This window comes from Accipiter gentilis, chromosome 8 (assembly GCF_929443795.1).
Source record: "Accipiter gentilis chromosome 8, bAccGen1.1, whole genome shotgun sequence".
In the NCBI taxonomy this organism is placed as follows: Eukaryota; Metazoa; Chordata; class Aves; order Accipitriformes; family Accipitridae; genus Astur; species Astur gentilis.
Window position 1 is genome coordinate 16,259,212 of NC_064887.1, and position 144,179 is coordinate 16,403,390.

Here is a 144,179-nt window from a genome sequence, read left to right on the forward strand (position 1 = left end):
TCCTGCTAGTAATTGAAGAGGACTATATGTTAAGCTCCTTGTAGTCTTCACAGGCTAACATTTTTACAGCTGTTCTTTTTCTGATGGTTTAATCCCTCTTCAGTATTCATAAACATTCAAACCCATTACTCTCACTTCTGCTCACCACAGAGATCTACAAAACACCTTCAAAAGATCTTCATAGAAATTGAAACTCATAAACCCTATTGAACTGGAGAAAATAATCGCTGATCCAGCTGAGACACTGGTTATGGCCCACCATAGACTCCCTCTTACACACCTCCTCCTGCTGACAGCCTCTCACTCCCCTGTTCCTCAGCTGCCTATTTCCCTTCTCTCTCAAGCTGTCGAGCTGACCCACATAGCAAGGTGTTGATGCCACTGGCTAACCCATCCAGTCGCAGAGCCAGACGAAATGCCTGAGCTGGTCCGATGCCTGGCTGCTGCTGAAGGTGCCCTGCTCTGCTGCTGCCCTGCTGCTGCCTCGCCACCCCTCCTGTTGTCCTTCCCCTTCCTCTCACTGCCTGCAGCGTTCACCCAACCATGCAGGAAGCCAGATCAGCTCAACAAGTCAGAAGAAAACGAATCCAGTAAACTATCCGTATAGTTTTCTGTCATTACAGTAAGCTGCCTCAGCTCACTACGGGATTCAGAGGAGCTGGGACAAGGAAAGAGGTAAGGCCACAAGCCAGCGGGGGAGAGCGGGACCTGTCAGTGCCAGAGCTGTTACACTGACTCTGCCAGCACTTGTGTCTAATGATACTTCACTGGGGAGTTCATTTCTTCTATTTCATTCTTGATAAAGGGTCCAAATAAAACCTATTAACTTTCCTTAGAACTTTTATTTCTCTGGAGTACTCCGAAACCCTTCTCCTTTTCTAATAGCAAGCAGTTGTTGGATATCCTGGAGACTTTCGCTGTTAGAGCAAGTTCAGCATCTGAAAGCAGGATGAGGAAGCATAAGCCCATGCCAAAAGCCTCTTGGAGTCATTTTTGGGTTTATACATTTTTAAGGCAAGCTGTGATGGTATGGGATGTTATTTTGCCATCTAGTGAACTCTACACCGAGGAAGACAGTGTCCTCATAGCAACCATTTAAAAAACAATTCACATATTTTGCGCCAAACTAAATTCATGTGATCAATAAAAAGAAAGAATACAGCTATTAGCAGGAAAACATTTTCACAAAATGGCCCCTCCCCAATGACCTCTCAGCCTTCACCCCCACGCAAGATTTACAGAATACCTTCCAGAGCTAATCCAGGAACTCAATAACTAATGGATACTAAAAATCATGGACTCAATAAAGACATTAGTTTTATGGCCCATTACAGTCTTCTTACTGTACATCCTACTGATCTCTTTCCACTCACTGGTGCTAAATCACAGTTTCTGTCTCCACTCCACAGGAATTCTCTCCAGCTAACACTCATCCATACAAAACCCCCTTTCTCTCAAGTTGTCAAATCAATTAACATAATTAAGTTACACTAAAAACAATTGTTTCTGTCACTAACTGGATGTTTACTGCTTCTACAACCATACCTCCACAGCTACTTTAACTTAGCCAAAATGAATGCTGCACTGAAAGGACCTTTTTCATTTTTCTCCTCCTCTTCCTCAACTTCTTCTCTTTCCACTTATACCACAAAATTTAATTGCTCTGGATAAGAGCTACATGAGGAGATAAGACAGTTCGCAATAGCCCCATCTAGCCTGCGAAAGACATGCGGAAACCAGGCAGCTGGTCAGGCCAGCTAGAGAGCACCCTAAGCCAGGGGAAGGAAACAAAGTTCAAAGCAAGAGAACCCATGACCACCGAGGCACTGCAGCATTCCCACTGCCTAGCAGCCTCTTCATATGCACACTCCACAATTCACACTGCCCTCCTCTGCTGCTTTCCCCACTGCGCCGACTCAGAAATAAATGACACAGTACCCACTGAGAAGGACTGTTTGACGGACTTGGATACTTTAAGCAATGCCTTCTCTCTAAAAGAGACACTTTCAGAAATTTTTATTAAAGTTTATTTTGCATATCCACTCAATCTGAATTTCAAGCTGCTCTATATCCAATTCTCTCTCTACAGTGCATCTCAGTCAAAAAATGCCCCAATTTTGACTAACTCTGTAGTATGTTTGCCATCAAGCTAAGCTGGCTGTGGTCTTTCAACTTAAAACCCAGAATCCTTTCATAGCTGTATCATGGCAGGATCATGTACAGTCTTTAAGTATGCTCATTACACCTAAGATAACACATGCTGACCTGGTTGAAATGTACACCCAAAATGCAAAAAAAGGGGGCAGGAGGGGAGAGGGGAAGGGAGTGTAATTTTAGGATAGGAATTCCACTTGTGCAGGGAAAGAAGAAAATTTAAATTACATTTTTAATTCAAAGGTGATTTGCTGAAGGTACCACTTCTGAAGGCATAGCCCTGAAGGCGATGAAACCACGGCCAAAGCATATCAGATTATAATATATTAGCAACACCTGTATTTAATCACATAGGCAGGACCGACCACTACCTGATCCCTGTCATTCAAATAAAGCTTGTAAAGGTCAGGATGTATTTTGCAAAAGTTGCTGAAAAACATCTGATATACACTCAAAGACCAAAAGTGGCATAGATATAATTTTCATTGCTTCTCTTACCAGGTCTAAAAAAAAAAAATCTCTCCATGAAAAGAAAATACCTGACTGATATACACACTGACTTCACTGTGGTTGTAGAACAATTCAGGAAATTGTTGGTGCCACCTACCCCTGCTTCTGTGAATAATTACACAAACATTTAATTTTTAGCATTTCATTCATGATAGAGGTACCACTGACTTGAGAGTTCAGCACATAAACAGAGCTAAGAACAATCTTTTCAGGAATGGGGTCTAAAATATTGCTTATTTCAATACATCTAAAAACATAGAGTACTAAATTAGCAAATATGCAGAAAAGCAAGCTATTGGAAATCCATCATTTTGATTATAAAATATTGTTAATGTTCCTCTCTCTCCCTCTCAACTTTCTTCTCCTCTAGGGAGGAAGCATAGGACACAGAATAAAACATACTTTGCATGTTCAAGCTACTTAGGGACAGAGCATTTTATCCTCTGTTCTGTACTTTCTCAGACATCACACAGGAGTATACCTACAGCACTTTCAAATGGAAATTCAGAACTGTTCCTTGAACTTGGAATTTGGGGAAGTGCATTGCTTAGCACCACTTAGAAATGATTCGCAATATATTCAACATCTTATTACTATGGGAATTAGTGCAAAGAGAGCTTGAAGGCTAGAGTTGGTAACCCTCCAATTAAAAAATATTTCTTCACTGCTCTAAAAGTCTCAAGAAGCATCCAAGCCTATCTATCAACACCCACACCCACATGCTACCAGCATATTGTGGGGAGCACTGACTTCTTGACAGTAGCACTGAGACAAGCAACATCAGAATGACCTTTTGTAAGATAATATATTACACCCTTCATCGTCATCCTCACTGCTGGGATTTCTCTCAGATGATGCATCAAGGTAATGAGCCTATGTCTCCACATAGCCATGTTTTCAAGCAAGTTAGTTAAATTATTTAAAATAAAAAACTAATTTAAAATGTAGGAGAAAGAAACAGACTAAGAACGACGAATGCTGCTCAAAAAAGTGAAACTGCATATTTGTATGATGTGTAATGCATCATTATTAAAATACTTTCTTTGCTGGCCAAGCACTCTAAAGTGGTGGTACTATAATCAGGGTAATTTGAGCTGCGATTAAGGAAAGAAGCTTTACATGATATACAAAATCCAAGCTGGGAGCCTAAGGAGGGGGTGGGGTAGGAAACAAAGACAGAGAGAAACAGAAAAAATTAAAGAGGAAAGAACACTACCCAAAAAGTCTTTTTTTTTTTTTTCCTTCAAAATAAAACTGATTTTGATCATCTAGCTATAGTTTTTTTCTCTCTTGAACTGCCCTGGTAGCAAAAGTCTAGACTAAAGGATAAAAGAACAAATTAGCAGAGAAAGAATATCTCAGTCCTGTACTGCCTATTCCTTCCTCAGTCCTTTCACTCCTCTCTCTCTACCAGCTTTCATGCAGTCACCTGAATTCGCCTTCCTGACTCATGTGATCATGCTTCAGCCTTAGCTTCCACTAAATTAACTTCTTTTTGCTACTTCCACGGTCCATTACTTTCTGCCTGGTTCCTATGAAGTAATGACGAGGTAGTGGGGAAAGAGAAAATAAGCAATCAAAATTAGAACTGCAGGCACATGATGAGCATCAACAGACCTTTCTTCTTCCTCTTGGTCTCCTGAGAAGTCTCTGTTACTTTCTCATGTTCTAATTTCACTGGATGATCAAAAAGACACACATCCAGCTAGCAGTCAGGCCACTGTAGTCCTGGAAAACCCTGGCTCCATTCATGTCAGTCCTTCATGGAATTCATATTCATTTCACCCATCTCCCTGCAGAGTTTCCCAACCATTCCACTGTGACGAAGGGAAGAAATGGGGAGAGGAAAGGGAAAGAACAATTTCCACATCTTCTACGGTTGTTCCACATGCAAAATGAAGAATCAAAGATCACTTATGCCAGAGCAAGGCCACAAGAAAGAGCATGGCCTTCTTGTGTTTAGAATGTTCATTTAATACTCTCAGCTTTAGGAAGTGAGACACTACCTAGCACTCTATGCTCCAAAATTTAAATATATTTAATAACTCTCACATAGAACTGTCACTGCCACGGAGAAGTGACTGAAACCATGAGCTTCCCCCCTTCCTGGCAACATCCAAATCTCTAGGTTACAGAGCTATGATGTTCTAGGCTCCCATTCAGTCAGTCTTTTAACCCTTTTTTTTTTTTTTTTTTTCAACCTAGTGTAACAGTGTTACTACATATCTGTCTCTACAACAGTGTACAGTCTAAAGGCCATCAAGTTCCAGGCATGTAAAAAGATTTGGATGTGAACTCAGATTCACATCCTGCATAAGTGCACTAACCAATGACATATTATTTAAAAGGCAATAAGTGACCCTCCACTTTTAAAAAGGAAAATGCATCTTAAAAGAAATACATAGGTATATATCTTAAAGTCAGTATTCCAAGCTGTGAAAACTACGTGAAAAGGTATTTGATATATAGCCACCATCAATCGATTCCCCTACTGGTTACTTTACATGGCTTCTTGTTCCCCCTGCATCCTATTAGGACCTGTCTGACTCCACATTTGTGCAGAATTTGTGTACCTACTTAGAAGACTCTAACTAAGGGGATCTAAATGGCTTTTTTGCATTTCAGCTGAAGTGCTTTGCTTTTGCCTCTTTGTTGGTATGCTTATCCTTAATTCTTTTGCGATTTTTACTGATATTTAACAATCTATAATTCTGGATGGCATTATGTCAGAAGAAAGATGCTGAAATCCTTGCCTCAATGAAATCAATGCAAATTTCACCTAGGAAGCTTCAAAACCAATAGCTTAGAAAAGATATCAAAAAGACAAACAAATACTGTAAGGATAACAAAGTGGAGTTTGAGCTGCAGATTTCAGTTCCACAACTTACACTGCAGTACAATTCCAATGACTTGAGTGCAGTTCTTGATTTATATCAGTACAGGAAAGATCAGGACCTTATAAAATTCTTTTGGGGTGATACTTTTAGCATCTGAAAGTTTTTCAGGATTTTGCCTCATTAACATCCATTCTAAACAGTAGATCTTGGCAGTGCCTCAGAGATATGAAATTACCTATACTCACTTGTGTGTCTGTCTTCAAAACAGCCTGACAGCTGCAGAGAGAATGTTTATCCGTTTGACATGCTGCATGTAAAGTTGGTCAGCTAAATATGTGAACCATGAAACACTGATGCCTGTTAAAAGAAGCATGTGCTTCAAATTAATCAGCTGAAATCCCAAATATTGTACTTTATTGTATTAACACTTTATAAATAACAGCCACTATTTCTAGTCAATTCTTCCATGCATCTAGAAAATGTCATTAGCCATGTTCTGGCAGGGTTCTTTGTCTAATTTCTACAGCTAAGGTGGCAAAAAGGTTATTACAAGTAATAGCAAATTTAAAGTTTTATTAGCAGTAAACTGCAGAAGCTAATGGTGATGCCAACGCTAGATAAAATCATTGTCACAGTTAATTTTGAACTCTTTATTTCAAGCTTAATAATAGGAAACTCAATGGAGAGGATATTACACGGCCCATATCACTCATGAGTGCCGCAGGCCTGAGTAACTTGTTATTTTGCTCATGAGTGAAATAAAATGCAGATTATACTGCCTGCTATCAGGGGCACTGCTTTAATTGAGGGTGCATGCATGGTGATGAAGGAGTACCAAGTAGGTTTCATTTTCTCAACTGTTACAGGAATGATCTTAGTGGTTCTAACTGTGGTTTGTCAAATCGCCTCTCTATTGCTGAATTTTTAAAGTTCTTTCTGTTCCTTCTCAGATCTCAAAAAATGATTGGGTGTGTTTGTCCCTTTAGTCAGGGATTATATGAAACTGCTTCTGTAACATCCTAGTGCCTGTACCCTCTGCCATTCATTTGCTTCAGGAGAAGAAAACAATGGCATATCTGTATCTGAGTCAGTCCTAATCATGTATGCCAGCCAACACAAACTACTCCTCCACCCTGAGACATATTCCCAGTCAAAAATAATACAAGATATACTCCTCCTTACCTTACATTTACTTAGAAAATAGGTGTTTCCAAAAAGTGGTAGCACATGGGAATTTCTGTTCATTTTCTAAAGTAGATTTCTTTTCTATTAATCCAGTTTCTGTACTAACGTACGGGATGCCACAAATGACCTAGAAATGTCTCCCTGTCAGTTGGATGTATTTATGGACAACTTTTTTCACAATGTTCCCTATCTTGATTTGGGAAAGCTATCTTCATGATTACCCAAAACCTTACTTTTTTACTTTTTTCATACTGTACTATTAGCTAGAAATGTCTGGTTTCTAATCAGATTGCATTTTTCTAATGCTTGCTAAATCTTGCAACTTCTTTTCTTCAGCCAGAACTACCTGTGAAATACAATCCAGTAAGTCACTTACCACTGAAATCAACAGAAGAACTTTTACTAATGTTAGCAGGCTTTCCGTGAAGCCTTTAAAAATAAAGGGCTGTATATTTCCTTTCTTATTTATGAATATGTAACAGAAGAAAATGCCCTACACCTTTTAATCAACCATAGTCAGGGCTATCAATATTGCACTTCTAGGCAATTGCTGATGGCATTCTTGCAGGGATACTAAAGAATTATTTATCAGCATTCATTATCAAGCTCCATATCCAGCACAGAATTGCCGAGATGTAAAAGCAGCATTACATGGCTGGAAGTGTTCGACAAATTGAAATCCTGACAATAGGCAACTGTAAGCACAAAGCCCTGCCATGTAAAGATGCTCAAACTAGTTTTTTTATAAGTAGTACAGCTAGATTAGTGCAGTGTTCCACTAAAGCTAATGTAGTCAACTGAAAAAGAATCAACAGCTGCTATTGTAACATTGCATTGCTCAGTGTAGACGTATTTTGAGGGACAACTTCTGATCTGCTGAGAGTGAGAAATGAGGTGTTGAGCTAATAATTATTTTCTTTTTGTTTCAGAGTTTTTACTCAAACTATTTCTGTAGTGCAACTGAAAGCAGATTTTAGTAATCAAATCCCACACTTTTAGAAAGGTACACAATAGCAATACTGTAATAGCTACTTCCTATATATCTGGGAGCCTATGTTAAGTCACTAAGTAATTAAGTGCAATCAATCCTTGATAGCTAAATTAGTCCTAAAATTACAATTCAGATTTGCCCTGAATTAACTACTATAAAACCATTTTTACTGAGGAGACTATTTAAAGTCCTGTATTTAAAAGACCATTATGGATTTTCTACAACCCAGCACATGTGCATTGACCCAGGGAGACCATCATCCCTCTAAATAAAATCTTAACGTTTCTAATGTCATGAAGGACCATCTTCTGTAGCCATGCCACCATGATTCTCTGGAAAATGACTCATATGGTATGGGTATATGCTCATAAGGGCATCTTTCCTAAAGAACACTCTTTCTCTCCCCATAATGTGTAGGAAACAAGACAAAGAAGATGGCTCCTTTTTGAAGTGCCTTTCTTCTAAAAGGAGACAAGATATTGACACACTTGAAATAAAAATTTCTCCTTCTTCAAAAAGGGACAGAACAGAGTTTAAGAGGTTACCATAGTTTCATCTTTTTAAATTAAGAAGAGAGAATTTAGTCAAGAAAAAAAAATTAATCCATTGTTAAGAGTTCGTTTTACTTTTCTTGGGTGACATGTGCTGATACAGGAGCTTCATGCTTTCTGTGCTTCATTTCTCTTGGGACATACTGTAGACTTCAAAAGATAAAAGAAATCTATAGTTCAGTAAGCCACTGAACAATGCAAAATTGTACCGTAGTATAACTTTCTTTGACAGGTTGACCTCATGAAAAGATTTTAGTTATTTCTTTTTATTTTCTTTACTGTGGCTTTGGTGAATTAGGCTAGGATATTGATTTTGTGGCAACACTGAAATCATAATGGCTTTTAATTTCAAAGATGACTGTCTTATATTACATGGCTGTTTCTGAGCAGTTACATGAGAATTTAAGCATTACTACCCTTAAACTTTACATCTGCTTCCTACTTTGAGGTCTAATAAAGCCTTTAAATCTGTTTTTCCTTTCTTTTTTTTTTTTTTAATCTCACCTAAACATGTGCTCAAGCAGAGGACTGCAGATCGTTTCCTCTTAGTCCTGACTTGATTCAATGCACTTGCCATATGCATCTATTCAGCACAGAACACACTGTCCTCTAATTTGTGTTTATTAGAGACTCATGCTCAGAATTCCTGCATTAATGTTTTTTTATTCTGGATATCCTAAACCAGACTGCCTTAGATATTTCAGATTAAAAAAAGAGGAGAACTGGCTATTACACAATGAGAAGTTGTAATCAAAGAGAAGACATTGTTTTATAACCTAAGTTCAAAGAACATTGAACCACTCCCCAGCACTCTACTGAAAGGTTCAGAGTCTTGGTCATCAAAATGCAGATGAAATACTTAACTGAATTTTTCAACCATCTTTGATCTATACACAACTCAAAAGGTGGATGAGGGGAGAGAACACAAAACAAAGAAAATACCCAAGGCAGGATTTAGAAATACCACAAGGAAAAATTCTGTGGCCAATATTAAGGCACTCTGATTCCTATCTCAGCATTAAAAGTAAAAGCAGAGATAATTCTTTTTCAGAATTCCTCAAAGTCATTCATATCGCAATTTATAAACTTGAAAATCATAAATTGAATACAGAGAATAATTCAAATTAAACATGAAAATACTATATGGTTTTCACCAAACATTTTCTCTTCTTCCTTAGAAATATTTTCCTCTTCTGCATGATTTTATAATCACTATGCAGTCCAAATTTTTAAAATGCTAGAGACCGTGTGTCTTATAGGGACCACAGGTTAAGTGGAAAAATGTTCAAAAAGACAGGACATCTAAGAGAAGGAAATCAGCAGGAACAAACAACAACAAAAAAACAGTTAACTGGTAAAAGCACTGGAATTCTTTTTCTGAAATAAGTGCTTATTTTCACAAAGTTACTGAATATTTTTTTTTTCTGCACATGTAAGTGAACAGTGCAAAATAATAAGCAAAAAAAAAAGATTCAGGAACTGACTTAACATGTACCCATAAATGAGTGGAATGTTTAGTAACAACAATAATGGTCATAAAGGTCTGAATGTTGGGAGTAAAAGCAGAAAGAAATGAAAAGGATGCTAATTTTACTAAAGTCAACAATTGCCTTCAAATGCAAATAAAATCCAGATAATTACTTCTAATATCTTGCTGTATAATATCTGTAAGCAAGGAATTAAGACAGGTATAATGCTCAAAGTTGGATAGTTGATTTTGGAATGGAAGCACTGAAATATTTCTCTTGCATTTTTCTGTTGAGAATTAACACAAAAAAGCAAGACAATTAAAACATAACAATTGCTTATATTAAAAGTTCATTTATTGAATGTGTCTGTGTTATTTTTCAATAGTAAATATAAGTTATTCCTGGTGGACATGTATTAAAAATTTTAACCTCGTAGAATAGATAAAAAGACAGAGCTCTCTTCCTGTAGTTATATAGAAATACTACAAAGTAATTTTCATAGCCCACTACTTCTTCAATCATTGCCTAATTTACTGACTACATCGAATATTTTATACCATTAAAAACAGGGGAATATGTTTAAAGGTTTAGATCTATATTACAGTTAAGTTCAATGTGTATTATTATAATTTTTTTTGCCTGAGGTACTTCCACTGCATAGGAAAAGAAAGTTTATTTTTATTTTTCACTATAGTTCTTCTGTATCTTTTTGCATTAATATTGAACATATCTGTCCCAGTTTTCTCGCTACTATTCTGTACTTGCCAGTTTCAGACTAATAACCCAGGATTGGAGGACCGCTAGAGGGTTATATAAGCATTCTACTGAATTTTAAGTCAAGTTAGTCATATGAATCTTAATTATCATGTGTAGGAAACTGATACCTCCCTATGAAATCCCTTGTGATAGAAACAAAAAGGAGAACTCAAAAGAAAATTTTAGCATTTTCAGTTCACAGTTCATGCAAGCTTTTCAGTTTTTGACAGCAAGTACTTTACTATTTAGTGCCTTATGTTACTTAGATCTGTTTTGAGTAAGATAAATATACACAAAACCACCCAAAAGGTGAGGAAAAGAAAGAAACATTATCATGTCCATTTTTCAGTTGAGAAACTGGGGCAGAAAGTTTGGGGGATCTCAGTAACAATGCAAATGAACAGAAACAGAGCTGAACCCTAAATCCCTGTGTATTGATTTATCACAAATTTATTCTCACATTTAAATTTCACCCAGGTTTGTATGCATGGCCAAAACATCCTTCAATCACTGTGAACAAGATCTAACTTTGCAATGAAACACAGGAGTTTGGTTTCATCTCTAATTTCAATGAACAATTAAGTGGCAACTGGTTAAAATAAGATGTGCATGGATTCTGGGAACATTTGGCATACATACACTTTACAGCATTCTGTGTTACTGGGTTAAGCAGCAGCTCAGAAAAATGCCAAGGTTTCCTGTGTTCTCCTCACAAACAGTCTTTTGCAGTGCATTAATTTGTTGCAGTATTAAACATCAAGTTGTTTATAGTCAATTATAATACCATCTGCATTACAGAAGATCATGATTTTGCTCTCTGCTGACCAGTTTGCTGGGTTTTCAAGATGCTGTGCCTTCACAGCACTAGGCACTGCCTCTCTTAGTCATAGGAGTGTTCTTTTTATTCAATCATCAGCCCCCAGGTAACATTTGTGGATTGGAATCCTAACAAGTCAGAAGCTGATGGTTGTTATCCAGACTGGTCATTATCACATCCTTTGTCAAGAGCTAAGAAATCACTGATTCATACTCTGATTTTCAGGCAGGATTGGTTCTACTCAGACATCAACGATGCCCAATTCTGTGGCAGTTTCAATCACAGGCATCCATCCAATATCCAGCAAAAAACACCCAGTTCTGCTACTAACACAGTCCTTAAGTGCTGCTCTCTGCAAGGTGTCCAGACCTGGATTCATCTTCAAGTGACTCTCATCTGTGCTCAAATACAGCAGCTGACCTCTTGGCAGTGAAATATCAGGGAGTCAGCATAAACGATACTCAGACACTCACTTAGTGAAAACTCAAATCATTTATCATGATGGCAAAGTCCCTGTGCATTGCTCCAAGTTCCAAACGATCCAGGGTCAAGAGCCATCTCCTCTCTGCCCATTTCAAAGGCTGCTTTCAATTACCTTTGATGCATAACTGTTCCTCCTTGGATCTGAGCTAGATGTCATTTAAATGTATCACGTCTCTTTTTCAAAACCAGTTTGCTGTCTTTAAACTTCTAAGGATAATGGTCCACTGTCATTTAAATTCCTGGGGTTTTTTTTACAGTTCTGTTTTCAGTTGTTCACTTCAAGTATGTAAAATTTTTGAATAGCAACATTTAATAGCTATGTATTAATTATGACTCTCCCTTACCCTAGCCTGTCAAAGCTAGTAATTTCCACCATCAGTTCTGAATCCTCAGCCTCCTTCTAACTACCATGTTGAGCTCCATAGCGAGTTTGGAAATACACTGTCTTAGGGTTCTGGCAAACTATGTATTTTCAAGTCAGCAGCTCCTGCTAAATTCCTCTTTGTCCTCAGTTCCTACATATCTAAGCTAGAAGGGTCTCTGCCAAAGCATTTTGGTGAAACAAAAGAAGGTTGATCAAAAATCAATTAGAGTTTCTGTGCCAAAATTAACACCTGTTAATATATTCCAATACAACATAAGAAACCAATACAGACCATTAAGTAGAGATGTAATGCATCAGTGCCAAGTAGCACCAATAACCACACAACTTCTACATTGATGTAGGGACAGAAATTACTGGAAGAAAAGAGATGGGAAGCAGACACTCCTTAGCCCAGTCCTCCCACACTGCTCCATGCATGTGACTGCACTGGACAGTCACACGACCGCATGCACTCAGTTGGAGAAAACTAATCTCTCCAACTGAATATTAATTGAAATTCTCAATCAGTATTCAGACATCATGTGTTGTTGATGTCCGACATGATGTGATGTTGATGTCAGATGATAAAAATGCAGATGGTATTGTAACATTTTTCCAGGTTTATTAGGAAAGTGAAAAATGTTACAAGCATTTTACTAAGAGGAGAGGCTGGAAAAGGTAATAGCTACCCATGCTATTACTTGTATAACCAGAAGCTTGGTTACATATCTTCCTCCGTAGAATAGAGACAACAGGTTAGAAATTTTCAAAATCCTCCACTGGAGAATCTTCAAGGTAAACAAGCAATCACTTCTAATGATCTCTTATAACCTCTCAAAAAGGGAGGATTAAAAACTGCTCAAGTGTACTTCTACCCATTTCTTTCTAGTGTCAACTGCTCATGAATAATATCTCATCGCCAATAATAGCCAAAGCATCTGTAAAACAGTCTAATACATCATTGGAAGGATTTCTATAACTTATTTATAAAAGAATAATGCAAAAAATAATTTTCCATTTCAAAGGTCTTTCCAAATCTGATGAAAAGTGATAACACCCAGAAAATACTGGTTTACCTATACAAATATATAACTATATAAAATCATTAATCATTAATTGAATATAGTAACACTTTGTTTATTCATATATAATTGAATGTATCCTCAAAGATCACAAAGCTTTCATAAATTATTTATACACCAGCTGTTCAATAGATAAGAAAAATTTATAAAGAACTTAAGAAAATGCGAATAACTGGAGGCAAGCATAGATAGCAAAGGCGTAAAGATAGTCAAGAGAACAATCAGTGACAACGTCTTCAGCAGACATGAGTTAAAGTCACCTTTCTCAAAAAAGGTGGTGTGGGCAGCATTAACTGCCCAATACGTACAGTGGAGATGAGCAAGAGAAGCTCAAGAAAAAGACCATTCAAAGAAAGTAATGAAATCAAATTATAAATGGTTTATTTTTCATCTGTTTAGTTTAGCAATAGTAGGTAATGTGCAAATTTCTTTTCAAAAATTCAGCATTTGGCAGTTTTTTTAAAGACCTCCCATTTCTTTTTAATTTTACTAAGGTAAACTTCAAGGTGAACCTTAGTCACTCCTCCCATCTTCTCCCCCTCCCCAAAAAACGATCAGTTAGAGTAAGGGAAAGCAACTCCTATGCCCACAGAATTTTTATGTGATAGGACAGACTCAGAAGGACTAATAGCAGTGAAATTTCATTAGGAAATGTCACCCTCAACAAGATACAAATGGTGACAAATGGTGATTTAAGCTTCAATGCCATGGCAATACCTAGAGAAGAGCTTGTATTAGGATATCATCTTGATGATGCCAGGCTAGTCATGTATCCTAAAAAAACCCTGAAGAATACGCTGCAACAACAACAAGTGTTTGGTCCGTGTGGGAAGAGCAGGGTTTGCTGCCTTAAGCTGGGAGCTACAGGAGGAATTGACTCTGGACTCCTCACCTTACTGGTCAGACTGCATTAAAAAAAAAATGGGAACACCAACCTAGCAATAGCAACCTGTGCAAAAGGTATACAAACCCAGCCTCCAACGAATAGAAAGTGCATGTGCAAATATTGGTGCAACGTTGAAGAACAAGTTCTTGGTCTTCAGAAAAAGCAAGTCAGATCCATTTGAGCAATTAAGCTGCATGTTTAGATACTGGGAGTTTAAAAAAAATGTTATTACTGCATGGAAAGATGTGCCTACACAATGTCCCAGAGACAGAGACTCCTGGATAATGTCAAAGACCTTTCTCTGCTTAAATGAAAGCATTAATATATTGTTTTAAGCAATGTCATTGGGGTTACTTCTTGGTTCTTTCGACTGATGTCAAGATAGGTCAGGAGCAAAAGGCAGTTTCAAGATTATGGATTGAACCACAGAATACCCAATAAACCTTTGAGATCCTCACAGGACAGAAATATTATGGGTATGCTAAGAACAGAGCCTGAGTAAGACTGAGCCAGCCCCTCTGATTCCAAGAGCTGAAGCCCAGAGTGCATTGACAAGTACATATTTCTTCCTCTCTCCCCAGGTACCACTTCCTAATGACCATGGTATATCACAAAGACCCATGCCATCATTCTGCTTTATAGGAGACCAGAGACCCACACAACTAGAGTCTGCTTTTCAGTTGTACTGCTCTCTCAACACACCAGAAACCAGGGGTGCTCCTGAACCACCTTACTAAGCAACAGCAGAACACAAAATTTGGTTTCACCCAAATGTAAATTTTGGCACAAAGGAAAATCCTCTGAGTGCTTCACCCCTTTTTTAAATAATAAGTATAATAAAGACAATTGAGCTCTGCAGGCATACTATATAGCCCGCTGTAAGTATTTTCACGACAAAATTAAGTCAACGCAACCATGAAATATTAAAAAAAAACTAAAAAAAAGATATTCTATCCTCTCTTCATACAGCAGAAAAAACTATATGCTTGTACAATAATAGAGATAGATAAAATTTAACTGGTAAATACGCATTTTGAAGTAGTCATTCCCAACCTTTCTACGTTGACTTACTCCCAATGAGGATTTCTTCCTCAACACTACATTCGATGTTATAAAAACTACTGTCTCTTGCATTATTTTTTCAGAGAGCACTGTCGTATAGTTATCCAATAGGTTTTTCAGAAATTTCAGAAATTTAAAAAAACACCTCAGTACCTCCTTTCCCACTGTTCTGTAAACACTTAAAAAACCTGTTGATAAGCCATTTTACTTAATGCTAACTGTTCTTGTAGTTTTGTCTTCCTGAACACATTTTATATACCACAGGCACAATTGTTAGAAGAATTAAAAGTCATCTGGTAAGCAGACTTTGAGACTCATGATTTTGATTCCAAAACATAGGCCCTAACATAAGCTTTCATTTTGCAAGCAGACATAATAGCAAATCCTTCATCCTCTGCACCTAAAATCTCTCCTAATTGACAGCAGTACCTTTTCAGTCAATTTAATATCACTTTGTTACCTTTCCTTAGGTTTTCTTCCCCCGTCCCCCATCCAGAACATAGTCATAAGGTTCATCATTCTGGTTCATGTCATTAGTCTTTTTTTGAAGCGATATTTAACACACTGTCCTGAATGGACCTCAGAAAACACCACAGTTGTTCTCAAAAGAAAATGTATTCTAAATTATGCAAGCAACTGCATTCCAAATGTGATCTCATGATTATCTAAGAGTAGAAGGTGACTGAAAGATATCTCCTACATAAATCAGTTCTTCTATTGATCCTAGGCTTATTTAATAGTCGTTATTGAATAGGGATGTTGAAGTATATTCTAAAGAATCTTATGGCCAATATGTTTTGTGATGATCGTGGTAGTTGCATCAAAATAGAAAAAGCTTGTGAAATTTGGAAGGGTTTTTTGTGACTGGACAAACTCTGGATGGAATACCAAAAATCTATAGCCTCAAGAAGCAGCTCATAAAGCTTCTCACTGAATAGCTGGGACTCATAGCATTGCAGGATTGAACTGGAGGTCTCAGATGATTGTTTCTCTTAAAGGATTCTTAGTACATCTTGATTGTAGGCTTGAAATGGAAATGCATTCTATTTGTTCATTTTCTTTGAAAGATTTTAATAAAAATGAGATAAAATCACTATTTTACATATAGTGAAGGAGAGCAAATTATACTCTTGACAGAGTTTGCCTGTGCTTCAAATGCAGATATTATCAAGCTAATAATAAAATTTTATAGTAAATATCTGAACATTTCCAAGCCACAAAAACCTATTTGGATCTGCATCACAGTAGCACCTTCTGTGGGTTTATTTCAAGTCTTTTTGCCCAGAATAAACAATATTTGCATTGGCAGACTTCATTAATCAAGTCACAATGGTCATGCATTTGTGGAATTGCATATTTCAAGATCCAAATGTTAACACAAACTATTGCATTGGACAGAAAAAGATACAAGTTTTTGTACAGAAACAGATGTTTCCCAAAGATAAAACTTTACCTAAATACAATTGTGTCATTTCCACTACATTTGAAGGTTAAGTGGAAACGGTTTTCAACATCCTTAGCAAGAATTGCTCCTCCACAATTTTCCTCTCTGTGTGTCTGAATGTAATTCATATCATAACATAACATCAATTGTAAATCATGGAACTTCTGACAGAACTATGATGACTAAACATTCAAATAAAAGAAAGAAGTGGTGGAGCAATATAGTCCCTGGAATTTAACACACTGTGGTCAGAAGGTCACATATGTTAAGTTTCTTATTCATATCCCTATTAAAGCTCTGATCTGTGGGAAACAGGATAGAAGCAATGTGACTCATTTTACAAATAAAGAATGTATTGTTGTTGTACTGTACATGTTTTTTTTCTGGGTACTTAATGATAACAGTGTATGAACTGCAGGTGACTATAATAAGGGGAAAAAAGAACTTCATCAGGAGACATATATATTTGTTCCTACTACTTCTCTGGTAAGTGCTTCATTAAAAACATAACAAAATATGTATTTTATGAATGAGTCATACAAATTAATATTCTTCATAATTTTTTCTGTCTTCTGTGTATCTCTTGACATCAAATTATATACAGGCTGACCAGATATTTTGACTGCAGTTATGCTTAACAACAACCATATAAAGAAGGAATAATAAGGAATTTATGTACATTGCATACTTCAATTCAAAGTAGTGAATTATTCTGATCTAAAGACTAACCCAGGTCATCTGAAACCAGTCCAGCAAGCCTTTAGTCACCAGAGGAGCCTCTCCATGACACTCAGCACAAACTACACTGTGGCTTAGTATTGTGCCCACTATTTTGAACTGTGATACTAATATTTTACATCTGTACCTCACATAGGCACATCAAAAAGTGGCATACTGACAGTTTTGTATCAGCAAGGTATTAGTGTTCCCTTCAAGAAATTTTCTTTAAGAAATAATCAAGTGGACACATGTTCTTGATGATCCAGATGTTAGGCAATAAAAACAAATAACAGTAGAGGACAAAATAAGATGGACAGAAGATAAACCATTGAGCGTTTAAAAAAACAAAATGAACAGCAACAAAACAAAAAACTGAGCTCTTTTTAATGAGTGGAAAGACTTGTTTGGGAATTTGGGGGTTTGGTGTTTTGGGGTGGGTTTTTTTGTTGTAAGCATTCTACCTCTGGCCTAGTATAGTACAAAAGCCACTATTACATGTACCCAGATACCTAAATACCTACACAGACTTGTCATAGCCAAAACTCTTTCCACTGTTGGGGTTTTTTTCCAACTTAATCTATATTGGCAATGGATGCTGAGGAAGTGTTTTTTCTTCTCATGATTTCATACCACAGTTGAGAATGTGCTTGACATGAGTTTGATAGGACAGCATTACCTTGGTTATGGCTTCTTCTTTCTGGCATAAATATAATCATTGAGCATAGTCTTTTTTAGTTGCAATAAAAAGTGTGAGTCTTATTGTTTATTTGTTTGTTTTCTTTAGGAGAAGCAGCTGCAAAGTTATAATTATGTTCACTTCCCACACTGGCAACAAGCAAGCTTCACATTTTATAATTTTCCCAGTATCTAAAACATACTGCTATTAAAAAGGGCTTTCGTTTCATTTTTAATTATATTGAGAATAGCTAATATATCACTTTGGAATATATTAAATAATTAAAAGTGCAGTATCAGTAGAAAGATACAGCACTATAGTAATGTTATGAGTTCAATTACATTCATAAATTCAAACCTGAAACACAGCAAGCACAGTTGATAGTTGTTTTCTGGACATCAGGAGCCAGGTAGTGACACCTCAGCCAACAAATGGTCTTTGAGGAAAAAAAGGGTGGAAGGAAGAGAGGTTGTGAGGAAAAAGAATGGCAGCAGAGACACTGGAGAGCCAGAAATGCTGCAAAAGCTTCAATGCTCACTCTGCTTGTACACCATATACCTCCTTATACCTTCTGTTTGTCTTGGCCACATAAAACCATGTTTTGGAACAGGGCCCATACCTTGATAGTTAGAGTGCCTAACAAAAGTTAGTGTTCTGCTTATTCCTTTATCAATATCCAATAAGAAAACATCATTAAAACAAAGTGGTGTCACCTTTTTGACGTAAGCATCTATCCAAAATTCAGGCTCTAAGTCCTTGTTTCTCTCAAGAGGAGGAACTGATGATGGAGTCCGGAATTTCTTCAGTGCAATCTACAGTAAATTGTTTGTTAAAGCCCAATTTTCTCAAACACAAGAACCAAGCAGCAGGAGATAGCTTCCTTGCTCACAGCTCCACAACTCTTTGCAGCAAGTACTTTACGTAAAACTCTCTGAGCTCACAGTATAACTGCTTCTTTGGTTGCACCTGGAGTTTCCTTGTTCCTTTCCTGTGTGCTTCTATAGCATGTCTGCCCTTTTTCTCACATGTACTGACACCCAGCTGCAGCCAAAGCCCTTCCCCGACCTCTGCCTTTAACTTCCAGCCCACCAAGAAACTTCTCCAACAGAATAATGAACAGCATTATACATGAATTGAATTTTTAGGGGTTGTTTCAATATTTTCAACTATCTCTAAACACAGATGCATTTAACTGTTACCTCAATCGGCATGAAGAGAAGGTGGCTGTTACACTTAGCAGCTGCACCAGTTTCTTCCCATCCCTAACACAACCATAACAATACCACCCCACCATTTCATTCTTTGCTGAACATTACTATTTTGCCTTTTTTATTTTCTGTTCTACAAAGAACAGTACAATTAGAATACTCCTTTTATATTAATTTTCATAAGTGGAACAATCTTTCAAAAATGGTAAGTTTTTTTCTTCTCATTTTTTTTGTTCTGTGTGAGATTAGCACACACAGCGAAGCTGGAGGCATTTTCTGAGGAACTAGAAATGGCTTGGCAGGAAATAGATCATCTCTTACATTGGTTATTTCCACAATCTGTCCACCAAATTAATTTTTAAAATTTGACTGGAAGTAGACTGTCACCCTCTATACTACCAGATTCACACAGCTACTCGGAGAGTCTCTCCAGATCACCATCACCATTGGCTTTCATGCTTACATATTGAGCACCACAGCCCAACTCTGAGAGTTGCTTTCACTTGACAGGTAGGCCTCACCCCCGCTTGGTTACAGACCTTCTAAATTTAGAAACTTAGACAACGGCAAAGAAACAGTGTTTGGTGAGAATCTATAATCTTGCCAACAGAAACTAATCTTGTTTAAAATCTTTCAGCCTACATGTGGAAGCTGGCCAAAAATACTATTAATGAACATTCTTCAGTTTCATGGGGACTTTCAGAAAGGTCAAAATGGAGGTACATTATTTATGTTTTGTGGGAAGATGTATTTAATGTTTATAAATCCATTTGGATAATAACACTGACTTTAATGGACTGATAGATGTATCTCTTAATGTACATTACAAGAACAATCACCTACAGCCTATGAAAAATGTAACATTTCCCTGTTGATTAGTCTTATTTGTCTGTTACTTAACAAAAGTTTTCAAACCCTCAATAAAATGTAACTGTTTTTTCTTAAATGTGTCAACAACCCAGTGATGTTAGAAGCGTACTTTATCTTTGAGCTTTGGGAATGACATAGGTGAAATGGCATCTTCAGTTTTCTGGCTTCTTGAATTGCTGGTAAGTCTCAAGAGAACATATCTAGTCACTCTTAGCACTCCACAGCTTTTGGCAGCAGCAGTTTTAAGACGTCTGTTATAAAAGGGAGTGTCCATGCTAATGACATGGTGCTAATATGAAAATGACTGTTTTAACAACTATGTTAAGTCTCTGAGCTCTGTATGGTCTCTATTTTCCATGGCCACAAAAGTCTTATGAGCTGACAAATCAGGAAGTTAGTAAACATTACATCTTTAGAGACACATCAAGGATCTAGATAGAGCCTTACAGAGTGCTAAAAGCAGCAGACTCTAAAGCTTGACTGAAAAGCTGCAGCTCTGCAGGCTGGGGCTGTAAATAATAATGCAAAGCCTCTGTGGACAGCGCACCAAGCAGAACACACAGTGACTCTGGCCCAGTAGACTACACTGCCTCCTGGGTGCTCATTAACTATAATAAAAGAGGAAACTAAAATCTAAATCTCATATAATGGCAAGGAAATACAAGACACCTTTATTTTGACCTCAGTGGTGTTGATGGGTTTAAAAGGTCAGCAAGCATGCCTATGGGACTGATATCTATATCATAGTAAAATAAGGATTACAGATAAGGATCTTTAAATGCTGTATTTAAAAGATGAAAGAATTTTAGTGGATTTAAATTCCTTTCTACTTTGATATAGTGTATATGTGGCACTATCATGGAATGCACGGTACTACCAAATACAACATGAAATTACAGACAAAACCCACGATGGTAGGCATTAAGAAATACCAAACTTAATATCATTGCTTGATTATTTTTTTCAAAGATGAAAAGAGCATAAAGCTCACAGAATTCTCAGTGAAAATATATACAGTAAGACAGAAAGAGATGTTTCTATCAGAACTGAAAACCAGACAAAGAGCTTGGTCAGAAGATGTATAATCTCTGCTGTCATAACACAAAACTAATGGTGACAAGCAATCTATACCAGAAAAGAAACACACTGAAATGCATGCTGTAAATATGTGTCAAGGATATAAACTAATCACAATTTCAAAAAAGAGGACCAAATCTCTGCAAAACAGTCCAAATTGTTTCTGTGCTAGAAGTGACCCTTTCTACATCTGCTAGCAGATCTGACAGCTCAAGTTGCCAGGATAATATATCTAGCATAAGGAAGGATTTTCAGAATCATAGTAATAATCTCTTCGCAACTATCAACACCCACAGAATTCACTTTTTGACATCCACACAGACATACCTAGAGGAAATAGGATTTACTTAAAAGTAAAATGGTAATATCTCTATCTATGACTGATTCCATGCTAAAACATGCTAAGACAAATTAAGGGAGCATTGTTAAATACTCAAAACTAAAGAAATGTGAAGTTTCTTCTGTTATTTGACAAGTCTTGGCCACAAGTCCACAGTTTAGTTTCTAGGAAAGTAAACACAAACGTTAACATTGTCCACATGCCCATTCCTAAGACCTGAACCCAAAAGTTTTGAGATGTCTGAATCAGAACATAGTTTAGTTTTGTGTACAAATACTAATTCTTGGTTTCTACACAGCTTTCATTACAGTAATCAATGGTACGAGGACTTGGCTTTCTTTCACAAATATATAGCACATCTTCTTACATACATTGCTATGCATGCATTGCCATAACAATGCTATTACCATGGTCTTAAAGCATATTTTGAGATTTCAGACAAAATCCTTATACATGTGGTATATTTACAGTACATCTGTCACTCCCAGCAAGTCTCAGAACTTGGCTCCAACAGCTCATTACTTACACACAAACAAAACGTTACTTACCTCTCTCAGGCAAGCAGTCAGTAGAACCATTCATCACAATAAAGGATTTGCCTCCATTTTCTGAATTGGTATCAGCATGGAAATGTACTTATTTTCAAACAGGATAGCCACAAAATGAATTACATTTTACTATAGTTTTATTTTTAAAGCAGATTTAATTTCTTCAAAATGGTGCTAGCCCATTTCTTGGACAAATCAAAATTCACTGTCAATATTCTGAATCTGTTTTTAACATATCAGCCACTAATTTTAAAAAAAAAACACAAAACAAAACAACAAAAAAACACACACCAAAAAAAGGACAAAAAACCCAAAAAAACCCAAAATGCAGCTAATTATCTAAAGTCTGGAATTCTTTCAGTCTTCACAACAACTTGTACTGTAAAATCAGATGTACCTCCAGATACATGTAAAGCCAGCTTATTTTCAGTAAGACTCCTCTTTAAGAGCATGCCTTATGTCTTATGATTCCTAGTGTTCCCGAACAAGAATATAAAATAGGAAGAAGCAGGAACTTTTCCTCAGTTCCTCCGCAATGCAAAGGATCAAGTGTCTGAGGACTCCAAAACCAAGAACAAAACCAAGAAGTCATGGGTACTACAGAGAACACAGTATCTGAAAGAATCAGAAATAATCTTAGCTAAATACACTCTCCTTAGGTAGTAATCCATTAGGTGGATAATGTTGGTGTATTGGCTTTGTGTGGCAAGGTTTTGGTAGCGGGGGGGGGTTTACAGGGGTGGCTTCTGTAAGAAGCTGCTGGAAGCTTCCCCTGTGTCCGACAGAGCCCATACCAGCCGGGTCTAAGACGGACCCGCCGCCGGCCAAGGCCAAGCCAATCAGCGATAGTGGTAACACCTCTGTGATAACATTTTTAAGAAGGAAATAAAGTTGGGACAGACGAAAACAGCAGCCGGAGAGAGGAGTGAGAACATGTAAGAGAAACAACTCTTGCAGTGAAGAAGGAGGGGGAGGAGATGCTCCAGGCGCCGGAGCAGAGATTCCCCTGCAGCCCGTGGGGAAGATCCTGGTGAGGCAGGCTGTCCTCCAGCAGCCCAGGGAGGTCCACAGCGGAGCAGATCTCCACCTGCAGCCGGGGGAGGACCCCACACCAGAGCAGGTGGGTTCCTGAAGGAGGCTGTGACCCCATGGGAAGCCTGCACTGGAGCAGGCACCTGGCAGGACCTGCGGATCTGTGGAGAGAGGAACCCACACTGGAGCAGGCTTGCTGGCAGGACTTGTGACCCCGTGGGGGACCCACGCTGGAGCAGTCTGTGCTCCTGAAGGACTGCACGCCGTGGAAAGGACCCATGCTGGAGCAGTTCATGAAGAACTGCAGCCTGTGGGAAGGACCCACGTTGGAGAAGTTCGTGGACAACTGTCTCCCATGGGAGGGACCCTATGCTGGAGCAGGGGAAGAGTGTGAGGAGTCCTGCCCCTGAGGAGGATGAAGCAGCAGAAAATAACGTGTGATGAACTGACTATAAACCCCATTTCCCGTCCCCCTGTGCCACTGGGGGTCTTGGTAGAGAATCCGGGAGTGAGGTTGTGCCTGGGAAGAAGGGAGGGGTGGAGGGAAGGTGTTCTGAGATTTGGTTTTATTTCTCATTACCCTACTCTGGTTGATCTGTAATAAATTGAGTTAATTTTCCCCAAGCTGAGTCTGTTTTGCCCATGACGGTAATTGGTGAGTGATCTCTCCTGTCCTTATCTTGACCCACAAGCTCTTTGTTATAAGTTGTCTCCCCTGTCCACCTGAGGAGGGGGAGTGATAGAATGGCTTTGGTGGGCGTCCAGCCGGGGTCAACCCGCCAGAGTTGGTTATGTTCTGGCAGGCTAAGCTGGAACAGTCTACCAGCAAGCTGATAACACAGTGGAGACATGGCGTTACCCATTTTGGAAATCCTAGCAGGAAGACAGATTTATTTGCATAATTCTGCTTAGACTAGACTTGACATGAGGAAGGAGGAGGAAGGGAATCGATTACTAAGGCAGTCTTGTATACTTCTAGCATGTGCAATTCCTCTCTCTGTGCCAGAGGAAGTTTCTGAACAAAGACAAGTCATCTTATTACAATGGAATATAACCAATGCCAGGGGTCTTGACAATAGATAGTATGAAACTATTAAAAAGACATTTTCAGGCACATTAAGAGTTTGAAGGGTTACTCTGTGACCTTAAGAGAACTAAGAAGATCCCATACAAGCTCAATATTTTGCTAATGATTAAATATGAAATAGCCTTCCAAGCTTCAATATCATAAAGCAAGAAACAAATGAATACAAGCCTCTAAAAGAAATTGATACATTTAAGCTATTATGATGTGGACCTTAAAACTGCTTAACATGAGGTTAGCCTATTTCAAATTCAATTAATATACAAGCCTCTTCAAAATTAAGACTTTCAAAAATCCTAGGTCATGCATGATCTACCCATACGATGAATTCTTTCCACGTTCGGCAGATATTTTGCTGATCTATCACAATTTCTGAACCCGTAAAGAATAATTACAATTCATGGATCTTAAATGCTATTTTCAGGGACAAAACCTACATAGTTTGGATGGTCACCAAGCTGGTTTTGTACAAGTCAATCTGTATAGGTGAAGATCTTAGTGCTTGGTATTTACCACCATTCCATTAGACCATAATTTATTGGAAAGGATGACACAGAAAAGACAGGAGAAGAAACAGCAGCTTAGAGTCATAAAATAACTCAAGTTTATATATAATGACCAGGAAAGGCTTGACTGTAGCACAGTTCTTCAGGCCAGTATAAACTGACAACAGAGTTACCAGTGGAGAAACTGATGAAGATTGTGTATTTTTTATTTTTTTTTCTTTTAGGGAAGTCCTAAGTTCTCCCAGGGGAACTCCAGGTTCTTTGATGCCTTGTGTAATGCTCTACCCATGAGGCCATGCACCTTCTTGTAACATATGTGTACATGCAAAGCATGCTGCTACTGAAAGAGGCATAACTGTGAGCAAAAAGCAAAGCTGTAAGTATTCTTTTTCAGCTGAATGTACAAAGTAAAATTTAGTAAATATGTGAACTCTTTCATAAATTCCATGGAAACAAGCATGTGGTATTCACCTCAAAGAACCTGGAACAAACCTTTGTGGTATAGTATACAACACAAATCCTTTACCATTTGGTATGCATATGTCTGCCTGTGTTTGCATAGCATGCTCTTGTGTTAGTCCTAAAAAGTAAAGCTCAGGCCAGAACTATACAGAGACTGAGATTCTTAAAGAAATTAAAATCTTATCTATTCAGAGGTTCTTTAAATGAAACAGAATTCTCCATCTTTCCTCTGTTGTTTTTTTTTGGGGGGGGGTCACCTCGCTAAAGATTTAGAGCCCGAAAACAGAATGAAAATTATTAAGCTGGAAAAAAATTGCACTATTCTGCCTTTCACAACAATTATAAATGAGGTGATGTAAGAGTAACTAGCATTAGGTCTTCTATAAATTACAATATTCTGAGGGAATGAGTCACATGAAGGATTCTTTGTGTAGGAAAAACTTTTTATACAAAAACACAGAATATGAAATGCATAGATAGAACCCAGAAAGATTAACATGTGAGACCAAATTCAAACCTAACAAAAGAAACATCAATGGGATCAAACCACATGAAAATTAATTTTGTCACAGTAATCTACAATGGAAAAAGGCAGTGGTGACTTGCACAATGTATTTCTCTGAAACAACAGAGCTCCCTGCAGCCACAAGGACAGATGCAGGTACCTTTTTCTTCCCTAATGGATCTTTCAGTAAAGAAGCTGATTTATATTATGTGTGCTTTCCAGAAAAAGATAAAATGCAACAGGGATGGGCAAGAGGAAGGTAACATACACATATAGCAAGGTAACTTTGAGCTCATCGTGCTTTTAGATCCCCAATGACTGCATTACCTGAACATCTATGGTAGCAGGATATGAAGGGAATAGAAGGTCATTATAAAACTAAAGTGAGATACTCACCTGATAAAACAGAGATGGACAGGGGCCACTGGCTGATATCAGACAAAAAAGCATTCACACCAGCAGTTCAGTTGAACTTACAAGAACTACCTGAATTTTGGGAACTTTGTCTGCAATAACCTATTAAACTGTTGGAATATACAATTGTTCTTTCAACAGTATTCAAGAAGAAAACAAACAAAGCCCAAAGAGGAAAATATATCCTGAAGACATCTATTAAGAATAAACCATATTAGAAAGCTAAAACAGTGACCACTGAGCAGAATCTGGACAACTTCATGTATCCAAGGGAGTACTGAGGTGCACCAAGAACTAGGAAATTGCTGTTAGGAGTAAAACGTAGATACAATCACATCTGATAAGCCTTGAAGTATAGTACAGACATCAGACTAAAGAATTTAAAAGTAATTCAAATTTTAAAGACTGTACTGAGATACAATTGTTCAAATAATTTAAAGTGCTTCCATTTAGAAACTAAGATAAAAGAGTACAAACTTGCACAGGGGGTACTTGAGAGTGATTAACAGATCACACACATTCACAGTGAGCTACTCTCATGAATGTGTTTGCAGAGCACAAAGTAGGAGAGAGACTATAGAAACTAAGATTTTAGATCTGTTTAAAAATATGTTTGTTGTGATTCAAAACTAATGTTATTCATTACTCAGCCAATGTATTAGTGCAGAGAATATTTTCTCACTTCCCCTGGGTCGTCTTTAATCTTATCTGGATTTATTTTCTGTTTATTTCTGAGTAATCGAAAGATATAGGCTTGATATCTCTTGAGTTAAAAACATCCCTAGTTTTCCTGCTGTTTCTTTTGTATATATTCATTTTTGTTAGTAAGTCTCTAAAACAAGGATTTAAAAAAAATCAAATAAGGTTATTTCAATCAGAAAGAATCAGTGATTTGATTTCTTCCAATGTATTAAGTAAACATTCCTGTTAAGACAGCAATTGATCCAAGTTGGTGTTAATAAGCGTAGCTAAAAATTTAATGTTAGGCATTCCTTCAGCGGATGTGCACATTCAGGACTATGGTAATGAAGCAAAAGTCAAAAGTGCTTAACTCATCTTTCCTTTCAATAAGTAAAATTATTCAACAAAACCTTCATTTGAATCATATACCCAAAGAAACCCAAATATACTCACAAGACGTTCATAAATAGAACTGTTGAGGAATTTTCTGACTAAACTGAAAATGACAATTTGTCTAAGTTGAAATGTTTTGCAGGAATGTCACTGATTCAACAAACTTTCATCAGTGCACTGGCAGGGTACCAACCAGGGCCTGGCTGGTTCCTGGCTGGGACCCAGGTTCCTGCAGGTCCAGCCAGCCATACTACATGGGGGTTTCTGAGAGCCAGGGGACTGGAAGTCCTCAAGGCCCTGTGTCACAAGAGTGCTTCCTACAGGAAAGTGCCAGAACCTTGAACTGCAGCTAACCTGAAGCTCTCAGAGACTCCACACTCAATATTGTGAAGCCAGGAGCCTGGACCGTAGGACATGCCAGCCCCAACACCAACACAGCTCCTGTACCTGAAGCAATGACAGTGTGACCCCAAGAGCCTCAGCTGAATTCACTGCTGCCAGAGCTTTCAGATCTCATGTGCTAATGCTGGAGGCCTTGGCTTTCCGGGTGTGCTTGTAACCTAGGCTGCACAGACACAGAAATTCACTGAGAAATTTCTTTATGACAGGCATGCCTTTTTTTGAGTTATGTATAAAAACACAAGTCATGTCTGTGAATACGTCATGACTCTGTAGTATGGTGTAAGTGTATTTGAACTAGGTTTAAACTACCTAGCTCAGGAATTGCTAGCAAAATAGCTATGGTACCACTAGCTGACCATTCAGTTAACTAGTATCTTCCTGGATGCAATTTAGTCTGCTGCATAGCCATAAAGTACTAACACTGATTTGACCAGCTAACTGATAAGAAAACCACAAACTGCTTCGTCTTGACTGGATTTCTATCTCTTGCTAATTAACTCGGGATGGCTAAATCAAGAATACAACACACTTCCCAGTGAAGACAAAACCTTGAGGTATAAAGGCAAGGCTATTTTTTTCTTGCCAGAATAACAATACACATGGAAAAAGCATGGAATTTACAGGCAGGTGTGAGGGGAAATGAATGGTAGCTGCACTATTCAGTGAAGAGAAAATATATATGATGTGTCAACACATGGCAAAGTGTGAAGAATGCATGCCTGCATGCATGCATAGAAGAATATATGTATCGATGGTACTAAGCAATTTGCAGTTTAAGGAGTGACTATCATAGTATCTGTTGAATCCAGAAGGAAATCCCCAGTTGCTCTAAGGTTTGGTTAAATTTAACTTCAAATTAATGCATAAAGATGCCTCTGCTCTACCAACTTATTTATTGCAAAGGAGAGAGTTGACAGCCTTATGATTATGTTCTGTGGGACCAATGCTAATGCCATAAGTACATTCTGGTTTCCTAGTAGACCAGTTTACAGATCTTGCTTAGGACTTGAACTTAGTCTTTATCAGTGAGAAAAAAGACAGGCATAGAGAAATTCCCAAAAGCTTCCGTTAATTCACCTTTGGAAAAAGGATGTTGTTGCACAAATATCAAATGGAATTTCCTAATTGGTCCATGCTACTTCCACACATTTTCCAAAAATCTTGTTTTTGAATCGTTATAGCAATACAAAACTTCACATCTCATTCAGAATGAAAGTTGGGAGCACTATAACACGGTCTGGTGTTTAAGTTTATTTTATTATTTTAGGCAGGCAAGGTTTGGGGGTTGGTTCTATTTCATTGAGTTGTTTTGTTTGTTTTTCCCCTTTATTATTTCCTGGGACCCTAACAGACTGACTGCTTGACAGACACACTTGGTTCTGGGCACTTGCTTTCCCTCATTATCTCTGAAGAGGAAAAAAATACCTCTTTTGTTCCCTTTATCGCTTCAGTAACTTATCCAAATATTCATTTCTCTTTTAAGAAGAAAAAGACAACTGAAATCATGCAGAAACTATGCCTTATATATTAAGAAAAACATTATCATTCAGGCAAAGTGCTAAGCGCTCAGATAATAAAACAGAATAATTCTATTTCTAGGGGTTTCCATTTCATGTTTTTTCATTTTCAGCTTAACTTGAGCAATTTAAGACAGACTTTTGTGATATAAAAGAAACATTTTCTACACCAAACTTTGGGACTATACTACAAATAATTTATCTGCATTCAATCATGACATTTTTATACAACATTATTAGCAAAAAATAAAATAAATGGTGATACCTCAGATGGTGTGAACTGGCAGAGCTCTTCTAACTCCAGTGGAGTTCTGCCAATTTCCACAGTGGATGAGAGTTTGTACCTTAAATTTATATCATAAAATTAGAAAGAAATAAATTGCAAATTCTCTTTTCCTAACTACTTCTGCCTCAAAGAAAACAAAAGTCTTCTAACCAAATAATTTTTAAAGCATGTGATAAAGTATACTTATTTACCAGTAACTGCACCTGAGATACATTACTGACAAGGTATTGATGTCAGGTGAAAAATCTGCATTGTAATAAATCATAGAATCATAGAATGGTTTGGGTTGGAAGGGACCTTTAAAGATCATCTAGTTCCAATCCCCCTGACGTGGGCAGGGACACCTTCCACTAGACCAGGTTGCTCAAAGCCCCATCCAACCTGGCCTTGAACACTTCCAGGGATGGGGCATCTACAACTTCTCTGGGCAACCTGTCCCAGTGCCTCATCACCCTCACAGTGAAGAACTTCTTCCTTACATCTAATCTAAATCTACCCTCTTTCAGTTTAAAACCATTACCCCTTGTCCTATCCCTACATGCCCTTGTAAAAAGTCCCTCTCCAGCTTTCTTGTAGGCCCCCTTTCGGTACTGGAAGGCTCCTGTAAGGTCTCTCTGGAGCGTTCTCTTCTCCAGGCTGAACAACCCCAACTCTCTCAGCCTGTCTTCATAGGAGAGGTGCTCCAGCCCCCTGATCATCCTCGTGGCCCTCGTCTGGACCTGCTCCAACAGGTCCATGTTATTCTTATGCTGGGGGCCCCAGAGCTGAATGCAGTACTCCAGGTGGGGTCTCACAAGAGCAGAGCAGAAGGGGAGAATCACCTCCCTTGACCTGCTGGTTATACTTCTTTTGATGCAGTCCAGGATGCGGTTGGCTTTCTGGGCTGCAAACACACACTGCCAGGTCACGTTGAGCCTCTCATCAACCAACACCCCCAAGTCCTTCTGCTCATGACTGCTCTCAGTCCATTCTCCGCCTAGCCTGTATTTGTGCTTGGGATTGCCCCCACCCACATGCAGGACCTTCCACTTCTCCTTATTGAACTTCATGAAGTTCGTTCGCATGGGCCCACCTCTCAAGCCTGTCAAGGTCCCTCTGGATGGCATCCCTTCCCTCCAGTGTGTTGACCGCACCACACAGCTTGGTGGTGTTGGCAAACTTGCTGAGGGTGCACTCAATCCCACTGTCCATGTTCCCAACAAAGATGTTAAAGAGTGCCAGAACCAACGCCGACTCCTGAGGAACACCACTCATCACTGGTCTCCACTCGGACATCAAGCCATTGACCACAACTCTTTAAGTACAACCATCCAGCCAATTCCTTATCCACCTAGTGGTCCATCCATCAAATCCACGTATCTCCAATTCAGACACAAGGATGTCGTGCAGGACAGCATAAAATGCTTTGCATAAGTTCAGGCAGATGATGTCAGTTGCTCTTCCTTTGTCCACCAATGCTGTAACCCCGTCACAGAAGGCCACCAAATTTGTCAGGCACAATTTGCCCTTAGTGAAGCCATGCAATGAGGCTTTTCAGTTTGAGAAAGATTTTTAAGGAAGTTGATTATTTGATTAATTTTTCCTTTCTCCTTGTCCATAATGAAGTGAAAATTCTACACTCCCATGAAACACACATAATTGTTTTCTTTTCTCATCTCTGTCCATATGGTACAACAAGCTTGGATCCAAAACATTTTCTCAGGAGTGAGGGTAAATGCCTGATCATTACTCTGAGCATATGGTAACATTTTTTATTGTTCTTCTATTTATAAATACTTTATTATCATCTATTAAATCATATAGAACATATATCCAGCCCGGTTCATATATACAGCAAGCAGGCATTCTATGTACCCTGCTTTAGCAAAATGTACAGGTATAACAGTCATTAGAGTCACCCGCAGGAACTGTATTATACAATCTTAATTCCTTATTAAATTTTATAACTGGCAATATAATAATTTTTATTTCTAGTTCTAAAATATTTCAGCGTAAAGCAAACACTGTATCTGTCTTCAACACATGATATGCACAAGAATTCTCCACCAGCTCCGCTCTGTGCCGCTTCCCCCTTTCTGAGCTTGTCACTGCTCACAGGATAGGACCTGGCCCAAGAATAATGAGCCTTGGTGTGGTAAAGATCCAAGCAGCCAAAGGGTACAAAATCAACATGCCAAAGACTACAACACACTTTAAAAATAACAAATGAAAAAAACCCTCTGGTCACCTATTTATAAACCAGCAAGTCCAAGTTGTTTCTCACTTTAAAAAGTGGACCAGGACTTTCCTTCAAGGGTTCTCTAGTCAAATCAACAGAATTCCAAAGAGCTTTGGGGCTTCATTTAAGGACTCTGATATGATTCAGTATAAACCCTCAAATCAAACGAAACTTATTAGATCAAGTGACAGAAGCATCATATCATAAACTGGAATGATGACAGTCAGAGTTACTGCACATCATTAATGATTAGGCACCTGCTTTAGCAAAAAAGAATCCTTGGTTTCTGTACAGTTAATGTAAAGACTCTGGCCTGCCCCTTGGAGACTGTCCATTGCTCTCAGCTGATGGTAAAAGGAACCTAGGGCACAAGTTAGCCAGCTTAATTAGAAGGCTCACATTGGGTTGTGTGAATTTCCCCTCTACATACAAAAATGTATAGAACTTCATTAAAAGAGGAGCTGCCTATTTTTTTAGAGATCAGGAGGAAGGTAAGAAAAATGGTTAATGGCAATGGCCTGGGAAAAGTGATTTTGATGCTGCAAGCAAAATTGTCAGTTCATCTAAATCAACATAGCACTTACTCTCTCACAGAGCTCTGCAGACTTGTGAAAGCTAAGAATCTGGCTGTATACACAGCTAGAAAAAAACTATGATTAACAGTTAATCTGAGAAAATAGTTATCTGGAATAGGAAGTGCCTGTAGAGAAGGCAGATCCACTTAAGGTAAATTCTGAATTGCTCTTCTTTAAGGTAAATGAGTTCAACATTTCCAGCACTGAGGACCAGGCAGTGGTTTGGGGATTGTCCTTCCATATCACTTTTCTAGATACGTTCAATGTGCCTGTTCAGTCACAAGAAGGGTATTTGGCTGTTGGACTTCATAAGCTGCCGTTTTGCATCTATGTCTAAGCAAAGAAATCTGCAAAAGAAAATTTTCTTACAGGCTCAATCCCACCCACAGCAAAGCATCAGAACCAGAAAATGAGCAAACTGAGAATGCATCTATACCTTTATCTTTGCAGACCCTGTGTAAGTACTGTACCTAACAGTGCAAAGATACAAAGTTCCTGTACAGGATGCCCCAAGCAAAGTTCAGAGAAAGAAAAAAATCTCAATAAGTAAAATCTGTTAGTCAGGTATCATTACCTAACACAACGGACTTGGTCACCTCTGCCAGCTCCTCATCTGCTCCCCACAGCAATGCAATAGCATACAGTCAAACTAAGTAACCTGGAAGGTTATTTTTCGCCTCTAATTTCCATCTTGGTTGGTTTTGGGTTTTTTTTAGTTAAATTCTTGCCTTTTGGAAGTATATTTCCATTCCTAATGAAAAACCATTTCTGGAGGTATATTACAGGTAAGCAACAAAAATGTTGGCAACCATGTCTAATCAGAAGGGGAAAAACAAGTTAGGTCTTTCAAATACTGTTTAAAAACAAATAAAACAAAACCAGTTAATTATTCCAAAGGCCCACAGCAATTTCAGGGTAGCTGCTGTCAAGAAGAGTCAGACAGGCTGTCAGAAAGTAAATGTACCTTCTGGCTGTGAAGACTGCTGGTCCCTGAGGAAGCCATCTTTCCAAAATTATTTAAATTTGAGAAAGAAATCCTTTTTTATTATTATTTTCTATCTTTCATTAGAACAGCAATGTATCTTCACAACATAACTGTGTAAGTCCTTAGCAGTAATAACTCATATTACTGAATCTCAGAAGCAAAAAACCTCCCGGTATCAAGGCAAGTTTTATAGGGTGAATTTCTCAAGAGCTTAGTTCACCGGTTTGATATCTGCAAGCCAGAGCTATTTAGGTTTACACTCAGTGTCTGACATGTTGAAGCTTTTATTGCATTCAGAAACTGGCAGAGCACATACTGAGAAAAAAGTGTAATAGGCAAGTGGAGAGTGTGTTGTCAGATTCTTAGTTCATTTAAGGTTACAAGAACAGTACTTAGACTTCTCAGTCAAGTATGCAGAATTCTTAACTTTCAGTTCAGGCTAGTATTGGGAATGGCCAAATGTAAAAGGTTGGGGTTTTTTTCTTTTTCAGTATGGGTTTTTTTCTCATCCTGTTTTGGTTTAAATCTTCATTTCTTGTTATAGTCCACTGCAGTTATTTACATAAACTCTAAATATACACAATATTATTATTATATTTAGGTAATTATGTTAACAGCATTAGAGCTGACATAGGAAAGGAGGGGAAATTGTTGTAAACTATTTTCTTAAATTATAAACAATTGCTATTATTACTAATGTATTATCTAAACCTTTCAATTTTTGCAAAAAGTTGTGCAGCATTCTGACAAGTACAAGTTCCCCCTTAAGTTCTGTGGGAAATTTTTTCTTACAAGCAGGCCAAAATACACCGCAGAAATATTGCCCCTTTTTGGTACAGAATTCCGGCAACACATAGCTCACATCTTGGCCAGATCCTGGAAGTGCAGAGGAGCATGAAAATGAAAAGTAATGAGGGTGGAGAGGAAGGAAACATTCCAAACTTGTCAAGCTTCAAGAAATATTAAGTTTGGGACCAATTCAAGTTTTGGGTGAAGATTTAACTCAGTTTTTATTTTCTTCAAAATGCCTGAGCACCCTCAGGGAGTATTCTCTTCCTAGAGAGCTCTTAGAAAAGCATATTTTTTCACTGACAAAAGGATCAGCAAATGGGCCCTGATGCCAAAAGTTTGAAGTTAAACCAGTTACTGTGGCAAGGCTCACTCACGTTTGTTCCTTCAAAAGGATTTTTTCCTTAAAAAGGATTTTAAGAGATTATGCAGAACTTGTATATTTAGTAATTCTTCATATTTCCAAATGAGACAGACAGTTGTCTATTATACTACATGCGATGAAGCAAAAATTACTTCTTTCTGCTTTAGTTTCAAAGTCTCTTACACACTGAAGTTGTTCCTTTAAAACATATTTTCTAAAGACATTTACAGCTAGAAATGTGCTGCTGATCCAAAACATCAAGAAAAGGAACAGAGGAAGAGGGAGGATCTCTGAATAATTTAAAGCAGCCTCCTCATTCAAAAGTCATTCTCTTTTTAATCTCTCACACTTTGTAGCCAGAGACTTTATGCTGGGGTCTGGCAGAAAGTCAGGAAACAATATATCTGCAGCTTTAGAGCAGGATGAAAAGAAACAACAAAAAGTACAGGAGACCCACTACAAGTTCTACTTTTATACAGTTTGTTTTCCAGGTATTTGTCTGCATCCACAGGTAGAGTCCAATGCTTGAAGACAGAATCTCTCCCCATCACCCTCCCTCTACCTACACAGGGCATGAGCATGCATGCACATGCACATGCATGTGTACACATAATTTGCTCTGCTAGAACAGATGTATTTGATTAACCATTGATATTTATGTTATTTTTTATAGTGAGTTCTCCTGGAACAAAAACTTGAATGAAAATAAATTATCTGCATCATTAACAAAAACAACAATTAATAACCAATTGACCCAGGCCAAAATTCCCCTATCCGGAGTTTATGAAAACAGGCTTTACTGTATCAAACTCCAATAGTTCCTTCTTTTTTGCCATAATCACTTTTCAAAAGACCAGACAGGCCTATTTTAGAGGATCTCTTAATGGATCTCATAATGGATCCCAGAGGCCACCTGTCTTGAAGGAATGCTTTACAAAGATCCCTGTGAAGAATCAGATAACCTGGAGAAGAAAAGCTTCCCAGACATCACCTACTTGGAAGCTGACTACAGAAAACTCATCTAGAATTAGCAGTGCACTAAATTATCGGTTTTTTCCAAACCTTAAGGCCAGCCACAGCTTTTTGGTCAGCCACCTGTCTTTTCTAGACCCTGAAAAGTATTATCAAACCTTTGCATACTATTTACCATTTACAAAGGACTTCTTTGTGCTCCTCTATCTCCCCCTCCATTTTCCTCTTCTTCCATAATATCTTTAAATGAAATGCATATGAAGAGAAGCAATATGAAAAACAGAAATTCTTTTCTTTTGCTTTGAATTAGCACTTAGAACATAGCAACATCCCATCAACATTAGGCTTCTGAGAGACCCCCAACAAACCACAGTGTGAGAGTCACTAACACCTTCAATAATTGTTATGGAGTTCTGATCCAGTACAGAAGTGATCAGATAATTATTTCCTGGGGAACCTGTGACTTTATTCTCAAAACACATGCAAAAGATGTCTAAGAATAGAGGATTAATTGCCATGCCACACTTGTGTGGCCTCAACTCAAGCTTCCATTTTTGCTTACAAATAACTTCAATAAATGGCTAATTGTGAAGTTCTAAGCACATAAGTCACTTCTGTCATTGCTCCTGACTAAGGGCACTTGGGCAGACAGGCATACATCAATAGGCATACATCAATGTGAATATAAAGAGGACTGGATTTCAAATCTGTCCAAGTGTCACTCATGTTGTACAGTTAGATCACAGGAAAGAAACCAAGAAGTTCAAAATATGAAGCAGATAAGTAACTGTAGAAAGAAGAAGGGAAACGTGTTTACATACAAAGAAAGGATAGCAAGTACAATCATATCACAGGTATGCCTATTGTTGCTAAGCACATATCCTGAAGCTAAGGACTGTAGTATAAAGAGGGGCCACAGGAGAAAAGCAAACTTGGCAACATGACAAGCCTTCCTTTAAAAAGAAAGTAATGCTGATTATATGGTAAAATTACTGTTCATTGGCAAAGTCATCCTCTCATAACATCCTACTGTTCTCATAGCCACCTGTTCTCTTAGGCAAACACGTACATTTTTAGCCTGAAGATTCATGAAAAACAAATCTCTACAAATGAATATAGAGAAGTGCATTAGAGTCAGAGAACATACTCTCCTGAAGTCATGGTAGACTCTAATCAAGTGAAGAATAAACTTGACCACTCTTCAACCACACTCTTCCAGAAGAACTTCTTTCATTCACTGTCCAACATGGCAACTCTCTAGATGTCATACAGAAAGGCAGGACATAAACAACTGTATTCCCCAGTGCCAGGCTGACTTGGGGGCTCAGAAGCAAAAGCCCCTTTGCAGTCATTCTTTTCCTCTTAATCCAGAACCAGAGCAGAGCAAGACTCAATGTTCTGTAAGAGTTTTGCTAACCATAAGCAGAAACAACCATATGCACTCACAGGTCCCCATGTGCTGTAGCCAAAACAGGCTACAGAAATCTTAGAGAATGGTAGGCATCTTAACCCACAGCAAATCATCACAACAACAGAGTAACACTGACTTAGAATCACAGAATCATAGAATCATTTAGGTTGGAAAAGACCTTCAAGATCATCCAGTTCAACCATCAACCATGCCCACTAAACCATGTCCTGAAGTGCCTTCTCTATGTACTTTTTGAATACCTCCAGGCATGGTGACTCAACCATTTCCCTGGGCAGCCTGTTCCAATGTCTGACAACCCTTTCAGTAAAGAAATTTTTTGTAATATCCAACCTAAACCTCCCCTGCTGCAACTTGAGGCCATTTCTTCTCGTCCTATCTCCAGCCACCTGACAGAAAAGACCAGCAACCACCTCACTAAAACCCCCCTTCAGGTAGTTGTAGAGAGCGATAAGGTTTCCCTCAGCCTCCTTTTCTCCAGACTAAACAACCCCAGTTCCCTCAGCCGTTCCTCATAGGACTTGTGCTCCAGGCCCCTCACCAACTTGCTTGCCCTTCTCTGGACACGCTCCAGCAACTCAATGTCTTTCCTGTAGTGAGGGGCCTGAACTTGAAATGCAGCCACTCTGTGTGTTCTGCATACAAGCAGGATATACCTAGAACTTTGTAATATCATTAGGATTTAGCTGAGTGTGCAGAAAGGCCCATTTTCATCTTTTCAGGGAAAATCCTTGCAACTGGTTTCCTAAGAAGCTGAAAGAAAGTCCATGATGTGGTATCTGATAATACGATAAAATATTTTAACTGATTTTCAATTACCATTAAACCAGTCTATACACCAAATATTTATCTTTCAAATAGTTTTTTCTTGCCATTGTATATTATAAACATTACATACTTTTTTCTTCTAATCTTTACTGTAACTCCTATAATTAGAAATTCCAAACAAAACTATTTAGGGTAGAAGGTGCATCTTCCTTTCCTTTGTCGTTAGGGTGAAAAATCTTTTCTTTGACTGTGTTCCACTTCCTCTATTCAATTGTTTGAATCTCTTTCCTCTGCTTAATTGTTGGCGCAGTTTACTCATGCCCATGTAATTTTCTCATAAAAGCCTTTAACATTAATGTGAATAGTACTGTATTTTCAAGCCAGCTAGAATTTTTATGAGACTATGCAATCCTAGTTGGCTTTACTTTTTCTTCAATGGTCACGCAGTAGCAAATAGCATGCAGTATGAACAGTTGAACTGTTCTCCTAATTGTTACACCTAGTTTACTGTATCACACACCTCTTGCATGTTCTAACTGAAAGGCAACAAAGATCTCCAATTAGTCATTGATATTTCTAAATTGGTACATAATGATAATACTGAGTTCTGAAGGGAGTCCTTCCTAAATCTCAGCATATGTCTTTATGTTTAAATAATTAAGCTACACCTGGATACAAAAAGCAGATCAGAACATCTCTCAATGGACTGTGCAAGGAAACTCACTCAGTGGACAGAATACTTCATAAAAGAAGATGACCTTGAAGATAATTTTTGGTTAAAAAAACCCTACAGGTATTTGAAAAATAATTCTATGAAATGCATAGCTTTATACTAGCAATGCATTTAAGCATTAACAAGAAGATTTCATTCAAAGGCTCTAGAGGAAAATATGTTTAAACACATTTCATATTTATTAGTTTTGCTAAGTCTAAGCATGCAACCAAGTATCTATGCTCTAATAAGAGCACCAGAAGGTACGGCATAATGCAAGGTTATCTCCTATGTCTCTAAGAAATATTTAATCAATTTTGGAAGCAGCATATAATTCAATATCCATTTTGGAGGTGGGCAAAAGAATACCAACATACATCAACTTTGCTGCCTCTAGTCTTTGTAAATAGTAACAGTGAAATTAATAGCTACTGAAGGAGAAGCTTTCCTTTAAAGTAGGTAAGGAAGGCAAATGTTAACACTATTTTTCAAATTCTGAATGAATCTGAAAGAAAAAAATATATATTTAGATGTTTTCCAATGTCTTCCCTCTATTTTTTTCAATAATGTGACAATTCATTAAATTCCGCTCCTTTTCATGACAACTAAGTATATTTTAATGATACAAATAATGAAAAAGAAAAAAGAATATTTGTTAAAATGATCTTTTCTGTCCATATTTCAACTATTACACCATTTCTGAAACTCAGAGTTATGGAACCATTATCACATCGTCACACATTTTATGATGGAGAGAGTGACTATTTAGGCCAAATCTATGAACAAACAGGAACAAACAGGAACAGTAAACCATTTCTAATTTGCAACTCCCAATTCTATTTTAAAATGAAATTACCCTTTCTTGATTTTTTTAAGTCACTTTTTCTATCTGGAACAGAAAAAATACATAGGAGTAACCTAAGCAAGCCAAAGCCACAAAAGGTGTCCTTTGCAATCACCTGCACTTTTTTTGTGCAAGCTTGTATGAGAATCAATCTTCAGTGATGAATCAATTGTTGGATCAAAATCTTAAATTGCACTGTTCTAGGGTGGCATACTCAACACAAAGCAAAAGAAATACAATAAAAACAAGAATAAAGGAAAAAACCAACAAATTTTAACTCAATATATAACGGAAAACTTTCTATAGAACATAACAAAATGCTTCCACAAAGTTCTCAGTTGCTACATTTAACTCTAATATAAAGCTGAAATTTATCATCAATCACTGTTGTCAGTAATTAGTAGCACAGTTTGGGAAGGGAAACTGATAGCAAGTGCAACAATGCAGTCATCAAATACTCTAAGTATCTTGCTATTGCCAGCTTTGTCTAATTTAACTTGATGATACTGAATAATGACAAAAACTTCTTGGAGGAGTTCTTTAAATAGCAAACTAGCAAACCTTTGACATTGAATTAGTACAACTAAAACAAGCAAGTCAATTGGTATGTGTAGTGTAAGCAGTTACATACATGCTATATCCAAACTTGGAGAATAGTTTTAATCTTGGAAAATGTTTTGGGGTTTTTTTTATGGCAAATTTGATAAAAAGTTTAACATATTAAAGTTTTAACAACAGAGTAACTTCAGGGAAAGCAGAATCTGGGCTGCAAATCATGAATGACTATCAAGCATGATGCAACACCACCAAAAAAAATAGGGGAATATCATACGGTAGGCAGCAACGATCAAAGAGGGATAGATAGAACTATAAATTTCAGTTGAAGTTTTCAGATAACAAGTTGCCTTTTAAGCTGTATGTGGCAGGGAGATAACCTGATCCGAAGGGTAGTTTTGCTAGGGTGAGACTCATCCGTTGCTCCTGGGTGTGCTGATCCCTGTTGTGCAAAACTCAGCTGTGCTGAGAGTAGTTAAAGACTACATTTCTGTTATTCTCTGAAAAACAAATATAAAGAAAAAAACAGAAGTTGAAGGAATTTGAATATGCGGGGGGCGGGGGGCAGTCTGGCTACCAGAAATCTGAAACCCACTGAAAGACTAGAAATGCTTTCAAGAGGTTTCACATCATACGTATACTTCCCAAAGCCATTCCAAACACTAGAATGGTACGTAATCAGGCCCACAGCTAGGAAATGTGACTAAAGCAGTTGTTACAGACTTACACAAAGAGTTAGCACAGCAAGACATACTCTAGTACACAAGTTCTTAAGCTTTACAATCAATAATACAATAAAATGTAACAGCTCCTTCACTCTTAACCATGACAATTGACCAGACAACTCTATGTCCTATTAATCTAAAAGCATATAATTGGCTTTTCAGACCACATCTGTTTTCTCAAAATCTGGCTAAAGATTTTTTTAAATAGAAGAATAACTTGTTATCTATAACGACATCCACTGAATTTCAAAAGATCTGTGTATCAAAAAGTCAGTATTATTATTTATCAATTTTCTATTTCTATTTCTATTTAAATCAGTATGCTCTTACATTTAAAAAATAAAGTCAAGCTTGAATCCTATAACAGTAGAAAAATTGTCTTATTAAGCAAATGAATATCCATCTCATGTTGGTGGATTCTGTTCTTCCCATGGAATTTGGTTAAATAGCAATATTGGCTAGGCACAAATTTAAGAGCTTAAAAGCTACAAATCTTTAGAAAGAAAACCCCAAAACTATTTGAAGAATGCAGGATCAAAGGGAACTTCACTTTTTAAATTTTATTTCATTATGAAAACTCCCAAGTACTAAAGAAGTCAAAGTCTGTATTCAGAAGAAATTAATTTCTGAATTTTATACAATGGTTGCAAAGGTTTCTTTTATTAAGTCTTTAAGTGATTCTTCCAACCACTGGTAGAATCCCTGAATATACTCAAGGGACTTCCACTGGAAATGCTACCAGACTTTTGAATGTTGATTTACTGAAATTACAAAGTGAAGTATTTTCTCCAATATATTTGTTCTCTCCATGTATCATTTTTCAGTGTATAGATATAAAACAAAGAGCAGGAAATTCTGTATTATTAATATTATTATAAACATCTATTCACAAGATGTATTAATACACTCTTTGGGAATCCATGGCCACTAGGAATACAAAATGAACCATAATGAATAGAAGTGAAACACAAATAAAAATTCATCCCATCCAGAGAAACAGATCCATACACAACTGACCAAATAACACAGATGCAAAGGAAATCTTTGGTCTTGTGCCCTCCCCTGGAAACACAATCCATCTACACTGTCAGACACAAAAAGGAGGTAAGAACATCCTGTGAAATCACTGTTCGTAGTCTCTATGGACATAACTCTCTTCCTTCCCAAGACAGGTTACTATTTCTAAACATTCTCACTCTACATTATAGGACAACTGGTGAAGGTTAACTAAATTTAATCTTAATGTATCTTTGAGACTGGGGACAATCAGCAGGATATTTTCTCTGTCACTCTGTTGATGCATCAGCTGGCCACTAGCAGGAAGGCTCTCCAGGCTACTCAGAAAGGAAATAAGAATAGTGAATTCATTCTGTTTCACAGTGATGAAAATAATTGTGTGAGATGCAAGGCAAAGGAGCATGTGATCCAGGATCACACAAGTCACAGGGAAGTCACATACTAAACATCCAGAAGGGGCACCTAGTTATCTATTTTCTATTACACCACTTTGAGTTGTATTATTATATTAGACATTTCAATTTTGTCCGGTAACTTTTATATTGAGCAGAATAATTTATGTTTTGCTGGATAACATTTTCCCAAGAAAGCATCTGATCATGACTTGAACACATGAAGCATGCAGATATACCACTGCACTTAGTAAGTTGTTTCATGGTACAGTAAGCGCCATTAAACATTTGTCCCACTTCAGCTTCCAGTCCATCATCCTAGCTATGCCTTTACAATGTTCTACTTTCTTCTGCACAGTGAGTCACTTCTAAATCCCCTTTTTTAAAAAAATCACACACATTAGGCTTTCTACAGCTCTCACCGTAGGCATTTTCTTCACTACTGGTATAATCTTGGTAGTTCTCTTCTGTATCATCTTCTCCCTTTATAAATCTTTTAAATAAGTGATATCAAAACTGTATACAGTAGTCTACTAATGCCATCTTACAGAGACTAAAAACCCTCTCTATTTCCAGCTTGTATTTCTATGGATGTCATCAGCCTCTTTATCTCAGTACTGATCTGGGGGCTCACAATCAGATGCTCTCCTGCACCAGAAGCCCCAGTTTCCAGACCACCATTCTCCATTCTCTCTCCCTGTTCCTAGCTATAAACAGCATCAGTTGGGATTCATGCACATTTTGTTTTAGAGGATTACACCAGCAAATGATACAGACAACTCCAGATGATTGCCCTCGTCATGCTTATTTCCCAGTTTGTCACTCTTTTGTCATCATGTATTTCATCAGCAGTTATAGCATTGAGATACAGACATGGCTTGTGATTTTGTCAGTTATACTACCACTGTCAGAATACCCAAATAATGTATATGAAAACATGTTATATGCATGCTAACATACTTTTGCTAGTTAAATCCTAGCACAGTCATATGAAATTAGTCATTAAGATTGGAAATAAAGTACTGGCAGCTGTGAGGTCTCATTCTTTATTCTTAATTACCAGGTGAGGAACACAACCACCTATTGGTATTGTGGTTCTTGTGCACAGTCACATTAATAAAAATGTTTAATTTGGGAGTCTGCTAGGCCTTTCCTCCAGTATCTGGTATACATTGCTCATTTTGACAGCGTATTTGTTTCACATTTGCTTCTGAGCACATAATAATCACTTCCTTCTCTAAGTCCTGCTTCTATAAATAAAGCAGAAAAAGCAGTTTTTCTTGACTTAAACAGAAATTTGCATCAGCAAAGTTCTTTGGGCACGTATGAGAAGAACAGCAACATTTCTGTTCACGTCCTGAGTTTCTGTTATATGCAGATTATTTGTATATTTAAATTAAATGTTTGAAAGACAATATGCAAGTACTTAACCTGTAAAAATAACGTAATTGTGAAATTCCTTTCTGAGGTAGTTAGGGTAAAATTAAAAGAAAAATTGGGAGATGTCAAGGCCACTGTTATTCTAAAATTCTTATGTCTCAAATAAAGAGCAAATAATGAGATACAGGAATTTATGCCATTTAGATTTATGCAAAATGTGTGTTTGTTAACACAAAAATTAATATGAAATATATTGTTCAGTGGCTAGAAATAGTGCACACTAATCCTGCAATTTCACAAGATGCTTAAGTCAATCTGTGTATGGGCTCCCAATGGGCCAATCTGCCACTCCTACCTTTTCCTGCCCCTTGCCTTGTATAAGCTCCACTGCATATGGCCCTAACATCAGTGAAATCTGCTGAAAATGATTTTTCCTTTTTTCTGGCACAGTAATTTCTCTGACAGATCAGTGGGTTGTGATCTAGCCCGCTCAGCAGTAACATGACCAGTACAGCAAATGCAGGGGAGCAGCAGGAGCATCTAGCTCAGAAAATGAGTGATCACCCCTTGGCAGTGCAGTCTCAGGTCAATAGGTAAGCTAAAGCTTACTGTGACACTGCATTTGTAAGGAAGTAAAAAATGATCTATTTTTTAAAGGGAACAGCAAAGCTATCTCCTGCATAACAAAAATGTAGGTGAGTTTCAAGAAGGAAGATTAATTTTCTTTAAAACCCCTTGTGGACTCCAAATGAAAGAGGCTATAAAAAATAATACGTTCCACCATGAAGAATTTCCTCCAAGCAATGCACTGTATAAGTAAGATATGAAGAAAGATGTACTCACTTTACAAACTAAACAACATAATCCACCTTCAAACAACACTGTCCCTGTCTCCATGGACACCGTTCTGCACAGTGTCATCCCACATGACAGTGAGCCTTAAGTACCTACAAGAACAAAGCCAATACTGACTTCTAGCCTCAATGCATTATCGAAACCATACACTGTACCTTCATCCAAAACATCACCTTCAGCTGCCTGTGTTTCCTCTAAACCATAAAACAAGCATAAGTGTCAAAACTCCGTTCTACCCATGAGTCTTGCAACAAAAAAAATCTAGATGATTGCACCAAACAATTCCTTGTGTATCTAGGACATCTGAATAGCAGCTTTATCATTGGGACTAAAATGAAGACTCCCTCACTGACCTGCATCACAAACTGATAACTAGTGTTCAATCCCCTCCATCAAAATAGCTTGTGGCTACTTTTACATCAACAGTCTCTAAGAAACAAAACAAAACAAAGGCCATAATACCTAATACAAATCACAGTCTAATTAACTCATCTCTTCAAACAAGAAATGAGAAAAAAAACCACAATACATAAGCAAGTAGTAAGAGAACACATCTTCCCTGAAGAAAATACCAGTCACACCACCTTCACCAATCCAAAGGTGACATGTGCCGTTTCTGCAGTAAAAGCAAAACTATCTCTGACTGACCTAAAACACCTTGTTGTCACAAAACATACCAAAATTTTAGACAGAAAGTCATGAAATATGCAAGAACTGCATAAAGATCACACTTCGAAAACAATCTTCCCTAGACTCTACTAGCCTCTAAACAGTAACTTGCCAAACAGCATTAGAAATGGATGAACAAACAGATTAGGGAACCAAAGCAGAGAATTAGCAAGTGTGTGTTGTGCAAACGTAGGATCTCAGCAGGTCTGTGAGGAAGCCTACAAATACATAAGTAAAATGCGGAAATTCTAACTCGGTGCGTGATATATCTGAACCTTAGCTGCTCTAGCTTCTTTGAGCAAAACTTCATTTATTTTCATTTATGGTGGAAGTGATAATTACCTTAGCAAATGGCGAACAAACTGGTGCAAAGAAAGGCAAGTTTATGCATTTCAGATCTTGCTGCAAAATCCCTAGCTTGGAAATTCAGTGTGAAAATGTCTCTGATGCAACTAAAACATTTCAAGCATAATCTTGTCATGTTGTCAACATGCACAAACCACATCTTGCTCAAGTTTACAGGGTTAATTTTATTAATTCTTTTTGTAAGCAGCCTACACAATACACTTGTTGCAGAATATGAGTCCAAAATGCCATGTATATAGTAAGCAACACAAGGATCACAAGTTGTGTCATTGCTAAGACAAACCAAGCTGCAATGATAAAGAAGTATAAAATACCTACTTATTTTTAACAGGCAACTTATTAACTACAGTGGTTTGGCATTACAAGAAATCAGTATAATTAACCTGTGACATAGCACCATTGATTAACCGCCTCTTAGGTACAATACCTCAATCATGCCAGATCATTTTTTTGATGCAAAGAATTCAGTAAAACCTTATTTCCTTCATTACAATGTTCACCTTTATCCAAAGAATGACCTACTGTCAACAGACTTTTAGCTCTTGGTGTTTTAGCTATGTTTTCATCAAATTCAGTTATGTTCCATCAAATATCTCACTCAGATGTTTTAAAGGACTACAGGAAAGCACTGCTAAAGAAAGGTGCAGAGGATAATGTAGTTAATTTCTGGAAGTCACTGAATGTGAAAGATATCATTTATGAATATCAGATAGCATGCAATAATACCCAGGAGACAATAATGCAATATAAATGACAAACAAGTTCTTGATAAATTCAAGCTAGATATTGACCATACAATTCTTCTTTGGCTATGCAGATAAGACTGCAAAGAACATAATATTAGATATTAGAATGCCTTACCGGCCTTGATGATATGAAAAAGGAAAACATCTAAGAATGAGTGCAATGTGGCAACTTATAACTGAGTTATCAATTTCCAAATTACTCAAATTATCACTGTACTAAAATAAAAACAGAAAGGAGAAAGCAAAGATATCACAAAAATGTTAGGAAAGGTTTGTACAGAGCATAACAGCTAGTGCAAATATGGCACTGTAATACTTCCAGCTAGCAGCTAAGTTCTTTAACAGCAGTAGCTGATATTTGCAAGTTTGTATGGAAAGAATTCTTTGAATAACATCTTCAGATGTATACTGTCCAGAAGAGCCTTATTATTCATTAGTTACACTGCAAGACCATCAGATGATGTACTTTCTATCAGATTTGCATTACAGACACCATATAGTTCAGTTCAAATGCATACTCTTTCATGACTGTGCAGATGTATAAATATTCAGGAATAACCCTCTTGTAATACATATGAATCGAAAAAATCTTATCGATATTCACAACTACTAGTAACTTAATATTGTCAGGGAAAAAGAAGATATTCCTTCAGCTCCTATTTTGTCCCTAAGATGCAACTCTTTCACAATATTAAGAATCTATGGTTGTTTCAGACAGTTAATACAAAGATAGAATACAGATCATGTCACGATTATAGTACACTGTTGTACAAAAACATGTATTTAAAGTTCAGTTATGAATCTGAGATATCCTCCTTCTATATGTAGAACACCTGAATCACTTTCACCATTTCTGAAAATGACAATTCTTGGAAAAAAAACCCCAAACTACAACATTGTGATATCATATAGCAAATACAGTAAGAGATGTTAGATGTTATTTAGCAAAAAGTTGTGTGGATTATTCATACTCATTTTACTAGAAAAAACTATGTAAATCTATAAATCATCAATATATTGTCATATAGCCAATACAAAATGGGCATTAGGAGCCATCTTACACATGCAACTCCCCCAGAAGTCATAGCCCTAAATCCCTATTCAAAGCCAGAATGTGTAGGTTGCAACATACAGTTAGATCAACGTGCCTAAAACACTTTTGCGTTAAAGTTATTCCCAGATGGCTCAACACTGCTTGGGTAGTTTCAAGTGAAAAGTGGCATATAGGTGAAAAGAACTATCATCATTGTAAATAAAATCCAATCGCTAACACAACTTAAATGACCATTCTTGTCCTGAGCTACATATAAACACGTGAACTGAAGGAAAACTCAAGTTACTTGCATCTAATTGCAGCATTTTATTGAAGCTTTTATCATCTGGAATCCATATGGGTCACACTGTCTCAATAAACAATAACACATTTTATTTTGGTTTACTGAAAATTAACAGGGCATTTGGGAAAATACTATTATTGTAAAAGCCTGTTTCACATTTGTTTGGCAATACTAGAGCTATCTAAGTGGAAAACAAGAGAACCATTTTTTTTTCTCTGTTGTTGATATTAGGAGAAAACAATGCAGCTGGTAACATTAATGATACCCTATATCCTCAACAAAGATGAAAGAGGTCAAACAAAGTTGTAATGGGTTTAACCATATGAAACAGCCATACTGGATTGATTAGCTTAGTATCCAGACACAGTAAACCCTTTTTTTTTTCAAACAATATTCCATGCTATAGTCCAATAGGTCTGCAAAGTCTCAAGGCTTTGCATAAGGCAGCTTTCTTAATACAGTCAGCCCTACAGCAAAATGCAATGAAGGGCTATTTCTGTTTTGGCCTGCCAGATTTGGGGGGAACAGGGAGAGGGGAGAGCAGACTGAATCATACAGCATCTACCACAGTGTCACACTGGCTACTCTATTGTGGGATTACTGGCAGCAACCTTATACAGTCCTGTTTTCAGAGATATACAATTAAAACTCCATTATAAAAATGTCTTCTTGGCAAAAATGTAGCAAACAAGCTAGTTCCAAAAGGGATTTATATTTTAATTAGAGAAAAATCAGTTCAGCTGTCTTTTTGGAAAGTCAGAGGGTTTGGCTAAGGAAGACAAACAAAAACAGATTTTTGGTGGTTTCTGTAGTTCTTTTGTTCTTCTTGAGGAATCAGTACCATGTCAATGTAATAACCATAGTGTAATAAGATCCATACCAAGAAATGAGGATTTCATTTGACAACTAATCAACATTGTCTTTAAACATAGTTAACATTATTCCTCTGTGACTCTGTAATCCAGATCCCTGTCTTTCATTTCTTACATTTAACAACAACAAAAACAAATCTATAATCCTGGAACTTAGATTTTTAGTTTTCTTGCCCCTTCTAGAATGGTCATGGCCTCACTGTTCTCACTAGGGCTCTGGTCATCAAGAGCACTGCAGATGCTAAAAGGCATGAAAACTCAGTTACCCTTTCATTTAAAATCACAGGATTTATTAACACTGGGCCATTAGAGTACAGCTGATTCCAAAATTGACCAATTAACTTGAGGATAATGCAATAAAAAGTGATATTCAACATACAGTGATCCAGAAGGACAATGGCAGGATTTTTCTTACACTGTACAATACTGAAAACAACTTGATTCGGCCCTGCTCTTGAGACACCTCCCCTTATCCTGCAAGAGAAACTCACATAGCTAATTGCATTGAAGTCAGCAGGGCTGACACTGAGAGCAACACTATTTTGTACGCTTCAGGTAACTATTTCCTTGAACTCGGGACAAAAATAGGACACAAAAATATGGGGAATGCAGTGTTCATTTTGATGCTGTTTTACCATGAGTTATCCATGTCTAGAGAATAATTTGTAGGGTATATCAGCCTACACTCCCATCCATTTAGAGACCTTCTTTGAGACTATTAAGAAGAACAGCATGAAGGCATCTGAGAAACATATTGGCATTTAACTATCTGTCTGGGTTTCAGCTGGAATAAAGTTCATTTTCTTCTTAGTAGCTGGTATAGTGCTGTGTTTTGTACTTAGGATGAGAATAATGTTGGTAACACATTGATGGTTTAGTTGTTAAGCAGAATTTGTACTAAGTCAAGGATGTCTTACCTTCTCATACTGCCCTGCCAGCAGAGGCTGGGAGTGCACAAGAAACTGGGAGGGGACACAGGAAGGTCAGTTGGCCCAAACTGGCCAAAGGGATATTCCATACCATGTGATGTCATGTCCAGTACATAAACGGGGGAAGTTGGCCAGGGGACACTGCAGCTTGGGGATTGGCTGGGATTTTCAGATTCTCTCTCCCATCCCACTGAGGGGGGGAGTGAGCAAGCAGCTGCGTGGTGTTTAGTTGCTGGCTGGATTTAAACCACCACACTGTCCAAGTTGCAACTTGAAAATAGGCTCAACTATCTCTTCAAATGGCCCAATGGTCAGAAAGGCACTTATTAAGGCATCTACATGGTACCGTAAGAAAACCAAAGGTTTTCAATGGAAATTTTTCAACAGCTATGAATTTCCACCACTCTTGTTTTAAATACTTCTTTGATGCACTTCTTTACTACAGCATTTTAGCAAAAAATTAGCTTTTCTTCCAGGTAATGTAACATGCATGTTAGAAATAAAGGCATTCAGAGTGACAAGAAAGGAAATTTCCTCCATCACAAAAGGAAGATGAGCAAAGAACTTTTAATCAAGAAATAGAAGAAACCACATTATTGGCATTTAAAACAATAACAAAATACAGCTTCTCAGAAGTTAAAGCACCAGTGACCTGGGTTCTGTGTTCATTGGTCAGAATTTGAGAAAAAAGGGAGGAGGAGGGTGATATGCTTTGTAATCCTTTATAGTAACATAGAGGTGAGAGAAAAAGAAGACAATAAAAACCCTTGTAGCTCAGTACTTTGGAAAAGCTTCACCTTACTTTACAAAATAGCTAAATATATTCATACCAAAACCTGACAAATTAGAAGTAAAACTTTCAAAAATGAATGTTCATTAAGAAGTTTTAAGCTGGAGGGGTTTTTTTAATCCTTTTGTCATTTGTGCAATATGTGATCAAAGACATTTCCTTTTCCCATTCCTCAAACGTTAAGTAAATATGTGGGCTTAGAAAAGAAATTCATGTAATTCATAGCAGGACAGAAAGTAGTACTTCTTACATCACATAATTAAGGCTAAAGTATTAGAGGTGGGAATGAGGGGCACAGAGTCTGATTTTCTAAACAAAGACATGATGAATTTTTTTCAAAGACTTGAAAAAATTCCCCGAACCATGCCTCTCTATGCATCCATATGTGCCAACTTCTCATCGCATTCATTAGTTTTATTGGCCAGTATGTTTCCCATCTACTTAAGAATAAGCAGAGCGGAGCAAATTAATCCATTTGTTCTACTTCAGTGCTGTTCTTCCTCCAGCCCACCTGAACAGTGCCACCAGAACTGTCCTGCTTCCAGCAGGCGCTGAGGAGAGCAGGGCCCTCTTCCTGCACCAACAGCCGCTGGGCTTCTCCGTCCAGCTGCCCTTTGCCTTCAGGGCCCTGAGGCACTCGTAGGCCTGAACGGCCCTGACCGGCCACACCGGGCCTCCCTGCCACGAGCCCTGCCGATGGGTCTGGGGCCCCTTTTCAGCCCAGCCCGGGGCCTTCGGCTGCACAACGCCCCTGCCTGCCCACGGAACCCGTTGATCCTCACCCGTGGGCTGGCGTCCCACCTTGACCTTGGACCTGCCCCACGATTGTGGGGCTGTGCCTGACCCTTGTTACCTGGCTGAGGCCCAGCCCTGACCCTGGCCTGCAGAACGGCTGCCCAGCTTGCCTTCGGACCCGCCTCATCACCACGAACTTCCCTGATGGACGCTGGGCTGGCCTGCTCCCTGGCTGGGGCGGTGGGACTGGACTCCCCCCCAGCCCTGGGGAGCCCCTGCCGCTCCGGGCCCTACGTCCCTTCGGCAGCTCAGTAACACCCCAGCGCCGGGCAGGCGCCTGCCTGCTATGAGCAGACCAGCCTGGCCTCTGCCCACAACCAATGCACCAGCCCAGCAGCGGCACCAGCGGGTGGCACGACCGGGAGTCAGTATCGATGAGCACGATTATGAACCTTTCTTTCCACACGAACATGAGAGAAAGTGTGGCTTTTACTTGGGGTTTTAGAGTCCCCGACCAGAAAAGAAAAAGCTAGGAAAAGCTGAGGGAAAACTGTCCTTAGAGCAGCACCAGCAACCTCAGGGAGCTCTGCCTAGCTGCGTACCTACTTGAGAAAGCTCCTCCATGGGATGATGAACAGGATTTACCTCACCTGCTGCGTGGCCAGCTGCCAACTGCACGGGCACCTCCCTCTGAACACGAGAGCAGAGGCGAGACAAAAGCTGCTTGAAATAATGAGGCACCAGAGCTAGTTGCGAGTCAGCCACATCTGGGTATACTCCACTCCTTTTTTGTGGTAATCATTTCACTTTTGCATTGCAGGAGTCTTCATATACTCTAGCTAGGCTCCAGTTCCACTTCTCCCACACCAGTGATGTACCTCCTGTTTTGACTATCACACATAATGCTTCAGAAAACCAGCACCACACACAAGACTGTAGGAGTGTCAGCGGAATGAGACAAAATGCCAGGCTGGCAGGGCATGGCAGGCCATGCACCAGCAACACGCTGTTAAATCTGTAAGTCACTGATGTCCAAATGACAGATCAGATCCATAAGATCTGGAAGAAAAAGAAAGAGAGGTGTATCAGGGTAAGAGCAAAAACCCCAAGATACCACAAGGAAAACTCAATTGCAGAAGCAATTTCAGTGAAGCCAAAGGGCTGGCTGCCAAGCTGGAGGTGACCCAGGATGGATCAAGTTTGGATTACCAGAGAGGAGCTTGTGGCAATAGTTGTGAACATCATGCTCAGTGAGTTTGGATGTGTAGCATGAGAGAGAAACAGCAGGATAATTGGGAAGATAGAAGGGGTTTTACTTAATGAATGCAAGAGAGCAGGCTATGCCTACTTTAATGACAGGAAATAATCCAAAATAAAGCAAGAAGACTGAGCAAGACTGAGGCAAGAGAGATCAGAAGGTAAGCCTGAATGCATCCTATGGCTGGAATAGGACCTACAAATGAATGAATAAATTAAAAACAGAGGAATCTTAAAATTAGCAGTAAGGTGGAAGAAAAACCACTGCAGAAATGTTTTACGTCTGCCATCAACATAAAATATACAGACTAGTTACAGCCAGATTATTTTTTTAAAAAGTGTACGCATTGTGTCAACTATAATTAAACAGCAATGAAGGTAACAATAGGCAAAGGGACAGTAAATCTGAAAAACAGCAAAAAGAGAGAAGATAAAATTTCTTTTTAATTAAAATGGATTCATAGTGTCACCAAGTAACTTGCTCTTTAAACTTTACCAGCCATGTAATAATAAACTGCAAGAATATCAATAGATCTCTATGGTGCTTCAAGCCTTTACTCTTCCTGCTCATCATTACAAGCTGGAAGAGATCTTGAAACAGTTCATTACAGCTGAAATATTTAGTCATGGGGTTTTTTTAACCCTCCCTTTTCTCGCTTTAAAAAAAATAATCCTTCCCCTAAATTGTAATGTAGTCAGAATGTCTATAACGTTCATGTATTCTCCTTGCTGCTGAACAGACCTGAATGTTTTCTCACTTTCAGCTTGTACAGATTTGTACTTCACTCTTATTTTCTCCCTGAAGCAACATTAGCATTGTCTCCATTTCCCAACCAGCCTGCTCCTGAATTCTCAGCACCTCCTTCTCAGGCAACAGCTCACACTGTGCCTTCTGCAACACTGCTGCATTAACCTATTTTTCCTCCTTGGCTAAAGAAACACTGGAGTTCTCTGGAGAACGCTGATTCAGAAATTTGCCTTGTGAATGACTTCCTGAGGTTCCTAATTAGGTGTGTTGGAGAAGTCACTGAAATCATGGACCTGTAAGTCCCAGAGAAAACCAGGCCACTCACCTTTCAGCCCACAGGAAAACTCTTAGGAAGTCCAAAATAAGCAGCCCAGAGGAAAAGGCAGGGGTTTTTAGTTACTACAGAGATACATAGCTTAGCTTGTTTGTTTAATACAGCTGAAGAATCAGATATGAGAATCCAGCTGAGTTGAGACTGGCAATTTTCATAGTCCTCTATGAGTATTTTAGAAGTTATCACAGACAGACATTAGGAATAATAATACATATTCTGCATCAACAGACCAACAGAAGGATAAACATGACTCATTTTGCAAGAAGGAGAAATGTCAACCATTTTTTCTTCAATAAAATGAGTTCCTGCCATTTTGGGGAAGCAAGAAGATATATGAATAGTCAAAGATTCAAGAGCGGCAACAAACTTGTACAGGAGGTTATAACAAAGAAGAAAATTTCAAAGTAAGCAAGCTACAATATAGCCAATCCTATCAGAGAAATACTGCAACAGCAGTTAATCTACTGAAAAAGTCTCCTCTCCTTAAGACTAATGAAAATGGCAAAACTGGGTAGTTCCACCAAGATTTACTATGAAAAGCGGCCATGGCAGGTGAATGCTAAAGTTACTGCTCAAGATCTCATTTTCCCCTTCATCACCACGGAAACCACAGGATACCCTCATGCCTGCTAATATAGCACCTTTTATAGTCTTGCAGCTTGCTCCATTTTCCTCTATAAACAGATTAGGGGTTTATGGGCCCAGACACATTGGTAGGGATCCTGCTTTACCCTACGAGAACCTGGTAGACCAAAGACAAAGCTTCAAAACTGTTCTTGGGTGAACTGCATTTCTCAACTGCTGCCAATGACTTCTGAACCTCTGATTAATCTTTGAGCAAAACTGCAGTCAGCACTTGTACCTCAAGGGCAACAAACTCTGTTAATGCACTCTTTCAAGAGACCTATTATCAGCTTGAAGTCTCAAATAGCAGGCCCTCTCCCTGAGTAGGTCACATTACTTTTGGCCTTTCAGGCTCTATGGGTGTGGTTTAATGGTCAATTTAAATTGATCTGTGGACCACTGCCAGACAGACAATCCTATAACTGCACCTATCAGGCTATGCAATGAGTTAGTATAACTGAGCATATCTTGTTTGCTGGGATAGTTTTTAGTCAGGTCATTTCCCAGTCTAAGCCATGGCATGACAACAAACAGAATGGCGCTAGAGAAGACGCAGAAACATACAGCTGGCAATAAGGTCAGCACATGCAGCCCAGACTTGGATCTGCTTAAACTTCCCATCAAACAGCACCCTACACTGGACATCTGGGTGGATTATTAATATGTGATGGAACAAAACATATTATAAACAGTAAAATCTGTGCATCTTCATCCCCAAAAGATCTTTAACAATTTCATAGCAGCTTTGAGCAAAACGGTAGTATTATGAGCTGACAATGCAGAACTGGCTTTCATTATATGCTTCTTAGGTCAGTATGCAAAATGTTTTAAGAATCTCTCTTCCTTGACAGCCCTGAGAGAATCTGTGGCCACAATACACAAGCAGGCTACAAATCATAACAAATGGTACTCAAAAGTTCAGCTGTTCAGAATCTGTTTTGTAGGTTTCTTTATTCATTTGGAAATGCCCTCTTCTTTTTGCTTCATATCAATTTTTTTCTTATTTTACCATGAAACAAAGTCAGTGCACAAAATCTTCAGCCTATTTGCTACTTGGGATCTAGTCAGACAAAGATAACGTGAAAGTTTTTCGATTAGCTCTTCCCTAAACTATTCTTTAAGTTTATAAGAAATGTTCACATTGTCTATTTTTAAAGGAATTAATAAATGATACAATATGGATATATCTATATCTGCTTTATTCAGTAACTGGATCCCAATTATGTACCCAGTAATTATGTGAAAGTGAAGTCTATTCATATTTTATATTATTTAATTAGGATATTATCAGGATTTTTTTCCCCTAATGCAGCCAAAGATATGATGATTCCAGAAGACTTTGCATACAGAGTTAACACATTGCCTGACGAGTCATCAAACAGAAAAAAAGTAATAAAGCTCCAAGTGTTCAGTTAAATTTCATTTACAACTAAGGAAAACAGTGTTTATTGGAACAAAAAAGGTCATTAGTGTCTTACTAGGAAGCAATTAAAATAACAGATCAAAGCCATTCATCAAATCACAAAACAGATGCTAAGCTTTACTGTAAGAGATTTAGAAGCAATGGTGTATGTAACAGTAGAAGTCCACAAACTATGTTGCACCTTCTGTGACCACAGAGAAGTTGCTGAAAAACAAGATTTATCACATACTAGATTTAAATGTGATTCTCCAGCTCCAAATGTGTTCATCTTACTTATCTAGAGACTCAAAGTGAAGGCAATGAACCAACTGAGATTCAGTTTCTATGTTTTTAACATGAAAATTATTCTAACCCAAAGAAAATATTTATCATGCTCTTAGCAAACTATTCCAACCTCAACACCAAGTTCTGCTTCAACAATATAATGGAAATCTCTACTGCCACTAGAAAAAAACTGGATTGAAAAAAAACATCCAAGGTTTCAGCTGTTTGAACCAGAAACCTGTACTTTACATTCTCTCTTTGGCAATGGACTGAACTGAAACACTCTTAGCCTCCTAAACTTCAGGTACTCCAGATACAGTTTAGTTCTCGCTACAAATTTCAAACAAGTAGTGAAAAATAGTTGCAAATAAAAAGGCAAGGCAAAGTTGATATTAGAATTCTGTTTCTGTTAGAGCCTCTCTGTTTCATACAGGAGTTAAAATCCATTGTTGAAAATCCCCGCTAATTAATAGATATTCTCTTGTCACAGATTTAGGGAATCTGTCTATAAAAATCTTAAAATCTCTGCTTAGAATAACATGGACACTCCATATATACATCTATGTCAGACTGCAAACACTTTTTTTTATATATAGCTCAACCATTGTCTTCTTGCCACCAAATTTGTTCAGAAATTACAGTGTCTACCCAAATTGAACTGAGTCAGCAGTAGTGTGAAGAACCAGAACCAGAACCAGAACTGAGTTGCAGTTAAATAGCCCCAACTCAATGTGACATAAGTATTGCTGCCCAGAAGCCTGCAGTTATCTTTGTTCGGGGGCAATTGCCAGCTCACATGCCCTGATTCAGCTCAGGTTCAGCTAAGGTCCAGTAATAAAGCTTTTTGAAGAAGTTTCTGAATGGCTCTGTAGGCATCAGGCCAAATCAGTGAGAGGCAGGCCAGAAGGAGACCTGGTTCATACAAAGCCTCTTAGGATTTATTTTCCAGAGCTGGTACTCTCTGGATTCTTCCATTATCCAGTGTATCCTAGACTCCTCTACCCTGAATAAGAGAGCCGACTGCCTGAAAGGAGAAAGAGATCCCTAAGAAGCAGTGTTTACACTGAGGGAAAAGACTTTCTCTTAGTTGCTGGACTGATCAGGACACAGTCTAAAGCAAGTTACTTGACTGCCCCTGCATTTATCATGCAGAGTATAAATATTACTACTGGTCATAAAGTTATGTGATAGCAACTGTTATTTCTACCCTTAGGGCAGCTCCTCTGTCTGTACCAACAGCCAGCTCAAGTCCCTCCTAGTGAAGATTCCCTGCTGTTTTTTGCAAATTTTTAAAAATGCATTGGGAATTTGTTGAAGAATGCCCTTAAGCACATCAAGTGGGGATTCTCATTAACAAATATCAAAGGGAAACACCATATGCTCTGCAAGCAGCTTTTAACCAAGCACAGGATTACTTACTGACTAAGAGAAAAGAGTGGAAGCTACCAAATTCCTAATATCACTACTATTTCATCTCAATTTTCTTTTAGCGATCTCATCCATATCTTAATCCTGCAGGAATGAGATTAACCAACAGGGCTACAAGCACAATACACTTCAGTGTAATAGAAGGACTCCTGTGAGTATTAGCTTGGGCATCAAAAGTAGTCTAAACATGACAGTGTAAGTTCCGTATAAGCTAATGTGTTCTATTTCTTAGAGAAATTAATTAGACTATGCTAAACTGAGTGCTGTCACAGACAGACCACTTCTGGTATCCAGCCAGGCTTGTTTAAAATTAACTTGGGTATCTCTATACTAAATTGTGCTGTGTAGCAAGATGAACAGGTAATATAGTTCAACTGTTATCAATGTAATGAGAGATTTAACTTTTACATCACAGGTTCTCAGTAACTTAATTAATAATGGTCACAGTTTTTTAATTTCATTTTGTATGCTAGGAATTAATTTTGGTCTGCATTAGTGTAATCCATAGGCAGCAGATATCCTTACCAGTGTATCTTGTTACCTCTCCAAGGAGAAGATGATACAACAGAAGAAGAAATACTTTGCTTAACATGGGTAATGATCCACTTGAATGAAAGTCAGTGGTGAAGGGAGGTGCTAGGGAAAAATTCAGCCACATAACTGCTTTGTATGGAACCTGCTTTTGACCATGTACCCCAACATCTCACCCCCAGAGAACTTTTTTCCAAATATTTCTCAAGTTTTTTGTTCACCCCATATGCTTTCCATATAGGATTTGGCAGATTTTCATATGCATCTTGTATCCAGCAAACTCATGAATAGTAACAAAAGATGGGTCAAGAAGAAAATAAGTTGTGTTGCTCTTTCAGAAAGGTTACCAGATTTGCTTCTTCTTAAAGATTTTGGTGTTTTCTGCACGCATCCAAAGCTTCTGAATCATTTTGTTGTATCTGTGGGAGCTCAGTCCTTTTGCTTGTTGACTGTCATCTTGCATTTCAGCCCACTGATTGACAGAGCAACTAGAATGTACAAGCAGAAAATCAATAATGCAGGACCTCCAGACAGACCACTGCTGCTCTTAGAAGTAACTGGTTTACTGGTCGCAGTGCCGGTCGCTGATCAGAAAATGTAAAACTAGCCAGCCGTGAACAGAAACAGTGTAAAGACAGATGTACTGTTTCTTTGCATGAAAGGTTTTTTATATTAGTTTCCCGTGTTTAAATTCTCTTATATTTTTTCTCTAAAGGCAGACTGCAGAAAGGATGAATGGAAAAAAAAAAAGAGGGGGAGGGAAAAGAAAGGTATTTTAAAAGCTGTGCAGATTTGTATGCACTTGTTTTTCTATCACCATGCTGACCTTCACCACTCCTTAAGCTTTAGGGATTCTATATGCAAATTTATTCTTTAACATAACATTTTACTTGTTCCTGAATGAGTGACACTGCTGTATAATCCAGACTTACTACTTAAAAGTTAGCACTTTACTGCTAATACATTCTGCCACGCTTTACCTTCTAGTTTTACCGTACTCTAATTACAGTCCACGGGCCATCAGTGGTCTTCTGCCACTGCAGCTGGAGGTCAGCTTCAAACGACCTCTACCTATTAGGATCTCCCGCTGAGTTACTCATTATTAAGGTAATGCAACTTTCGTATAGAAATAACATAGAACTAATATAATTAATAGCTTTCAAGGAGGGGAGACAACTTCTCTCACTCAAATGCATCTTCCTTAGTAACGGTTCTCAGATTTGTATGTTGCTTACTTCCTCCTAATTAAAAAAAACAACTCTGCAGAGCTTCACTGTGAACAAAAATGCTTTTTAATAAATATCAAAGCAAAATGGTAGATGCAGAAACAGATTTTTAGTTTTCTGAAAAAAATATCTTTCTACAGATTGATAGTAAGACATCAGTGCAAAGATTTCTCAATAGTTCTATTTTATCCTTTTATAAGTTAAAATAGGCAGTGACCTTGGTGTTAATAAAATGTTCTACTTATGGATATTTGATATGTAGAGTGAAGAACAAAAGGAACCAGGAGCTAAGGATGCTGTATTACTTAGAAAAAACAGCTCAAGGTTAGTACTACAGTAGCATTTCTGACTTCACTCTATGAAAGCTTACAGAAGGTAAAAGCATAAAAATGACGTACAGGAAATTGAGTTTGGTGAATAAATCGCTGGCAAATAAGCCTTTGGTAAGAACCCTGCTATTCCACAAACTTTACAACTGAGTTGGCTTGGAAATTTCTAATTAAATGTTGGGGGTTTTCCCATCATGGAATATCAATTAATTGAACCTGAGAGCATATATAGTTAGTTCTAAGAAATTTACTACTATAAAAATTCTTTGGACAAGCTGTCCCATTTCAACATTTTCACAATGAAAAGTTGTTGCTTTTTTCCGTTCAGAAAAACTTTGTGCTTAGAAGTAAATGTTTTAAAATTAAAAGTGAATTATGTGTAAAAAGTTTTAATATGGAAAAAAAAACCAGTTTTAAAGGAAAACAAAATATTCCAATGACACTAATCAAGGTTTTGGATTTGCATGTTGTTTGTCATTTCAACATCTTGCCTAAAATATTGCCCCAGAATGAAAATACCTTTCTTTGCTTATCTCACTTCTAAAATCACATGGGATTTTTACATTGTCAAGGGTAACATGGCCATGCTCTTGGGGCTTCTGGGTCAGCCACAATGTATTAAAAAATTGCAATTTTTTACCAGAACTTTCTACTCACAATACTTATCCTTTACATAAAATTCCCATTCTATGCCCTCAACTCTTTTTCAATAATTTGCTCTCTATCGGACAATCAGTTTCACAGAGACACTGCAAAGGATCCCATTCCTGCTTAACATCTAATCTAATACTCTGTAAGATTATCTTGAATATTTGTATACTGATGCAAATTCAGTCCTGGCGCCACAACTGTTGTGAAGAAACAGCTGAATCTGGTCCTGTCTTTGTCACTGTCTTTGGCAAATTGACCTGTCCTTACTGGGGTAGAAGTTAGTTTTAGCCAAGTTCACCTTTAATAAAAGGAGCCATTTATATAAATAGGTGCAATGTCTTTGTGGCAGAATTCTTAATGGCTTTCGATTAAAAGCTATCTTTTTTCTGGAAGCTGCACATACCAACTTTTCCTTCTACTAAATGGTGCATTTACTTTTTGTTCAGTTAGGATGGACATGCTTTATTTAGCATCTTTGACCGCAGGAAGATCACACAAAAGTTCAACAGAAGGCAAACACTTGGGCTGTTTCCACCATAGTTACTGATTAGAATATGTCAATTCTTATAGCTAAAAGATTAGAATCTTCAGCACACTTGTATCAATTCATGGCATGTGTTGCTTCTACCACACTTCAGTAGCAATACTAAATTACTTGTTTTAGTTAATTATACACTCATCGGAACCACCAGTTTGGCTGCAGTATCACAGAGCTCAGCACAAATTCATACATCCCCAAGAAACACACAGGTGTCTCCTCAAGACTGCAGTGTAGTTATGCGCTTACAGTGAATACCATAATCTTTTTTCTTATCTTGTATTACTTTTTATTGTAGTGCCATGTACTGCAGCTGCACAGCTGTACAGTGTGATGTCACTGCTGGATTTATCTAACAACCATCACAGTTAAGATGTAGCTCTGAAGTCTCAAGGGTCTGAGGTGACTTACCAGGGAGTGAGAGCCCAAGTATCTTTTTTCATAAAAAAGGCCCACTGGATCATACTTTTGGAAGAGGAGGAGGATGAAAAGAGGCTTTATAATTTCTATCTGAATTTCATATTTAAAGTAAGAAAATCTAATTTTTTTGGCTTTTACTAAAACATACACTAGTCTCTCTTTGTGACAGCCTAATTCTTCAAAGAATTTAAACTTGTTTATATCAGAAGGGTTTAAAATAAAAATTTGGTTCAGCATTTAGCTGAACAAGCCATTTACATATTTGAGTATGAAAAGCTGAAAAATGGAAGTTCAAACCACTTGAAAGAATAATGCTTTTCTGAAGACTACTACTCATCCACATTTGACTCAAACTACAGTAATTTCAAAATACTGACCATCACATCTATAGACCTTTATGAAAATGATATCTGGACTGCTCATTCTAACATTTTTTCCTTATTATACAACAATACATACTATAACATTGACCAAGAGTTGAACTTATAAAGTGAAAATTATCTTGAGACTGAAATTCAAATGACGGTGGAATATACTGTGGTTGAAACCACTTTTTAAATCTGAAGATCTATGAAATCAGATCTATGATAACTGCTAAGAGTTACGAATATTGTATGAAATGCCAAAAAATCCACAATCAAGGAAAAATTAATCAACCTTAGAGGAAAAAGACTTACAGGGAAAGTAAAAGCATGTGCAAAAATAAATAACTAAAGTAAAAAAGGGAAAACTGATAGCAATTAATATAAATTAAGAGCCAGGAGATTGCTAGAATGCTTGAGGCTAACATCAATGAGAAATCAATGGCCAACACAATTAAGGACAATAAAGATTTTTCAAAGTACATTAGCAGCAAAATGCATTCTAGCAGTAGTATTAGTACAGTAATAGATTAATATAGTAGAATGGTCATTAAAATCCAAGCAACATGGAAAGGCTCACAAACTAGTTTCATTCTGAATTTGGGAGAATTCCAATACTGCCAAGAAAATATACTACTATCCAAAAGTGATTTAAGGAAGTAATACTGAGTAGCTACCACACTAAGACTTTTTTTAATATTAGCACAGATAGAAAACTATGATCCAAGAGCTCAAAATAATTTTATTTTGTTGTTGGTAGCTCATGAAATTCAAGGAACTTCCCAGAGAAAATTATGAAAACTAATACTGTACTTGTATCTTTAAAAGTTAAGTGGTATGACCTAAATGAGTGAGTCACAGGCACAAGTAACGCTAGAGCTGCTTGTGTGTCAATAAAGATTTAGAAAAGTTCAGTGGAAGATTCAAGATTTATTAATTGACAGATCTCAAAATAGAATTGCAAGTGGAGAATCCTTACTGTTTGTGTGCTCCGACTGCGTTCCTACAGAGACCAAATTTTGGTCGCATTATTATTTAGCATCTTTATCAGCACCCTGTAGGAAAACACAGAATCTTTACCTATAAAGCTGATGTGCAAAGAGGATTTTGGCACGAGTTAATAATGAAGAGAACAGGTCATTGATACAGAGCAGATCACTGTAGGGAATAGGGCACAAATTATTTTAATTTTAACGTGGCCAAATGTGGAGTAATAAATCTAGGAACAAATAATTACAGGATACCTCTGCCTGCTTCTGTTGACCAGACAAACGTACAACACAATCCACAGCTGGAAGCTGAGAGGCAAATTCTAATTCAAAATAAAGTGCAGATTTCAACTACCGTGTAAAAGGAAATAGGGTAGCAGTCTTCCACCAGTGGTGGTGGATTCTCCATTGCTATAACCAGACAAATCACAGCTAGACACTCTTCTTTAAGGCACAGAGTTTATTCACAATGAAAATTAATTTAGGGAACATTTATGCTGTCCTGTCAACTTACATATAATCCTCTTCCAAATGCAAGGTGTGGCCATGAGCAGGAACACTCCTTGCTATTCCTGGGCAAACAGCAAATTCAATGGTCTTGATAGGATATAAATGGTGTGCAGCTCACAGCACTGGGCCAGCATTTCCACTGCCAGTTTTATTTATAACCTTACCACATTCATTAAACAAAGTCAGAGAACATCTCCAGCACAAGGAAAAGGGACAGAAGAAGTGAATGTTAGCCAATATCACTCTCAAAGTTTATTTTCAAACCGTTGCAATGCTGTGTATGGTACTGCTAGTCAAGAGCAAAATCCTGCCATCTCTACTTGCTGAAACAGAGGTCCCAGATAAAATGTCTCCAAAGACAAATGAAAGTCAGTAGTTTATACGCAGTCACCCAGAAGACAAACTGACACAAGCCCCATCAGTATACCAGATGGGCAGACAGACATAAATAAGGATTGTTGCAGATTCAGGACCCATATGTGAAAGGAACAAGAATTTGAAAACACATTACTACTTTAATGCTCACAGGGCTTTTTTCAAAGCAAATTTGTTACTTGGTAATACCTCTTACCATCTGAAATCCACATGAGTTATAAGCTATTCAGTAGAAAACACCTAAATATCCAAGCATACTAAAATCTGGATCATGACACATTCGTTAGTGAGTGACAAATGAACAACCTTGTGGGTGGCAGGACAGTAGCTGCCTTTTTCCACTGTACAATTAGCAGTACTAGACACTTTGCTCTCCAAGCATCTTTGAAAAGTATAAATTGACATCTACTCCACTGTTATGCTCAAATGTATTCTCACGTACACAATTGGGAAGTTTATAAACTGACTGAGGAACACAAATTTCTGTTTGTTTTACAAGGAGGTAAATATTCAGTAAAAGTCAGCCTTCATGGTAAAAACACTCTCTAGTGACACACATTTTAGACCTGCAACTCCCAGTGCACTCTGAAGACAATCAGATAGCAGCTCATGGAATCAAAATATTCTATGTTTTACAAGAGCCACCTGATAAGCTTCTTAATTCTAATTTTCTGTTTTTCACATAATTAGGAAGCATGCCTAATCCAAATTTCCTTTTTTTTAAAGACCCATCACTTCAGCCATTCACCATTCCAACTCTGTTTAACACCTTGACATTAGACTGTGCCTATGGGTATGTGCCAACCAAAATTACAGCATGGGAATAGATAAACCACAAGTACAAAATCCTTATTACTGTAATTATTGTTGTAATTGTTTTAACAGATGTTAAAAAAGAAAAACACAGTAAGAGCTGGAAGAGTAATAAAGGGATTAGATTTCACAGCTATATTCATAAGCCTTACATAACGAGCGGAAGGAAGGCAAGAGAGGATATAAAAAATGAAGCAAGGAACATCCTAAATCCTCACTGAAACAAAAAAGGCCAAAAAAACCCTGCTACAGCTTATTTGTACCTGCCACTAAAATTTCATCCATCTTGAATTCTTCTTGACCACCTCAAAAAGTATGTCATTGCTACCATTAAATTTAATAGACTTTGGTCAACTGAAGAAACATGGAAACAGCCAGCAAAAGGCTTTTCCAAGCATTCTCCTTTCTTAAACAAGCATGAAGGACTGTTCAAAACTAGTGCACCATCCTCAGTGGCTAAGGTAACAAAACATTTAATTCCCCACAGTTGTCAAACAACACGTTTAAGACTCATGCAAGCAACGAATGTTAAAAAGAGAAGTTCTTTTCCGACAAAAGGAAAAGATCAACTGTGAAGACCTTTGAAGGAAATGCTGCACCTCAGTGCTAGTATCTTTGATCTGCGATTGGTACCTTTAACAGAGGTACACTTGACACTTTAAATATTGATGAGATATTTGCTGAGCTGCCATTAAAAGCCAAGGCTTCACTTTCTAGGGAAAGAAAAACACAAGCTTCAAAGACTCTGTAGGGGTCCTGATCTCAAGAGCCTTTAAAGAAGCTGAAAGTATATCAAACCAAGGGAAGGGGGATCACCCCATCTTGGTTTGATATGCTGTAACACCAGTTGTTATACACAATTGTTTGGAAGTATTTTAAAGTGTGAAGCATCTTTTGTAGTTACCATTCTCCTACCTAGGGTGCTGGAAAAAAAAATCATCCTCTTTTTATCAAGATAGTACACATTAAGAAATAGTATTTAAACTACAAATAACTTTGTATGGTTTTGTTCTTTGTGTGGATAACTCTGACTTATACTTTACTATTTCTGAAACACATGAAAAAATGCATCTGAATACTTCCAACAGATTAAAGTCCAGCAACTAGACAACTTATGTCCAAAACAGTCAGTAGAAGGTGAAATTTCATGGTTATATGCATCAGCACACTCTATGCAGATGAAGTAAAAGTGAGTGTCAGGGGCCAATAAAGCATTCAGTTGAGTTCTCTTGCCTATTCCACTGTGATTTCATCCATATGCCATCCAAGCTTCATTATTATTAGTGTAACTATTGGGAAAGGTATGCTACATATGGACATAACTATCAAGGATAACGAAGAGAAGTTAAGCTACCAGCCATCTTTTTGTTACGTGAAAGCAGACAATGACCTTAATAGGTGAAGAAAGCACAGAGAAACTTTTGACCTTTGGTGTCAACTGTGTTACAGTCTGTAAGTCTACTAAAAGTAGTTAGGCACAAAACATTGCCCAAAAACTTACTGCAGCTGGACTTACATTGCTGGTCAGGGAAACTGAAGGGCAAGTAGATGCACTATTGCTATTTAACATTCTGATCAGGTGAGCAGCAAGAAGGGTCAATTTGTGGCTGTTCTCCCAGTATGTGAGCTGAGCAAGGAAGAGTTAGAAAAAGAAGTTAGCTGAGACAGAAGAAGGCTAATCCAGCTTATTTCTTCACAGAGTAAGGGTAAATATGGGTGAACTGTAACTCTGCTTCATGAGAATACTGCAAGGTGCTCATTCAGCCATGTATGCTTTTCTTAAAGAAGTGAATAGAGAGCAAGTCTCTTTTAATATAAAAGACAAAGTTGCAATCAAAAAATGCATCTCAATAATTTTTAAATTAGTTCCAAAAAGGAAAAATTAAAACCATTTCGAAGACAGTTGAAAGTTTGTGAAATGCTTGTTCAAGCATTGCAAAGTAAATTTGGCCAGGAGACACTGCCATTTTCAACAGTGAAGAAAAGGCAGTATAAAAAGTCACATTATTTCCCAAAGTTTAATTTCACATATTATTTTTTCTTTCTCAGTTTAAAAAGAAAAAAAAAAATCAGAGCACTGGTATCCAGTAAACTTAGAGACTCAACACTCCACTTTCTACTATAACTTTAGGAAAAGACTTATGGAAAAAAAATAAGATATAAATGAGTAATCACAGATGGTATTCCAAAGATTTTCATCCAGTACCCTGTATAGAAGCCCAGGCATTATGTGTGCTCCTACAGGCAGCAGTTTGCCTAAGTGCTTGTGCATAGCACTGTGCGTATATTGTAGTCAAATTAAGACACTAGATCATAAAATAAAAACACTGGCTTAAGCATTAGCATGTGCTAGTGGATAAAAGTAAGAAAATTAAATCTTTTCAACTGACATTAAATTAGAATTAAACTGATTTTTTAAAAAAAGTAGTTCAATTAATAATTTACTTGATGATTAAATGAAGATGAAAAATCATTTTAAATCATACCAAAGAAGAGACAATAATATTATCTGCATTTGATATCACAGTCATATGAGAAGTTACCTGAAAGAAGAGCCACTTTAGTTAATTTTCTCTGTAGAATAGGAGAAAAGTATGGACATAGTACAATTAGACCAATATATTATGAATCTTTGTACATTCAGAAGTGAAACTTGTTATTCTGCTTTTATAACCATTTTATCCCTAAAAACCTTTTCTTTAAAGCAAGTGTAATTTACACTATGTGTGCGAGCATGTTTGCATTTAGAAATGGAACCAAAGGTATGCATTATTTTACAGAGCAGTCAAGAAACACATGTTTTTCTTCACAATGTACACCATCTACATTTTACCCTGAGTCACACCCTAAGAATGGCTACTTACACTAAAAGTTGCAATAGAGGCATCTTGGGATTTTTGAAAGGGCATTCGTACAATTAGCTTTTCAATCCCAAATGCACTAATAAACCTGAGAGCCTTGGTGCCAGATCCTCAGTGGACAAGTGGGCAAAACTCACTTTTATGTGCTAATCTTATGAGCTAATCTTATTCCAACATAAGACCATGCATTTTGGTACAGATTTGGTGTTTTTAAAAAAATCCCCCCCTCTACACTGGAAAATTAACTTCATTAACTCCGCTTAGTAGAGATTTAAAAATTGGGTCCCATGAAATGGATATCAGCCATTAGGTGAATATTAGACAATATGTGCTCAGCAGTACTCCAATCTAATAGCCGCCCCAGCTGAATCAGTATAATGCTTCCTTTTCACTGTGTTATCTCTTTAGTAACATTACATTATTATGGCCAGATCATCAAATGGTAGAAACTGGCAGAGCACTATTGATTTCAGGAGAGCTATACTAACTTTCACCAGCTGAGATTCTGCCTTTCTTAACATAAATGCATTATAAACTTAAAACCATAACTAGAATTGTATGGAACAGCTACGTGTAGATAATATACAAAATACCAGAGCAACTCTAAGAGGAACAATATAAAGAAATACATATGATGAGGCTTACACTGAAGAACAGACAAAGCAGTTCAGGAATCTGTTGTTTTAAATACAGGGGGCATAGTTGGAATGGCTGAATGTTGTTTCAGATTGCTCAAAAAGATTAATTTCAAATAAAAAGACTGATGCAATTCGAAGTCAGAGCCACCTGCAGAAACAAATTACAAAGCAAGCAGCAAGCACCACTGAAGTAGATCATTCAAACAATAAATACAACTAAAACTATCTGAATACCTTTCAAATACAGAGAATAAGCAGCAATTCTGTTGATACAGAACAATTTAAATATAGACCTTCAAAAGAAAAGCTGCAAACATTTTTTAAAAATAAAGGCACACACAATGCACAATTCAGAATATGTCTCCATCTCCTTAATAATTTTGAGTGATTTGGTGGAACTCACACAGTTGTGATGCCGTTTAGGCTGTACAGAGCACTCAAACTCTTACTGAAATAAACAACATTCTTCAGCTTCCTCTGTACTGGATTCTAGTACCTCTGCCCACACTAATACCAAATTTTCCAGGTATTTTTCTGGTGCCTTAAACTGGGCACTTATATACATCAACACATTAATGCATAAATTCCTATGACTATTGCTGGGCCTTTAAAGTATAAATAAGCTCTGTGAGGTTGGTGGACACATTTCCACAGACTTTTAAAATGATCAATTTCTCATGAAATGTTTCACTCCCATACTCATGACAGACTGTTATACAGTACTATTTACTGGCTATACATGAGACTCATATTTTGATATCACAATATGATTGCTGTTTTGAAGAAGTGCTATATACCACAAACACCAGTGGTTATGGAAAAGTCATAAGTATAATTTTGGGTCTCCAATCTCATATCAGAAAACTCTGATTCATGTATTCCTGGGTCAGAGGAGGATCCTTACAGCTGTTTGCAACACCTCTAGTACAGGTAAAATAGCAGGACACATTTTATACAATTGTTAACACAGCACATGCCTAGAGCATCATGTGAGGTAAGAGGCTGAAAGATGGATCAAAACAGCAACGACCAGCTGCGTGGTTTAACCCCAGCCAGCAACTAAGCACCACCCAGCTGCTCGCTCACTCTCCCACAGTGGGATGGGGGAGAGAATTAGAAGGGTAAAAGTGAGAAAACTCAGGGGCTGAGATAAAAGACAGTTTAATAGGGAAAGCAAAAGCCACGCGTGCAAGCAAAGCAAAACAGGGAATTCATTCACCACTTCCCTTCTGCAGGCAGGTGCTCAGCCATCTCCAGGAAAGCAGGGCTCCATCATGACATGTAACGGTTCCTTGGGCAGACAAACGCCATCACTCCAAACATCCCCCCCTTCCTTCTCCTTCCCCCAGCTGTATATGCTGAGCATGACGTCCTGTGGTCTGGAATATCCATTTGGTCAGTCGGGGTCGGCTGTCCCAGCTGTGTCCCCCCCAACTTCTTGTGCACCCCCAGCCTCCTCGCTGGTGGGGCGGGGTGAGAAGCAGAAAAGGCCTTGGCTCTGCGCGAGCACTGCTCAGCAGAAACTAAAACATCCCTGTACTATCTACACTGTTTCCAGCACAAATCCAAAACACAGCCCCATACTAGCTGCTATGAAGAAAATTAATTCTATCTTAGCCAAAACCAGCACATTCTCCACCCCTTATTTCATACCATTTACATCATACGCAGGTCCCACACTATCTAGTACATCCTCATTAACCATCACCCCCCTTCCCATCCTTTGATACAATATACAGATATCTTTCCCTTAGTCCATGGACCACCCCTGTGAAATGTCTGTAAAATATCCACAAATGTCCATTGAGCTCATTTAGTCCATGACTTTGGGCTCCATCTGTTATGGTGGTCACTCAGGACAGGAGAGGTGGAGTGTTGCATGCAGTTATTGGGTACCAAAGCCAGCTCAGGTTGGGTCACTGCTGCACTTGCATTGCTTCTTGTAAGGCTTCTCCTCCATTGGTTCAGGTGGTTCCTGCTATAGTAATTCCTATAATATGCAACCCAAATCATGGGGTTACAGCAGTTTAAAGTTATTTCCATTACAGTCTCCACCCCTGGTCCCGTTGGGCCAGGTTATAGGGTTTAACATTGCAACGAACTCCTCCCCTTGCGCCTGCTCCGGCATGGATTCATCCACAGACTGCAGTCCCTTAGGGGTGTATCTGCTCCAAGTGGAGCAGTATCTGTGAGCCACAGTCTCTTCAGGGGTATACCTGCTGCAGCACAGACTTATCCACAGCCACAGCCACTTTGAGGGGTATCTGTTCCACTGTGGCCTTATCCATGGCCCACAATGCCTTCAGAGATATACCTGCTCCAGTGTGGCCTTACCCACAGCCACAGTCCCTTCAGAAGTAAACCTGCTCCAACATGGCCTTACCCATGGCTGTACCCGCTCCATCATGGGCTTATCCATGGCCACACACTTTGAGGTGTTCCAGCACGACCTCATACACAGCCACTGATGCTTCAGGGTGTACCTGCTGCAGCATGGACTTACCCACAGTCACAGATGCTTCAAGGTGTACCTTCTCCAGCATGGACTTATCCTTGGGCCACAATCCCTTCAGAGGTATACAGAGGTATACCTCCTGCAGCACACAGCCACGGCCAGATGCTTTGGAGTGTCCTCCTCCTGCTTGGACTCATCCACAGGTCACAGTCCCTTTGACTTGAGTTCATCTCCAGCCCGTCCAGTACAGCAGCACAGAAACAACAGCAATGCCCTGGCCATCCACCAGCCCAGGCACATCACCACTGCTGTTATCAAAATGTTCCCAGGCACAGCAGAGTAAAGCGATAAGCAGTACAGCAAGCAGCAAAAGCAAAAAGCAGTCATTAACGAGCACTAGAATCTAATAGACAGTAAGGCAAGCAAGCCCCATGGCAAGCACAGAAGCCTGCCAATTAATAGCTAAACAGCAATAACAGCTATAAATTCCATCTAGGACATTCCAATCAAACCTGTCATTATCGTGAACTCTTCAGGTCCCACCTTGGGTGCCAAAAAGGACTGTCATGTTTCAACACCAGCTGGCAACTAAGCACCACACAGCCACTCACTCACTGTCCCGCAGTGGGATGGGGGAGAGAATCAGAAGGGTAAAAGTGAGAAAACTCAGGGGCTGAGATAAAAGACAGTTTAATAGGGAAAGCAAAAGCCGTGCACACAAGCAAAGCAAACCAAGGAATTCATTCACCGCTTCCCATCGGCAGGCAGGTGCTCAGCCATCTCCAGGAAAGCAGGGCTCCATCACGTGTGACAGTTCCTTGGGCAGACAAACGTCATCACTCCAAACGTCCCCCCTTCCTCCTCCTTCCCCCAGCTGTATATGCTGAGCATGACGTCCTGTGGTCTGGAATACCCCTTGGGTCAGTCGGGGTCGGCTGTCCCAGCTGTGTCCACCCCCAACTTCTTGTGCACCCCCAGCCTCCTCGCTGGTGGGACGGGGTGAGAAGCAGAAAAGGCCTTGGCTCTGTGCAAGCACTGCGCAGCAGAAACTAAAACATCTCACAGTATTATCAACACTGTTTTCTTAACAGATCCAGAACATAGCCCCATACTAGTTGCTATGAAGAAAATTAACTCTATCTTAGCTAAAAACAACACACCAACGCAGCAGAGGCATGCTCAGAACCTTTTAAGGTTTGCTTAAAAAAAATATATAAAATTCTACTGGGAACATTAAACTGCTCCAGGCTTCTCTTTTAATTTAATCTCTACTTTGGAAGCACAGAGCACACACACATATATACATATACACATATAAAATAACAAAAATCCCAGAAGCCAGGGCAAATTATGATCCTTCATCCCTCTAGAGACAGGCATCAGAAGGATTCAGCATCGATTCATGCCACTTACAAGTTCTGCTCCAGAATTACTACTCTAACAGAACAGTGGGTGCTGAAGGAAGTAAGCGCGGACCATAGAGATATAAGGGAAATACACACAGTGCTGGAAAGGGGAAACAAATGGGAATTTTACCTAATTCCTTGAAAAAATAAAAGTAAATAAATAGTAAACGTATATTAAATACCTAAACAAATATATATAAAATATATAAAAACGTTTTAAAGTATCCTATCAAATTGAGGACAAAACTAACATGCAGGGAACACTGCGTGCTTATATGCCCATACAAAGAGAGCTGTCTAATGGTACAGCATATTACATATTCCAAACGGATTAAATACAGTTGATCCTTAAAGCCACTCAATGAAAATATTTCAAGCACCTTTCTTCTTTACATATTTTTAGGTAACAGGTGCTTTGCCCTCTGCTAAGTGAGATATTATTTAAGAAATGTGCTTTTATTTGTATGTAGAAAGCACCTATGAAAGTAAGGACCTCATTAGCAAAGCTGACTCTCCACAGAGGCTGTGGTTTGACCTCAGCTGAAGCAGGAGTCACCCTTGAAGTCAGCTAAAGTCCTTTTATCCCCTCCATGAGATTCAATGTATAAGACTGTTACCGGGCTTACACTATTAAAAGATGCTAGGAAATTTGAAATTCAGTTGGTGTACATCAGTTTCAATGGTACTCATTAGTTTCAGTGGTACTGTACAGCACTTGGAGATGTGGCCAAAGACAGCCTAAAGCTGATGACTACACATGGTTTTAAAACCATGGCCAACATGTGTCTCTCTACACTAGTACTGCTCATATCAAAAAGCAGACAGCTGTAGGCTGAGCAGTCAAGGATCTCATGATTAAAGATATGTCTGCAAAGAACTTTCTTAACACAACAGAAAGAAAAAATTCATAGCAACAGCTATGAAAAAATGTTTTGTAAGAAAAACATACTAGTTATAGTGCTTACTAGAATCCATTAAAATTATAATGAAAAGGATGTAAAGTAACATTAACATCAATTTAAGCATAGTGTATATTGGTTTTGGGGACTAATCACAGAATGAAGTCCTGTATTGGACAAAGTGTGTGGACCACGCCGGTACTTATGACTCATTTCATTCAGGAATAGAAGCAGAAAAACAAGTGAAAAGTTGTGAGCTTTTAAGGCTATATAATCTGTCCTCCTGCTCCATAAGAAACTACAGAACTTATCAGATTGGTTCAAGCAGATCTATGCAACACAAGTATGCATGTTACTCAGGCATAGAAAAAATTGGGAAAATTCATGATGGTATAATGTGCTTATGCAAGCTTACTAACAGTCATACCGCACTTATTTTCTGTCGGAGGTGAGGAGAAACACATTATTTCTTTCTGCACCCAATCTAAAGAGAGACTGACTTCCTAAATTCCTCTGGAGGAAAACAAATACGAATAATTTGAGATTTATACAAACTGTGATTGAGAAGACACTAAATCAAAGCAGAAGACACTAAATCAAAGTATTTATAAGATCTGCGTACTGGTTGGTTTTCAAACACAGAGTAAATATTTTTCTAATATTATTGTACAGGGTGTAATGTTATAGCTACTTTATATAAGTTTTATTGCTTGATTGAAACTTGATAATTATCCATTCCTCCAACTTATGTGATATTTATAGGGTCCAACAGTTCTGCAGCTGATTTTTTTACCTTTTTTATTAAGTACAAAGGCTAATAATTAAAAATTGAAATAAAAGGCAATGAGTGTCTACAGAGCTATCTAAATCATTAATTCACACTTCTAATATTTTTTCTCTGCTAAATCTTTCTTCTCGGTACTACTGCATTCTCTGTTATACAGACGTTCCCCAGACATTTAAACCACAGCTAGCATGACTTCTACTTTTCATTTGGTCATGATCGTACAGATACTAGGGAGACTCCTTACCATCTTGATTAAATTCTGTAATACAGCAGAGGGGGGGGGGAAAGGTGGGGAGGGTAGTGTCTCTTTCTCTATGGCCCATTTGAACTTCTATAGCAGAAGATTGCAAAGATGTAGCTCTCTTTGGGACCTTGCTCAGAGTTATCTTCAAGACACAACATGGTAATGCATCACACATGAAGGCTGGCTGGCTATACTCAACAAGAATTGCATTGACCTGTATGTAAGATTTCAAATTCAGTAGCCTCCAGACACTGATAAAGGAATGGCAGTTTTCCCTAAATCCCACCTGATATTGGCTGATTTAAACTTAGCATGCACTTTTCAACATACAGGGCCAAGATCTTTACTACAACTGTATAGAAGAAATTAATATATGTGAGATGGCAGGATGCAGAGAGGAAGGAGCATCTACACTTTTTGCCAATAAATATGATGTCAGCACAGAAGAATGTACTGACCATGTGTGTCAGCTCTCAAAGGAGCAATTATAGACTTCCAGTAATAAACTTCTCATTCGATGCTTAAAGGTTGTTTTTCATATGACAAATAAATGTTTCCCTCCCAGACTGTTAAGAATCAAATCATGTAATACACAACCAAGCTTGGGGATGACAAAGACCTGTTAGGTCATCTACAGCATGTTCTTTTGCCAGCGCAAGTTTGAACCCTGCAGTCTTCTAGTCGCTTCTTCAATTTACCTTGAAGACTCTCCAGCAACAGAGCTTTCGACTCTTCTTCGGTAAGCTCTTCTGGTATCACAGAGATTCATGTTACAGGAAGGAATTCTTACCTGCTATGCTAACATTTTTATAGATGCTAAACCCCATTTAGATTGGTGTATTTAGAAAATGATGTGTTGAAGGCAGGAACTGCCCCTAACTGTATGCGTGCTCCCTGCTCAGCACAGCGGAGTCCCAGCCTTGTTTAGGGTCTCTAGCAGACACTGTAATTCAGATAAGCAATAACTGATGTTTTGGCTGTGAGTTCAAGAGGATTATAGCAAAGCTCACTTGGGTCGCACTTCCTCTGGGAAGTTTATTATTGCAATTATTACTGTCTTTCAGCTTAACCTCTCCCCCTCTTCCCCAGTTTTCACCTGGGACCTTTACTTTCAGTTGGCTTGTTTTATGTTGTGCCTTTACCTTGGAATTTCAATTTATTGTTTTAGATGAATTCATACTGGTTTATTTTAATATCATACCATGTGGGAGTCAAAACGGGGCATGAGGGCCTCTTAAGACCCAGAAAGGCAGCTGGCTCCACTTGAAGAAACAAGCAGCCACAGTGCAGGAGGTGAGCCCATGAGACTCATTTTTAACCAGAGTTTTAAATGCATGTTTGTTTTCCATCTCAGGAGAAACAGAGAGAACTTCTAGGTGAGACAGAGTGGCAGCAGATGTGGTCCTGTTACCTTATAAAAAGCAAGAAAGGGAAGCGCTATTCTTTCATTTACCCTAAGATAAGAGGTCCATTATGAAATTCTACACCTGTGTCTCTGATACTTGCCATGGGCGGTAGGGGCTAGGACCAGCCGTACCAACATGCCCTCATCTTTCAGAATGGCCACGCCTTGACTGACATAGAGGTCAGTTGGACTTTGCAGTTTTCTGGTTTGTTTTTTTTTCTTTTTTCCTAAAGCAAGGCACATTAAGGCACAAATGCAGATGTCTTTCAAATAGACCTAAGAAAGAGTTTGTTATTATTTTGCTCAGGTATATTAGGCTCAATATTTTGAACCTTGGCCATTTATCCCTTCCCTTAAAGAAATATACTTCTGCCTTGAAAAGAGCAGGAGATGAAGTCAACTTGCTGAAATGTTTCTCATTTCCATGCAGCATATACAGTATGATAAGCAGTTAAAACTAAAAGTAATATTTGGTATTTGGTATGTCAACAACATCTCTTTCACTGCCAAATACTTCAAAGTCCAACACAACAAGAAAATTTAAATGGGTTCCAAGATGTAAATATCTCGGGACAAGGTCAAACAAGGTGACAAATATTTGTGTGTACTACACAATTCTGCCTGATGAAAAACAAACAGGTGTGTATATTTATTTTTTTGTCAATGCAATAGTAAAGGGCAAATGTGGAAATCCATTCTACACACAAATATTTCTAGCATTAACAAAAATCTATGTTTCTTTAACCACTATACCAAGGCTCCTTTTCTATTAGTTCAATACCCACTGACTTCTGATGTCTTGTCCACCTCCAAGAATGAAGGCAGGCAAGGGTATTCCATTCCTCAGATTCTGGGAAAGATCTATGCCCTATTAAAATCCAAAATAGTAACACCACCTTCAATAGCAGGATCATTATTGACATGCTTTAAGGGAAAATGTTGTGTATACCAACACCACAATGTAAGGGACTGCATTATGTAAAAAAAAAAATCATCCCCTCAGTTTTTTTAAAAAACATAGCGAAAATTCTGTATCCAAGATATCTGTTGTACAAGTGGTGGCATCCAACAAAGGAAAGTGGCCAGCACCTGTTGTGTGATCTATGGTTCAAACAGTTAGTTATTCAGCAGACATAAATCAAAACTCCAGATTCATGGTCCGTTGGTAAAACTACACTGCAACAAATCGGATTCTTGCCTGAGGTAGGACAAAGCTGAGCTCCATAATCTTTTGAAGCACAACAGTCTCTCCATGATAAATGCTTAATTTATAAACTGGTGGAAAAAATATTAAGTGAAGTGCTCTGATAGTGAAATAATAATGTTCAATATGCCCGCAGCCATACCATCTCCAACTATGATCCCATCAGGTCACACAAACTAAGCCAGGTCAGCTTAGGTCAGTGTTTGAATCAAACACCTCCAGAAGAGTGCAAGAGTTGCAGAAGTGTTACTGTGATTCAATTCATAATAGAGATCTTTGTTTCACATTGACAGTAAGCTAACCATACCTGAGTTAACTATTCTTAAATTAATTATTCTTACTCAAGATACACAACATGGCAAACTTTATAAAATAATTATTAAAAATAAATGTTATTATCAGAGGCTGCAGAATCAGATTAGATTATTCAATTATTAGAGGAATTAATGTACCAGAAAAAAAAATACATTTCCGAGCTGCCAAATTCTGCTAAGTATAGCTGCTGTGTTTACTCCCTTTCAGTTAACCAACTCAAATGAGAATTATTAGAACATTCAACATCAAGGTTTCATGCTAGATCAAACTCAAGTTAGAGTTAATATTCAGGTAGTCAATGGAGTCTGTTCTTTAATGACAACAGGTTTTCAGTAATGACTCAGTATCTAAACAGAATGCTAAACAAAACCCAAGACAGCCAAAGATGCCGTCTTTGTTTTAATCCTCACCAACACTTTTTTGGTGAAAATTATATGCTATATGTTATGCTAAGCCTTTCAATCTGTATCAAAGCACAGATGAAATAGCCCACTGATCAAGTTCCCTAACACTGTTTCAATGAAAGCCAAATCAAAGTTTAGGGGTAGCTTATAGAGCTGTTTCCTAGTGACTTTCAGATACTAACAGCCACATAAATCTCTGCTCAGACCGGAACTACCTGCTGGCATGCACCCCCTCCCTGCTCCTGGAAGGCAGCAACTAATAACAACCACTTGCAGCTAGTAAGAATACCTGCCAGAGGTAAAGAGAGTAGGCACATTGAAGTAGCTAGTTTTAATGTCTCCAAAACGCAGCCCCGAAATTATCACTTGTCAGCTGAGACCAGAGGGCCTCTCAACTTTAACAAGAGGAGGGAATGTCCGGGTTCAGAGAGGCAGCAATGCCACTAGCAGCTGCCTTCTCCAGAAACCTGTGCCTGGACAGAGGCATGATGCAGAGGGGGTTAGCGAGCTCTTCTGGCCATACCCCATAGCTCAGGCTTAACACAAAATCATGTTTACTAATTGCCGAAGGAAGAAGAGGAGCGCCCTCAATGTGGATGGTCCAACAGAGGCAATTACACTTCATTTTCATGTAAATTTAAATACAGCATAAGATCACACATATCGGGAGAAACAAATTACAGGTAATTTTGATTTACTCTATCCAACTCATAAACCACAATCAGACTACACCTCCATAGCAGGCAACAGAACTAGATGCAGCTAAGCTAGACGTGTCGTGCTTAATCATTTAGCAAAGACTGGTAATGCATCTCTCAATAAAGACTGATAAATATTGACAAGGTGTCCAAGATACATTTATGTTATACAGTTTTATTTTAACATGAAAAAGAAACTGAGTTTTGTTTCATTGTTCTGTTACGGTACCACCCGGAATCTAAACTGCTTGTAGATGATCAAAATACAATGTTCTTACTGCTGCTGCATAACACTAAATACAAACCAACAGTGCCTTTCATAATTAAGTCCATTAATAGCTGACTTCCCTGCATTTACAGGAAGATGAACAAAATTGTCCTGATATTGCCCTCACAGGAGAAAGTTTTTTGTCTCTTTTCAGACAGTCCGTCTACAAATACCATCCTGCGGTAAGTGAAGTTGCAAGTACATTTGTCTTAAACTGTGTAATGGCAGTTTCATTTCAAATAGTATATTTGCTTAGATTCACTATTATTTCTAGTGGGAAGAGTCCTCCTCTGCAGAAGACAGAGACCTTTCATTTTAGTCAATACGTGTGCACCATTTGAAATCAATATCTATAGAAGATATATTAAACTTCACTTCAAAAATGCCAGTAAATAGAGCCAATTATCAGAGTAATTTTTTTATATATATTCATGAAATAGGAATAGTCATTGTCAAGATAAGCAATCCATTAAATGAATGAATGATTTGTTTAGTAGCTGGAAAGATTTAATCTTTAGAGCATGGGAAATCTATAAAAGCTGCGAAGTCAACAATATACGCTGGCCACAGAAATTCATTATTTTTAGGGAGACAGCTATTCCACAAACTGAGCAGCCTCCATAGAAGCATCCCAGTTCACTTTATAAACGTAGATTAAGTTGAGCTTGCGATGTTTATGATGACTCTAAACTGTGTTCTAAAATGGGAGATAAAGTAACTTATTTACAAAAAACTAATGATCCCTAGTTTTGAAATGGTCAATGTTTGGTGCTTGAATTTCTTGGGGGGTGGGTGGCATCCTCTAATTTTAGATTATTAGTTTTGCTTTTCCCATTTTTTTGTTACAAAAATGTTGGGCTGGTGACAACAGCACTGGTGACAGTAGCAGAGAGAGGACACAAGCCAGCAGCTACAGCTGTTGTTATTCACCCTCTCAACAATATAATCCTAAATCTACCAGTCCGTATAAAAGCCTCTCTACAGTAGGACTTCCCCCATTTCTCTAGTTTAGTGTGGTTGCATTACAAATATACTTTACCAACATCGAAGAGAGAGAAAGGAATGAGATCTTTCTTTTAGTTTCTCTAAGTAATCAGCTGTCAAGTGCTACTGATACCACTTCACCAAATGCAACTGAGTAGCACTTAAGCACTTAGCCAGCATTATGAAATGTGGTTCTCAGGAAAGACACTTCATATATGCTCACAGCTTTAAATAGTTTTAGGGCTCTCTTCACCATAAAAGAGCTGCAATGCTGCTTGCTAGGGAAGCCTTTAGAGTTACTAAAGCATGAAGACTGGGCTCTTGCATCTAAAGGAGTTATTCTGTACCAGCAATATCAGCTAAATATAAGTAGGCTGTGAGCATGAGGACAAAAGGTGAGTAAGAGTAAGCTCTCCTCTTCTGCACAGTGCTAAACCTGATTCATTCTGGGAAAAGAGCCAGTATTTCCAATTGCACCTACCTGCAGTAAGGACTCAGATTTGTGTGTTGCTGAGCAAGCACAGCTGCCTCTGAGTCACTGAGCACAAAGGGTGCTTAGCACCCTGGAAAATCAAGACCTAGCCAGCTTTTAACAAGTGCAGAGTACCTGCAGTTCCTATTGGTTTTACTGGGAGCACCCTTAAGAAACCCTAAAATCATGGGTAAAAAAATGGGAAAGGACATATCGTGTCCCTCCTCAGAAGCCCCTAAATATGCAGCATGCACTCACACTTCAGTCATGGCCTGATTTTCACAGTCACTGAGCAAATGCTTACAGCCCAAGACTGCAATACTGTACTAAAATCTCCAAAGATGACAGATATTTCATATTGAAATCCAGTATCAGTGACCACGTTTGAAAGGTTGGGTCTTTTAAATTCACCACTATGATTACAACAACATCCCGTAAAGAACATTTTTATTTTAATTTACTTTAAACAGTTCTCTCCAGAAGCCTCCTCTGCCAATCACACAAACACTATGACTGATTGCTAGAAACAGTCACATGAAACAAGTGGTTAATATCCTAAGTAGAGTGAATGTCTGATAAAGTGATAGTCTTGTCCTCACACCTGGATCTAAGCACTGCCACAGGTGAATTAAAAAGAGAGTTGGAAATAAACAAAATAGAGAGAAAAAGAGATGAAAGCTGACCACTACTTGTCACCTTGGGGTTTTGATTGAATGGAACAAGGCTCAGGTTGCAGGTAGTTACATATACAATGGGGTCCTCCTGATTTTACTAATTGCAATGGCTTTATAATATATTTTGTTATGTCCCACCTTTAGAAAAAACAAATTTCATATCTCATGTAATTGACTAAACTTTAGTTCATGAGATTGAGCAGACTGTATATTCACAGGTTTTTTCCAAAAGATTCATATACCTTGTGTTAGTTTGCGTTGTACTATGGATCTCGTTTCAGCAGCTAACCACTTCTCAGATAAATATTTATTGCTATGATATGCATTTCAGTTGATTAGGTACCACACAGTACCAAGAAGTTATGACTTAATGAATAAATTCAATTTTTCCTCACAAATCAACTAAATATAGGGACATTTTGCTCTTATTAGTGGTACGTTTTTCCTGCAATAACAGCTTTATATGTAAAAACAGTCTGCCACCAACTTGAGTTCTGGCTACATGACCCCTCATATGGAGGAACTACATATTAGGATTGTTTATGAGGCATGCAAAGCTTCATCAATCAAAACATTTAAAAGGAATATTTGAAGATCCGACTGCACTCGAACTGTCTTTCTTCATAGGTAGAAGGCAGATAAAAACTGATGAGACCCATTCATTCAGGTCTTACTCACATGTAAGGGGGAAGACAAACATGGCCAAAAAAAGTCACTCCTCAGAAGCACCCAGAATTCCAACACTGAAAGCATATGAAAAATGCCTTGAAAGGAAAACGGAATATGAGCTCCTTACTCCCTCACCACAGAGGTAATTGAACGTATCATGAAAACAGGCACTGTAATAGCCATTATTAACTCTGTATTTTAAAACCTGTGAAAAATAACACGACAGCCTTATTCTATTTATGTCAAAGACAAATGTTTGAGCTAGTTCATATTCTTTGACCCACTCTGACATGTATATATTGATACTGACCATAGAAAAAGCAGTATTAAGCACATCTGTGTTATAGCTCCCTTCTTGCTGCTTATAATCCTCTTCAAAGCAGCCAGAGTTTTCTCTTTACAAAAAGCATTACACAATTAGAACAGACCTGTTTTACACAGAATTCAGTCAGCAAGACAGCACTTTCCCATGAATTCCATGGAACATCATATTTTCTTTGTGAACTGTAACTGTGTAAATACCGAAAATGCCAAAAGTATCGCCAAGTGAAACATACCTTTGAAGCACAAACGTGTGTCTATGTATAAATTGTACATTACGTGTCCTGGTTTCAGCTGGGATGGAGTTAATTTTCTTTCCAGTAGCTGGTATAGTGTTATGTTTTGGATTCAGGATGAGAAGAATCTTGATAACACAGGGATGTTTTCAGTTGTTGCTGAGCAGTGTTTACACCAAGTCAAGGACTTTTCAGCTTCTCACGCCCAGCCAGCAAGAAGGCTGGAGGGGCACAAGAAGTTGGGAGGGGACACAGCCAGGACAACTGACCCAAGCTGGCCAAAGGAATATTCCATACCGTGTGACATCATACCCAGTATATAAACTGGGGGGAGCTGGCAGGGGAGGATTGCTGCTCGGAAACTAATTGGGCATTGGTCGGCGAGGGGTGAGCAATTGTATTGTGCATCACTTGTTTTGTATATTCCAATCCTTTTATTTTTATTGTCATTTTATTATTGTTGTTACTATCATTATTAGTTTCTTCCTTTCTGTCCTATTAAACTGTATCTCAACCCACAAGTTTTACTTTTTTTTTTCCTGATTCTCTCCCCCGTCCCACTGGGTGGGGGGGGAGTAAGCAAGCAGCTGTGTGGTGCTGAGTTGCTGGCTGGCGTTAAACCACGACAGCATGCATCAAATACAAGTTTTTGTAAGAACTAAGGCTGAAAAATTCCAACTTGTACTTTTTTTAGCTATGCTGAGGACAATCCGTTGAAGTGTCCCAGTGGTGCTGGTGGTGGCCAATACAAAAAAATATGTAGTGGATCATGAAACACTGAAGTCTGATAGCTGGTTTGGTTCTCAGCAGTACAAAACTCCCAGTCTTGGCTCTACTCTGTTGGGGGGACACAGAGCTGTAAGAGCTATTGCAGATCCTACTCGACTCTCATTCCGGCTCCAGCAGTATCTCTGTTCTGGTCCTTCTCCAGATACTGATTTTTGTATACATTCACTGTAGAAAGAGAACCACCTTATAAGCCAAAGTTCTGTGATACTTAGACCAATGTGGTCCTGGGAATAATTGGGGGAAGTCTGAAAGAAAAGCTTCAGGCAATAAATTTGTTCAGTGCTCCATATACCAGCTTCTTACTATTACTGATGTCAGGTGCTTTACAATGCAACAGCTATGGCAAATAATCTGTATGCAATCACTCACTGAGTTACGATGTTTTAAGATAACACACTCATAAATGCATTCATGCTATTATCTTCTTGCAACTGTTTTGGGTGTGGGTTTTTTGCCTAAGTATGGTTTTAATACCATTCATAACATGGGGGACTCACACGTGTTCCATTTATTGCAACCTACTGTGAACCATGCAGCTGAGCCCTGGTAACTAACCATCTGCATGCACTTTGAAAATGTGAAATAATATGTATTGTCTCCTACTATTTTCCAGGTAGTTTCTCAAAAAAAGAGCTTACTGCAGACCAACACGTTTTACCTTGCGGTTGTTAGGAGGACACATATAGTTTCTACTGCTTAGCTGGCACATAGCAATTTGTGGAGATGAGGTATCTTGGGATCATTCACACACTATACCTTTTCTCAGTAAACGCACTTGTTTGCTAAACATTATCAGATCTCTACCTCGATAAATTTTACTCCATGGTTTAATTTGAGATAAATTGCCCTTTTTAAACAATGAATCACTTATGTGTATGTTCCACAGGTTGTTCAGCTTTCAAGAAATGCTCCCCTCTCAAATCCAAAAAGTCTGTGCTGGTGGACCAAACACGCACCTAATGAAAGCTCTCCCTTCAGAACAGAGCTGAAGTAACAGTCATTTCTACCCACAGAAACACAAGTATCAGGATTCAGCTTTCTCAGCAGACACATCCTTTGGTACCAAGTTCACAAGTTGGCCTTTAATGTCTGTATTTATCTTCAGTACCTTGAGTCATTTTTTTCCTAGAGACTGACAGACTGCAGACTCACAAGGCAAAAATTGCCAGTGAAAACTTCAACAACTTTTGCCAAACAAGTCTCTCATCTACTATATACTACTCCTGGCTTTCTCTTGCTGAATTGCTCTGCAGACAGTCTTCCAGCCACAGATTCCTTCCCATTGCTTCATTACAGCCAATGCTGCCGTGTAAAGTATGTCGGTTACAGCTACATCAATTCCAGTGATAAAAAGATTCATCTCTTTACTCAAGCTTGCCAATGAGTCCAAGCAAGGTTTTAGAGCAACAAAAGCCATTTTTAATGACTAAAAAAAAATGGGTTTACTCCCTGTACTCTTTATTTCTATAAATGCCAAATAACCAGCACTTTACACAAGATCTCAAGCTCAAAGAGAAGAGGAAGAGTGCAAGAAAGCTGATGTGAAAGGGCTGTAGTATTACTCTTTGCTAGTGACTCAATGCAATGTATAGAATATCATCAAGGCCAGAGCCTGCCAAAATTGAAATGCTAAATAGTGATAGCACATCTATGTGAATAAAATTGTAACATAGAAGTTGCAATTCAGTCAGTGTCTTTTTGAAGGCTGGATGAAGGTTTTTTCTACGGGCAGCCCTATAATTAACATCTAGCTTCTGATTTGTTTTCTCCCTGATTCATTGAACCATTGACTTAGAAACAGGGATGAATTTAATCTTAGAATCCCACTTTTAAAAAAAATCTTTACATTTTAGCCAGTCAGTTTTGTGTGCAGTGTTGCTGCAAATCATTCAGGATTTCTGTAGAGGTTCAGATTCACTCCATGAAAAAAAGAGAAAAACAGTTAGAAGGCGGGGGGGTGGGGGGGTCCCTTTTATGGCTGGTACATTCTCAGCTATATATGGAGAAATTTCAGAGCTGCACTATCAGTATTTTGATGATGTGCTCATATAAGATGTTCCTTCCCTTGACTATGACAAGCATTGTGCCACAGAGTACAGGATTAGAAAAATAAAAAAAAATAAAAATCGAGAGACAGCAGAACCATATCCCAGAAGGAAAGCAGCCCCCCAGTCAACCAAATACACAGTAAGTCACAGTTCTCTAGGAAATAATACCCTTTGCTCCTGAAGAAACATACCAAGTACATTGCTTCTGACTTTTAAGCTTCCTAGTCACTGACCGTCAAATTTTTAAAATGCTGACTTCTGAGATGAGGGCTTATAAGCTTTTTGACTGCTTTTGGACCTGTGCTTAAGACTTTTCTGAATCCATCATCTTATTTACATTGGCTATTGGCCTTTCGCCTGTCTCCATGATTTGCTTTCTCAGCTATGAGGGGCAGTTAACTACAAGAATATCAAATGCCGAGTTATCTCTATTTCAGAAACCATTCAGACAGAAAAAAGCATTATATACACCTTTTAGGAAAGAAACCTGTGGCAGAGGTTAAGGACAAACTTTTCAAAGCATGCTTTCCTAGTTCTGGGATTCCAACAGAAGAGAGCAAGCAGTTCGGCGCATACGAATGAGTAATGCCTGTAGTTGAAATTACAAGTGCTCGGACACCTCAAGTTGGGTTCACAAAAACAGAGCTGCAACATGAGAGGTTACTTATGTCCTGTTTCTCTCACAGGCCTAACAAGGTTGCTCGGATGCAAATCGAGAATGTAAACCAGAACCTCAGATGTTCATTTCTGTGTTCTTACACCAAACCACCAGGACAACAAAGGCAGAAAGCATCCACAGAAATGCCCACAGCAGGATGTAAAATTTATGTAAAGAATGTATTTCAATTCCTTTGCGAAGCTGCTGTATACAGGCAAGGTGAGACATACATGGCTACGCTGCTTCCTCCTGTGCTGTTTGGCGATATCACCTGGCAGGAGAGGCGGCAATACTAGGAAAAAAACCTGAAGGTTGCTCTAACTTGTGCTAAGAACCAGTAAGCCCTTTTGCCAGACCAAAGCTTTTTCGAGTACGTGACTGCAGCTACCTTATGACTCAGTTCCTGAGGGACATTTATCTTTATGCCGGCATATAACTCAAAACCATAACCCCATCCTCTTGCTTTTTTTTTTTCATTTTAAGCAAAATCCATGTTGCAATAAAGAGGCACACCTTCCTCTCCCACCCCACTGCCTCTCCTCCACTTCAGCGGGTAACTGAACATAAAAGGCAAGCATCAGGGTTACAAATTTTCTCCTTTGCTTTGCAAAGCTTAAAATCCTCTCAGAAATTCCCTATTTTCATTTTTTCTCCCCCATTTTAGCCATACGCTATTTAAATGCCAGATGGGTTTTCCCCAAGCTCTCACACCACTATGAAAACTGCAGCAGCATTTTTTGTTAATTTATCGCTATATTAAAATATAAGTGAACCATACATAGATAAAATGAATTATAGGTATACCTCCCATACATTTTGTACATCATGCTAAGTGAAAGCTGTGCTGTGTTAACTGTCAAGCTGAGAAATAGCTGACATTTGTTATTTTAATTAATAGTTTACTTTGCTGAAATAAGCTTCTATGAGAAGCTATGACTTTTATTAAATCTTCACTGCAGCATTATTTTCACAGATTGGGAGGCAAAAACTAATTTTCAAAACCGCTTTGCCCTACAAGGTCACTGCCAACAGCTTGAATGCACATGTCAAGGAGACATCTGCTTCAGAGATACCAATCTATGTTAAATATGCATTATTTCAAAAATTTAAGATACTTTTCATTGAAAAAAAAATGCTTATTGAGTAATTATGTAGTTTTTAACTGGTGTTTAGTAGTAAAGATTTTTATCACGTGTGGATTTTTTTAATGTTTCATAACTGCCACCCCGAATTCTTAGACCTCAGCATTTGCTTTAGAAATCACAGTAAAGCATACCCATGGATGAATTCAGACAGGCAAGTTGCCTGTCACTGATGTAAATCATTATACAATTACACAGTAAATGTATACATTTTCTTTGCCCAAATATTTTGGGGTCATTGATGAGACCGAAGAATTTCTCATTTCTCTTTTCTGTGAAAAGAACAATCTTATTTTCAGTTAAGCAAATTTATTCCATTTCAAACCAATGCAAGTATGCTTGGCAAAAGAGAAAACTTCTTGGTGCACTGACCCAGTGATTTTCTGGATGTAGTTCTTAAGTTAGCAGTTTCACAGGCTGTACTGTCACTGATTTCGAAAGAGCTTCATGTGTAAAGAAGACACAATGTTCTGGAGAACCAGACCTTTTCTTCTGATTCTTGATCCACTTGAAGACTGTAAAGCAGGATACTGTTAAAAACAGCACAATTTTTTTTTTTTTTTTTTTTGACATCAACGTATGAAGATCGATACCTCAATTGATTTCTATGAATTATATTTCACTTAACTTTTTTTTATTGAGGTCTAGCCTTACCATGAATAAAACTTGTGCTCTCAGGATTGATCAGTTGCTTCATATTAATGGAAAGATTCCCATTGACTTCAAGCTCTCAGTGCTAGAAATAACAAGCCCGAATGTTTATGACTATGTAGTGTAACTGCAGGCAGGTAATAGCTCACTCTGCCTCCACTCTGAAGTGATTCAAAGTTCCATTGTCAAGATTAAAATAGACCTGGGATTTTTTTTTATTTGTTGGATTATACATATTATGCTTTGAATTTCAGAAGATGGAAAGTTCTGCTCATCTACTTAGATATTTTTGGTTTATTTTTTGAAGAAAGGAGGATTTTTTTTGCTGCACAAAAGCGTAGTAGTGAAGCTGTTATAGCCAACTTTGGTCTTAAGGATCCAAGAGCAGCACAGGTTTTGGAGAGAAAGAAAGTAATTATTAGACCAATACTGGAAAAATGGACAGGGTTTTGGGCTAAAAACCTTTCGTTGGGGCATATGCATAAAAGAAAGAAATATACATATGCTTGAACACAGATTCCCTTACAGGCATATGCAAAGGATTGTTTCTTTCATGCTTTCCCTCACGGGCAACGAATTCTGCTAATCCTGTGTGTTCTCATCTCCCACGGTCCTCATGATTTTATCACTGACCCAATGGGACCACTAGCAGCTGTTGGTGGCCAGGACTGGGACATCTAGAACATCTGTGTTTACACTTTCTTTGCACCTGTCTCTCTCTTCATATTGCATAAAAACAACTTTCAAAAGCTTCTAAGTAACAAAACGCTTGGCTTCATCATGCACCTTTCGATAAATAGTTTTTTTGCAGCAGATATTACCCGATTCCCATTCCTGGGGGAATTCGGGGTTTAAGGAGCAAGCCAGATGTTGTAAAATGCATGGCTGACCTGTAATTATGCGGCTCTGCATAGCTTCTGTAGCATCCCCGTTGCACACATTCATGGATGAACTGTACTGGTGACAGGTCTGATTTTGTTTCTGCAGGAGTCAGCTATACTGTCCTGCCTCAGGCCTGAACCTGCTGCAGCTGAATCGAGTATTTGCTGAGCCCGAGGCCGTAACCTGCTGCTGCTGCTGCCGCCTTCATCTTTTATTTGATAACTGCCTGATGCCACCTGTCTACCTCATATGATACAGCAATTGGGACCAGATCGTCTCCACCACACAGAAAGCTGGAAGTAAATGTCCCTCACGGTGTGTTTCTAACTCCACCGATACAATAGGAAGATACCTTCTCTTGGAACTGAAGGAGCACAGAAATGTTCCCATCACAGCTCAATTTTTAATTCAAATATCTCTGGAAAGGTAGAGAGATCAGGTTTGCAGGATATTAGGAGGGAGTCAAACAGCAAAGTTGCACCCCACGGACAATCGGGCCATGGGATTTCCTTCCTGACAAAACTGTGTGACAATTTTATAACTCCTCATTATAACCTTATTTATCAAATGTTGTATTTATTGCATGGCAACAATGAAAAGATGGATCTTCAGAGGAAAGTAGGATCACAACTAAAGACTTGCTGAACTCCAGCAAACCATCTGTCCTGATCTCATCTCCATAAAACTGTGATGCACCAAAGGAAGCTCGCAACCCTGTTAAACTGGCTGGCTCAAAGAGTTTGAAGGAACAGGAGTGCAATTCATTTTTCTAGTTAGTTCCTATAATCTACATTCTACCATTTTCCACAAATACCACTTACTATAACCCAAATTATTGCAAAAACGTGATGGGGTTTTTTACAAGAATAAGTCAGGATTCTTTTATACTAACAATATCAAATGATGTTTTATTTACACCTCTACATTATATTAAAATATTACCACAACTTACTGCATTGTGACTCCATTGCTGTCTATATTCATATATAGAATAAAAAAGTAAAAATAGAAATAATAATGGAAATTATAAAGATAAAATGAAAACTACAGTGACTTGTATCAACTACTGATTTAAATTTGGAATCTGGGATGGGGTTTAAATAAATAAGAAGAATAAAAGGAGTTTATAATGTAGTGAAACAAGTTACTGCAGTCTTTTATCTTTGTTTGGCCAGTGAACAACAATATATACATTTATTGCCTATTAACATCTGCCAACAACAAAACAAGATGATATCTAGAATTTTTACAAGGTATATAAAGATATTTATTGAAGTTGTGTCATTTTCTATCTTTTGTAAGTTCATTTGCCGTTCTTGGCAGTTTATGAAAATTCAAACTATACATCACTGCTTAGCGAAAATCCTGAATACTGGGAAACAAATACTACAAACCAGCGCTAAAGGAGAAGATAAGTCTAATAGCAAACGATTCTGACATTTGCTTTTAACCATATTTTTTGTATAATTGCTTTGTACTTTCCAATAGGATAAAAGGAGGTAGACAGCATATACCCTCTTAAATATAGACAGGCAATTGTCTTTTAAGCTTTCCTAGGAGGTAACAGAGTGGTAACTAGCACATGTATAGATACAGAGCAGATGCTTACAACATTCAAACTGAATGCAGGGAAACAAGCAGCACTGGAATGGTTAATCTCATGTATTTTTAAAGAAAAAATATTTACTGGTTTCCTTTTCTCCAGTTCTATCATCAATAATGCAACTCTGCTTTGTTTACATATTCCTTACAAGTCACCTGGGCTTTATTCTCCTTCCCGTCTCCTCTCCACCCTACATTTCTAAGCTCATTTGTTTTGAAAAAACCCACCATAATATTAGGATCTTTTATGGCTGAGAACTATTAGGATGAAATGTAACAGATATTAAACATAGGGAAGTTGTTAAAAATGTGCTAACACAAGTGAAATCCAAAAAAACTAAGGTGTGTGAGAAGCATATAAAATTTCTTTTACGCATGTCCTTCAAAAAAGTTTAATACATAGTCAGGTCACATTATTGCACATCAAATTCTCTAGGTCTCTAGCTGCCAGTAGCAATTATCTGTAAGAGAACATATTTTCCCTCGTGACTAGCTATCGGGAATTTTTGACTGTACCTAAGCATAGCCTTGAGCAAAACTCCTACGGGGCATATTTGGAATAGAGTATTTCATTTGGATGAAATATTAAGGTTTCCATGCAATATGTCTATCTATATATTTATACATCTGTTTCAACATATTGATCTGTTTATCTGTTTACTGTAATTACATGAAATAGTTGTATTAAAATGTAAATAGTTCTGAATCTATGTATTTCTGTGCAGGGTTTTAAGAAGTAGGGTTTCCTGGCTCCTAAGGCTGCCGCCTGTAACAACGCGTCCCGTACCAATGGCTCCCACCAGCCACCCCAGCCCTGCAGGGCTGCTGGGGCTGCACCCCGGGGCTTGGCTCTGGGGCTGCATCGCTGCACCCCTCGCCCGGCACAAACGCCCCTCGCTCTGTGTCAGCTCATCGCAACGGGACATGCTAGTGCTTGTTATGGCGTGACTGATGATCATACATGCAACTGGAGAGGTGGGGGGAACAGAAAACCAAAAAGGGTAGAGTCCTTAAGGAAAAGGAGCAAACTCCATCACTGCTGAGGGAATATAAAGTCCTATAATTGATCATCTTTAAAAATGTATGAGGCAATTCAGCTTGCTAGAGGACTTGAAACAGGGCCTGCTGGGGGGGTTTACACACCTCTGCATGCCACAGGGTCAAGTTTGCTACCACGGGTTTTCAAACAAGTTCCTAGTTTCACAGTGCTCCAGATGGAAGGGTATTTTTAAGTTTTCCAGAAACATGTTGCCTATAAAAAGAGCAAGAAAAAAAATTGTATAGTTGGATGATAATGGTCCCACAGCGTACAAGAACCACTGGACTCTGCTAATAAGAAACACAATGCAAATGTCTAGTAAACCTACTAATGAATTAGATTAATTTGATTTCTATCTTGTGAACACAGGTGCAACCACCCGCTTTCAAATGAGATTATGTTGGTTTCATTTTGATATGGACTGGGTCTCAACTGTACATTAACTGTAAGAATGATTATTTGGTCTCATACTACGCCCTCTGAAGTCTACAATAATCTTTCCACTGATTTTAGAGGCAGTCAGATCAAATCCTTTACATTTATGCATTATGCATGTATATTTACTGTATAACCACATTTAAAAGTATGACAATATAGTGGTAAAAATTAAGAGATTATTATTCAAACAGAGAGAGTAAACTTCATCAGGAGGCTAGTGATTTTTTTTTTTTTTAATTTCTAACAGCAATAGACAATCACTAATTTTCATCAACACAGTAGTTTGAATAAATGCAAGAGCAAGCATAGCAAAGACTTCAATAGCTTCTACACTTCCGTTACTGCAAAAGAAAGCAGCATTACAGCTTTGACAATTTAAATATTCTGTGAGTCTTTATAGCCCTGGTACAACAGGAGTTGATACTTTCTAGCTTTCAAATGACCATGCAATGTGAGAAAAAGCAAAAAAGCATGAATTCTCATCTCTCCTCTTAATAATACATTCACAGTCTTGAATGGTCTTCTTCCCTCCTGGATTTTTCCAAATTTATCCTATTTATCTGATTGGATTTCTGTCCCATCTTTCCACATATTACAGCTAATTAGTACCCCCTGATGAGAAACAGTCCACCGATGGAAAAAGCAGTTGGATAAGATCTACATTAACAAATGTAGTTCATTTAATATCATTTGTACTGCTGCATTATTAATAATACATAATTACCCTGTGCCGGCTGCAAGGGGGAAGAATAAAATCATTCATTAATTTCTTGGCCTTTACAACAGAAGTATTATATTTGCCAGGAAAAAAAAAGTATTGGACTTACAGAGTGCCATTCATCAGTTTTGCATGTCGCACTAAAATATGAACTTTTTTGCATGAAAATCACTGCTATATTTAAATGAGATCCTTACATTAGCCCAAGATATGGTGTGCCATACTGCCACTGGAACCCTAAGTTGTTATTCTGAAAGTGCTGAACAAAGAAGCATGACAGCCAACTATCCGAAAGTTAACGTTTCCAGACAGCTACTGAGGGATGTTTTCAATGCGTACAAATTCCAGGCCAAAAAAACATATAGAATTTCCCATGACCTACATTGGGCTATATTTATTGTACAATCCATTACTTATCTAATAATATATTTAGTATTTTTTCATTTACAAGTTACTCCAGACTTTCCATACTGCAAGAAATAAATACAGACCCGCCTTATTTTTGCCCTCCCTCTTTAGTCCAAATCAGCACAATAGCATTTTACACCAGTTACAGAATGATGTAAGAGCCTGCTAAATTGCAGGCTAAAAGTACCTTTCAGGATATAGGATAAATTCATCCAAATGTGAGTCAAAATCTGTTGTTCTCACTCCAGTAATAGTGTCAGTGTTGCTATGCATGTTTTGCCTGAAGAACTGATTTTGACTTTTTTGACCCTTGCTGTAACGTTATCAGACATACTGAGCTATTCTGCATAATGACCCTTTCTGGAACTCTCATGTTCTCTGAAAAAGAGAGAGAAAAAAAGAGATAAAGAGAGAGCGAGAACGAGAGAGCACATGCTAAAACACAGAACTATGTTTCTGTATTTTTCCTGGAAGCAAGAATACACATGCCTGCAAGTATTAGAGGAGGAAGGTTCATGTGTCAAAGCACTTTCCCTCTGACCAGGAGTGGGAGACATGAGGCAGGGACACTCAAAGCATCTGACTCTTTTTTTTCAAGAAGATTTTGGGTCACAATTTGACTTGCTCTCAGAAATGCTTAGCTCAGCCGAGACACCACCTCAGAAATTTTGGGGAGTATTCCTAGTACTTTCTACGTACTTCCTACAATATATTGTGGTTTAAAGACACAATTCAGCTTTGTCAAAGCATTCTTCTATAGGATACCATGTTCATATTTAGAAAGGGCTACAAGACCGAATGCACTGCTGGAGTTGCTAGATGGAAAGGGCAGTCTCCAGGTTTGGGCACAACTGGGACCCAGCAGCTCGCCTATGTTCACCTCAGGAACGTAATGAAAATACAAAAAAATTACCACTGGATCAAAACACAGTGGTATGCTAGAAGTGAAATAAAGTGAGTAAGAAGAAGAAAATATTACAAGGAAAAAGTGAATTAACATTGTCTCATATAAAGGTGACAAGTGAGAGGACATTGAAATGGAGATGGGGGTATAAAAATGTAAGAAAATTGTTTTGAAAAAAAGAACAAAGTTGCGTACATGAAGGGCAAGAATATTAGCTACAAAACAAAACCACATTAAAAATATCAAGAAAGAGAACAGTAAAATGAACTCATGAGACAGAAAGCAGGGTATGACAGGTATCACTAAAATCAGAGATTTTCCAGGAACAAGACAGGCTCAATAATGGGTTGAGTTCAGAAGGCAGAGCTGAGGACATCTTGAGAAGAGGGGGAAAAAGCTCATTCTATATGAATTGAATTAACATACCTCCATGACCGAGTATGTGGGAGAAGGGCCCAGCTCAATTAAAGACCATCAGCGGGAAAAAAACAGCACAGTGAAGAGCTGCTTGTCCCACTCAGTTAACCACAGAAAAGAACAGGAGTCATTGGGTCTGCACTACTGTAACAGAGGGGATAATTTGGATTCAAGTTGTTAAATGTTACAGATTATTTAGCGGAATGCTTAGAAACACACTGCCAAGCAAAACATTACAGTGAAGCATCTTTTTAAAGGGATGACCTAACAGTGGACACAAGGTCACCTGAAACTGTTTCTATCATTTGGTACAAGCCTGAGGGGAAAAAAAAACCAAAAAAACTCTAGTATTTTACTATAGCAGAAGGAAGTGTGGGGGTCATGCTTTGCACTGAGAAGTCAGCACACGGCTCTCCTCAGGTCCCCAGTTGGAAATGACACATGCAAAAGAGAAGACCGTATAGCAACAGCAAGGAGTCAGATCCATCTGGACCCAACAAAAGTTACGCAGCCGAAATGATAATGCTTAGAAACAAACTTAAAGTCAACACCCTTCTGTCTGACAGTGCTGAGGAGGGAAAATTAACCCACCCTCTGGAGATACTGCAGACCCTTGAGACACTTGCATCCTTTTCAAATGTCCTCCATCACCCCAATGGAAAAAACAAAACCAAAAAGCCCCCAAAGCCTCTCACTTACCTAACACAGAGATACTGAACAAAACTGTGCAAGAGACTAGAAAAACCTTTTTAAGGGACATAAAGATATATTTCCAAAAGATGAAATGCAGTGAAGCAGAGTAATAGAGACTAACTCGACGTTTGGAGTATAAAATGCATTCCAGAGGGATGTGAAGTGTTTAAAATCAAGTATTTTTTCAGTTGACTTCTCAAGCTACTTATTTTTATTCTACAAAGTGTGACTTTCTATTCTACCAAGTGATCATAAAGGTTAAAAATGACTATTAAGTGCTTTAGAGAAAATAGTCTTAATTAACATATGATCACACAAGACTTCTAGGATTGTTCAGATTACTGTATGTTTTGTAATGGTCATTTATTTTTTTCCTAAGAATTAAAATATTAAGACATGTTCCTCATCTGTTTTTCACATAAAGCTACAGAGTGATGTGTATATAGCTCTGCTTCAAATTAATGAAACCATATGGTCTTAAATCTCCAGATTAAGAATACTTTACATGTAAAGCCTATAGATTCTGAATTATTTGAATGCCATTATCTGACCAATATAACAAATGAAAAAGTTATATTTTATTAAATAATGAAGGAAGCAGCAGTGCATATTTCATCCTTTATTTTGAGAAGTCACAAAATGTCATTACTTCCCAAGTATTTTCTCAAAATGTATTAAATTGAATACACTATATAGATGTTCAATATAAATAATATATATTTAAATATATAAAAACAATATACTTCTATATAAATAATGCAATTCTAAAGGACTAGAACAGACTTCTAATCCATTTTAAGTCAGACAATAACAACTGAATTCAAGGTAAAGAGCAACTTTATCCTAAGCAGCATTCGCTGCCAACAAGTCCTGGTTTCACTGTATTTACTACAGGATGCCACACTGAAGATATATCACAATATAAAATAGATGGTAACAAATAGAAAAAGCTAGAAAACAAGACAACCAACATAAAATGAAGGAAAACACAACAATAGACATTAACTCGACAATCAGTCCAAATCCCCTCAATATAAGTGTCCCATAACTAATCCATCATGATTCACTGATTTAAGTGAAAGCTGTGAGAAGCAGGGCCAGAGAGTACCATCATCAACGCAAGCTGCTCACTCACAACAAGCAGAGCTTCTGGGAGAAAAAAGATCTCTAACATAGCTGGGTACTCCTCCCCACTTTCTTCCAAGGGTTAGAGACCTTCATTCTGCTCAATCCAGTTGCTGTAAATGACGATCAGGAATTCTTGGAGAAAGGAAACTCAGGACAAATTTAGAGAAGCTGAATGTACCCTTTTTTTTTATCTACTTGATTAAATATTCCAGAAGAATATTCAAAGGATAAAATTTTGAAATTATTATCTACTCTGTAATGACTAGAGATGCTTTCAAAGTAATTCAGAGCAAGGAAAAAAAAAAGAGGTTACCACAATCCAGGAGTTTTCTCCACCTCCCTTAATCAAGAAAAGATGGAAAGAGAAAGCCAGAAGTCATTCAGCAATTTGTCATTCTCTCACTCATCTCCTCATCATTATCCGTGCTGAATAGCTTGTGGTTTTTTGGTGGGTTTTTTTAAGATTTCTACAATGTTTAGGTTCAGACAGGTTGTGTGAAACTGAGGAACACAGATCACATTGCAGCTTATGCTTCAGAAGCTCTTGAAAAATTGGGTATGTCTTTTTCTACAAATAATATACTAGCATCCAGAGCTTGACACAGGCATCTTTAATAAATAAATATTAAACATAAGCTCCATTACATGAATAACATCTCTTTCCAATACTTCTCCTTCAGGTACGCTGAGCATTGCACTGCATCCCACCTCACTGTTCAGCCTTTGCTTTTATGTCAAAGACTCAGAAAGACCACAGTCATTGCTAGCCCACCTATATTGATCAGATTTTTGGCAATCTATGCTGACTGCTCAGCAGTGATTATACTACAGCCCTGTGTGCCAATGAACTACTCTCTCCACTAAGAAGTATAATTTGTTTCCTTCATTACAACTGTTGTTAGCAATATACACCAGCAGTAACACACTGGTGAAGACACTGCAGGGAGTAATGTAGCAAAATGTCCTACATGGATGTGTATATTATGGCTTTGCTGACCCCACAGACACAGTCTCTGAGTTATCATCTATAAGCTTCTGTAACAAGTTTCTTCGTTCTCCCTTCACCAAGATACTAGTTCCTGTATTTGTCGACTCAAGATACTTTACACCTGAGTTTTTGTTTTTCTAAAACCAGAAGGAAGAAAAGAAATGCAAGACCTAAAATTGCATTAATGAAATTAAGCCCCTAATACACACTCCAAAGCATTCACACCATGAAGTCGAAGTTTTGTACACTTGACTGTGGTTTTTAATTCGTGCATTAACCAACAGGGATAACAGTATGTCCCGGTTTCGGCTGGGATAGAGTTAATTTTCTTTCCAGTAGCTGGTATAGTGTTATGTTTTGGATTCAGGATGAGAAGAATCTTGATAACACAGGGATGTTTTCAGTTGTTGCTGAGCAGTGTTTACACCAAGTCAAGGACTTTTCAGCTTCTCATGCCCAGCCAGCAAGAAGGCTGGAGGGGCACAAGAAGTTGGGAGGGGACACAGCCAGGACAGGTGACCCAAACTGGCCAAAGGGGTATTCCATACCATGTGGTGTCATGCCCAGTATATAAACTGGGGGGAGTTGGCCTGGGGGGGGATCGCTGCGTGGGAACTAACTGGGCATCGGTTGGCAAGTGGTGGGCAATTGCATTGTGCATCACTTGTTTTGTATATTCCAATCCTTTAATTATTGTTGTCATTTTATTAGTGTTATTATTATCATTATTAGTTTCTTTCTTTCTGTCCTATTAAACTGTTCTTATCTCAACCTGCAAGTTTTACTTTTTTTTTCCTGATTCTCTCTCCCATCTCACTGGGTGGGGGGGGAGTGAGCAAGCAGCTGTGTGGTGCTGAGTTACTGGCTGGGGTTAAACCCCGACACAGTATCTTGATGCCCTTGAAGTGAAAACATACTTTTCAAGAATTTTAAAGTTGTCACGTATCTGAAACACAAATGAGACTTGGTCGATCCATATTGCCTTCCTCCCCACCGAATGCAGGTGCTGTGCTTTGCACTCCATCTGCCTCCAGCAGCTCTGTGCTCCTCCTCTCCCGGCTCATCAATACCTGTGAACAGCAAGCTTCCTACTAGCTACGGCTTCAGACCAGGGGCTTATAATTCTATCCTATTAAAATACAATATAATTCCAACAGGCAACTACTACATGGAAATATTTAAAATGTAGGATTTTTTTTTTTTTTTTTTTTGAGGAGGCCAAAAATTCACTACAGTTTGCATATAATGAAAATATTTCAACAAGTGAAGCATAACAATGCAATATTAAGTCTAATATTAGTGACATTTCACAGATCTTGTTAGAAACTAGGGAGCAGGCTTTATTTGAACTTTGTTGCCCTTATATTAGATTTCTTTTTTAGAATTAATTTATTTCCTTGTAGTTCTCATTATGTTTTTATTGCATTCATGGAATAGTGGAGCATTTCTCTAACTAATTTAACACCTGTAAATTCCCATGGCTGCTAATGAAAGACTGTGTAGACTACCAGATAAATTTCTAATTCATATTTCAAAGGTTGTGAGTTCAAATCCTATTAAGGCTGTACTTATTAATGTTTCTATTAACTCTTTTCCATCTCTGAAGTTATAGATTGAATTAATACTTTCAGTTTTTCTAAGGAAAGAAAACACATCTGCTCCAGAATATCACAGAAACAGGAGACAAGGAAGGAGAAGGAAACAAACTTAGCAGAAGGACAATTCAGATGCATGTCTGTGCTTTTCAAAGGGATAATGCCATTCTTGCAATTAAAGGCAAAGCCAGTGAACTACATGTTTTGAATCCTTCAAGTAGAGATAAATTCTGGTGTATATGAAACAGTGAAAATCTATACTTTTTCCGTGCAGTGTAACTGCATTGACTGAAGCTTTGGCTTCCATTTCTGTGTTTATTAACACACTTTTCTTTACAACATTTATCATTTAACTTCCCACTGCCTCAGTTTATTCATCTGTTGTATTGGGTTTGCATGGCAAGGGTTAGGGGGGGCTACAGGGGTGTAAGAAGCTGCTAGAAGCTTCCCCTATGTCTGACAGAATCAATGCCAGGTGCTCCAAGATGGACCCGCCACTGGCCAAGGCTGACCCCATCAGTGACAGTGGTAGTGCCTCTGGGATAACAGATTTAAGAACAGAAAAAAAGTTGCTGTGGCACAGAAACAGCAGCCAGAGAGAGGAATGAGAACATGTAAAAGAACCAGCTCTGCAGACCCCCAGGTCAGTGAAGAAGGAGGGGGAGGAGATGCTCCAGGCGCCAGAGCGGAGATTCCCCTGCAGCCCAGGGAAGTCCACAGTGGAGCAAATCTCCACCTGCAGCCCAGGGAGGACACCACGTTGGAGCAGGTGGGTTCCCAAAGGAGGCTGTGACCCTGTGGGAAGCCCGCGCTGGAGCAGGCTCCTGGCAGGACCTGCGGATCTGTGGACAGAGGATCCCACACTGGAGCAGATTTTCTGGCAGGACTTGTGACCCCGTGGGGGACCCACGCTGGAGCAGTCTGTGCTCCTGAAGGACTGCACGCCGTGGAATGGACCCGTGCTGGAGCAGTTCGTGAAGAACTGCAGCCCGTGGGAAGGACCCACGCTGGAGGAGTTCGTGGAGGACTGTCTCCTGTGGGAGGGACCCCACGCTGGAGCAGGGGAAGAGCGTGAGGAGTCCTGCCCCTGAGGAGGAAGGAGCAGCAGAGACAGTGTGTGATAAACTGACTGCAACACCCATTCCCCGTCCCCCTGCACTGCTGGGGAGGTAGAGAAAATCAGGAGCAAAGCTGTGCCCAGGAAGAAGGGAAGGGGTAGAGGGAAGGTGTTTTAAGATTTGTTTTTATTTCTCATTACCTTACTCTGATTTGATTGGTAATAAATCAAACTAATATCCCCAAGTCAAGTTTGTTTTGCCCATGACAGTAATTAGTGAATGATCTCTCCATGCCTTTATCTCAGCCCACGAGCCTTTTGTTATATTTTCTCTCCCCTGGCCAGCTGAGGAGGGGGAGTGAGAGAGAGGTTTTGATGGGCACCTGGGGTCCAGCCAGGGTCAACCCACCACAGCTCTAAAATGGATGCAATACTTATTGACCTCTTAGTTTAATAATCCTTAATCCTTTGCACATCTATAGCTATTTCCATTAGAATTTCAAAGCTAATAAATTAAATGCAACTCCAATGGGATTTTGTCAGATTTAATTCATTAGTTACGAGATTCTTAATGGAACAGCTATAGATGTTCAAAGGATTAATTATAGCTAAAAAACAAGCACTTAGAAAACTATTTAGCTATATCAAAAAGAATATATCTCTGGAAATAACCCTGCCCAATGAGACCAGGAGCTAAGCAACCTCTAATATTGCCCTTGACTGACATAACTTTAAATGCAGCAGCATTCTGGAACAATGCTCTAATTTATGCTGATACAGTATCTACATCTGCTATCAGAAATAATTATGCAAAAGATTTGAGGATTTTTTTTTAATATATTGTTTTGCATATTAGATAACATCTGAGAAGCTTTTTTGCGCAGCCATTAAAGAAAATAATTTCAGTGGTGTACAAATACGCAATACTTGATTAGCAAGCAGTACGCTAGATTCCCTTCTCATTTCTTGAATGGTAATTACTTTTTTCAAAAACACGTAATTTTCTCAGAGTAACATAGTGTTCTCCCCCTGTATTTGCAATTTACAAGTATTCACTGTACTCTTACATTGACCTCCAAGTCATAAGGCTAAAAAAGTGGGTTGTTATCTTCATTCATTTCTTCACTTTATTTTGCTTCTCAATCACTTCTTAACGAGCTTATAGCATGTATTTCCAATTAATGTACAACAACATTCTACTGAAATTTAAAAGAATCCATTTGGACACACAAGTCTGTGTCTATAATTTATTTGGGTTCAAAAATTCCACCAAAACAATCCACAAACAACACTTACAGGAATTTTTGAGCCAGTCTGAATCATAATTTTAATCTGTTTGAGAAAAAGTGAACATATAAGCATCAGAAACACTTTATTTATCTGGCAATTTAAAATGCAGCTTGTTCCCTCATTTGGCTTTCTCCAAATTAGTGTAAAACTGCTCAGACACATTAGGCTCTGGTTCAGAGACAAAAATACCTATTTTCCCCACATGTATTAAGATAGCATGAGTCACCAAAAATCCCGAGGTGTACAGTCTCTGGCAGAAAGGCTTGTGAGCAGTACACCATAACTGACAGTACACATACATCCTGATTCACAGGAGCCACCGTACAAGGTCAGAAACTTTTTGACGAACTTCTTGCATTAATTTTAGCCCTGCTTTACACTATGGCTCACGTTTGGGCCACATTTATACCCTTAGCCCAATGACAGATGCAGACTGTAGCTTCCCTGCCAGAATTTGCTTTCAAAAAGACTGACAAGTTCCTCTTTGTTCATTTTCTGTGGAAAAAAAATAGTATGTATATATCTGAGGGTCATGCTCTTGGTATTTTCAGAGCTCTAAAAACTCTAGAGACATAAGGGAGACAGAGCTGACTTCTTGGCGTTGATCACAAACTCCATCACAAGGAGAAAGAAGATTGAGGCCTTGATGTAGACTGTCAGGATTTATACCGAGGGGGGCTGCCTTCAAAAGAAGGCTGTGGATAAATAAAAAGCCAGATACTAGGCTCTTCAGACTGAGCATTAGAATCAAGGTGCATAGGCTGAGAAGCCCCATCAATAGTATTTCTGCAACAACAACCTGCCAAGAAAACTGGGGAGGCTCTGAAAAATGAGTGAACGGGGAATGGGAGAAAGAGTTTGTTTATCCATATGGTAACAACATTCACACAGCTCCTAGTAACATGCAAGATGTAGTAATGTACTTGAGAGGAAATCATTTTAAAATATATTGTTTCCAAATTCTTATGATTCATACTAGCTTATAAAATCCGTAGGGCCAAATACCACAGTCCCTCCTCAGCCCTCATTCAAGGAAAATCTGCTCAAAATCAATAGGAGTTTGCTTATATAAGGAAAAAGTGAAAACTAAGGATAAAGTAGGGCTATGATTCACAGTACACATGAAAATTATTTTGGTTGTTCACACATGCAGACTATACATCATAATAAAAAGATGCTGTCCCACTGATAACCTAGTTTTCAAAATCTGTACACATTTATTAAGGGAACTGAACACAAACTTCAGCACACATGCAAAACCAAAGTGTAGCACCTGGCTGACAGTTACGCATCTGAATGTCCTGGTCGATTCTGGTAAACATTCAGAAACCGTCAGTCCCCTACAATGCACAAGTTTTCTTGTTCACGCAATTATGTATGAGTATTTTGAGAAAAGACTGTATGTGATTAGGTTGGGAAGCATTCTACTTTTCTTATGGTGCCTCTGCATAAAAATAAGCCCTATCCATTTTTTTATTTTACCTTCTAATAACACAATCTGGGATTTATTTTGGAAGATTTGAGTGCTTCAGAATAATTCATCTCTCACAAAAAACATTACCATGACAAATATTTAGCTATTATGCAGGTCATGTTTAATTCATTTTACTAAGTAAGAATGTTATTAGTACAGACGCTTATGAAAATAAGTAGGATTGTTTTATTATTTGTAAATAATTTGTAGTGAAATTTTCCAAACAAACATGAAAAGGACAAAGACATGTCACAAAAGATGTAAATCAAACAACAAATTATTATTCATACTCTTTTCTTACTTTTTCTTTTTTAAAAAAGGAGACAGAAAACTCTGCTGAACATCAAAGACATTGATGCAGCTTTTAGGGTTTCCTGCATTTAATCATCTTTGTGGAGAAGAGTGAGTCAGTGGTCCCCTGGATTTCAGCCAGTTCTACAACACTTATCTCGTCAAATTTTCCACTTCCTTAATTCATCTTAACTTGTTCTTCTCACTGTTACCAGGTTCCTGTTTTAGACTACAAAATGCAGGTAATATAATACAATAAACCAAAACTGCCCGAATTTTAGTAGTATGTGTATACTACTGCTTTTCCTCTTCAGTTATTCCCTTTTATTTTGTATTCGTTCTCTGCTCCATCCCTTCATCATCATTTTCTGCTCAGACACACCATTGCAAACCCCTCCCCACCCAGCCACTTTCATAATTTCAATTCCCGTATGCTCTCAGTTTCTCCTACCAGCAGGTCTTTTTTCCAAACTGTTTCATGATACTTTAAGGCTCTCCTTTCCCCTCTCTTCTACCATCATCTCTTTTCCACTTTTTGTTCCTAATACTCTTTATGTCTCCTCCACTCACTCGCATTTAACATGGCACATTTAGGAATTTACCTTTTTTTTCCGTCCTTACCTTTCTTTCACAATGCCTATTCTCTCTCCTGCACTCTGATCCCTCCCCTGCTGCAAAATTTCCCTATGAAGCGAATTTTTCTCACCCTTTCTCTCCAAGATGTTTTCTGAAGACATAGCAAGATTTCTCATCAGCTTCTTTACTGACACATTAGTGCATCTCTCCCTCTTACTATGCAACACAACAGCCTGTGTGTGCATAATGGGGTGTATATTCTAGCAGATTGCAAGGATGGTGGGTGTTAAAATGCATAAGTGTGTGTGTGTGTGTGTGTGTGTGTGTGTATGTGCATGTTGGTATGTGTGGGTGCACATATAGATGCCAATTGCCAGCTACACTCCTAGACTCTATGAATGACTGCAACATGCACCAGAACTTTATCGTTATTACATTCTACTTCCAAATCATGCTGTAAAAATATTTTGCCTTAAGCAAATTAAAGCAGATACAGAAGCTTAGTATGAAACAGGAAATGTCTCCACCTGATATCTTTGAATCTGTTAGAGAGTCTGAACCCAAACTAGAACATGAGGACAGTGAAGTGATAGGATGATTATTTTTTTAAATGAAAAAAAACATTCAAACCTGCCGAGTCTCACAATATGATATTCAAAGGAACAAGGGAGCCTGCTACTGGACTGCAGAGGTTAGAGAAGTAATTCCCTGTTGATAAGGGGCATCTGTGAGTGCAGGAGGCAGGAATCCATGGGAATGATGCAAACTCTGGGTAAGAACAGAGGAGAAAAGAACAAGAATATCCAGCTGAGGCAAGGACAAGCACGCAAACATTGAAATCTTCTCCTGAACCTGAGTGAACCTCTAAATTGAGGAGACCCCACAGGTCTGATAATGGCATGTGTTCTCATTAGATGAACAAAATGTATTTAAAATATTTAACCCTTTCCTGGAACCAGAAACTGAGAAATAAGCATGCATGTACAACTTAATTTGACAGTTCCTAACGCACATCCATGAAAAAAGTTTGTTCCATGAAGTAAACTGTAAAGAGACAGAAATCTCGCATGTCATTTTGTAGATTCCTGAAGCTCATATACAAATTTCAAACAACACTCAAACCATCTCATTTTCACAAATTAAATATAAACTACTGATATAGCTGTTTTTCAGAAGGCTGTTTTTTTCATGTAATTTCTTTACAGTTAAGCACCATGAATAAGGAGACTACGCCTGCTGCTAACCTCTCGCCTCCAAATTTTGCTGCTGCCTCTTTATTCTTCTTTTATACCTGCTGTTTTTCAGTACAGACTGATAACTCAGAGGTCATGCTAATCTTCATGTACCAAGCCAACTGCATTTCATCTGAGTTACTAATAAGAGAGGCACTTGAGTGACACTGCACCTCTTAAAGAAGTACCTGGGTGGTTCTCTGCATGTATAAGAGGTTGCATTTCCCATTTATTAAAAAGCAAGAGCATGCAGAAAATTTCTTTTTTCAAATGTAATATAAGATGGGCTACTACATCATATGTTAGCCCAGTAATATGTTGTTGACCACTAGCCATGACTGGTGCTGAATTGTCATCCCTTTGCTCCCCAAAAGCTTGGTAAAGCAAGTTCACTTCTCCGTGTATCTTGATTTGACCTTTTGAGTACTCTGAGATTTAGAGGCCAAATGTCTATATCAGGCAAACAGATTAAAAGAGCAAGAACAGTTTTACAGTTAAGATACACTCAAGTAAACTTATTATAATCTGCACCCAAAATACAGGAAAAATCATTTCATCTCTTATGTGCCTCGTTTAGAAACATTTTTCTCTCTTTTCTGTTTCCCTGTCTCCCCTCTTTCATAAAACAAAAAGAAGCAATGATGCTCACTGCTAACACTCTTCAAGAAGGGTAAGTGTGATAACCAGAATTAAATGTAAACACAGGACATTGGCAGAATAATACCAGAGACAGGAATAATTTCACGAATCATCTCACATTCACCTACTCCTCAGTTCTACAAACTGGAACTTCACGGTAAGCTTTCTATATTGAAATAACAGGTTTTCATTTCAAAAAGAAAAAAAAAATACATATGAAGTTAAATGCAAACCTCTCTTTCACAAGATCTCTATATATAATAGTGCTAATGTTTGGTGGCACTTTTTTTCATTACTGCAGCTATGTGCTGACTATATTCAATTTAGTCCTGTCACCCTACTTCAGTTCCACAGACGTATAATTGTTATTACATTTTCATCAATACCTAATTTACTCTGAAAATATAACAGTCTGTCCTCCTCGAGATAGGAAATTATTTTTGTTTCTTATCCACCATTGCTGCAATAATGAAATATCTCCAGAATTATTGTCAGATGTGTTTCTTTTTTGAAATTACATCATTACACAGTGCCCCATGACAACCAGATATGAAGAAAGAATAACTTTTCAGAAGTCACATTTCTCAATCAACATGAGTTTACAATTTTAGTAGTGCCATCAGTCAAACGGATGTAGAAGTGATTGTGTATTTCATAAGGTACCAGAACTACTGTCAGCCAGAAGTTATGTGTCACATCCATACAGGAAAAATACTGGAAATATAACTTATCCTTCTGTCTTCCGTAATGTATTTATACGCTGACTCTATTGAGCAGCATATAATGAAGAGACTTGTGACTAACAGAACACTTGTATGCTCAGTATGTGGAAAATCCACATGAATGAAGACAGGCTGAGAGAATTGGGGTTGTTCAGCCTGGAGAAAAGAAGGCTCCAGGGAGACCTTACAGCAGCCTTCCAGTACCGAAAGGGGGCCTACAAGAAAGCTGGAGAGGGACTTTTTACAAGGGCATGTAGGGATAGGACAAGGGGTAAATGGTTTTAAACTGACAGAGGGTAGATTTAGATTAGATGTAAGGATGAAGTTCTTTACTGTGAGGGTTGTGGATGCCCCATCCCTGGAAGTGCTCAAGGCCAGGTTGGATGGGGCGTTGAGGAAAGGTGGTCCAGTGGAAGGTGTCCCTGCCCACGGCAGGGGGATTGGAACTAGATGATCTTTAAAGGTCCCTTCCAACCCAAACCATTCTATGATGCTATGATCCTATGGTTCTATGAAAATCAGTCAGAAAAGTGTACTTTTGTCATTTTCAGCAGCAAGGAGACACCTACCTATTCACCTGCCAGCTTTGCAAATTTGGTCAGAGCTGAACAGCAGTTCAGGCCAGTCAGCTGTGCCTTCTTGTTTCTTCAAGTCATCAGCAATGTGTCACAGTTCAAGCAGATGCAGAGGGTGGACACGGTGCAACGAGTGCATGCAGCAGGAACTGGAATTACTCGGTAACATCACCACCATGGCCACTACATGTTACGGTGGCTCAAGGGCAGTCAGCTGGTCTGGTACATGTAAAAGATGGAACCATCATATTCACTACTCCCACATACTGGGTGAAATGAATCTTGTCAACTTGATGTATTTATCCACTATGTGCAATTTGTAAGTTACTGCTACCAAGAGATGAGTGGTTATGAACACTCTACGAAATGCAAGACTCAATATAAATGGTGGTTAATGACTAGCTCAAGATGAGAGATGTTATTATTTTGATGGAGGTCTTGGCCCCTTCCAGAAGCTTCTCTTGTATACTCTGTGCCTTTGAAAGGGATCGCTAGCCTACACACTGTAAACAGCAGGCAGAAATTGTCGAGTTTTCTGGAGACAGCAATCCAAACCCTGCATTACATGATCAAATTTCTAAATCATTCCTACCTGTCCAGGACTTTGATGATACTGCATTACTCCATGACTGGTGTCTAGGATGACCAGTGTCTCTCCTCTTTGCACACATTACTTATTTAGACTGCACAGAACAAATTGACAAGACTATATACTCTAATAACATACAATCATTTCAAAATGAGCATTGCAAAAATATTTTCTGGAATTCGTGAATGTAACTACTACAGCAGAAGAGCTTTGCCTATAAAATGCTATAAGTGGTGAAGATCCCTTGTAACTTCTGTGTTTGGCTCATCAAAGGTGTGATAGCTGAATGGTGAATATTCCTTTATTTCATGCTTAGAAAGTATTGAAAAAAAATGTATTTTCCCTTGAAATCCATGATTGGATTGTCTGCAGGAAAAAAACCAGAGTGTGTCTAATGCAGTTTTTTGCAGTTGCCTGCAGAAAACTTAACATTGGGTTGGGTTTTTTTAATGGAAGTGAAGGAAGTTTTTTGCTTCATCTTGCGCTTACCTAACTTATTGCCATTAACCTTGCAGATAATAAGTCTTCCATTTTCTTCTCTAATGATAGATATGAAATAAACTCATCCCACTTCAGCTCTGCTTTGAAACTCTCCTTTCTGATGTGTCATCAAAGCAGTCCTGCACAGGCTTTAAAATGAGGGGGTTACATGAACTGCAGTTCTGCTGCACCTCCTCCTCCCACCTGTTGAATCCCATGACCTAGAAGTGAAAAAGCCACCTGCATCTGTACCTGCCAGCTCAAACTGCTCCACATGATTACTGCAGCTGTATTCAGGATGCAACAGTGGGATGCAGAATGATACAAAATAATACTGAGACAATAGCAATACTAAGTGAAACTCAAAAAAGAGAACAAGATAATTGGGGGCAAGCAACTGCTACCTGGACAGCCAGAACTACCTTCCTCGATACACTCCACTGTAACTGACACACAACACTTACAGCCCTGAACCTGGTAGCATTTCATATTATTAAAATTAAGCCAGAAGGACCCCAGATCTATAATTTTTCTTCCACTCAAAAGCATACTGCTGCTTTGGAAAACATCCCGATCTCCAAGGAAGATTATGAGAAATCCCAATCCATTAATACTCTTCCTTAGGAGTTAATTTCATCTCTACGTAAGTCTATAAAAGGGTTCTTACATGGAGGGCAATAGAGTTGAACTAAAGCTGTGCAAAATGTTCAAAGAGCCACATGAAACTATATAAAACTCACCAGGTCTAAGGCGCGCACTAATAATTTGAACCAGCAGGGCTTTGCTCTAAATTTTATTGAGCCAGAGTACCTTTCATTAAAATCAGAAATGTAATTTTGAGCACTATCTGGAATTGTACACATTTCTGGAGGCTAATTATTTCACTTCCTCCTGCCCTCCCCCGCTCCAGGTTGAATACTGTGGCTGTTGCACAAAGCCACCAGTATAAGTTTCATGGTTAGACTTCTGGAAGCCTAATTGGCTCCGTGTGACCAGCATGACGCCGGCTGCAGCTAAGGAGAGCCTCTCTGTAGCTGACTTACATAATTCCTATTTCCAAAAAGTAAAAATTCTAAAAGAAACTCTTTTAAACACTAACACATTGTGCTCCTGTCTCCCACTGCGACTGACCCAAAGAGAAAAGCTGGCCGGCACTGCTCACCGCGAGCAGATCAGTCCTTCGGCTCTGCAGCAGAGGTCTGTGCTTTGGAGGGAGAGGTCTCAGGTTCACTCCCTCTGACAAAGCAATTATGTTGTTACAAACCTCTACTAGTTTCCACACAAAGTTTCACTAGCTATTTGTGTAACCAGGGAGAAGGAAGTGAATCAGTGTTAACTCTTTACCTGGCTCTCCTAAGAAACCTAGAATAGGGATTCAAATTTGAAATGTAAAATATTCCTCAGATGACTGTGGCACTATCTAATTCAGGTTTCAAGCCTACAACAAATCCAATGGCAGAAAGCTAAGAAATGCTTGTTTCCAGAGACTCATTTGTTAATAACTCTACCTAAAAGTGTTTAACATATGCATTCCACTCCCTTGATTACACGTGCAGTAGGAGCAATTTAACAGCCAAAAAGTGTTTACAAGTATGCAAGTTCCAGATTTACACATACTGATGAAAAAAATTTGGACACACTGTTTATTTGGGCAAACTGGAGCTTCATCAATCTTCAACTTACATAAATCTGGTTTTCATAGCACTTTCATGAATAGATGTATAAAACAACAGCAGTAGCAGAAGCAACTCCTTACATATAAAAAATAAAATGAAAAAGGAAAGAGCCCCTTGGGAAGGAAAGAACTTTCACAGAAACACTAACCAGACCAGATAAGGTGTGAAAGTCAGGGGGTGAGTTTGGCATATCATTCTCATCACTGTAATTTTTATTTAAACAGTTTTAACTCAAATTGCAAGAGGCTTACTCTATTTAAATGTAAGTTGAACTAAAAATTTTGATAATAATTGAGCCTTTTACACAAAATAGGATCAAGGACCTGGAAATGCTAGTATTGATTTTGGCGATTCCAAAATAACACATCATTGAATCTGATGAGGGCAATCAGAGCAAAAAGATACAAGACATGAAAGAAATCAGAGATTAAAATTTAGTATGAATGGGATGACTTTAAGAACTCAAGTAGCAAGAGAGAGATGAAATTGGATAATAAGATGTTACTAAGCTAAAAGCTTGAAAAATAATAATTAACAACAACCAAAACCAATAGATGAGCCATGGTAAAGTTAAGCAAGCATGCTGTGCTGCAAAGCTGTGGTGTCATGTCTTTCCAATATTCATGTACCAGTGTAAAGAAAGCTTGCTTTAAAAAAAAGAAAAATTAAGGAAATTTGTTGGCAAAATCCACATAATGACCTTTATTGACCATGGCCTAGCAGTAGATATATAGCATTCTGTCTTGCCTCCTGAATATTTGGAAGTAGTTGACATCAGAATTTACTTTGCTTATTTTAACAGTAGAACATCCAGCATCTGCTTAAAAGCACAAAACTATATGAGTAAATAGCTCACAATTAAAAAAAACAAACCCCAACATACTGTACTGTGAAAATGTCCCTGAGATCCACCAATGAGGAATAAATAGTTATGGAAGGTAACTAAATTCCCATCTTTGTTAGCATTTGGAAACTACTTTTCCCCCACAGATATCCAAAACACTGAACTATCTTAATTTTTGGTCATTGTCAGGGTCTTTTTTTTTTTTTTTTTAGTGAAGCCTCCCTTTAACCTGAGCAACTGCTCACAGCCTTCTTCCAAAACTGGGAATTTTGTTCCTTTGCATACTCTACACCCTACTGAGACATCATAAAATGTAATGTTGAGAACTGGGCATGAGCAGCATATGTGCTAATCATCATGTTTTCTTTTCCCTTCACCATTCCAGAAGCAGATTTTCACTTTAAACCACAGAAAACCAGACTCCACTATGTCTTCTTTCCTTCCACCCACATTTTCATTTCAAGCCTCAGCTCACAGAAACATTTTGCAGGAAAAAAAAAAGAAAAAAGAAAATCAACTTTTCCCAGTGCTTTTTTTCCAGTTGATTGCTACTCCTTGGCACCAATTATAAGTAACTGCTTCACAGCTGAGCCAAAGCAGCACAGTCAGCAAAATCACAGCCTCTCCATCCTCAAGCAATCAGAAAGACTCGATGCAAAGGAGCAAAGGTGAGAGAGACACCAGCCTAATAGGCCAAGGAGGAATATCCCTCTAGTTCTCCCCAGTCCAGGCAGCCTGGTTTGTCAGAATGTAAATTCCTGGTAAACAATCTCACTGCCCATCTGATAAAGAACTGCAAACTCAGTAGACAGTACAAAACCACTGGGACAAGGGGGACTGCAGATCCTGCCACACTAAAGCCAGTGTCAAAAATAAAAGCATGTAATGAACTCGCTGCCCAGCTGGAGCGAGGCTCCCCTGGTCACTGGTCAATACTGACAGAGGTAACAGAAAACAAAGACCATATCCAATGCATCTGCTTAATGACAGGAGACATCAAACAGCTGTCTGTACAAGCAGCCTCCTGGGAATTTGCAGTCTGCCTCAATATCATGCTTCACACCTTGATTCCTGGCTCTGGTCCTTGATCCTGCTTCCTACCTGCTCAGCCTTGATTCCTCCTACATTTTCTTAATCCTGTCCTCTGTCCTCTCTGCATTACAGCTTGCCCCTGGCTGGCCTGCTTGACCAGTTCCAGCACTGTCTGCTGGCCTCTGCCTTGCTGCTTGGAGTCCTTGGCAGCCTCTCCCAGACCTAAACAATTCCCTCAACCCTGAACTGATGTATTTTTTAATTACTGTGGGTCCTTAATTATGACCCCAGAGCTGATTTGCTACTCTGTTATCAGCCTGGTCTACCTCAGAAGCACAATCATCCTATCCAGGTTATGCAGGATTTGGTTCTTCGGGTCAGATTTTCTTTGAACTCCACTAGAAGTCAGCACCGCAGCATAGGGGTCTCTTCACATCTCTACTGCTTACAAGCTCTAGCAGAGAAGACAGCCTTATTAGGTTTGACTCAGCCTCCTGTGTAGTGCTCAGTCCTGCATGCTCAGGTTTAACTAGTAAGTACCACAGAAGGTGAACAAAGAAACATGATAAAGATAGGTATGCATAACACAGAAAGCAGCTCAGATCACTTTGATACCATGCCCTTCCAATTGTTGGTAAGTGCTATGGCTTTAGCAGTAATTTTGGATACGGTTAGGTAACGTTTTGCATGGATCACTACAGAAGTGCCTGTCCTTACCATTTAGTAATCTCCCTGGCTGAGCTAGCAATAGTAGCAGTGGATGCCAAAGTGGATTACATTAACCTATTTCTCTATATTCATAAGGAAGTGCTATACAGTCTCTCTTAAAAGAGAGTGAAAAATAATAACCAGCACACAAAGACAGTTATAGCACAAGCATGAAAGCTGCGTAGGGCAGCAGGCTGGTGCAGGCAGCAAAGTCACAACCTCAAGTGAGAAACCCTCTCCTGCTCCCACAGGAGCTCAGGTCTCCAAGCTCTGTGACAGCAGCAGGGCACAGACTTGTCAGAAACGTGTTACACCTCTCTGAGGAAGGGACAGTTATTAGCTAGTATCCCTCAGCCATCAGTCCTAATGTTGCCCAACAGAGCTGCTAGGCTAAAAGGGAGAAGGAACTGACAGAGCAGGATAAAAAGATCATGTCCAGATGTGGGGTGAATACTCACTCCTAGGGAAGGATACAGCACACCATACAACACCAAGAAACTTTGAAACCATTTGTGAAAAAATGATAGTCAAGTCAGAGAATGTATTTTACGAACAAGAATGTGATCTGGGAAATCAATTCACTGTCAGACAACTTAAACTACAATACCATCAGCCAGATGAGTTGCAGGTCCTTGAGCAACCAAGGATTGCAAGATCCTCTCTGGCATTAGGGACAGGCTGCTCTTCAATCCTTCATCACTTAATTAATAATAACTGTTAGCTTGTTGGTGCATATACAGGTCAGAAGTCCAATAGCTGGTGCAAGGCTTTGTCAGATTCACTTTCTACTTGTACGTCGACCTTGCTGACTTTCCTTATTCACTCTGCTAAATACAGTACTAGCTGTGAACTGCTACAAACTGTAGAACTCTCCCCGTCCCCCCCAAAAAAGAAACCCCTTCCTCATTTCTGTGTTTTACACTCAGCAGGCATGAACAACACCCACGCTACTCCCCCAATTTACATGTACATAGTTTTTTTTAAATCCTTCCCCAAAGTTAAGAGAGAAACTTACATAAAGCCTATCAAAGACTTATGTCCACTGACCACCTCCATGAACAGAAGTTCAGGGACGATGACCCAGAAAGCCTGTTGCAAACATGTCATTGTTCACCTTGGAACAGTGGGGAAAAGTAAGACTGAAGCACTTGTCCTATGTCACGCAGAAAATAATGGTAGAGACTGAGAGTACTCTCAGAATCAACACTTCCCTGGGAGGGTAGTCATTTGTAGAGGACACTCCTGCATCTTCTCTAAAGTAGCTGTATTAAATTATTGTCATGCTTTCTTGTTCTACAATTCACCACAAGAATTGCATTTAGAATTATTTTTAAACATTCATATCATTTGACAATGAAAATTCCCATTAATGCAGAAGTCATAAGCAGTACTTAAAGTGATGCTCTCTTCCAGGGGTCCCTCATTTCTCACAAACATGCAAAACTACATAACAACCAAACTAACAAACAGTATTTCATCACTTTTCTTTCACTTTCAATAATTCATAGCCCTAATATTTACTCTATTACCTGTGCAGCATAAATATTAATGACATGCCACTACAAACTCTAGAATACTTTCTGACTAGATCAACAACAAGGAACTCTTGCCCTTGGCCTAAAGACAAAAGATTGTTACTGTGATTAATAACAAAAGTGACAAAACCTTGTAACCACAATCAAGAAACATATTATTCTAGAGAAATATTTCACTAGTTTCTAAATGCATTTCACAAAGGCTTGAGATGTGTTTTAAAAAACATGTCAGAAAACACACCCTGAAATTATTGTATTGCATGGAAGTATTTGCAATCTTGAAAGATCTATGCCTCATATTTAACAGGTTTTCCATTTCACATGTTTAATGTTACAATGCATTAGTGAAAATGAAGGTTACTCCCCACTTTCCCTGACTAATTAATTTAACTCTATTTTTATAGGAAAGAAAATTTAAATCTTTTTTAAGGGAGGAGAATGGAAGGCACTGTGCTACCAAACTATCCACCTATACACAAATAAATTAAACGGGGCTTTTTCCTCCAGTTTTCCCTGAAGTAAAACCAGCACTCATGTATGATTTCATTGAGTTAATCTGCTCAAAACCTAGAAACTCCTGATGACACAAATCTGCTAAAAATTCAAAAGGTCCTTGCATTTCCCTAATGCTACTACTAACAATGCTTTATCCTAACTTTCTTTAATACACAAAACTATCCAGTGCAGTTCAGCCACTTGATGAGCCAAGGTTAGCACTTGCACAGTGCTGGCACAAAAACAGTCAATGAAAGCAGAAATCTGCAACTCTGTCATTCTTTAAAGAGTCACAAGTATTTGGTGAGGGATTGTCACCGAATACAGTCAAGGACAATCTGGACTCCTGGACTCTGAACTAACACTTATTCTAGTTAATACAGACAGCAATTTTCCCCCCCAATTTTCTCAATTTACTAAAGGAACAAAACAGGCAGTTATCTCCCCCCCCCATGAAGCTGTAAATCTTCAAATGCGTTTCTGACATTTTGACAATTATTGACAATCCTCTATTAACAGGGGGCTACCAGAGATGGGCAGTATCCTATCACCTCTCTCATCCACAACCATCAGGAAGAACTCAAAAACCAAGTCAGAAATTTAGTAGCAGATGAGTGAAGTGTAGTGTTTTGGCAACCTTCACCAGTCTTTGTTCTTCAATTTTGTTCAGCTCTTCTCTCCGATGTTTGGCTTGCTGATCAAAGTCCAAAATGTGAGGGCTACAATATGCCTAGTTTAGCATGCAAATGCAAAGATCAAAAGCAGACTTCCTTTTTATGAATGCACATGGCACTGTCTTAGTCAACAGCCATATACATCCCACTTCTAGTTTTGCCACTGGGAATATGAAATCTAAATTAAATTCAGGGGACAGGAGAGAGAAAATTAGTGGCGTGTCATTTCCACCCATTCCAGCACAGTCAGCCACAAGTTGTGGCATAAGCAATAATTTATACACTATGAAATTTCAAAGAACCACAGTCAATTAACATGAGATTCCAGTGTTTGGGGTTTTTTTTGCTTTGGCCTTTATGTAAATACTACTCTGTGTATAAAACAATTTTCATGGATTGCTCAAGCATATGGAGGCAGGTATATATGGACCCATCAGTCACATAGAGAAAGACTTGTGCTCCAAGCATGTACAGGGAAGCTCACTTTGAGTAGAGAGAAAGAGATAACCAGTGTCATCCTCTAATGTCAATTAGCACACAGACTTAAAACCTAGCAATTCAGACTCAACCATGAGGAACTACTCTACCACAAGGACAAGACTTCTCTCTTTACTTTCCTGTAATTTATAAACCTTCCCTACAAATGGTGCCTTCTGGTTCAGGGAACCCATCTGTAGTTCTCCCCTGATATGTCCATCAGAGTCTGTACAGAGTTGTCTTCAAGATCAGCATTTGATAGCTTTTCTAATGTCAGTTCAACTCTGATCCTTTTTTTCCACAAGAACTTCCTTTTCTGCTTTATGCAAACATTGCCTTTCTATTGCCAGAGTGACTGCTTTTCCTCTCTTTAAAAAATATATTGGAACAGACTATTATTTCAGTTGGAAGGGACCTACAGTGACCATCTAGTCCAACTGCTCGACCCATTCAGGGCTGACCAAGTTAAAGAATGTTATTAAGGGCACTATCCAAATGCCTCTTTAACACTGACAGGCTTGGGGCATCGACCACCTCTCTAGGAAGCGTGTTCCAGTGGCTGACCATCCTCTTGGTAAAGAAATGCTTCCTAATGTCCAGTCTAATCTTCTCCTGGTGCGGCTTTGAACCATTCCCACATGTCCTATCACTGGATACCAGGGAGAAGACATCAGCTACCAGGGAGAAGAGATCAGCTTGGAACAAATGAAGAAAAGCATTAGAAAGAGCAAGATGTACAGTAATCAACCATGGAGGAATTACATGACATTTAGGTGTTTGGGTCACATTGCTGCCCTCCCTCCCTGCCAAATGAAATGGAGGGAATATAGCAGAACACTCCCCCAGTTCAGTGTTTTCACAGGTCCCAAGTCGGAGTCAATAGTGTTAGAGAATGATGCATGAAATAATTTCTATAGAAAAGCTGCAGACTCCGTGTTACCTTAATCTTGTCATAAAGCAGGGAGGATTATTCAGTATCTCATATGAAAGAAACACCCCTCACTCCTCCCCCCCCCCCCCCCCCCAAAGAAAGAGGCCTTAACCTAGTCTACTATTCAGTGAATTCCTGAATGGGTAAATAAAAGGATCAGATCGTTAGGGGAGGAATGTGGACAGTTTCTATTGATCCTCCTAAGGCCATTTAATTATTTATAATTTCCTTGATTACATGTGAGAGGGGTCAAATCACTTTTGTAACACATAAGGTTTTTATGTCATTTTTCAGCTAGCAAGGTAAATGATTATGGCTTTTTCCCTCTAGCTCCAGATGGGCTATTGTTGTTAATGTCTGTTATGTTAATAGACTATGCAATATTAAGGAATATAAGATATTTATAACAAGTTATAACAGAGCTATGACCCAAACAAATCGGATATAAAACTTTAATGAATTGGTCCCTGAGTCTATTAATTTAGTCATAGGGTAGAAAGCTAGCAAATAAATTTTCTCTCTCAGGCACTACAACAGGAGAAAAACATTAGCCAGGGTCAAACGCTGTTGTACACTACTAAAAGAAAAGAGTACGTTAAAAGGTGACATACAGTTTAATTTCAGGAAGATTTCCTAGTAACATCACTAATTATAAACAAAAAGCTAAACTACTTTTTCCGCAAGATGTTTCTCTATCATACAAAGTTGAAAATACACGTATATAAAAAACAAGATTGTAAAAACCTAGCAAAGGTCCCTGTTGGATTTACCATCATTTGTATAGGAGTAATGTTATATCGACAGTCACAGTGTTTTCAGTTCCTTCTGGGAAACAAAGCATGCCTCTTTTGCGTATGTACGTACATACGCATATAAACACTTAACTGGATAACTGACCCCAAGGACGCCTTAGGATACATTCTTCACAAATTCCTACAGACTAGCTTTAAAAACTACTTAGGAAGTATACCATCTTCTTTCTAGAAAAATGCATTCAACTTCTGTAGAATTCTTCTACAGCATTTTTTATGAAGATCTTCTGGAAAAAGCCTAAGGAAATTAATAGGGATTTAAAAAATGCATTGTACAGATCGTCCTGTAAACTTTAATCTATTCTCTGGAGCCTTATTAGGCTACTGATAGCAGTCGGTATAAGCATGAGATTTTTTCCAATAAATCAATTAATCAATCAATGAAGGGGGTTTTGTTTATTTTTTTTAGGAGTTCGCTTGCTAACTTTTAACCAGAAACATGTAATAGTTGCACATAAATTCATTTGCCTAATGAATATCAATCCAACTATGTGACTTGTGGTTACACAAATTTTTAATCCAGATGTTTCATTTTGCTCCTTTCCCTCCCTCTCTTTGACTTTTATACTCAAATTTCTTACTTCATCTTTACCTGACTCAAGTACCCTTCAGGATAATCTGCCCATACTTTTCTATATACCCACTTAATTAATAGCACTACCATTGCATTATGACTGTCAGAAATGTTATGATGGAAAGTGTTGGAAGTTATTTAATTACACTGTATTAACCATTCATTCTCATCAAAATTATATTCCTGTATGCCCCCTTGCCTACAGAAATAAATATAGATTTAATTCTGTCTTCTCCGTGGCTCTTGGTCACAAACATCAGTGCTGCATAACTGAGATTATACCTCCTTGAACCTCACTGATGCTGATCTCTCCCAGAAACACCAGCTCAGCTGCTGCAAGTGGTGTCACCACGGTGTTACACGCAGGTCTGAGTGACTCATCTGCAACAAACCAGTGCCTCTGACACAGCAATGACTTCAAAAACACCTCTAGATGGCTGCCAGAGGACAATGTGTCTGGCATCCACTGCTAAGGCCTCCCGCGGGCTCTAGGACAGTAAAAGCTTACACAGATAGAGTTGTGGCTCAGTCTGTCTCACTGTTTTGGTTTTTCTTCCCCCAGAAACTATGTGCATCACACAGGCAACGCTGGCGGTGTCACATCCATACCAATATGGTTTTTGCCTGTTCTTTGGGATATTCTAGAAATACACTGCATTATCCTTTGTACCCTAACATATTTGTTGTCCTGTTGTGATTCTTGGCAGTCTCCAGCATTATTTTTTTTTAGTGTTTCAATTGCCATATAAACCATTAAAAGCTCCCATAAACACAAATATTAATGTACTAATAATGCATACTCCTCTATGCTGCAAAATAACTTACTTTTACTACAGTTCTGCTTTGTATAGGGTGCAATAAAAACAGCATCTTGGCATTTTACATTTATATTCTCTCAATTACTTTAATATCATTAATTAAGTTCTAAGTTTACAAGTTAAATGTTGTTTACTTTTCTTCTTGCCAACATGCAAATACGATATCAAATCTGAGAGTCAAGCTAGGTTGAGCTCGTCAAGCAATCTCTTCTACTAGTCAAGCAATCTCTTCTACTTCATGAACAACAGTCAGCACAAGTTGAATCTATCACTTAACTCTTTGCTTAATGTTATCTGTGGAAATTCACAGACCATTTCCCAGTTGGGGCACACTATGCTAGAGTTTTTCCTGTTTGGAGAAAACTAGAAAGGCATAAAAAAATTCCTAAAAGTTGCTTTTTTTACTTGGTCAAAAGGTATTAGATACAACACTTCACAAGATTCAACACTCGGAAGCCTTGACTTGTGACTGCTTTCCATGAAATAATTGCTTATTGATATCTCCGTGCTCTGTTTCTCATTTCTCTTTGAGTATTTCCCCACGCACATGAAGAACCGATACCCAGTGGATTCAAACCAGTTGAAATCTTCTCCTGAGAAATGCTTGGAAACAATCTCTCACAGTCATACAACGTGGAGAACCTTATTCATTTGGGGGTAGGGGAGAATCTATTCTCATTTGTACTTTATAATGACCATTTATGAATTTTTTTTCCTACATAATATTTGGAAAACTATGAGAACAAGGTGGTTTTCCAGGAGAACCATGAGTCAAGCTTGTTGTCTGGATTCACTGCCTCTAAGAAATACCTTGGTGAAAGTTTAACTCGGGATGCCAGGATCCAGCCAGCTATGAAGAGATGAAAAGGGAGGACCGGAAACTAAGCAACATGGAAAGGCTCTGGTTGGTATTTTAACAACAGCTACATGACAAATAAAACCTCTTTGCAGAAGCTTATGGAAGCAGCAACAACATGGAAGCATAACATGATCTAGTAAGAAGAATATCACATTCTACCTAGCATGCTTCCTTTTCTGTAGCATAGAGGACTAGGGTTAGACCACCACACTTACCATGGTTGGTTCCACACAAAGAGTTGAGAAGGAAGTCAAAAGTCACCGTTAAAAGACTCATGAGGAATGAGGAGAATATGTTGCTCATGACAAAACCAGAGTACTTCAGCTCACATTGGGGCTAAACTGATAACATTCCACATCCCATGCTACGTGAAGGGAATTTTAAAGCATCTTCTATTTCTTACTAACAAGCACCTTGGAATTCAAAAAACTGCCTATATTTCACAAACAGTTTACTGCAAACTCAAATATTTAATTGTTATCAGATTACACAGCTTACATTCTTCACCACTCTGAGGCAAGACATTTAGCAAGGAAACCGAAAAATTTTGTGAATGATGAAACAACAAAAACAATAACTAGTTCCATTAAATATCTCATTAAAAAATTTTATAGCATGATAAAGTAGCAGAAAAGGAAAACATCTGGATGACAATTTAATTTATCAACTGCCTTCTATCCATTAATCTCAGGGATTTTGAAATCTACTATAAAGTTCATCCCTGGACAGTAAGTATTATAACAGTCGTTTTGCTGAGAGGTAAACTGGGATACAGAGATCTTTTTTTATATCTCAAGTCTCTAAAAAAAGAAAAAAAAAAAATCATGCCAAGAAAAAAAAAGCAGAATGAAATCAGCAGTTTCTGTTCTTTTAGCTATGACACCGCTCTTTCTCTCAGCTTTATCTGAACAAAACAAAAGCACATTTGAAATTGTCCTCATCAATTTTCAAAATGCACAGCTACTACTGCCATCCCTCTCTCTCTCTTCCCAGTTATACAAGTACTGGACCTGCCACCAATAAATAAATAAAGGCTGTACAATCTGCTCTGGTTTCAACGATGAGAAATTCTTCCCTCTAGGAAGATGCTTCCAAATTACAATAATCAAATGCAAAACTTTTTTTTTTTTTACAAACACTAGCAAAGAAAGCTAGTATACCTTCAGATCTGCAATCACCTGTGCATAGTGGCACACACTAATACTTCTCTTCTGTAAAAGAAACTACCCATGTGCATGAAGCTAAGTAACAGTATAAGCTCTACAAAAAGAAATTTTCTTACTTTGTCATTATGTTATTAAACCTTGGGACTGTTCCTAATGTCTGAAGATTTAGTTGTCAGGGAATACAAACAATGATCGGCAAGGAGTTCTGTTTATTTAAAATTTTAAATAGATGCACACAAAGATTTCCAACCTCTGCTTCATAAGATGCATCACATAGCTAATAATTAAATGAAATAGCTCTAATAAAATGTTTTTGTATTAGGCATGAAAACTTAGAAAAGCACATACGTACTGTTACGACCATTTAGTAGACCAAATACTACTCACTGCTTCAGCAAGTGGAAACAAGAAAAAAATGCACGTGTACTAATGAGAAGCTGGCAGCCATGGTGGCTGCCCAAGAATGTCAAATCCTACAGAGGACGACGCCACTTTCCTCCGCTATCCCTGACACTCTGGAGGACTGGTTCTTCCAGCCTGGGAAGGAGAAGGCAAAAGAGGTCACTGTGACAGTAAGTTAATTTTCACCGTAAACTATTCATTACTAAAGTACAGCTTTTCCCCACTTCCCTCCAGTGGAGCCCAGCTGCAGCAGTCAGGAACACTGTAGGGGTTTGAAGTGGTGCAGAAGTACAGCATGTATTTTAAATTTCAGATTTTAGAAAATAACTTCTCTTTTTGTTCTCAGTCCTCAGACTGGCAAGATCAGGAGAACTCTGCAGACACAGTGTTGGAAAAATACACACACACCAACCCAACCCAGGGATAACCCTGAGCACTTGAGCTGCAAATCTTCCCTCTCCATGACTGCTGGGGTATAGAATACAGAGATAAAAGTAAAATACTCTCTTCTCTTTCTCTCCACTCGGCATTGCCATTCACATAATCACTACCCGCTACATTTAGGTTTAATCCTAATTATGAGCAAACAAGCAGTCATAATCTCAAAAAGCAACTTTAACATATTAATGCCTATTAGCTTAATAAAGTTCATTCCCTTTCCTCAAAAAAAAAAAAAAAAAAAAAAAAATCAATTAGCAATAAACAAGCCCACAGACTATGAATTTTATTGACAACTGTTTTTTCAGGCTTTAACAGGACAAGAGTATACTACTACAGAATTTTTACTACAAGAATAAAAAAAAGTTATTTTGTGGAAAAATAGTAAAGAAATTCTATATTAAAGCATCAAGGGAAAGGATTTGGAAGCTGTACGGCAGCTGTTTTAAATAACCACCATTTGCAACTATACTACAGATTTTTTATTTTACCTTGATAAAGTAACACAAATCTTTATGAACTGTATACTGTTGAATTTTGGATTAATGCATTACAGTTACGGCTGTTTATTTCAGATATACAGAAGACAGTAAAGCTTGTTTTCAAATAAAATTATCCATGTATCAGAAAGCTATGTAGAGATGAAATAGTATTGGGTAGAAATTCAAGCTAGAAGCATATCACAGAAACATTGCTTTACTTGTGTACAGTCTAGTACAGTGCATGTATACGGTATGGCTTTTTGTATTTAGAGATCATCATTAAGTGTTTTAAGAGCATCACAGCTCTGTTAAAAAGCAGATTTCTTTCTTGAAGAAAAGCAGACACGCATTTTCATTCTGAGCCTGTTGCTCCGTTCATTTTTTAAACAGCCTTGCAGCCCATCATGAGGGTACTGTATAACTAAAAACAAAGTGAGAGTTCTCGTTTCTATTGTTCACAGTGATGACGCCACTTTTTAAAAAACAGTTGACTTGCATTTAACATCACTCTTTCATTAGCTCATCTTGCTCCTCTAGGTTATCCTAGCCATTCAACACCCTGAATTACATGCAAAAACGAGTACAAAATTCACCTGATTCGCTGTCTTCTCATGCTTGCACCGCTTCCACCACAAAGCATGGGGGGGCACTCTTTTAACGATTAAGGGGGCAGAAGGAGGGAAGACACGGGCTCAGTTCTGGTTCTATTCACGTCTTTCACTCGCCTTAGCCTATAAGGGAAGTATCAAATATTTTAAGGCATTTGCTCGTTTGCAAGTGGCTTGCGTGCATGTGTGAGAAAAGTAACAAGAAGAAGCTGACCTAAAGCGATAGAGGTTGTACTTCCATCTGAAACTCATTTCCGTGGTCTGTCTTCTCCGTGAAAAGGGTGAGCTCTGCGCTCTGGCCCTTGCCAGTTACTGGAGCCCTCCAAGCCCCTCGCCGGGGGCCACTGCCAGCAGAGCCTGGCTTGAGAGCCCAGCCTCACCTCTCAGGCAGCCACAGCCACAGCCAAGGCATCATCTTCCCCTCAGAATTTCCCAACTCAAACGAGACAAACCCTTTTGAAGCCCCTATCCATCTCAATAAACATTGCTGATTGAAAAGCTGCCTTGGACCACGCGGGGCTCAGCTCAAACCTTGTCTGACCTCAGCTCTCTGAAAGCAGGTCATAAAATGATCCAACTGCCCGCAGACACCTCACTCCTCCCTTGCAGATGAGGTATTTGACACCTGCTCTACTAACCCGCATGACTGCACATTTCTCCAAAGCTGGTTTTGCTTTTGAGATGCCCAGCCTTTTCCTCCGAAAGTCTATCTTTACTACAGAAAATGGCTTTTTAATGCCCTTTGTGCCAGAGTTTACCTGTTATAAAGCTAAAATATTTCAGGCAGCACCATGACTGACATTAAGAAAATACTGAGGATACTGCACTAGAGATTCCAGTCCAGCTAGCTTGCAGGAGACAGAACTACATGTTTGCAAAAACACTAATGTCTAACAAAAATAAAAATATCTTTTCCACCGGTGTTAATAAATGATGTGTATTTCTTTTGTCAGCAAGCTGTATTTTTTCCTTTTGAACTTCTATAGCATTCAAAAAGATATCTTAAAACATAACTCAAGTTAGAATAAATGATGGGCCAAGGAAAATAGTGACTATAGGCAATATAGTGACTTGAAGCTCATCATGCATGATGACTGCCTGAATGCAACATTTTAAAATTCAAGTGTTCTGTAACTGTTGCAGATTTTTCACACTTCCAACAGCATACATTTTTAATGCTTGGTTTAAAAATGTTTATAACCACTGAAAGTGTTTAGTGGTTATGTAGGAATCAGAAAAATGTAATTGAAGGTTATGGGATAAATTAACTTGCATCTAAGTAACTACAGATTTCCATAGATTTTTGCATTGTCATTTTTTTCCCCTCCAGTAAAGCTATCCCAAATTTTTGATAACATTAGCGAAAACAAAACCACACAAGTAGGAGGGAATGAAGGAAGGACGAGGGTATCTCTTGCTGAGTTCGTACAGCCTCTACAGATGCACTTACCAGCCATACAGTGTTCTCAATGGTGCCTACATTTGCTGAATTAATATTTCTCTTCTAAGGACATAAACTTTGAAACAAAAATGGATTAAATGTGTTGCTTGAGTTTCCCGAGAGATGTAACAGTTACATTAACAGTGACCATATTTAGGGAAAAACACCAAAAAAGTTATTTTTATTTGTTGCTCTTAAGGAAACTTGGAGTCAAGATCAAAGGGCACTTTGATTTGTTTGAAAGTTGTAAACGATCCATTTCCAGATTTTATAAAGTTAGTGCGCAATCTGTGAGTACTTGTGCCATAATCAAGAAGGAAGGCTCTTCAGCTTCACATGTTAATGCTGTAAACATGTAAATCTGGAAAATATTTTCCAAGCAGGCAGCCATGTGTAAAATTTACAGAACCTGTCATGAAAGAACTGCAGCTGCAGAAGTGCAAACTTCTTGCTGCATCTTGAAGAATCCAGATGGGGGGATGTGAGAGATATTTTTTTTCCATCATGGAGGGTTCCAGCTGGATTGAGTTGTTGATGCCATCAACTTTTAAAGCAACACTTCACCCAGTAATGAAACACTGATTAACCAATCACAAACAACAGAACAGAGGAATCTCTTTAAAAATAAAATAGAAAAAAAAAATCTTAAGTTAATTACAGCAGTATGTGAAAGACTGTGGGCTAATTTATGACCATTTTGCAACATGTCCAGATGTCACTGTGCTGAGACCACCAAAGTTATATTACGTGAAACCAAAAAAAAAAAAAAAAAAAAAAAAGTAAGGAAAAATATCAATTCAGAATTAAACAGCAATCCAGACATGCTCTTGAAAAGCAAAGGTACAAAACTGAGATTTGAAATACAGGTATTTTGCTGTGTATATATGCATATATATACACACAACCCAACGCAGTCTCAAAATCACCCCCACCTTACAGTCCTTCTGTGGAATCTTATGTGGAATAAAGCTTTGACCACCTCTTCACCCAAGTCCTTTCATCACTGCAGACAAATGGGAGAGTAGAGTCATGCTCCTCCCTCACTTACCCTGCAGTCTCAGCTGCTTGGCACTGGACCTCTATTCACACTCTGCCACCTCCAGCATGTTTGAAAGGACCAACACAGATCAGGCGCTGTAAGCATAAGCAACAGAGAATAATTCTGGGAAGGCCAAAGAGGAGCGATAAGCACGCCCCACCCATTTTCCCGCATATTACCTGGTCATCTATTCTTTTCTAGCTCATCTTCCTTGAAGATGCCAGGAGATACAGAGACTGATATGCAGCAAAAATCTCTGACAATGCTTATAGCACCATCATACAATAACATCCACCAAAGCTCAGTGCAGTAGGAAGAGTTAAGCGGAGAACACAGTGATCGGTTTTGAAAAAGAAAAAAAAAATAAAGGCCCAATTTCCAGCTGAGGTAAGCTATCACAGTCATGTGGCTCTTTTACATAAGTGAGAATGTAACTGAAAAAAACACTGAGCAGTCTTATATAAAAATCACTGTTAAATTATAAATTTAAAAAGATACAATTGTCAAATATTATTTAAAACCATGACCTCCCTATAATGGTTCAGAAAAGTCTAGTCTTCTGGTTTAAAGTTCGTCCCTTGATGCCAAAGCCAACCCTGGGAGATCATCTGTGCGAACCATCTTTTAAAATCTTCACAGAACTATGCCGTATTTGCTTTCCACTTAAAGTTATATTAAAAACCTCTTAGGATATATTTAAAAGTGACATGTATAAACTACCAGATGGCACAGAAAACAACGACGATTTGATGAATATAGAAATCAGTGCAACTATTTCTAACACCACTGATATGTAATATTTGTGATATGTAATATTCTGGTAGAATATACACTATTTCAAAATGAAATCTGCACTTAAATGCCAATATCCTCTCCTTCTGGCTTCTCACTTTATGACACTAACATAAGATCTCATTCACCAAGCCAATTGAAATTTTAATAAAAGAAAGCTGGAGTTTCTAATAAACTCCCGCAGCGAGCGGATAATACTAAACATCTTTAGCAGCATGGTGTTTTTTATTATTATTTTAGCTGTATATTAATATGCTAGTATTTGTAAACTCTCTAGTGTCACCAGATTTATTTCAAAAGACTGCTCTGCATTCTTCTTTTGTGAAAAGTGTATGTGACAATGAAATAATAATTTCAGTGGGTCTTTACTATATAGATGTCTGAACAGAAAAAGAAGATACATCTTACCTTAAAAGGAAACTTTCAATATTATTTATTTGCCATTTGGGAAGACAGTATATTGAATTTTCTTGTTGAGGATAAAATTATAACAGCAAGACTGGCAGCATGCACCATGTGAAGATTTATTACAGATTTTGATACAGATAAACGCACATGCTTTTTTGTGCCTCAGTTCTGCATGCACAGCCAGGTGAAATGTGCGTAGAATATGCTGCCCAAACACTGGCCAAAACCTACAATTGCTCATAGCCAGCAGCATGCCAGGCATTTAGAGAATGACTGCTTTAAATATTTTTCAGACCTCATCAGCATCATACACAGCCCTGCAAAGCACTGTCCACCCACAGAGAGCACTGGAAGGCATCAGAGCCCAGACCCAAGCTTTTGCTTTCCACCCTGCCAACAAAGAGCTTTTCCCTATAGGACCCAGGCTACTGGTCTGCTCAGTCTCCTCTCCTGTCCCCTAGGCTTCTTGGATTTTAATGCCACTGGCATTACTGGTTGCAAGAGAACCAATAAAGCCTTTGAATCAATCCCAAAATGGCCCTTTGTCTTCAGTGGACACAGGGCAAGACGTCTAGGAACCAAGTTCTCCTCTTTTGAGCACAAAAATCTGTCCACAGTGTTTCATTCAAGCAAGCTGCCTCCAGTATTTGTACGGCAGGCAAATCAATTAGCAACATGTTTAACAACATATACACAAAACCTTGTACTAATTTTCATAGATATTAAATTTAGCTTTCAGTTGCTGAAAACACACATATGCAACTTCCTTATCTTGTTTCAGGATAATAGCTGTGATTGTCAATGACAAAAAAAATTACTTATTTGATTCCTAAGGTGCCTGTACATTACCATTAATTCATTATCTCTTTCTAGTTACGTTCTCAAACTGTACAGTGCACAAACATTAATTTGAACAGTCACCTGCCCTTAAAATGCCAAAGTTTGTATTAGGTTTTGGCAACTTTAAAAAAAAACACCACCTGCATTCATTGGCTTGCAAATGAAATGTATTCACAGAAAAAAAATTCCTCCCATAAGCTGAAGCAGCTCATCATTAACATTCAAGGAATGTGAACACAGGCTTCATAGAAAACCATTAAAATATAAGGCAGCTTTCAGCCTATTTTAAGAATTTCAGTGAAATTTTGCATTCTCTTTCCCATGATGCTATGGTGATGTCAGGCTGCATTTCAAATAAAATGACAATGAAATCATTTCAATTCCATGCAATGTGCAAAAAAAAGTCAATTTTTCTCTTGGCAAACTGAAGTCTAAAGTAATTAAGCACTGCTGTGTGGGTGGCAGCTTCTTCCTCTGAAGTCAGCCTGAGATAATTACCACATTAAAGTCAAAACATCATGTGCTGCACTGATAGATAGATGGATGGAGAGATTGGGCATCTATTAAATGATCCATTTTGTTATGCTCCCTGGGAAATGTGCCATTGATGCCAATTAAAAATATATATTCCAAGTGAGTATTTCTAAGTGACAAAACTTCTATTCAGTAAATTGAATTTATTATTTACTGGTCATGAAGTAAAGACAAAAAATCTGGATAGATAAGAACCTAGGAGGAGAATTCTATACTTTATGAAGTTTACAAACCCCTCATTACCCAATTGCCACATTCACGTAATGTGCTCTACAATGCCATTTTAAACTAAGATACCAAGCTATTTCCCTTCCGTCATAAAATCCTTAACTAAGGTGGATATATGATACAGTAGATAAAACAAACATGATCTAAGACTTCTGAGTTCACAAATGTTATATTGTAAAAAAAAGGTCTTTTTCAATTTTAATAATAAAATATCCTTCAGTACATATTCATAATTAAATGTCTTCAAGACTACATTTTTGGTGTCAGAAAAGTAAATGGACCAAAACTAAGGCATATTAGCAATGATTAATTGGTGCTATTTGTTGAGATGTATCACAGCAAGGCTTAGCATGATAAAAACACCCAAAACCTTCCATATGTAACTAGTATTAATATGTGTAACCAACACTGTCTTTAGTGCCTACTACTGTCGCTCCAACAGTAAGATGTTTCCACTGTTAGGATGTGAAGAAAATGCTTCCACTAAAATTGAAACGGACTACTCGTTTTTATGCATCTGATTTGGATTTCATTTGCCGTGATTTCAGAGCACGACCACTTACATTAATACCAATTTAGCCTGGTATCGGAACACATTTATGTCGCGCTTTAACAACAAAGGGCTAAAGGCAAGGTTTTGCTATCAGAAGCATTACAAAAAGAGCTGAACCTCCATTCCACCTACTCTGCAGGTTTGTTTGATCTCATTTAAATGCTTTGAATTAGATTTACTCTTCACTGTTGCTATGATAAAGGTCACAGAACTATAACTATATCTCTTTAAAATTAAGGATAGGAATTTCCAAGGTTCAGAAGACGGGCTTTTTCATATTGACCAAACATGAATTAAAAGAACGTCATATGAAAATACACATGCGCTGATATTAAAATGCTAATGAGTTTTCTCAGGAAGAAATCACAGCAATCAATATTTTATCTTTAATATTAGATTTAGATCTTGCTCTGAAGCACCTTGCTCAAGGTACTCACATTCCAGAGAGGCCAGTATTTGAGTAAGCCCAGTATTTGTGTTACTGTCTACAGAAAACTCTGACAGACAATCTTAAGACCTTTCTGTTTAACAGATTTAAGCTAAAATCCTAGGCTGAGTGAAGCTTTAAAATTATCCTGAGGAAAGTTTAAGAATCTGTAAGGGCTCAGTCTCACAGCAACTGCAATCCAAATATATGATTTGTAACAGCAGAATTTATTCACAGTTTGTATTGTATTTTCAATAGACAATTTTCAATACCAGCATAATTCAATTTTTAATGTATGGTATAAAATATATAACTTTCAGTACACTAACATGCATATACCTTTGCTACCTCTTATGAGGTATTCAGCACAATGGCACAGAGCTACAAGAATGAAAACTTCTGCATGTTCAAAAAAAAAAGGGAAAAATGGTCCTGTGAAAGAGTATAAGTAGAGAACAGGCAGAGCAAACAGAATGAGCGGGAGTCTGCTTGACATCCCCTTATTCAAGGTCAATGGATTTACTGCAGATTTACTTTATTCTAATGAAAACAAATTCTAGCAAATTCTGACAGCAAATTCAAATCCTTCTAAAATTCAAAATTAATACATTAAATACTAGCACTAACAAAAGAAAGATTTATAAATAAATAAAAAGATGAAAAATTAACAATGAACTGACTTTAAAAATTCGTACTTCAAAATAACCTATGTAAAGCCTGTTTTAAATGTCTCCTCGTTTTGAACTGGTTTCAAGTTTCATTTTTTACTTTTGAGCATTTTTTCAAGATTTCCTTTGTAACCTAGAAAGTTTCCTTACAATTAATGAAATTTGAAATTCTCTAATCCTAATATAAACTCAAGGGGTGACATTTTGAAAAACGAAAAGATTGCAGGAGGCAAGCAATCAGGCAACAGAAGTGCATTTGCTGTTAAAAAATCAGCTTTTAATTTAAAAGGTGATCATTGCCGATAGCTTCCCACACACACACCGCTTCCCCGCCCCCCCCCCCCCCCCCCCCCCGCCCCAGTCATCTTTGACAGCCAATTTGTTTTTTGGTTCCCCAGTGCTGCTGCTTAGCTGCTGTTTAAGAAAATGTAGAATGTTTAAATCCTTTACAAGTTATATGTTTTCTTCTTATTTAAGTTGGATTTTTTGATGGTAGTTTATGATACTTTCATTAGTTTACAGATTTTGTTTTAGGAATATCCAAATGTATAAATGTAAATAATCTTTGGTAATTAAAATCTAGAATTTGTACAAAAATGCAAGTTTAATTAATGTCCATTCCTCTCACCTTCCTCTCAAATTTTATCCACAATCATAATGCTCAATTTAAAAAATAAAAAACAAATCTAAAAAAAAAAAAATCAAGAAGCAGTTCTCAAATAATCCCCAAGAACATTCCTCCTCCCATCAAATGTAACAAACAGCACTCAATTACAAATTTGACAGAGAACTCAACATAAGGTGACATCTTGGCATACCTACTCTTCAATCCAACACGAAGTCACCTTCCACAGGAAGCAAAACCATTTACACAACTATGAGCATCCTTTCAGCCCCTAATAAATCTTTCTTCAATTTGTGCCATTGCACCTGCATTACTTATTAACCCATCCTGTAGACAGGTTTTCCGATTTAACACAGACAGACAAGGAACTTGTCAGGGGCTGGTCCACTGGCAGAATTTTTGGAAGGATTTTGAAAACTGAAGTTCATAAGTCTGACTTTCCCCTCACCGAAATTTGGCACAAGCAAAGCCATTTCTGGCTCGTGTCATCATCAGGCACACTGTTACTATTCCTTTTATTACACCACCACACCCACCCTCAGACTTATCAAAATTTCACTCATTCTCTGTAGACACAATGGTCTTGACCTCAGAGCTCTGAAAAAAAATCCTGTAATGTACTATAAATGCAAGCATGGACATTGTCCAGTTCTTTTCAGAACTCGTCTCTGAGAAAGCTCGAACCAGGATTTCACATCCCCCTTAACTGATCACGAAGCAGCTGAGGCTACCACAGCAACTGAGACGGTGGGAGACCCGCCTGTGAGGGCACAGACCGCTCCGCATCTCAGGTGTAGAGAATGGACCGGACAAAAGCCAGATTTGCAAAGCCTTCCCGGTGCACCGTACAGTGAAGTCAGAGAACTGGATATTTCTAAATCAGAGAACTGCTCGCTCTCTTGAGCAGGTTCCCTCTCTTTTTCTTTATTTCCTCAATAAAGACAGCTATTCAACAAGTAATTGATGTGCTATATTCTTGTATGATTTTATAACAGATGTAATGTATATTCACTAATGTCATCATTGTAACTAGTCTGAGGCGGTTTACAGTGTCTGCAAAACTCTGTGTTCCTACAGCATTCTGCCAGTTAAATTTCTTTTTTAAAATGCAGAAATCTATTCAGTTTATAGAGAAGGACACCAAGGCTCAAAGAAATAGGATAATTTGTCAACTGTCACAAAAGACAAGTCAGTAGGCGAAGTAGGCAGACAGCAGAGGTGTCCTAAATGCCAACCTGCATGACCTTAGGTCATGGTTCCTTCCCTCATTTATCCACCTGAAGCCCCTCAACAGTCACACCAGCAAAGTGGACATCACAGCAGATCCAAGGATCTCTTCTTTTTTTCCAGCATGTTGCAGAGCATATAGCTGTGTAACTTCCTCAGCTGCCAGAGGCACAATTCTATTTTATTCTGTCTTACAAAGTCCAACACCTTTCTGCAGAGGACAACTTTACAAAGCAGAGCTTTGTAAATTTAAATCATGAGAGTGGAAATTCAGGACAAGTAACAGGTTACCCGGTACTCACTTGCCTCTAGCACATCCCTACTAACCATTTCGCTGTTGAACAACAGATGAGAAAAGTGAGGCAACAGATGTTGCCCGTCTGGGCTGAAGACTGAAGCAATTCTCCTGCAAACTGAAGCAGAAGACCAAGAGAGTAACCCGCACAGCAACAAAAATTGAGAACTTCAGAGGAATGTACTCTTACAATAATCAACACTGTACATTAGTAGATCTATTTATAATAGCAACACTACAGGTGCTCATGAGAGTGTTACTTTGTTATGTTGCTTGCAATTATGTTTCGCTGTAACCCATAAATCTGTCAAAATGAAGAAAGCAATTAGGAATTTCCACATGAACAGGCAAGGTTTCTCCTTCCCACACAAATGGCGCAAGCAAACACCTTAACCCATGTGCCTGGTGGGGATTAGGCACCGAAACCTCCTCCTGTCTAGTGCTGCCAAGTTTTGTGCTGCTCCATGTGTAACACTTTTATGCCAATTATTAAATGAACTGATTTGCAGTTACAAATAATCTGCGTATTAACTAGGAACTTTAGTTTACAGACTAAGTAAAAAGAGATGTAAAAAAAAAAAAAAAAAAAAAAAAAAAAAAAAAAAAAAACCAAAAACAGAAGGAAGGAGCATATGCATATTACAGGAAGTCTAATGACAGGATGTAGCTGGAAGGAAAATGTCTTGAGGAGAAGCTGAGGTACAGCCGAAGGTCTCTCGCCATCATTGCTCCTCTCTTGAACGAAGACCCTCTTTGTCCCTGGTGTCAGCAGCTGGTCCTTCTCCACTTGCAACATTCGGGGGAGCAGCAAGAGAAAGAGCAGAGAGAGGACGCCTTACGGCTTCCAGCACATCGAGCATCAGTGAGCTCCTGATGGCAAGCTGCAGCAATGGCAAAATGGCCAGCTCGTGGTTTCTCTGCTTTGGAGACAAAATGCAATTTTCTGGCAGCCCAGTTGCAGGGAACAGAAAAGCGATTATTCTGCTACTGATGAAAAAAAATACATATGAAGATACATGTAAATTCTTAAAAACTGGGAGCCTGCGAGGGTGGAAGGCAAGGTGCTTCAAAGCACAAGAGGCCAGGTACAGAGGAATAAACAGCAAAATGTCCTGCATCCGTTCTCCAGATACTTTTGAAAATTGCAGTTATCAAATAGAAATACACAGCCAGAGAGAATGGATAGTTTCACCCCGGTTTAGAAAGCTCCAGATTACATCAGACAGTCTAATTTTCCATTAAAAAACTGGTTTAATAGTTAAAAAGAACTGGATTCCATACATTTCTATTTATTACAATTAGCAGTGTTCAAAATTCTCAATTAATAAGCATTTTACTTTGATGACTATAATTTAGTTTGTCCCTTGTCATAAATAGGTTAAACACTCAGAAATGTTTAGAAGTACTGTATCTCTTATATAGTACAAGGCACAATGTTTGTATTCTTGAAGACAGAGTGACATCTAAAGGGATTTTGAAATACTCAAATCTCGCACACTGAATCCAAACTGACAAAGTCAAGGGCATGTCATATTTTTGAAAACTGATGAGTTTTCAGGTTTGCTGTGGTTGATTGTCCCAAGTAACCATGAAAAGAGGATCAAATTCCAATTTTAATGACATGCCTCAGGGTGCCCTGAGGACAACTGCCATTTTTATCTTAGATTCTGCAGGTCCTCAGTGAACAAAAGGGGGAAATCAGCTTTGAATGGATTCCTTGCACTGTTGTCAAAAGTAATCCAACTGCTCTAAATATCTATATCCTAAAATATTTTCTTACAGCAGTTTTTATTAACCTGAAGCATTAACGGAGCAGAATATTTAAATGGCATTTTTAGCTACCAGTTCTCCAAGCAGATCTCATGTTCCCTAACCAATAGGTATTGTAACTGGAGTCTTTCATAACTGGAATCTTTCTCTCCGATACACGCACACACACAAACAAAGAAAAATAAAAATACAATATCTAATGGTTAGATTTGGGATCCAGGTTGGTATTTGCATGCATACAAATACTTCTACCATATGTTAGAAATATTCTTTAAATTATATGATTTCAGATATACTCCTGAATATAAAAGCCAATTTGGGGACGGGTGTCAAGTTTATAATATCAAATACAACAGTACAGCAGAAATGTACAGCACGCATGTGGTAATGATGAGTTAGGTACCTTTACAATGGACCTTTATTTCCTTTTCCTGTTAAGTATCTTCCTGAACTCACTGACAAGGAAAAATATCCTACATTAAAAACATATTTTCCCCTCTTGGGCTGAAATCATACTATCATAGTAAACTCTTGTGATTTTGTTTCTAGGGACTGGGGGGGGGGAGGGGGGGGGGCAACATGGGACACACTGTCTTTAACTGTCTATTCCTTAGAAGTTGAACATCTTCTGATGCAGTTTTATTTATTTATGAAAAAAATCACGAACAGTTGTCAGGAAGCTATATCTCATTTACAGTCACAATGCCCCAACGAACTACTTAAATGTAGCTCAGCAGCAAAGCTCTGGCAAGCTGAGTTAACTCTTTCCAGCTAAAGAGACAATGTATCTCAGCTTTGAAGACACCTATTTACTAGAGGACAGAAAAACAGGCATTTCGTCAGCAAAGTAATACTTATAGCAAACGTGGTAAGAAAACATGGAAAACAGCTCTGAAAAGCTGTTCAAAAGAATATTTACTGTATACCAGTTGTAGGAAAGTGGTGTCTTCTGCCTTAAGATGATATTTACTCATGCAACTGATTTTGGTTTCTGGTTTTTTGTTAATTTGTTTTCTGTTGTGTTGTTTTGGTTGTTTGGGCTTTTTTTTAAAGAGACTCAGTCCTACTAAACTTTATGAAAACTACAGTATTTCCTTTTCAAGTCAGAGGTAGTTGGCACAGCTAATGTAAAACAAAGTGGGACCTGAGGCACTCGGACAATAAATAATGACAGACCCTTTCAGCAAGTCTTAATCAAGGAGATTAAAGCAACATGTAACTCTAGATGCATGTTAATAAAACAAGTGGTGAAAAATAATAAATGGAACATACAGAAAGATACCTATCTCTATGCTTCAATTAGTCTTTGTGAACACTATCTTTTTTCTTCCTCCCCCCAGCACTTTCAAACATATTGTAACTGTCTTAATTTTTTGATGATTTTCAAAAGAAAAGTTCACATGAAAAGGAACGTTTGAGTTCTTATTCAAAATACTATTCTTTAATCCAGTAGGGGTTTTTTTGGTAGGCTATTTGAAATGGCCTGTGCCTAGAGCAGACTTTGGTGCCCGTTCAGATCCTGACCAACTTCCCAGGGTAATCCAGGTTCTCACCCCATCTGCTACAGTTCTGATAAGGATTCCCAGGCAGACAGACAGGGCTGAAGAAAGGACAGAATTAGAATGGTCTTTATTAGACCACGGATGAGTGTCTATGGCTGCAAAGAAATTCATTTGCACTATATCTACAATGCAGTTTGAACTTTTCCTTTGTTTGGCAAAGCACATCAAGCCTGATTTAACAATTCTCTTTGTGGCTTTGCTTTTCTCTCTACAGCTTCATATATTTACAAAAGGTTGGGTGCATGAAGACTTCTGATAAAGTATCAGAAAAAATATATATCCTTGTATACAATTGAGAACCATCACCTTACGAGGAAAACAGTATTAATAGAAAGTATGAGCTATAAAAATCTCTCTGCATATCAAAGTCATGACAATGGCAGCTGCTAGCATTTATAAGTCATGGTCATTTACTGCACTAAGGCACAGCACAAACCTCATTTTGCATTAAAAAAGCGAGCATTTAGCTCTCCAACTAACAATGCGAAAGTAAAAGCTGGTATCCACAAAGCTGAATGAGTCTCTGGCGTGAACTGCTTACAGGTAACACCTACTACATAATTCACATGCTGTCAATACTGACATTACATTTTATTCCTGAAGCATTCCTAGTAAATAATATTCACAAGCAAAACAAAAAAGTTACAGTTTCTTCAGCAGCAGCATGCTGAAGTTTTCATAGAGAACAGGACTGCACTGGGAGAGGCCCTCTCCAGAGTGTAAGGGACGGTCCCCATTTTGAACCCCTCAACGTGGAATTAGCAGGAGACAGCAAGGAATGGAAAGCAGAGCAACATGGATTTGCCTAAGCTCAGTGACAGGGAAGGGGGGTCCTGGCTCCCCAGCAGGTCACGCAGACCCTTCCTAAGTCCACAAAAGGTAACACCAGACTTATCTGATGGAGAAAAAGAAACTTATCCCTGCAGGCAATGCAAAATACAAACCCATACAGATTGAGAATACTTTTTCAAAACCAAAACTTAAATTTGGCAGATTTATTTTATATCTATACTGGTTTTTCTTTTGTTGTTTTTTCTCTTGGTTTTTTTCTTTTGAAATTTAAAGGAATTAAGTTGCTATGAAGTAGATCAAGTGGGATTCTGAGTTTGATTTTTAGGAGGATGTATGCAGAAAAATATTCACAACTAATTCACTGAAATTACCATATTTTGAAATATAAAAAAAATAAGCCACAGGATTATATTTTTTTCCACAATCATTAACCAGAAGTGGGTTTGTTCATTTAAGGGAAAATAGGTAGATAGATAGATAGATAGATAGATAGATATAAACACTTTTCTAAAGAGTAAAGAGGCTAAGAAAATAACATATTCAGTTCACAGTAGAGTGAGTCACAGATGCAAAAATCTCCAATATTCAGCTATCTTTGCTGCAGCTTATGCACATATCAGTTTCAACAGAAGAAAAAGAGCAAGCTCAGATAACAAGAAGATTGATCAAGCAACAAAGGAACACAGAAAATGGGACAATAGCAAAAATTAATTAAGTAAATATATCTGAGTACATATCTTGTGTGCACGGAAGCAGAAACAGACAAACTTCATTAACTGATGAATGTCCAGTTGTCTCCTCTGAGCAGTCATCCTGCTGCCACAATGACCCCCCTTCCCCAATTTTTCTATATAAATGTTCACATTATAAATTACCTAGAGCCAGGAGGAGCTTTTCCATTTCTTTCAACTACACATCCCTGAGTCAGGATGTGCAGACATAGCAGGCAGCAAGGACTGGCATGTAGAACCACTGCACTTCAGGAATATTTGGAGAAATGGCACAGAAATAGACACTCTTTGCTCAATTTCCTTTCATTTTTGCTGGACCCCTGTTGTGTTCCTGGAGCATAAAGAGAGAAGCAGCAGAAACAGAGGGTACTCACACATTCAATCCTTGCTCCAAGTATCTGCCAGCATTAGCTCACTCGGCATGCTCCTACCTTGTCCCTCATGAGGGGCACCCCTTCATTCAGAGCCAGGAGCAGGACACAAAGGTGGCCAATGCTTGTCTCATCAGGAGCCACAGACCTTCCTAGGTATCCAAACCTTTCTCCTTTCTCTTGTCTTAGTGCATAATTGTGCTGGTTTTGGCTAGGGTAGAGTTAATTTTCTTCATAGTAGCTGGTATGGGGCTGTGTTTTGGATTTGTGCTGGAAACAGTGTAGATAGTACAGGGATGTTTCAGTTTCTGCTGAGCAGTGCTCGCGCAGAGCCAAGGCCTTTTCTGCTTCTCACCCCGCCCCACCAGCGAGGAGGCTGGGGGTGCACAAGAAGTTGGGGGTGGACACAGCTGGGACAGCCGACCCCGACTGACCCAAGGGGTATTCCAGACCACAGGACGTCATGCTCAGCATATACAGCTGGGGGAAGGAGGAGGAAGGGGGGACGTTTGGAGTGATGGCGTTTGTCTGCCCAAGTGACCGTCACACGTGATGGAGCCCTGCTTTCCTGGGGATGGCTGAGCACCTGCCTGCCGATGGGAAGGGGTGAATGAATTCCCTGTTTTGCTTTGCTTGCACACGTGGCTTTTGCCTTCCCTATTAAACTGTCTTTTATCTCAACCCACAAGTTTTCTCACTTTTACCCTTCTAATTCTCTCCCCCATCCCACTGTGGGAGAGTGAGCGAGCAGCTGGGTGGTCCTTAGCTGCTGGCTGGGGTTAAACCATGACAATAATCAAATAAAACAGATCTATCGGGAAAGACTGTGAGAAACCCATAACAGAACACCATACCACAAATGATAAATGAAGACCATCTTAGAAAGTCTCCAAACCAGTCACATCCCAGTTAGGCAAAGAAGAATGTTGCTAACACACGTAAAAAAGGTGCCAAGTTTCCCTCAGCTTCTGTATGAAGCTCAGTTCAGTTAAGTATACACAACCCACAACAAACACAAACACCAATGAAAATTAAAATCAAGGTACAGCCCTCCACTGACACCCCAACAATTCATTTAAAATTAATGGATTCAATGGATATATTAGAAAAATCAGAATTTGACAGTGCCTCCTTCTTGGAATTATCTTAAATCTGAAGTACAAGGCAGATGCTTCTAAGTTCTCGATTAAATAAAAGTAGAAGTAAGACATGACCAGTAATCTACATAAGACATTTTTTCCAGTATTTCATGCTGCTCTCTTTATAGTAAGTTCAGTAACTCTGGTGTTTACAGATCAAGAGAAATGTTACCCAAAACAAGCTATTCAAAGATTCCTAATCCTAAAGCTTGTTTTAGTTTACGTATGTATTTCAATTCCCATGCTCGCTTTTTGAAAACTGAGATCTCAAAACATTATTCTGACATTTTATCCCAATCCAAGAAAATTACATGAACAGCTATTCAGGAACACACCAGTATAGGAAGTACACTGGAAAGGACCTCCTAGATTATTCAGTGATGGTTATGCCACCATATGTTTTATACTGCCATATGGATATATGCATATACTGACGGTGGTACATGATGGTAAGCAACCTTTCATTCCCAATTTAATTGCAGGCCGTTCATATCTATGTGTTGGTATTTGAACATTACTCTTCAGCTTCCATAACTTTTTCCTTTGTGTTATTTGTCATAAAATAGGCTCTCTGCTGCCCTAAGCACTCCAGAAGACTTCTCTCTCCCATCCTACACTAAATTTATCATTCTTGAATAGGGCTGATGAAGAATGTACAATGCTTTTAATACTTAATTGTCCTTACTGGAAATGCAACACCTGATGAATACTATGACCACATTTATTGTTTTCAATGTTGGTATCCCACAGCCATCTCTGCAATCAATTCACATATCTCTTTTTCTTTTTTTTTTTTCCTTTTTCTTTTATTCCTTATTTTGAAGCCTTTCAATATCAAAGCAAACAACCTGATTTCAACTGAAGAGCATTTTACGTCAGAACACCAGGGCTCCCTTTAGTCCATGTAAGGAAAGCCAGGAGTGGAGGGGGAAGGAGAGGGATCAATGACCAAATGAAGGTGGCTTTTAACTGGGGAAAAAAGAACAACATTGTATAAGAAACCTTGGTACTACCTTGAAGAGGTCAGTTAAGAAATCATTTTGATTATCAGAGGCTTTCCAATGCACAGGTTTCACTATATATAGTACAGTGCCGGACTAGCTGGGTTGCTTTGTCAATGCTTTGCTTTCAGAAACAAACTCAGATCTTTAGAATCACAGTATCCTTTAGCCCAAATTCCTCATATTAACTACCTGGTAGTAAGTACAGCCTTTCTATGTTAATAAAGGTTATTTCTATTCACTGCCCACATCTACTTGTGTGCGTTACAGAACTTTTTTTTTGTCCCTTCTGAAAAAAATATCAATAGGAAAACTCCAAAGCTCTCCCCCCCACCCTCCAGTCTCTTTCACAGTACTAAGAATTGAGAAAATCGCTTTATGTAAAAAGTCTGGAGTATTCAGTCTTACAGAGAAAAGCAGAACATAGATAAAAGTTCATCTGACATAAAAAAGAAGGATGGTCAAGACAAAGCGTGCTTTGTGAACAGCAAGCCTCAGTGGCCTTCTGAATGGAGAATGGTCCTTCCCGAGGTTAGGAGGCATCTTTTTTCACTGTGGGTGATCCAGGATTAATCTCAAGCAAAGTAGTAATGATTACAAATTACAGACCAATTTCTATCTTGCCTGCTGTGACAAAGATTACTGAAAAATTGGTTCACTCGCCAATGATGAGCTCTCCAACACGGTACACACTAAAATTATACAGAACTATCATCCAGATTTTTGGCCCCTGATGGAATTCAGATGGCCCTGGAAACATGACCAGTAGTTTCTTCTGCACACAGATCAACAGTCACATTTCTGGGCCTGTGGTCATGAATTCACAAGTCTTGGGGAATTTTTTTTTTAGTTTTACTTTTTCCTGAATTTGTGCCAGTATACTGTAGCAATCAAACTGGCTAGTAAATACACTCAAACTGTGGGGCTAGTCCTCAATGGGTGCCTCCATTCACTTTTTCACAATGTTCAGGTGGGTCTGGGGGAAACAAAACAAAGAATGTTTCATTTCATGTTTAAATTCCCTTCTGTGTGTAACTCATAACAATTAGGCTTACTCATAGAACCCCAAAATGGAACCATATTTATTTCTGCAGGACGCATCACTGCATCAGAAGAGATGAATAGTATGGCAGTACCCGACTAGAGGTCAGGTACTAAATGGTGAAGAGGATGCTTTTATGGGATATATGATAACTTTAACAAGAACAACTCAGAAAACACACCTCCTGGGGAACTGGTCTTACTAGGCTGAAGTAAGGTGCTGGCTCCTCCAATGCTCAGATGTCTATTCTAATTGGTTTATGAATTGTTATCCTTGGATGGTCTAAGTGTGTTTTACAAGCACAGAAAATGCAGAAGGGAGGTATTCTTCCACAGTGGCATTTCATTCAATACAGGAAACATATGCTCTAGAATTGCTCTTTTCCAGCTCAGGGGCTTTTTGAGTCACAGAAGAATAAGAGCAAAATTCTCCCACAGAAAAGAATGAGAGGGGCCTCCCAGGCTAGCTGGAGAGGAGGGAAGGCAGATCATACAAACCAGAACAACAATTGTAACAAGACTGATAACCCTAGTACCGGTTGAATCTGGAAACAAGACAAATGCTAAAAAGTAGATCATGACACAAATACTCAGGTAGGGGCTTATTGTGTACTGAAATGGTGAGCTAGGGTTGGGATGGGGGGAAGGGGCTGGGGTTTAACACATCTTTGCCAAAAAGCATCTTCCAACTGAGAATATTAAAGCATTTTAAGAAGGGCAGGATAAAGTGTTACTCTCTCCAGTTTACAGATAAGGAAGCTGAAGAATAAAAAGGCAGATTACTCAATGTCACACAATAAGATGTAAAGAGGGCAGAAACAGACCCCAGGTCTCTTGATTGCAAAATCCCTCCATTTCAGTTAATGAACTTGCCTCCCAGATGCAGAGAGATATTGGAGTGCCTTAGGGCAAATCCAGATTTTCATAACTAAGCAGAATGTGAATCAAAATGGATAAGGAATCTCATCCTAAGTAAAACTCTTGCTTAAGATATAAAAATGCAAAGATGTGTTTTAAAATGTCAAACAGTTTGGAAAGAGACCTTTGTTCAACAAAGCAGGAGAAGAGTTTTCCTTCCTGCTTCACCCTCTACAAACTCACAGAATATACACTCAAAATTTCCTCAGATGAGCTACTAAGATGGGTGCTTGAAATTTAGTAAGTTTTACAATATGCAGGAAGTTTTACAATATGGGATCAATGGGGAGGCTAGGGAGTGAGGCATAAATAAATGGACACTTTCAACATTTCTTCAACTAGAAAGTTCTTCAAGAACGGCACAATATGCTGGGCAGGCGTGCCCCAACCAGGGAATGCACAGGAGAAAGTTGGACAAAAGTTGCAGGACAACAATTCCCAACCCATGTTTCATGGGTAAGCCAGTACTTGCAAAAACCTTCAGTACTGTTAATAGTCATGCGATACTTAGGCAATAGTGAGCACAAGAGAGAGCACAAGGCAAAGCATGATGCTGTCCACAGCACAGCACTTGTTCAGTACTGTCACCAGTGGACCTGCAAAGATTGGAAAAATGCTGCTCTAATTTCATTTAGCCCACTTAAAGACTTGAAGGAAACAGAAATACAGCCTTATTTAATGTTCTAAACCACTCTCAGCGTATGAGGAGATTGGACAGCCATGCCATTTTGTGTTCAATCTGCACGTTATGTTTATGTGAGCTTATATCTTTTTAATGCAGCATGGTTACACTTACAGCAGTTTGCAGCTTCCCCAGGAAACCATTGTAAATGGGACCTGTGCCCAATTGTTTTTATCCCAGTTAAGTAAATAAATGAAATATGCTAATTAGCACCCTATTAGCTCACAGCAGGGAGTAATCCAGGGCACTTTGATTGGAAATTATTCTGTCATCCAGGAAGCTGCTCTGTAACAGAATGTAAACTGGCCCAATTTTCTCTTTTTACCAACTGTGGATGTCATCCAAATAACGGAGACGCCACTGAGCACAATCTATAGGACATGGTGATGTTGCAATGAAACCTCCTTTCAGTCTCCCATGAGTCTGGCCTAAAGATATGCTGGCAAATCCCAGGACTAGAGACACTGTCTGCATTTAAATTTGGGGGGCATTTTGTTGAAATCACTTTCAAGCACATAGTTTATTTTCCTCCCTACAACTGGCATTTCAAATATTGCTCCAGAATACTTTCTGAACTTATCACATATTCATATTAATGTTAACTCTCTGGGGTTTGGGTTTTTTTTTTAAATGCCAAAAATTTTGAGGCTGGGACACACCAGAGGTACATCTGTACAGAACAGGAAAAGGTGGGATAAAACAGCCATATATTCCCAACTTCAGTATTTTCAAACTGTAAGCAAAATCAATTACATTTTTACATAATTTGTATAAATTATATGGTTTAAATATACATAATTATATATATTTTACCTCTTTGCTAACAAAGCAGAGTTGCCATCCTAGTTAGTGCTGATCTGTACAGTCAGCCTGGCAACAAGATGACGCTGGAAGTAATACAGGCACTGAGAGAAAAAGCTTAATAAAAAAGCAGCATGTTTTCCAATCCGGTCTTTCAGAAACACCCATTTTCAAAGAGCTTTGGGGCTTTTGGGGATTAGACGCTGTGACACATCTGTCAGGTTGCCACTGAGCATGTCAAAATCTCCATCATGGTTTGAGTTATGCAAGGAAGCTTAGTTATGTTATAGATATACCGGTAGCACACTTTCTTTTGTTATCAAATTTATATGAAAAGTTACAGGGATTACCTGTGGATTTTCTGACTGCCATTTAAACCAGAGAAGGACCTCAATTTTTAATCTGCTGAACAGAAAGGCAGTTTGGAGTGAGTTCTCTATAAAACTTCTAGGTCTTCCTTCTAAAAAGGCCCACATTGAAGTATTACTATATCACATAGATTTAAGGCCTCAAATTACAAAATACAAATAAATTTCATATTAAAAATGTACCTATTGATGACAAGCAATTTTGTTTTTATTTAAGCGGTAGAATCTTTCAATTGACATAAGATCTAGTTTTGTTTTGTATGAAATTACAGTCCTCATTAATAAAATTATGCTGCTCATGTTCACTATAGATTCTGCCACAGTTATTTAATCTTGATATCCATTTATGCCATAATTGCAGTACTTACATATGTGAGTGCTAGCCACTGGAAGCAGTATTTTAAATTTCAAAGGTTCCATTTTAAAGTTGGGAAATTCAAATTAAGAAAGGAAAACAAGACCTTGAGTAGCACACCACAGTCCTCTAGTGTTTCAAATATATGCTAATTACTCTTTCAAAAGGCAATTTTTTAAACATAAAGGAAGAAAAGACCATACTATCAAGTGGCTAATGTAATATGGGTCTGCTGCCTCCAGCTTAGCAATGCCAGTTAGGTCACTGAAGGATCAGGTCTTGCTCATGCTCTGAGGAAGGGCAGTTTTATTCTGTACGCTTACAATCGCTGACACAACACAACTCTGATTCTCAGGGATCTTCTCCTTTAATAACTAAGAATATTGTGTGTCGTGTATCCAGGACTGTTCAGAAACGTGCCCAATGGGTTTGTTCACAATGAGTTTATTTTATTTTTATTTTTCCTTCACAATCGAGATGCTGGGGTCTTCACCAAAAACTAAATACGAAACATCAGCAACTCGCAGGAGGATGTGAACAGAACTCAAAGGACTGTTTATAGATCTGCAGAGAATATGTAATGCATATATCTCTCTCTCTGCCTTTTGGGAATGACCCCTTTTATCATTAGAATACATACTTTTCCTCATGCAAAACAGGACCTTGCTTTTTTTCAATACAGAACAAAAAGTCACAGCCCCCACGATGTAACACGTAAGAAAGCAGTATTTAGACAAACGAGGTAGGTAAGAAAATTGCAGCCCTCTGACCCAGTACTGTTCCTGAACACACCTACAGAAGTACCCAGGGAGACAGCAACAACAGAGAACCTGCTGGTGGAAAAGCCACCTGTGGAGTATCCTGTAAATACCCTCGCTCCACATCTGATCTCGGAGCAGATCCGAGCCCATCTGTTCCTTTGCTACTGGCAAATGTTTACTGAGGGGAGACTAAAAAGCTACATGTGTCTCACCAGTAGTTGAGATCATCGAGTCAGGATCAGAGAACACCAGAACATCCCCAAAGAAGCCAGGAAGAGTGAAACGCTGCACTGCTGGCAAGGAGACGCCACAGTCAGCTTAGCATTTATCTGCTCCAGTAACTGTGGGCCACGTCGTTGAGTATCTGCCTGCTACACGCATTTATTTAACCTGTTGAAAAGTCATGTGGAGAGGAGAATGAGCTCTGAATGCTTTTACACATTTACAGTTGCTGGGAAAAACATTTCCTTGAAATCCACGTGTTCAATGTATGCATCTCACTTTGAGTCTGGCCTTCTGAAAGGAAAATTCACAGCCTGGCATTGAGAATGAAAAAACAGAGAGAAAAATCCCTATTGACACATTAAATTAGACATGTCTGCAGGGCCGCCAGAGACAGCAATTACTCTGCTGCATCTTCTGCGGACAGATTACGGCAGAAAACACTGAGTGCTACCAGGTAATTCTACCTGCTAATTACTTGGGAAGACTCAGGTACTGAACTGACCTGAATGTTTTCACGAGTCCTGGGACCCATTAAAGGAAAGAACTTTAAACAGCCACATAGCGATGCTGACAGGAGCTCTGGAGCTGTTGAAAATCCATCAAAAATATTCTTGCAGTATAACGATTAGAGTTTCAGTCAGCCCCAATCTGTGCAGGCGTTCGCATTTACGGGCAGTTACAACAAAAAGAAGTGTTTTAATGGGGTGGTGATTTTTTTAATTTTTTTTTTTTTGTTTTTCTTTTTCCAAACGATGACTATAAAAAGCACCCACAGGGCTGGCCCGGGTGTCCGCCAAAGGGTGAGGCACGGCCAGTTTCAGCTGAGGGCGGGTTAGATGGTCTTGAAATGCTTCTACTTCGAAACAGGGCGGTTGAATTCGCTAAGTGAAACCGATAATCAAACGCGGGTGGGGGGACGGGACGGGACACGGGCCCAAACCGGGAGAAGTTTGCGCGGTTTCGTAGCGCCACCTGCCGCCACCAGCCCGCCCGCCGCCCCGGGCCGCCCGCCCCGCCGCCTCTCCGCCCCGCAAGGCCGAGGCGCCCGCGACTTCCCGGGGAAAACAGCCGGCGCCGGCGCCCGCACCGAAGGTTGCTTCGTCTCAAGCCACAGCCGCGATGCGGGGCGGGGGCGCCCGCTGGCAGCGGCGCGGCGAGGTGCGTTGCTGCAGCGAGGAGCTGGCAGGGAACAGAAGCCGGCGGGACGGCGGGTCTGGGCTGCCCTGCCCTGCCCTGCCCTGCCCTGCCCTGCGCGTCCTCCCTTCCCTCCGCCGCCGAAACCGCGGGGCAGGAGCTAAAAAAGCCGGTGCCGACACCCTGCTGCGCATCTCGGCTTCAGCCAAGACGTGCAGTCCCTCAGCACGAACCGGCCCGACAGGCAGGTGATGCAGGAGGCGTTCGCTGCTGCAGAGTGACCCCAGGCAGTTTGCTTCGCCTTGCTACGCAGGATGGGTCGGTCAGTCCTGGGACGAGATGTCCCGTACGGCACAGCGAGCTCTGGTACAACTGTTCTGAGCCACCAGGACTTGTGCGTTGCCGCACAGAAAGCGGGAGCGGGACCTCCAGCGCTGCTCTCAAGGGCTTGCTGCGGGGGATAAAACAGATTGTCAGATCCAAACCGTTAACTCTCCAAAGAGGTGATGCCTTGCAATTTTTTTGGTGCCGTGCTGAGACGATACCTGCAAAGCTCAGAATTGGGGACCCAAGTCGCAAACAGCTTTCTATTGTGGCAATAACCTGCCTCTAACCCTGCCGCCAAAGAACGCTCCCGTCAGCAAATCCTCCTTTCTTTGGCGGCTATTTGCAAAAAGACCTCCTGACCACGGGATGAGCAAAAAGAAGCCCAGGCCGAGACGCAAAGGTCTTTCCATCACGAAGAAGGTTCTGCATGCAGTCCCCGAGGCAGGAAAAAGAACAGAAGGAATAAGGAAGCTTTCTGTAAATAAATCTGCATTTACCACCGCTTTCCACCCAACACAGTCCCCCCCTGTGGGGGACTGGAGTTGTCCAGTGTCAGGCAATAAATCGGGCCAAGGTGTCATAGCCAGGAGCACATAACAAACGTTACAGACACACTGTTAACTTCACATCTCTTTGCAGCATTTCTTTTAGTGTCTTCTACAGTACAAAGGAGAGTGGAAAAATCTGACAGAGCTCCAATACACAGGCAAAGCCCGGATAATCCAGGACGCACACAATCTGCATTTCACATCTAAAAATTAAAATCTTCTACCACTGAGACAACCTGCCATTTGTCATTCTGTAAGAATTTGGGTATAATTAAATACTGCTAGAGATGCGAGGAAAGCTGTGTTATTTCCTGTGAGGAGAAAAAGGTGACTTAGAGGTTTTTAATATTATAGTTATTGCTTTTCAGAAACTCCTCAGGAAACATTGGAAAATCCCTTCTCTCCAAATAGACAAGACTGAAATTACAGATTCATTAAATCAGTGTGTGGGTAAGAAGTTTCTTCATATAGCATCGCTATGTTTAAAACAGAGAAAACACAACCTCCTTTCATCTGCTGAGGATGAGAAATCTATAACAAAAAGGGAATATATAAACAAAGCACACTGCTCCTTGGAACAGTCTTTGCTGTCAAAACTTCCTCCTGCTCAGGCTCCTTTTCCCCACCCTACCCACATTTAAAATATCACTGTCCCAAACTGTTATTTCAAGGTTGCATTAAACACTTCAGGATTTACCTATTTAGTGAGCAGTGATGTCACCAATCCTTCAGCTTGACACCAAAAACATATGATCAAGGCTCTGCAACAGAATTTAATCCACTAGACAGCTGCCTAACGTGAGAAAATATTCTCTACACAACGCATCTCATCACACACTTCTGAACAAAAATATTCTCTTTATCATACCCAACAAAGAGTAAGCTAATCTTCTTCTGAGATCACAGCATACATAAAATTACT